The sequence below is a fragment of the Numenius arquata genome, chromosome 8, assembly GCF_964106895.1.
Source record: "Numenius arquata chromosome 8, bNumArq3.hap1.1, whole genome shotgun sequence".
Lineage (NCBI taxonomy): Eukaryota > Metazoa > Chordata > Aves > Charadriiformes > Scolopacidae > Numenius > Numenius arquata.
In genome coordinates, this window is record NC_133583.1 from 36,811,164 (window position 1) to 36,933,059 (window position 121,896).

Below are 121,896 nucleotides of genomic sequence, written 5' to 3' on the forward strand. Positions count from 1 at the left end.
CCTGCATATAACTTCAGATCACCCATTTTCCTGAGGTGAATAGAGGTATGTATATACCCAGAAGTGTCCCATACAGACACTTGAATATTAAACTAAAAAGAAATACAAAGAAAGTTGTTCAACATTGTTGAAATAATTGTGTGCGCTCTTATTTGTAAAATAGCTCGTGTTCTTTGGAATATATTATGAGATACTCTTCTTTAATTCCTGTACAACACTAAGTGTTGAATAGATGGTAAACTTTTACTTGAGTCTTCTGGCTGCACATAAATCTTCTATGAAGCTGAAGACTAATGTATTAAAGAATGTAGTCCTGTCACTTGTGGTTCCTTTTGAATCCCCAGGATAAGTAAAAATGTTATTTTACATTTATTGTCACTAATAACAACACTTAGCATCGAACCATTCAACCTGTAAATCACAGCCTTCTTACAAACAATATCTAATTTATTATTTTTTTGTATTCCCATTGTATAAAATGCTTTTGGAAAGATCATTTGTAATTAATTTAGCCTACTGGAGCCCCAATATGTGGTGCTGTTAGGTACAACACCTGTAGAGATACAAATATGGGTGCTCAGAAATACATGTACTTGATAAAAAAGCAGATATATTTCCATCCTGCAAAGTTACGTTTCCAAAAACATTGTGGGCTTAGTCCTTCTTGGCACAGAAAAAAGGAGCCTGTTGGAGAACCCTTGATGCCTCCTTGTTTGTACACTGGCCTGCCTTGGGGCAAGGGCATCTGTCAGGTTGCTCTGATGTTTGCTGTTTTCTTATCCCTGAGGTGAGGGGATGCTGCTGGTGAAGGTGTGGAGATTGTACACCCATCCAGGGGCAGGGTTTCTCTGCTGGCAGGCAATGTTTATCCTAATTCACATTCTGTTGTCTTGATGCCACCACAGAGATCATCACCACAACTATGCTACAACACAGCAAGCCTGTGGAAAGGGAATTGCTAGAATCTAGCCCCAAATTCATGTGCTACATGTTTTTCGGGCCTCTGCAAAACACATATTCCACAGGTTGTTTCCTTTCCACACTGGCTTACTGTTGGAGCTATGAATCAGTTAAAAGAAAACTCTACCTTCTTTTCTTAATTATCCTGTGCCTCTTTCTCTGCTGGAAATTTGTTTGGCTGACACTGGTAGATTTTATTTTATTTGGGCAAAATTAAAACAGATAAAATACACTGATTATCTTTCCATTGCCAGTCATTACTTTATATACCAAAGAGTCTTTCTAATCCATGGATGCTCAAGTCTTATATATAGTATTTTAAAATTCTCTGCATTTTTTTTTTACAATCTCCAAAACAAAAAACATGAAGAAGATGCTAGACCACAAAAAACCAATTATTTTTGCCTAGGGACAGGTAGAGAGAATTTGAGTCTTTGTCAAAAATTTCAATCATAGGAGTATGTGAAGTAGTCTTCCCCATTCCCTTAATGTGAAGATAGTAGTCCAGATCTCAAAATTCATTTACGCTTTGCCCCCATGGTTATGAGTATTGTATGCAAGCCCTCAATACAAGTTGGGTTTATATAGCGTTTTGTGAAGGTAATTTGTTTCCACAAGTTGGATACCAAGTGAACTGTTTACAGAAAATTAATCTGGGGGGCATCCAGAGATCGTCAGTTCTGTATGAGGAGGGACCATGAATCATTATGTACAATAGGAAGCATTGACAGGAAGCATGTCCCAAATCCAGAAAAATATTGATAAGTAATTGCTGCCATGTTATTGTCTAGCAGGAATTGCCAGTATATAACTCTGGGCAGAGAGTTTCTTAAGAAACAAGAGGAAGAAAGCTTATGATAAATACAGGTATATTTAGGCATTGCTTTTGAAAGTGATTCTGTCTAGGGTCAAGTGCAAATTCAGAATCTTTTATCTTAATCCAACATCCAGCAACTCACCTTTTTTTTTTTTTTTTTAAATAGGCTTTACAATTGATTATCTATCACTAATGCAGAATTATCTTCTTTTCCTTTTGGCAAAAACTCAGTTAAAAAAATATTTTAATTTCAGAACTATTTTTTTTTCAATTTAATGACTTCATGACCTTTCAGCAGAGCTGAAAAAAAATTGCTATTTACTTCATCATGGTTCCCCAAAATGTTTATAAATTAAGAATGGAATTTAATTTGGGATTGCTGTGAGCAAAACATCTGAGCTTTACTTGCACCCACTTTCCTCTCCTCTGATATGTTGGCACTATCCAATTTTTCCCCATGGACAAGGTCTTTTTAATTTCCTGCAACTATTCCCGTTACCCACACAACTTCTAATTACTGCTTAATTACTGTGTTAGGAATAAAGCTCTATTTATAAAGAGATTTGTGGTTTTGCTCATACTGCTCATCCCTCAAGCACGCTCAGATGATGCAAGTAGCTTTCCAGCAAAGTATTGTTGGGATGTGCATTTGATGAGTTCATCGAAGATTCATTACTTCAGCAGATCCTCATTAGCCTGTTGTGGAGCACGGTGCCTGTCAGGGCTGCAATCAGCAATGTCTGAGCACAAGCACCAGGAGCTCTGCAGCTTTGCCTCTGTCCTAGATGTCATATGTTGTGTCAGTATCATATAAAAAGAAGTATCTTTCAGATGTTCACCATCATCTTAAGTGAATTTAAAGCAACAGCTTCTTGATCCAATTGTAAGGGTGTTGGGTTTTGTTTTTTCCTTTTCATTTATATATTTTATTACAGATAACATCTCCATCTCTGGAATCAAAAGAAAACCTAAGAATGTAAAGTAGTAACCCTGTAGTTTTTAAGCAAGGAGGTATCTTTATTTGCATAAAAGTGACATTAAGAACATCCCAACCACACCTGTATTTGAGCCTTTCAATTCAAATTTCTACAAAGCAACCTTAAGGTGCTACACCTACTTTTCCAGTAGCAAAGCAAAACTACCAGGTCACAGACAATGTTTCTGCTGTGTGCTTTGTAAAATGGGAACTGTTGTCACAGAACCTTTGGAGGTTAAACGTTTCACCACATCCTGTATTAGTCATCCAGAAATTACAGTGCAAGAAATCAGCATCTTTGAAAGTTTAGCCCTCAAATGACATTGATTTTGGCAATACTGGATAAAACACTGAATGATGTATTCACGGTCAAGGAACAATGATGAATCTCTATAAGCGGGTGCTGTTTGTGACTAATGACCTATTAGGAAAGAGGCTGATGGGAAAGAAAGGATGTTGGGCAAAAGGGTGGTTTATCACTCATGCTCAGCCAGCAGCACAGACCTTGCACAGATCTTGAAACATTGATATATTGTGCGGCATCAGTGATAATGTACTAGAGAAACTGATACTGGAATGTTAAAGTGCGTCATACCTTTCAAAGGTATGTCCACACAAAGTTTACATCTATATCTATCTACCCACAGGTTTTTTTAACCTGTGCTACTTTTGATGAACCTAGGACACCTGGGGAGTTCTGTCCCAGTGAAACTCTCTACGCCTTTTCCTCTCTGCAGGAGGAAACTCAGGAAAAAAAACACCACTATTTAGAGAATGCTCAAATCATGGTGGCCAAATTGAGTACCTCCCTACTGAAAAGCTATATGGAAAGGCAAATATTTTGCTGTTATGTGTTGACAGGAAAATGATATGTAAGACACGGGAGAGTAATCAATCCACTATTCAGTACTGGCTATATCCAGTTTTGAGTGCTGCTGTGAGCGGGACAGAGGCAATCAGGAAAATGCTGAAAAGGGATGGCAAAAATAGGAAGATATTTAGAAAGATGTGCCCTATGAGAGAGGGTAATGGGAAGAGAAGCCTGAGAGAGGACATGATTACAGTCTTACCTACACAAAAGAGAATGGCAATCAAGGAAGACGATGATTTCCCTTGCTCCCTGTGACCTTTGGAAGGGCAGGCTCTGCAAAATAATAGATTCCACATACAGCAGGGAAGATTTAAGTGAACTTTCCCAATTGAAGGAAAATTAAATCTCTGTATAAGAACTTGTTAATGAACACATTAGATAAATATCTGCCAGAGATTGTCTAGACTGTTGTTTCCCAGCTGGTGTGTTACACAAATGAAGGGCAGTCAGCACCAACTTGGGTGTGATCTGTGAAGATCTCAGGTGATGGAGCCCCAGAGAAGCACATGTCCCTACTTGCCCCAAAGGCTCTCGTGTCACTGAGGCTCTGGGGCAGCTCAGGCACAGATCCTGAGCTGGGAAAGCAGATGGCTCCCTTCCCTCCTGCACCACAACTGGGGATTATCTGCTGTTGAAAACAAAGGCAGCCCTGAACCCAGCCCCATTTGTTGCATTAACAACAAAATTGTTGCCTAATTTTCAGTTAGAAAATAGTTTACTCTCATTCTTTGAGACATCAAATATCTACTCCTAATTTTTTTGTACCCTAGACTTTGAATAAGCACTTTAGCTGTTGAAGGCATTCATTACAATGGGGATAGATAGTACCCACCATGGGAGAGATCACACAGTTTGATTTCCAGATTTTGGAGTCAAATCACTTATCTTTTTACTTGCAATTTGAGCATATTTGATATATTGGCATTACAATCAAGAAAATATCAATAACAAATGGATTATTAATAGCATAATTTTAATGGTCAAAAACCTGAGAAGGAATGCAAAACATGGCTTTCCTGCTTAACCTAAATTTTACAGCCAACTTCTCTCTCCATATAAAAAGGCAATACAAGACTGGAACATACTGCACCAAAAAAAATATCAGGAAAGTCCTAAGAAACTCTTTCAAGTGGCCTTTCTGGACATGCTACAACAAATTAACATTGTCTTCACTGATGCTTTGTCTAAGAGAAGTTTAACATTTTATTTTTATGACAATAAAAATCATTTATAAAATGTTAAGGTTTGAAAAGTATATGTATATATCCTACCAGCTACCAAGCAATAAAAGGACATGTGTTAGTTCGTTTTCATTAACTCCCGATATTCAGTGCATTCCCTCTAATAAATAAGTTAGAGAAATAGCAGTCTAAGTGCCTTTGATCCTGCCTACAGGGTTTTGCAGCCAAAGACCTCTCAAGGATATTTCTACTTTTTGTTTTTTTCTAATTCCCATCTCAGCATTAAGAAAATCATTTAGACAATGCCTTAATCTCCAGACAACCTTGGTTATTCCCTTTGCTCTGTGTGGTGGTGAAAATAAGGTCCTGATATTTACGTATTCTAAGGGAAGCCTTTAAACCTAATTGACTCATCTAGAGTCACAGGCAGTAGGCAGCGAGTAGATAAATGATACATATTATTTTCTAGATTGATATTACAGATTAATTTGTTGGTTTTAGAGACTGACATCTTTCATAAGTTCTCACTGTACCTTTCTGTTTTCTCAGCCATTCATAGTGCCATAATGTATGAAAGCCCTCTCACACCAGCAAATAGCAAAAAAAACCAAACCAACCCAGATAAACCTTTTTCCAATGAGACTCTTATGTTTACTTTATATTGATTATATTTTATTCACCCATAAAATGGGTCAACAGAAAATTGCTTCCGTCTTTTGACAAATACTCCAATTGACAACGCTTCTCCGCGGGCAGCCTGACACGCGGTGACATGCACCACGCAGCTGCCACTGGAGTTCTAAAGGACTCCTCCAGGCTGAGCAAAATACGCTTCTCTCCCGGCATCAACAAAGCAAGGCTGCAGTTGCTGCTGCAACTTCAGGGTTAGGGCAGCTTCTGCCTGCCTGAAATCTTATCAGCGGGGACAGAAATCAAAATATTTCTAGGGCTAAATATTTCTGTGGGTAGAAAAGGGGCATGGGCTGCTAACCCGTTGCATACAGTGTCCCTGCTCCAGCAACTAAGGATCAGGGCACTTGCCTGGTGCATCCTTCTGTGCTGGGAAGCGCTGTGCTTGAATAATTGTGGCCTGGGTGGATGCTCCAGGGAGAAACTCCTTGCTTCTTTTTACTGCTCTTGCTTGCCTGCCCAAGGCTGAGCATACTGAAATTCTGTTCTCTTAACCTTTCCTTGAATAATGAGACAGACAAAGCATCTTTAATTGCATTAGTGAGGGAGTCTGCAGACATGATGCATTCCTTCAAAGTGCCCTCAGTCACAGTGATTGAGCTCAAGATCAAGATTGTGCGTAAACAAACTAACCCACATTCCCCAACCTAAGTATACTTAGCCATGGACACAATGGCCTGACATTTCCTTTTGGGACAGTTTCTGAGAGGTAACACTATGTTCCTATATTGTGGGACTACCAAAGGCTGAGTGCCCTCTAAAGTAGTTAAGCCCAGAGGTGCTCAAATTCACATTCAGACTGCCAGGGGAGCTATAGGAGTAGACAAAAGGCAGCGTGCATTGGTCACACTCTTCCCTTGACAGCTCCTGTTTTCCCTTGTTGCGGTTTCTGAGAGGGATGGTACGTAGCACTTTTGCTCTTTGTTCCACAAGGAGGGCCCTAGCTCTGAATTTGACTGTGACACATTTCTTCCTTTCTTTGAATGTGAGCTAGAGGACTTTGAAAACAATGCAATTTGACAGGAAGCCAAAGCAAGGACTTAGAAAGACAGACAGTCATCAGTCTGCAAGGATCCAAGCAACTGCAATTTAAGTAACCTGCACTGATGGATTACGGCAGGGAATCCAAAAGTCTCACTGTAATAATCTAGCCTTGAAAAGATATCTGTATTCAGCAGTAGCTTCAGATGTGTTTTGCTAAGCTTTGTGGCAATTTGTAAGTACTTAAAAAGCAGCTGTGGTACTGCTCCAGCTATGGCTAACCATCCACGAATCTGAACATAGTCAAATGTCCACACAGCTGAAAGAAGAGATCGGGCTCTGTTATCAGCAAAAAGTCTGCAGCATAACTCACCAACGTCCTATCAGCTGGAAAGAGAGCCTCTGAGAGTATGTTTGAGCTAATACATGTCACCTTGCTGCTGCCTGCACATCCAGGCAGCACCTCTGGTGGAAAAATAGTGTAGCTGTGTTAGCACCGTGCTGAATCCAAGCTCGTGCTGAAAGTCAGAGCATGTTAGGTCAGGCACTGGGCTCTGCTAATTTGGCTAAATGGCACCTGCACCAGAGCTGGCTCAAAGCATGCAAAAGGAATTCTATCTGCTCCCATCTACCTATACCTTGTTATTTATACAGGGATCTTCCCAAGGTCTCTCTCTTAAATACAAGCAGGCAATGCCAAATATACCACAGCAATCTGCTGGTGATCCCATTTTGGTGGGGTGGAAGAGTAAACCAGAGGCGAGAATTACATAGAGTTCTGAAAATGTTAATTACGGGCCACATAAGATGCAATTCAATTGCAATGGCCAAGATATGGCCACGTGGTATGTAGTCCATCTTTGAGTCTGCTGACTCCAAAAGCTGCAAGAAGGCCAAAAATGCTGCTGAGGTCTGCCACAGCGTAAAGAAGTCCTAATTGTACCTGCACTTCTCCAGCAGCCCCTTACCTTCCCTTGATAGTGTCCTGGCTAAGGTACAAAGAGAGAAGGCACCAGTCTTGTAAGATAAGCAAATAGAGGCTGCATAACAAAAGAAATAAGCAATGACAGGGAGAGAAGAAGCCAGAGAATGACACTGATATACCAGAGATTACATCAGAGCTAATGAATGGGATGAAAATGTTTAAGGCCTTTGTAGGGTCTTCCTGTCCCTGTTCAATCTAAAAAGCACAGTTGAAAGAATGTTGAAAGTAAAGCTCCACTTTGATTCCTACCTTAAAATATAGGAAAATATGAAAAATGTGTTTGTGGGAATGATAATCCAAGTCTCTTTGATCACTCTGTATACGTATTTGTAGCAGTATATATCATGACAGCAAATGCAATAGGTGCCTCTACAATACAACTGCAAAAAGAAAATATCTGGCCAACATTTTGTAGGACCCACCAATTCAGACTTTCTAGCTAAACCCATCCCTTCTCTCACATTAAACCCAGCTGACATTTGTAATTCTTTATTCACTACTAATGGCACTGAACATTTTGCAAGCCTCAATCCACGTAAAAACGCCCTCTGCTTGATATAACAAGAACTATCTGTTCTGTTCTCTCTTGTGTATGTCTTAAATGTCTGATTCAATTTAGTCTAACATCTACCCATTTTGGAGCTCATGGGAAAGTGCATAAAGAGTAAAGTGACTAAAATCAATTGCCATTTTCATATTCAAAAGGCTGTTTCCAAAGAACATTGGAGTTCCTGAAGGACAAATAGACAACATGGAGCTTCCACCACTGTCCATGATAGCGAAGTAATAAGATGGAGGTGTTTAGAGCAAAACTTGTGGGATTAAACAGGAGAAGGAAGGAATGGCAGTGAACATCTTTGAAGAATCTGGATAAAAATCTTTCCAGCAAACAGACTGACCTAATTGATCTGACAAGTGATGGAAAGAAGTAAGAATGGAAGAAGATTCAGTTCTGCGCACACAGTAGAACAAAACCAGATCTGCTTCTACTACATCACTTCTACTATAGCCTAAAAGCCAAAAACACTCCTTCAGATACTGTATTTTGTTTGGAGAAGTGCCCACCAGCTCATAGATTCATATGGGCACTTTCTGTTCCCACAGATCTCTGTAGGTACTCTCACTGCTCAGTGACTGAGGAAAATAGCTTACAGTGGACCTGCTGTTTCCCCAACATCATCTCCAAACTGACAACGGTTTTACTGCACTAGGATATACATATGTAGTAGGTACTTCTGATATTCCATGAGTAACGCCCAACAGAATTGATTTTGGTTTTATTTATTCTGGTTTAACTTCGATAGTCCACTCATTTCAGTGAAGATGCTGCTGTGCTATGTCCAGTCAGGACCAGCATGGCTTTGCTTTATGTAACCAGGAAGTTTGTGGTTGTAATCAAGAGTGGTTTCTTTTCAAGTAGAAGGAGAATGGTGACTTTTGAGATACTTGGGATGCATCAGAAGTAGGACTACATTCTTTAATCTTAATTAAAGAGTTTGATTGGCTGGCAACAATGAGCTCTGCTCGTTATATCCCAGCTCTTAAATTGAACTTTAAGGGAACTGCATTCTTCTTTACTACTAAAAGCAAATGGACTTTTTATTACACTTACATTTTTACTTTTTATGGACTTTTTATTACGCTTACATTATTACACTTCACAGCAATTTTTGTGCAACAGATAAGCAGCAGTCAGAAACATGTTTGCATGCTGAGTTGCGTCATTTATTTGGGCTAGCATAGAAACATGTTCTGGAGGAAACCCACACAACTTGCCAACACTAATTGTGCCTCAGTTTCAGACATGCTGTATCAACTTTTCTACAGACAGGGGAACCCTTTCCTTACTTTTATTAACATAACTGCAAACAGCCAGAGAGCTGAGACTTTTTCTCCCGTCTTCTTTTAACCCTGCACATCTTTTATGCCATGGCTCTGAATCAGCCTGAAGAATTCCCGGTCTTCATGGGTGACTGCTTCTTTTCTGCAATCACTGATGAGCACCAACACTTCCATTAACCACAGGCATGTGGTTACGCATGCTTACAGTAAACCTGGCTTCCCAAAAATAAAATAATTATGGAAAGTTCTGAAAAGCAGACGTGTCATAGGTAATAGGTGCTGAGCTTTCTGCTCTAGTTGATGCAGTTTTGAGCAAGTAGGTTGGACTAGACAATTTCCAGAAGTCCCTTCCAACCCTAGCCATTCCATGTGAACCATTATGTAAATCATTTTCAGTTTAGCTGAGCCCATTGTTACAGCACTGGTAAAGCACTAATTTCAGGGTGTATATCAGAAGTTCTACCCAATCAGATCTGGAACCTTTATTGCCAGTCAGTAATAAAAAGATCATTAGAGTTTGTGGGAAGCTGGTTGGTGACAGGAAAAATCAGGAAGTGGAAAGTATAAGGAAAAAGACTGCAAAGTATATTTCAGACTCCGTTTGGGGAAAAGGGAAAAGAAAGAAAGGAAAAAAGGGGGGAAAGGGGGCAAAGGGGGGAAAGGGGGGAAAAGAAAAAAATCAGTTACTAGCTTTATTTAAAAAAAATCTAAAATCTTCACTGTGTTTCCACTCTAGTGCAGACTCAGTGACTATCTCTTCAGGACCCCTTGCAGAGCAGTAGGAATGTGAACATGGTCCTGAATAAGACCCCATACTCAGAAATGTATCCCGATATCAAGGCTGAAAACAGTCTTAACACAGAGGAACATCCTATGTTCAGAACAGAGCTTGAATATTTTAATGAACCTTCAGTTGCCACAGGAACATCTGCAAAAGTTGTCACTTGCCTTTAAAAAACTTATAGTGCTTTAAAGATCTTGACCTCAATAATAGGTCCAGTGATTCAGCCTTTCATACTGCAGTCATGCCCTATTCAAGCTACTACATGCCTCATTTCTGTTAATCTTCTCTAATTAGTTCTGCTTCTCAAGTGAAGTCTTGGGACTCTAACATTTTTCTGTGCTAATAGTAAGGCCTTTGCTTTCATGTTCAAGGTCAGTCCAGCATTTCACCTTGTAAAACTCATTTGTCCTCCGAGCACTTACACTTGTGTATTGAGTTTAAATTTAGACATCAGTTTAGACTCAAAGACTTTTTACTGGCTTTAAAGTTATCGTTAAAGGTGTGATTGTGCCCAAAGCCAGCACAGTCATGCAAGTGTGGAAGAAGACTCTTCTTTCTTTCTCTTCCTTGCAAACGTGCAGAGAAATTATTTTCCATAAAAATACTTCAGCTTTTTCCTCATGAGGTGTATTGCATGTTTTACAAAACATAAGCAGATGGAACCTTATAACTTGCAAGTAGGCAGCATCTCAGTTTTACAGGTCAGAATGCTGAGCTGGAGAAGGGCAAAGTGAATACCTTGCTTGCAGTGAGAGTGCTGTGAATACAATCCAAATGATCTCCCTTTTCAAACCACTTAATTTAGATCTTGTGTTTCTCACTTCATATATCTATATTGTGGGGAAGGGACATACATACTTTTCCAGATTTTTGTTGAGATCTGTAATATGGCAAGTATTCTTTTCTTTTCTTTTTTTTTTTTTTTTTTAAGATAAAACCATTAAATGTTATTCATTCTTACAACAAATGTAAGCGGTCATTGTATCTGCAATTTCCATTGCTAACTGTAAGGCTTTCCTTTGTATATCACTTCTTTAATTTGATAACTCTTAGCCTTCTTTAATGAAGGGACCAATACACTCTTTGTACTTACTAACTTGCCATCCTATAGACCTTCCTTTGTAAGGATTGGTGAGATTCAGTGATTACTAGAGGCACATGATGGCTGAGGTGTGAACACTAATGGGAGGAGGCATCTGAGCCCCAGGCAAGAAACACACTCTTCTCCAGCTGATGCTCGATTCAAAATGGCAGACTATTTTCAGGTTAACAAAACTTGACTGGGAAAGGAGAAAAAGTCAGCCCTAAGCAATATATAACTTCGACTACAATCAGGTTAAACAGCTTACTTAGAGCATTGCTACTGCATCTATGGATAAAATTTGCAGTTCATCTAAAAAAGTCACCCAGGTTTGATGCTTTTAGGTTTAATGTTGTCATGAGTTTCAACTAGACATAGTACAGGAATAGGATAACAATAGAATAGCAAGCATTTCTACAGCTAAGTTATTTCATAGGCAACAAGTAAGAAAATTTGTTAACTATTCAACCTACTTCCTTAAAATAAAATAAATTATAATATAATAAGTAAATGCAGTATTTGGGAAATACTTAGCCTTTTCAATTTCAAATAACTAACACCAAATTCTTATACTTGAAAATACTACCCCTGAAGTATTTTGAGGAGTTTATGGCATGTTATTTCCTGGAAACTTTTTAGGAGTTCACTTTTCCTAAACCTCTTCAGTGGTATTTATAAAGTCATTCAGAAGTCACTAACAGTGGGGATTTTTGTTTTCCAGAATTGTAATGATATTGACTAACATCCACCTGAACCCTCTTATACCTGATTATCCTGATGGTCAGAAACAGGACAGAAACAGTAAGAAACCCCTTCATTCTCCCTACCTCTAAGGCTGAGGAGTAATGTACAGAACACACGCACAAAGAGCAAGTTCACAGACTCACTGCAAGACCAGTGCTTAATTTTAAATCCTGAAAACTGCTCTAAAGGTGAGGAGCACCTCACTGTGCACAAGCCTTCAGAATAGCAGAAGTACTGCCATACAGAGCTTTGATGCCAGAATTTAGCCCCATATCACCTTTACATCTGTCCTTTATTTGCCCTTGTGAGAATGGGTCTGTCCTGGTTTCAGCTGGGAAAGAGTACATTTTCTTTCTAGTGATTGATGTGAAAGGAATGTCAATAATACCTACTGGTTTTAGTTGTTGCTAAGTGATGTTTACACTATTCAGACTTTTTTCAGCTTCCCATAGAAGTGTAGGCAGAATGGAATGGCCAATGAAATATTCCATACCATAAACATCATTCTCAGTATATAAATGGGGGTTAGCCAGCAGGCAGGAATCCATGATCACCGCTCAGGACAGTGCCAATTCACCAGGCAGTGAGAGTGACCCATGTCATTATTATTATTATTATTTTTCCTTTTATTCTGTTATTGTTTTTATTAAACTGTCTTTATCTCAACCCATGAGTTGAAGTTTCTCCCTTTTCCCTCCCTTTTTTCCCCTCTCTTTTTTCCTCCTCACTTTTCTTGGGGGTGGGGTGAAAGAGAGGGTGGCTGAGCAAGCAGCTGCATGGTTCTAGTTGTCAGCTGAGGTTAAGCCACGACAGTGTCTCCTTTCCAAGGATGTTTCAGAAAAAAAATTATACACTGCAGGGGTGAATTAAGTATGCGCCTTAATTCTGCACTGACACGGGAGCAAGATACTCAGCACCTTGCAGTGCTGAACTCTGAATGCAATTAGATCATGCTTTGAACTGATGCCACAACCGCGATACGCCACAAGCAGAGTTTGTGGCTCAGGACACCCAAAAAAGTATCCTGGAATTACACCAAGTGGGAAAACCCTCTACCTTCTTGTAGGTGGACAGTGGAGTATCTTTCCATGCTGAGGTATACTGTTTAGAAAGATGAAAAAATATATATTTTTGCATGCCTGTTCTTCAACTTTCTCAAAAGTGTGCTTTTTACAAATTAATGTAACAGAAGCTTAAATCAAAATGGTGCACTGGTGTTAGGATACTAGGGACTGGGACATGGTCTAGAAGATAATATGGGACAAGAGTTAGGGAGGAAAGGCATCCTTACAAATTGCTTTTTTAAGTCCTTCTTTAACTCCAAGTTGTCATCCAGATATGTTCATAGTGCAGTAACTTAAATATCTCCACTTTATTCTCTCTCTCTGGCTCAGCGCACGGTGACAATGGTTTTATCAGTGAAATATTTTCTCTACAGAGCACTCTGAGGACTGACAGCTCTTTTCTCTTTCCCTCCTTCACACTGTCACCCTTCTGTATTTGCCTTGACACTGTCTTCACATTGTCCTGACATTCTTCTGACAGTTATGAAAACTCAATCACTGCAGCAAACAGCCCTGACAATGTGGAAAAGAAAAAAGGAAAAGTGTCGGGAAAATTGTTAAGGAACTGTGAAGAATTACAGGCTAGTGAAAACAAGATCTTGCTTTTTCAAAACCATATTCCTTGTGAGTTTTTAATAAAAACTGCTTTATAAGAACTTCAGCGAAGTCTGGCAAAAGCCATCTCAACCAAGTCAGTTGTCAGTTATGGATTTTGTACCTGAAATTCTGATGTTCCTAAGTGGCAACCCTCTCAGTTCAGGTCCTTTAGGAGAGCTAATTCAGCCAACCTCCCAAGGAGAAGACCATGCTGCCTTACTGTGAAATGCTGACTCCAGGGACTCTCCAGCTACACCTTCTTCTACACATTCCATTCAAACTGGGATCCCTTTTGGGGGCAGCCAGGAAAGAAAGGTGACAGAGGAGGAAGAATATCACAACAGCTTAGTTACTTCCCTTTGCTAATAATAAAACAGAATTTTGTTTTGTTGTTTCACAGCTTAGGAGACAGTAGCCTAGAAAGAGAGCATCACCCCTCCAGCAATCAATCTAACAAATGTCAAGTATTGTGGTAACAGGCAAAAAACCCAGCATGAGTGGGGTAAGTGTAGCAACTGTTAAGTGTTCCTCTGGTTGAATTAAACTTCCAAACAACCTCTTAACTATTTTGAGATAGTAAGGACACACTGAAATATTTAAAGACCCTGCATGTACTCGACAAGTTAATCTTTGTGATTCAACAGAATTTGACAGAATTACTACTGATTTGAGTAGGAATTCTGATCATCAGGAACCATGTAGGCATTTGGGGGGAGGTCTGATGTTTTTTAGTTTTTTGTGGGTTCTGGTTTGGTCGTTGTCCCCCCGCCTCCAAAAGAAAAAAAAAAAAAAAAACCAAACCAAAAAAACATCCCTTTACATATGCAGTTTTGATTCTAATAAAAATTCTTGTTACTTATAAGAATATCTAGATAATACAAAATTTACTTTTTAAAACTACTGCATATTATGTTTGCATGCATACAGTCTATGTCTTACCTGAAGAACGTCATAAAAATGCACCCATTGCAAAGCAAAACAGAGCTCATCGGCAAGGCAGACTACATTGCTCTGTAGGGGACATGAAGCTTTCCTTGCAGCTCCAACAAGCACCAGTTCTCCAGAAGGAGCATAGTTGTGTGTCTCCTGCTCCATTACTGCAGCTTGCTTTCTTCTCCCCAAGTTAATTAGGGAAGGAAGACAGTCTGAAGCTTGTTCGCTTTGCTGCAGAGCCCCAGGACTTTTCAGATAACTCCTGTATCCCGTGGCCCAGCCAAATAAATAGCAGCCCTCACTAGAACAGAGCAACAAATCTCCCTGGCAGGGCTGACCACCCCAACCCTAGGGACAGATAGGGTGAAGAAAATGTTAGTAAAAGCTTTTTGTGACATCAGAACTTACAGGAATAAACCTCTCTCAGTCAACAAATGTAATTTGTTGATGACAAGAATGAATCAACACATCTAATAGCAAACACATGATGCTAAGTGTAAACTGAGCATGTATATATACAAACTTAGGCTCATCTGGTTAATTTTGTGGCTATCAGTTATGGTGACTAAAGCAGAGGTAAGACAAAAACAGATCAGAGGCAAAATTAACCTAAAGAATTGTTAGCAGAAACTATATGCTTCCATTTATCCAGAGAGAAAAATTAAGCTTTAAGTGCACCTGCCTGAGATCACTTGATGAAGCATGGGCTGGATCCAATTAAGAAAAATGGCACAAAGGGGAGGACTTCACATAAGTGCAACCACTTTTGAACTATAGACTATAATCCGTAGTCTAAATTCTATATTGGATGGTGATACTCCAACTGTCCTGGAAAGCTGAATGACAAACATTTTGGTGCTTCCTTCCTACGCTATTATGCCTACAAGTTCCCTTGATTATTAATGAATAATATTTGTTACAGTAGGCTACCACAGTCAAATAAATACCAAAGTGTCTTGAAAAAACACCACAGCTGAACCTCTAATTAAGTAAGATATTTTGTTCCTTTTAAATGAGACACTGTTTGAGGAGTACGGAAACAGTACCTTGTTCTGTCCAAGGCTATCTATAATTAATAATCCCAATGATCAAAGGCAATGTGATCCTAAGAGAAAATTGCTTTTGAGAATCCCCAGGTATTAAGTACTGAGAATTACTTCCCAATCTGTTCTGCCGTCTCTCGGCACAGTATGTTGTATGATGTCCTTTGGGATCATAAAACAAGCCCCATTGTAGAGCTCTCTGCAAAAAATGCTCCCAGCAAGATAGTCACTAGATATTTACCACGCATTCATTATTGCCATCACATCTTTCTTTAATTTTTGCTGGCCAGACATTTACACAGATCTCATTTATTTATATAGCATAATTTAACAAAAAGCAGGGTCAGTACTCTGATGTTCTGACCCTATAATGTACTCTGTACTGCTAAATCTGGACTGATATCATTGTGAGGAAGGTCCCTTCCCCCAAATAGGGTATTCTTTCTGGTTTTTCATCATTATATGGCACCAAAGTTTCTTCAGATAGAGAAAGCTTCTTGATGTCAAGCTGTGCAGGCTTTAGTTGTCTCCTCCTGCTTGCTAAGCTTATCTTCCACGGCCCAGCCACTACACCACCGACATCCCGAGCAATCCCTGTGTGACACAAAACTCCACTGCCACTGCAACAGGGATAGCTAAAGCTTATATCCAGGGGAATCGCAGGCCAGAGCATCTTTATTGACATTCGGGTCATTTTGAGGAGCATGAGCACTTCAACACAGCTCCGGAGGCATCTGTGTTACACAGTGGAGCTGGTGCCATGAATGAACTTGTGTCCTGAGGCTACAATTACTGCAGGCTCACTTACCAGCCACACAAAGTTACTGTAACTTCCCATTGCTGCCCTGTAAATCCAGGTCTGCTTTGGATCACATCTCAGAGGAAGAAAAGAAGTATGCATGGAAAAAATCTAAGGCAGAAAAGCAAAAGCTAGGATAGGGAGGGGAGACAGTAAGTCAGACCTACCTCTTACATAAATTAAATAAACAGAGGAAATAAAGGAGAATATTAACAGGGAAATAAAATAATAATAAAAAACCCTCCAAGAAATGACACCTCTATACTGATTGCTTCTGGATAGTATTTATTTATTCATGGTTTTAAATTTTGTATCATTTTAGTGTCAAAAATCTTACAGCTCTAATTTTGATGAAGTCTTACTGGATAGCTCTTCATTTATAGCAGATATTTAATGCCCTAGTGGCAGGTGTTTTTATTATAAAACACACCACCATATTAGGCTTTTAGAAACAATTTGCCTTTTAGTGATATTCCTCTAATACAAGAGGCTTATTACTTAGCGTGTTCCCCAAGGAAGGCTCCTGGGCATACCCTGATGCTGCTGAATATTCTGGTTTTGCTTTGCTTCTACAATGAAACATTTTACAAAGGTTACAGAGAAAGACCTAATTATAGAGTGGTTTTTCAATACCTACTCTTGCTTTTCCTTTGGGTCAGTCACTCCTCCTCAAAGGACACACGCACACTGGAGACTGGGATCAGTATCATGAGACTGATTCCCTCTGAGATCTTTGATTCTGCATGGCTCATGCTAGTACGTTGGTGTAATTCCGCCTGAACTATACGATGCTTGCACAATGCTTTGAGCATAGAAAGTGCTTTGAAAGCACTAACACTTCAGTGTAACACTTTAAAAAAACCTCAAAACATGCCCTTCTTCTCCATGTCTGGCACATGTAGCTTTGCAGCTTGAGATTTTCTTATCTTAAGTTAATAAAACCAGTTAAATCTGAAAGGCATAGCCAGGGAGCAGCAAGTGTGGGCTGCTCTGCAAGGGAAGGGAAGCCAGGAGCTGAGGATGACAGCAGAGCACTCAGGGCAGCGGCTGGTCCTAGAAGAGATCAGTCCTACTGAACCTGAGCAAGGCAGGCAGAGCAGGTGATGGCAGCCAGAGTTAACCACAGATTGCCAGACGAGTCTATAGTGATGCTGCAGTCAATAAGTCAGGATCAGTATCAGTTCTGGGGCACAGTAAGCAGGGTCAAGCTGTGGTCCAGTGATCACCAGGTAGTTCCACAGTGAGGTCACGGTCCAGGACTGCATCGGTGAAGTACATGGCCAGGCAGATACCAAGGGTGAGAGCCTGACCTTAAAAGTAGCCTCCAAGCAAAGGAGGGGCAGGTCCCTGCTGAGTCTTCTTAAAGCCATGGAGCTGTGCTATCAGTGTTGGCCCTGAGCCTTGGCAGCCAGATCCCCAGGAGAGGGGACGTGCTCTGGGCCTGACAGGCAATAAATTTCAATAAAATCCTGTACCTGATTTGTGGATAACTATAAAAAAGATGAGCTTGAGATCCATCACCTCAAGCTAACTTTGGGATAAAAGGCCAGTCTGACATCCTGCTTTTCTGTGAGGAAAGGCTCCTGATACTTTGAGTTAGAACAGAGAGTTTAGTGTTTTACGGTGAGGGTGACAGAGCACTGGAACAGGCTGCTCATGGAGGTTGTGGAGTCCCCTTCTCTGGAGATTTTCAAGACACGCCTTGATGCAGTCCTGAGTAATGTGCTCTAGGCAATCCTGCTTTGGCAGGGGAGTTGGACTAGATGATCTCTAGAGGTGCCTTCCAACTCTGACAATTCCGTGATTCTGTGAAGCTGCCTTAGAAGCAGCTTGGGCTATGGCTATACTGCTAAATGATCTGGCACTTCCGATGTATTACATTACCAAACTGACTATTTGTTAAAATTTACAAAAATCAGGCATAAAAGGGGGTTTATGAACAAATTATGGATCAAAGGTTTTTACTGTTATTGGTATGTAGGAGACAAGGAAGGAAAATTGTCACCTAAATAGAGTATCTGGACTAGCATGACACATACAGTCTTGAACCCTCTGAGGAAGTCATCAAGTGACTCAGCCAGACAAATGCTAAGACATAAAAATATGCCATGGCTGATGAGAGCAGGAGACCTACCAGCCCTGTCTGGCCTGGCAATGTCACAAGCTCAGTGTACTTTGCTGTGATCACCACTACACAGAGTAGTCATACTGTTCTGCTGCAAAGTGAAAAGCAGCCAAATGAGCTGCATAAATAGCCATGTGATAGAGCCAGCTCCTTATCTAAACAGAACTGTAAATGTCAAACTGGGGACTTGCTTTGTTGATACCAGTAGAGTAAGAATTCTGATTTTCCTAGCAACCTCTAAAAATTCATGAATACCCTCATAGAAATAGTTCAATCCAAGTTCTCATATGATGGAGAAGATAACGTGACCTGCAGCTGCAATTCTCTTGGCTTTTATTTAACTTTCATTTGATTATACTGTGTTGCTATCAGGTACAATGGAGCTCTGGGGTGTCATGAAATGAAGGCTTGGCCAGTCCTCCCTAGGATTGCAGAATGAAAAGGGGGAGATTGGTGGCTCTTAGGAAAAGGCGGAGCTGGTAGAACAATATCTCTGCAGGTTATATAGTGTGTTGGGTGTGGACATAGAGTTTTGCCATTAATTCGCAAACAGTACTTGAAATCAGGGAAGAGGTCTGTGGACTGAGACTAGTAATTTCATATCATGTAGCTTAGAGTCATATTAGGATCTGCTTCTGAGCTTACTCTGGAAATAAATCATTGTAAAACCATGAAACAAATTCATTCTTCCTCAATTACAAGTCAGTAGACTTTTTAGTATGCTACAATACAGTCTGTTTGCAGGTCAGGAAATCTACCACAGACATATCAGAGCCATAACCATAGCAAAATTACATTGTTACATCAAACTAACATTCAAAAGACTAGCCCTCTGCAAAAGTTCACATTATAGCATCCTTTTTTTAGGCCTGTGACTGATTTTTATTTGGATGAGGTCAGTGAGGGCAACTCGTGCAGATCATGATCACATCATTGTTCTTCACCAATCTCAATGTTATGATTTTGGCCCTGTTGGTAGCACAGGAGCTCAACAGGAGAGCAGACAGAAGGTCTGGTTGCACTGATTCCCCCTGTCCCAAAATACAGGAGCCGTGACATTTCCCAAGCAGTTTCTATTGGTAATTCCAATTGTTAATTGGTAGTTCCAATTGGTAATTAGCTCATGCAGAGCTAATTGTAGGTGATTTCAATTGAAAAGAATTTAGTAAACAACAGAAAGGTCTGGAATGTGAACTCCTCTACAAAGTTCTTGCTGGAAAAGAATGACCTTGCTTTCTATGAACTCACTGTGCATCGTAGCCTCACTGAAGCTTTCTTCTGTTTCCTGTGGCATTTAAATCACAGTGCACTGTATTTCCAGCAATATAATGCTGATCTGCCACAGGGCTGATTGCTTTTTTAAAGTCTGGGGAGACAGGAGAAGCAGCATCATGATTTTGATATGAGAATACTGTTACATAGAATGAAATGGAAATTGTGTGAGAAAAGGACTATGCATTCAGCAAGCCTGGAGGGACAGCATGCACTCCGGTGGTTTGGGATATCAGTATGATGCTAGTCTAAAGCTGGAGATGATCTTGCTGTTTTGCTGTATTTTGTTGGCTTCAGCAACATTTAGTTGTCAGCTGTATTACTGAGAACCTACTGGAGGCAGTCCCAACGTCTGCACACATCCGTACACAGGTTTGCACCTAGAAACTTTAAAACATTAATTTCCTTGCAGACTTCAAAGCAGAGCATAGTAAGCCAGCTGGGAAAAGGAATAGATCTATGAAAACCCTTGTGTGTTTTGTCATGTTTTTTGCCCCTCTTCTAGTATGTTAAAAAGCATCATTTTCTGAATGTGTATTTTGTTGCTAGAGATTTGGCTGTGCAGAAGGGATATGGTGCATCTGATGTGATGTGCCTTGATGGGATCTGAATGCCATAAAAACAAGTGCTTGTGGAGACTATGTTGAACTGGGAGTCATCAAAACTTGGCTGTGAACATATGCCTGTGTGATACACCTGACAATAACATTTTCCCTGTTATTTACTAGTGTAGTACATTTGAGCAATGAGCATATACATATTTTCTTGAAACAAAAATTAGGCATGACTTACAGAAGGGAAAATCTAATTTTCTGAAATCTGTGACTTGTAAAGCGTAGGTGAAAATATCCCTCACCAGAAGAGAAATTCTTGCCCCATGTTACAAGTTGGTATGATGCCTTTCTAACAATAAGGGCTTTAATCCTTGACTCAGAAAGAAATCACACCTGGGTCAGTGTTAGAGACATTTGAGGCTATGTTTTAGAATCACAGCACCTTTATGCACTACTGTACATTGGAATCACTGCTAGATGCTCTTTTCACATTAAGAAAAGGAAAGAGGTAATGAAGTGAAGGGCAGAACCACAGATAAAGGAGACTGAAGGGGATGCCTTCTAATGGCTTTCAAAATCAAACAACACATGGACAGAGAATTTGGGCCTGAAGTCAATTTTTTACTCAATTTTTAGCCCCTCTACTCCAAACTCAGTAGATCAAAGATGTAGCAGCAATTGGCAGCATTTCTGACTGCTTTTTCTTTCCCATGTTAGTAGCTGAGCACAGTGGTAGCATGGCTGCTTGCATATTCTGTTCTAAATGAAATCTCAGTGCTGCAAGTCAGCGGTAGCTGTTCTGCTTGAGGAGCAGTGCCTCCCAGCTCAGCAAGCCCCTAGCTCCTTGCTGACGCTGAATTCAGCAGGAGCCTCTATCTTACACAAAGGCAAAGTGCCATAAACTCTTTCCAGACTCCAGAGAAGCTGTGAGACCTTGTGTTGTTCAAGGTGAGATTTGGCCTCTTCAAGAGGCAACAGTTCCTTTGCTCCCTATTTTCCACTATTTGGAATTCAGACAGAACCAGGAGCAACTGGATTTCACCCAAATTCACAAACTGACAGTTTTATGTTGTGTTACTCCCTCTGTGTTCCTGAAAATCCCTCCACTGATGCAGAAAAGAAGTGAGACCATGCTTTGGTCTTTCTGACTTTGGCACCTTTTTGACTCTGGCACCATTTTGCTTATTATTTTGTTATGCATCTGCTTCCAAGGTGTATGTTTTAGCCTTCCTCCTTAGCATAGCTGTGAATACAGGTGGTGTCTTCTCAACTGCAAGCATTGCTTTCATTTTTCCCCTTCCCCAGCACCACTTGCACTCCTCCCTGAGTTCTGATATCAGTTTTGGAAATGCCAGGTTATGCTTCTGTTAATTTTAAAAGGCTTGATGCTGCCATCTTTGTATCTCTTGGGAGCAAGGCAGGAGCAACTCCTTTCACAAAAGCATTACAAATCCACCCATCCAAACAAGTTCATCTAGGCGTACTGAGAAACCTCACTAAGGTCAAGCAACACAGCATAACATTTTACGGTATAAGACATAATTCACACCCCTAACTAAACCACCTAGGTTTTCTCGCTTTACTTCTGTGAAACCTTTCATCTCACTGGAGGCATCTTTACACACACACACACACCTCTGTATCCTGAGTTACGCACTGAGGATGAAGCCCTAAGAGCAGTGCAGGCAGGAAAGGCAGTGATTGCATCAGTAGAACAAAGACATTTAACGTGCAGAATCACCAAATCTTTCCTATAAGCAATCAAGTATATTACCTTAAAAAAAATGTTTCAGATTTTGAGGACAATAATTTTTCCATGTTTTTGCCTCTGAAGAGCCGACAGAAAGGCAAACTTGAAGATGGCCCCACCACCGTGTATTGTGGTTGTTGCTCACCTGCATATTTATCTGAATTCTGTTCAGTAGTATTAAGAATAAATGCTCCTGTGTGAATTCAACTAAAAAGAAATTTCATCACTTCTAAAAGGAGAAGGAACACCTCTTTACACTCCTGTCTTTACTCTTCTGCAGACCTAGAAGATAAGAATGTGGAGACATCTTGTGAAACTATTAAAGAGGAAAGTTATATTCAGACAGAGCGTATACAGTAGCAGGGACTGCACAGCAGAAGTCAGTTCAGTTTCTACATCAGTGTATGCATCATTTACTGTAATGCATATCGTCTACATTCTGGGCCTGATCAGCCACTGTCCTGCATCTTATACAAACAAAAATATCCATGCATAGTAAAAGCACGATGATCACAATGCACTATCAACTTAAATGCAGTGCTGTAGTGCTAAGCATAAAGAAGCAGCAGATAAACTCTTTTATTCACATTAGAAACCAGTCTGTTCGCATTGCTAGTAGCACCATGCTTTGATGTCCAACTGAACTAAAAAGTCTCCAAATTCAATCTGTAGGAACCCTGTTGAGCTCCTAGGCCTGACTCTTCTCCTCTTCCCAGCACAGACACTAGGGTATGATGCAAAATGAAGTGAGAGTCAAAAAAGGTATTTATTTTTAGAAATAAAGAAAGCGTTTACCTAATTTTTGAAATGTTTGGGTTTTTTGTCAACTGCTGACAACACAACCCACAAGCTAATGATGTGCAGCCACTCCCTGCCTTTTTCTCCCACACTGTTGCCCGCACCGGAAAACAGCCGTGTGTGTGCGCACACCGAGCGAGTGCCTTTGAAGTAGCACAGCTCACTGCGGTGTGTTAAAGCAGTCATTGCGTGGCTGCTTTGTAGGAAAGCCTGTCAAACTGTTGCTGTGTTTAGTATAATCAGGTGGTACAGCTGCAAGGACTGCTCCTGCTGAAGCGGGTAAGGAACTCTGGGATGGCGCAAAGGTAAATAGAGAGAAGGAAAATGACAGCAAACAGTAATATCCTTCATTCTTGGGGGACAACATAAAGTTAGTCTGAGCTTGTAGAAACTTTTGGAGAATAGTGAAATGGAGACACTGGATTTAGTAGATAACCAGTTCTGTAATTTGAATCACAGATAGCTTAAATCTTAATGTGTTTCCTAAACAATATTTTTAAATATTAATGCTATTCAGTTGTTACTCTTACGCTAAGATATATACTTCTACTTCAGAAAGTTGTTAATTTACTTTCCTTGGGTTTGCTGATACAAAGGTACTTGAAAACAAAATTGGCTTTTTTGATAGAAATGGAATATTTGGGTAACCGCCTTTTTTCTTTCCTGGCTGTGTGCAGTGGTGGTTACTATGGTAATAATCGTGATCCAAGATTTAATGCCTGAAAGTGGTTTCTATAACAACATGCTAGGATGTTTTGGACACACAATTGAAGTTAAAGATTCAGGATTAACCCTTTGTGACCACAATATTGGTAGGCACGACAAGTGCTTGCTTGGAAAAAGTTTGTTCACACCTTCCCAAGGTACACTTTTTCATTGAGCAGATTGAGTAATAATTCCAGCTGTGGATGGAGCAGCTCAGATCCTGAGGCTGGCACTTCCATCACGGGTGAAGCTTGCAAAGGAGAAATGGCACCACAATAACTACAAGCTATTCTTTACATTAAATAATTAAAAGAGTAGACAAATGTTTTGGGATATGGGCAGGGAAGGGGTAAAATAGTATTAGTGCAATGTGTATAAAGTTTGAGACTTTAGTCTGGCAATCAGAATTGTATGGAAAAATGGAATTTATCTGTTCACAGAGAATCATGATGGAAAAAGATATTTTGAAGGCTAAGATAGCCCCTTACCTGGCTCTGTTTTATCCAGAATAGCATGGTTTCATGTCCTTTCTTCCCCATCTGCCAAATGCTGATCCACACACTGCATCTCTGCCTTTCAGTTCATGGTGAAGGTATCTGATCCCAATCTCTGTCACTGTCGATTATGCAGCTGTGCTCATCTCTTCCCTAGTTCTTCAAGATACATCAAGACTGAATATATATGTACTCCCACAACTTTCTAAGGCTGTCTTTGCAAGGAAGTTATTGTCATAGTGATGAACTGTATTTTCCGTGTCATGGTGCACCGCAGACAAACTGAGATATGCCTAGATATACCAAAGCCAAGCATGCTCTACAATGTGGCCCTAAATGCCTTGGGCAATATTTTATATATTTCCAGGTAAATGCTAATTATTTCAAGATCTCACTAAAGTCACAAAGCTTAGTATTTTAGTAAAACGGGTTGACACAGTTGTTTTAAAACCCCAGGGGAAAGTTTTAAACAAGAAATGAACACAAGCATTGAAGGTTCTTATTTCTAACTCCAGACACTGGGCTATCTAAGCCCTTGCTACCATTCTGTTATCCCATGACTTCTTTAGTGAGCTTATTTGATCATAAGGTAAACCTTCAGTTGTGAACAAATGCTGTGTGTGCTGTTGTTGTGTGTGTGTGTGTGTGTGTGTGTGTGTTGTGTGTCCAACAGAAGATGGATTGAAGTAATAGCACTAAGATAAACATCATTTATCCCAATGAAATTTCACCCTTCTAGTGACTGACCACAACCAAGATGTCAATTATATAAGCCATTTTACCAAATTAAAACCAACAAAAGCCCCCATCCAACACACATTTTCTGGGTTGTTTTCTTAAAAAAAAAAAAAAAGAACACATTATCTTTTGCTATTGTAATTTGATCACTTTTTCCTTAGGAGTATTTTGAAAGTTTCATTTCTCAGCTCATAGACAAGAATATTAGTTTTTTGCTATCCATTTCTTTCCAAAATGTATGAGTTAATAAAAAGTCAGATTTTGCTGTGAACTGCTTTATCTGCATTAGCTGGTGTAGCTTCCTAGTTTTAAGTCAAACATGTGAAGTACTAACTCTTTGTTTAAAAAAAAAAAAACAAAACACCAAAGTAAGAAAAAAAGAAAGAAGTCCTCTTCAAAGCACAGTAAACTCAATGTTGATGACTATGTAGGTATCAAGAATTTCTCTATCATCTCATAGACTATTTTTTTTTCCTTGTGTTAAGAAGGTCAGAAAATCTCTGCCGTGTATGTAAAAGACCCTGAAGCTGTTAGCATTGAGAGCTTCTGTGAAGCTTAGAGTTCTCCTTCAGGGGAAGAAGGCACATTTGAAGAATAACATTGCAAATTACAATCAGCCTGCAGGCATGATGAGATGATTAGCAAAGTGCAAGCATGACCACGGTCAAGTGAACCCCAGTTCATAACAATGCAATTAGCAGTGATTGAAATTTGTTTTTAAATTCTGCTGCTGATTATGATATTTCACCAACTTGTAGGGAGAGTCGTGTCCGGAAAGAACAAGTCTTTGCTGAAAGACAGTTCTGCCAAAAGCAACCCGGCACAGTTTGCTAGGTTTTGTCTGTGGGCTTTGAGTGGCTGAGATTGCTGATCAGATTCTCAGAATTGGGGATCAATTTACTTTACTTTTGTTTTTATCAACTTAAGATAACATAATATTTTGAAAAGCACACATGAACTCTCTAGCTCTCTGATTCAAACAAAAGAACCCAACCAAATTGTCTTGAAAGATATAAGGATGAGCTCTTATTTTACCTGCTTTACTGAGGAACACTAGTTTCCTTATCAGGAGTCAGAAGATTTTTGCTGAACTGCTTTAGCCTTTCAAGACTCCTGCCCTGTTTATCTCAACTTTCTGGGTAATCTAATTTTGCCCTCCTATACTAATTTTCATGCAATTCCAACACCCACATTGTTTTGTATCACTTCAGTGGTTTCTGATTAGTAAGAAGTCTTTACCAGACCAAAATAATGCTTATTTAGTCCTGATTAGTTATATAAGCTCATTTATTCATACGCTGACAACATCACTTAATGAATTTAAGTAAGCTTGTCCAAGAAGAAAAAACTGGCTCTTTCTCAGCATTTTTATATTTCTTATGTCTTTTTATTTGTTAATAGTTTGCGCCAACTTTAGAAGATGCAGGTATTGACATGTTTCCGGTAGTACTGACGATTTGCCAGTAGATGGCAAGCTTTACTGCAAAGAATTTTACTGCCAAACATCTCATCTGCATCAGAAGGATTTAACCATGGGGTAAAATACTTGGCACTTATTCCTCTCGTAATTAGATTAATGTACCAACGTTTATAAAGAGACTGATAATTACCTCAAGTGTCAGTCAATGTAAATCCAAAGTGATCGGCATTTTGTTTCCACTTTCCTAATGTTACATACAAGTTTTAAGAAGCTCTGTCAGAACAAGTCAGTGCTGAAGTGACCATAATTTCTTAAGAATGAAAACGACTCCTCTGTGCATCTAAGCTAGAACATCAGGCCTTTTCAGGTTATCCCTCTACAACCTTACCAAATATCAAGCCCCCTAAAACACTGGAACATTTCTGCTCTCTTTCTGCAAATGTAATCAAGAATATTCTTCAACCATGAGCTCAAACTGAGCCACCCTTCGCATCAGACACCACCATACTCTGCCACATCACATTTCAAAGCATGGGGGAGTTCAGCTTCCACATGCTATGATCTTCTCTCATTTCCACACAGCTCTCAATAACTCAATAAGTTCCCAAATCCATCCTTCCACATCACTCCAGAGCAGCAAGGAAACTGAGTTTCCATGGGGCAGCAAGGGAGGTAGTGTAAATAACTGGTTTCAAATACGTGGAAATTGGTGCTCTAACTAGCAGTTAGCAGGATCCAAGGATTTTCTGAAGCACTCACGTCATTTAGGAATGTGGCTTTTCTCAGAAAAGTCATGGGAATGTCCTGGTGAACAGCATACCATTTGATAACCACAGTGTGATAATAGCATACCCTGTGATGATCACCTTTTTGAGATGCAGTTTTGCTGCTGGGACAAAACTACTGTATAGCATCCCTAACAAAAACTCTTGGTCCTAGTCTTTAAATTACAAGTAAGCTAAAACTCAACAGTGATTACATCTCTGCTAAGAACTTCAGGACTCTTGTGTTCCTCAAGAACTGTACAAATAATAAAAAACATAGCACAGCACATTAGAATGAAGATAAAACTCCAGAAACTTTAACACTTTGCTGTAAACTTGTAGGACAAATCAGACAAAAACTTCCTGTAGGAAGCATTGGATTTATTGAATTATCTGTTGGCAATTTTTGCATAAGAAATTTGTTTTATAAATTCCAGAGGAGTTGAAATTAAGATACTAGCTTAAAAAGTCCAGGAAAGGTTTTCCATTTCATGTTTTTCCCATTGTGATGTCACCTTGGAAACAAATTGGTTGCCTTCACTACAGACTGCTTTTAGGGCTTTTTTTCCTATTCTGTCATTTTCCATCCACTATTACTGCCTCTGAAAGCCATGAGGCTTTTTAAGCACTGCTCAAAGTTAGTATGTTGCTATCAAAACTGCAGACTGGCAAATGCTTCAGGTTCTCTCACACACGGTTATTACAGCAAATTGAGTTGTTGCATGCAAACTAGTAATTAGTAAGCAGTAATAATTAACTAAATTGCTTCTCATGTCACAGTGGTCCTACTTAAGAAGCACTTGAATGATTGACCTCACCTCTTTTAGTTTACACAGTACAATAGTTAGATAACGTTATTACTTAATCATAGTTAATTTCTTCAAATTTGCAATGTTTCTTCAAACATGCACTTTTAATGAATTTTAAGTAGGCAGACAGACTGAAGGGAAAGCTCTTTAAAGTTGTGCAATCCCAAGAAAAATGTGGGGTGCAAAAGTTCCTAAAGAACACAGTTTTGCTTATTTTGACTGTATTTAATAGATTGCAGTAAGCTCTTTATTATCCAGGCTAAAGAAAAGAAATAAAATACATGGGTAATATACAAAATTATGTAAACCAGTACATGAGAACATACATGAGAGTATGTTGAGGAGAAAGGTCTGTGATACTGCTGACTGTGGAGCAGGTCATTACACCATGGCCAATGTCTTGAATTTTGCATTCAGTGTGAGCTGTGAGCCGGGGGAAATACAAATGACACCACATTAGGATGAAAGATCTGCTCCCAGTGCAAAACTGAGAACTAACATGTTTGGGGATGATCATTTTGAAAGGAGGCTAAATCAGAAGTACTATTTTTGTCTTGTTTTCCTTCAAAGAACAAGAGACAAAGGTCTATCCTAGCCTATATTAGATAAAGATAATCTTTGCCAAGAAAAGACCATACCATTTGTAGATATTGCTCCTCTGATGCATCTCTGGTATATATGAGCATGACAACAACTAAAAATAGTTCAAACAAAAACATTTCTCAGGTTTTACTTACACATGCAACACTCAAGAAACTATTTCTATGTAATCTTGAAGACCACTGTTAGTTTGTTTTAAATCATGATGTCACTGTTACTATCAATGTTACTACATAAATCTCTATTCCACTTCTTCAGACATGTATCAATGAGAGACTGGTGGTAGACAGTCTGAATTTCTCCAAGAAGTTCAGCTCATCCACAACACCCTGTTTGCAAAAACATACATTGTGCTGCCATTCATTTTCAAGTAACTGCTGCAGAAAACACACACCCTTCATATTTCCAAACAAGACTCCAGAATAAAAGTATAAACTGAAAGAAGAAAATAGAATGTTTACAGGACTCTCACGGAGATCACTTAATGCAACTTTCATTCTCCAGCCTAGTAGTCTTTCTTTCTGAATCACTACCTTCTCTCCAAAAGAAACATTCAGCTTTATTTCATAGATTCTTGGCCAAGATGTGACTACTTCCCCCTCCCCACCCCCTCGTGATACAAATAGGTTTTTTTCTCTAGCAAGATGCAAAATATTTCTTCACAGTTTTATCCTTGTATTTTGAGAAATGTCACATTGTAATCACATTAGAAGTCTGATGGTATTCAGATGTTTACTATACAGTAGAGAATTTCTTATAACATGCTGCAAATCAGTTGTAAAAGAAAAAAATTTACTGGTTATAGCGGATAGAGCTCTTCTTACTATACTCCAGGTCAGATTTTCCAGTTTGATCAGTAAGAATCAAAATACTATACATGCATTTGGCTTTTTAGGTCAATATTTATATGATCCTTATCTTCTAGGTGGTTTATGTCAGTAAGTAATGACTTGCCTTTCTTCTCTTCATTAATCACAGTCTATGAGGTTTGATCTGCCGTTGTTTCATTTTAGTAACACAGTATTTGGAGGCAACTCCAGGATTTCTTCCACTAGCCTGTCCTCAGCACTCAAAAGCTTGACCTTCAGACCAACATAGAGGTCTAGAGCAAACACCCCATTTGCAATCATTCCTTTGGGTCTTACCATCTCCACAGCCTTGAGTTGGTTTATAGGTGAGTAACAAAATTCCCAGACGCAGGATGTGTGCTGATTTTTAACACTGTTTCCACTGACCCATACCAAAACAACAGCAAGTCATGACAGAAGCAACAGGATATTATGAGATTAATTTAGTGATCAGCAGAACCCCATTATACTCTTCACCTGTGTCTGTGTTGCACGTGGGAGCGCTGATTATAGCACAGACAAAAGTACACAAACTTCAGTCTAGCTCACTTGATATTGTTGGCAGCGAAGCTGTGATTGCAGAGGATTCAGCCCAGGTCAACACACCTACCTCATCAGGTGCTCAGCATTTGGCACCTTGCTGCTATTGCTTAGTATGCCTAACACTGGATTTAAGGCATACTACCTACATAAGTATGCTATGCTTATCTGAATACAGCCGTTTTTTTATGGAGACAATTAGTCATGATTTTTTAAAAAGAAATATATACGGTTTCATGGCAAAATTCTTGTTTTCTTTTGTTAGAAACACTATCCTTCTGTACTTTCACTGCTTTAACTCTATCATTGTTTCTCAGTTGTGGGTTATGAACAATGCTGGTAACAGCTCTCTCCTCCTTGATTGGAAGGTGAGAAGTAGCTATTGTCATTGTCAGCCAGTCTTTACAGCAGCAAGGCAACTCCAAGTGGCCTTTAATTACTGCCAAGAGCTGAGTTCCTGGAGGGTAAGGAACGTTTTTTACACCGTGTTCACCACGTCCTTCCAGCCTCAGAGGCTGAAAGGCTCTCGGAAGGCTATTTTGAATCTCAGGTGTTTGGGAGATTCTTTGTGGTGGAAATGCTGTACAGCTGTCAAATTACTATTTATAATCAGGAAGTCAAAATCAAAGTGCATGATGGTTTGAACCACTTACTTGAGCTATGACTGCACGCAAGTCATTTAGCTTTGTTGAACTATAACACAAAAAACTTCCACCACAAAAGAATACAAAGTGGTATTGAACTGAAAAATGTGGTTCAACTCCTTTTTCTAGTTTAAAAAAAAAAAAAAAAAGTCTTAAACATACCTAAATGCATTCCATATTGTTGGATATCTGTTGACAACCACCAATACTGTCGCAACTGTACTTTTAATAAAGTTAAGCAATCCTGACACTCCAGGCCATGGTTGTTGGATGAGGTGAAAACAGGAAATTACAACCTACTCGTATTTTTATAATTGTTTTCATTTTACATTTATTAATCTACTAATACATGTCACACAATTACCAGCCCTGTTTTGTTCTCAACAGCCAACAATTGGAACTGTTGGCTTTGAAGCACCGTTGCATTGAGTCGCACTTCTTTCGTTCCTGGTTACTCCCAGTGCTGTGGAAGTCCTCAGGATTTTTTGTATTTCCTTCCTAGAGTCACTTTGCATGAGGAATGATTCCAGGTGCCTGTCAAACTCTTGCCAAAAGAACTCTACATGCGTCGCTGGTTGTAAAGACGATACTTGCTGTTGTGCAGATGAATCGGTGGACAGTGAGGAGGAACTCTGCAATAAAACCACTGACCCTTGCTCCTCAAGCCCTTGCCTTCAAAACGCTACCTGTTTAAGCTCTGCTGGAAACCTCAGCTTTACTTGTGAGTGCCCTACTGGGTATAATGGACCTACCTGTGAAATAGCCATCAGTGCGTGTGACGCAAACCCTTGTGAGCATGGAGGGACCTGCCAAAATGGCCTGGCTGGGCCTACCTGCCTTTGTAGTGCAGGATATACAGGTACACTCTGTGAAATGGATTTTGATGAATGCATTTCCGAACCATGTCACAACGGAGCAGTGTGCAGGGATGGGGTTGATGAATACTCCTGCTACTGCGTCCCAGGCTACCAAGGCAAGCACTGTGACCTGGAAGTGAACGAATGTGTGTCAGATCCATGCCTGAATGGGGCAACCTGTCTTAACCAGATAGGACATTACGACTGCATCTGTCCTCTTGGGTACACAGGTAAGCAGTATTAAAACAGCTTTTTCTTTGCATCCTAGAGAACCATCATAATTCATGTTCCAAGTTCAACTCCCCCACCCACCCACTTATTTAGTCATAGCTGTATTACCACCTTGCCTTCAGCTCTGGCACCAGTGGCAGTTGGTGCATTACGGTTTACCTTATCGCTGTGAACTACTGATATCAGATGGAGAAGGATTAAAGAAGTCTCACATTTACTAAAAACTGCAGAGCAGTTTTGTGAACATCGAGCTATGTCACAGGGCTAGGTTAAATTTCCTTTTAAAAGAAACATTCTGAAAATGCTTGTCCTCAGTGTGCTATACATAATTTTTGGTCCTCAGACAAAACCTATGTTTGACAGGGTTAAAAATCAGATCTAATTAGTCTTGCTTGGTTTGCTAATCATGGCAAACTGTACTCTTAAACCTATATGTTTCACATGAACTTCCTCTCCTCTGCCCTTCACAGAAACAGAGGACTCATTTGCAACTAGAACATTATGTAAGTTAAATAGAAATAAAAGTATTATCAGGCTCCCAAACTGCCCATTTTTTGATAATCCCATTTTATGTAGCTCCATTTTTAAGGTATGGGTATGATTTTTCTTGCCTACTTCCTCTACTGGAGAGCATATAATCCTTGCGGGAGACAGCTCCCTTCAAATTTCAAAGCTGTGTTCAGGGGTAGGACTGCAAGAGGTAGCACACTGAATCATTAAAAGGAGAAAAGGGGAGGCATTTTAGTGATAGACTGCCAGCCAGGTAAGCACAGAAAAAAAAAAAAAAAAGAAAAGAAAAAAGAGACCTGCTGTAAAAGAGGGGAAAAAAAATAGCTATTGCTTCAAGTGATTCAAATGAATAAGAAATAAGCGATGTGGTTTACAGCTCCATCCCCAAATCCCCATGCAGGAGGGGAAGTCAGAGGTAAAAAGCAGCTTTCCCGTGTCTGACACAGCACTCGTTGGAAGCCAGCCCTCGGTTAATATCCCTCATGAGCACAGAGAATGTTATTTGAAGGAAGCTTGTTACCTTCCTGCCACCCCGCTGCTGCCAGCGGGTGTCTGAGCCCAGGCCAACCAAGGAGAAAACTACACAACTGGGGGAAAGCCGAAGAGCAGAAGGAAGGAAAGACCTATTAACAACCAGCATGGTTACTCTGCAATGATCAGACTCGGCCCAGACCTCCTGTTGTATTCAGGAAACTGTATTTGTTTAACTGGCACTGTTAGTGGGGTCCAGGCCTGGATCCATAGCCCAGGAACTTGGTTTGAAAGAGGCAGAATATACACCTTAGAGACAAAGAGAGAGAAAACATAATAAAATAGTAAAGCCCAAACAAAAAGAAATGAAAATTTAGATCAACACAAACTGCTGGAGGAAACCCGCTCTGCTGGAGTTGCTCACTTTCATCATGAAATTCTGCTGTTTCCCAGGCTGATGCTCTCTGCTCTCACCAAAAATCAAGTGATGACAAGTGCTCCACACCCAGCACAAGCAAAGTTAAGAAATGAGGAGAAAATCAAGGAAGGAGAAGAGGTCTAAAATACAACACAGAAAAGGCTGCGGTGTTTTGACATACAACTCTAACACTGTTTCCAGCAGCAAAGAGACTAATCATAATAATTCTATAGCGGAGTAGCAGACTGCTTCTCCAGCAGTAAAATACCAGCTTTTAAAGGCTACTTAACAAAATAATTTATCAGAAGCATTCTTTGTTGTTGTTTTCTGCACCTTGCTGTGAGTTACTCTAAACGCACAAGCCAGAGGGATTACTGGATGAAAGTCCCGAGGTGTCCCCACTGGTAATAAAAACCTTCATTTACTCTGTCAGGGAATCTTGCCAACCGTTATTATCCTGGCCTGACACTATGAATTACTGTGGGAAGTCATCCAGCCTCATCTCATTTCCCTAAGATGTTTAAAAGGTTATATCTCTTGATATGTAGGTAGAGAATGTACAGTAAATCCACAGCAGTAATGTTAACCAAATGCTTGAGTTACTGGCTGCGGTTGCTACTTGTTTCATGGACTATGACTGCTATTTTGTATGATTGGTATGCTGCAGCACTTCTTAAAATAGCTGAGAAATGTCACACATAATTCTTACACAAATGGAAGAGGTTAGAACGCACCAAGAGCCAAAGACTGGAAAATTTAGCATGAAATCTGCAGTTTCTATGATAATGCTCTGCATGTGTGAAATTATTTACAAGACATGTGTCACGCAGCTGTTAAATAATGAAGCTCAATTTGTTTGTTGAAGTTTTGCTGGCTACCTTAATCAAATGCATTTTTTCCCTCCATTGCACTAATTGCACTTGCTTTTAATTCACCCCAACAGAGCATGGTGTAAGAGCCTGTTATTACCCACAGCTAGGTACATTAATTACCTTGCTGGACCCAGCTGAAGCCAGTCCTCCATTGCCAGTGAACATTTTAGTGTGAGCTGTCAGGGGCGCATGGCAGTTCCAAACACCAGTCTTAGCCCAAGACAAGAGCAGGAGAAAGTGTTTCAGTGACAGATACAATAGGTAGACTGGGCTAGATAAATTTCTGGTGCAATACCTTTTACTGTGGTGTAATCACAGCTGGGATGAACTCTGTGTAATCCGAGGAAATTATTCCTGATGGATCTTTAAGTTCTCATGCAATATTCTTCTCAATAATATGTACACCATCCAAATATTTGGGGTAGATGCGTCATAAGTTTTAAGCACTCAAAGGTGCGCAGGGATGAAGTACCTCAAGTACAGACCTCGCTTCCCAACAAGCTCATGGCAGTATCGTTGTGGATATCAACAGCAAACAGCATTGTCTCTCCAACAACAATTGCCAAAGTGGAAAGTGTGTTTCCTTCTCCAGCTTTCAAGTTTCAAACAACACTCCCTGCCTCACACCCAGGTGAGGCAGGGACTCCAAACGGCAAGACTGCGATGTGAAAGGAGCCCAGCAGTACTGGCCATGTTTCAAATGGCTTTCAAAACAGAGACTAGCAGAGGGCACGTACTTCCAAAGAGTGCTTGTCTCAGTTCATAAATGGCCGGCACCAAAACCTTTGATTGGATTTAGCCCCACTGTTCTCTGATTGTGTCTGGTCAGTGCAGTGTTGCAAGACCCATAACAACTCTACGTCTGTGCATGCACGCAGGTCACTGGGGGTTGGCATAGACCTGTGCACAAAAAGGACAAGCCTCGCTCCAAGAAACTGAACTCTTCCTTCCCTCTAATTTTTTTTTTTTTTTTTATGAGCTCACTCCCTGCCATTTCAAAGCTGATGCCTAGAAAATAGCTACCTGGCACTCTCTAATCGAGATAATGTCATTTAAGATCACTATATACAGATTGAGGACTTTGGGGACAGTCCTCTGTACCTGCCGCCCCTGAGCACAGCACTACAGTGCAGGAGAGTGGAAGGGGTGACCTGGATACCAGTTTCCAGCCATACTAAGAGCATGCAGGTCCACCTGGAATTACACTGAGCCTGCAAACCTCTAGTGCCTTTGACCAGAAAGTGACTTTACAATATATATGTAGGCAGGCAAGTCTGAAAATGTTGGCTGTTTCTCTTTTATCCTTTCCTGCATTTACTTTTTATTGACTGGGGCTGTACAAAGGAGTGCACAGTAGGACTTGTTTGAAAAGCAAGCAGTATAAGAAATAATCTTAGTTCTTCAAAGAAACCGCAAAAGTTATAAATATCACTTATATCCACCTTCCCAGTCTTTCAATTCAAACCACTTGTGCGGTTTGGTATCTGCTGAAACACTCTGCCTTCTCTAGGACAGGATGCCTTTGCTCTTGCTGTAGCCCCGTGCAATAACCGTGGCGGGGCTTGTTGGTGTTTGGTTGTTGGTTTTTTTTTTTCTTCCTTTCTGGCATATGATATTTGGCATACAGCATATTTATGACAGAATGTTAAACTGAGGTGCAATGCAGATCTAATCTTTTCATCTCTCCTCTTCACATATAAGAAAGCCTGACAGCAGATTCAGAGGAGGCTAGGAAGGAATTCCCCCCTTTTGCGTGGCATATCGTGTTGGCTGGATGCATTATACATAGAGAAGTTTTCTTTTGAGGCAACATTGCCGAAGGCAGGTTACTGGGCTTGATAGATTAAAGACATGAACCAAAACAACAACGCCATGTTCTCATGTTAATCGTCAGGCTGTTTTCAGGCCTGTAGTTTTAAATTTGGCTGAACTGTTGAACAGGGCTTGTTTTGTCACATGATTTTTAGTGTTCGCAGTAAGCTGTTAACAAGCTCTGGCAGATTTACGGTCACTAGACACACTTCTGCAAACACATTGTTTACAATTACAGTGAATTCACAGGGCAATGACCACAGAGGGATTGCTCACTATATCTGGATGTAATGTACATTACCATAAAGCCATAAGAGAGCGTTCCTGTGCTAGGGTCTCACGGCAGGCTCCCGCTGAAAGTAGTGGCTAGCTGACCAGTGAACCTTAAACTGGAGGCACGGGACCGGCAACTGCACCCATCCAGTGTTCTATACATGGTCTCCAGGGACTATAAAAATATATTCTGTAATTCTGTAAAACTATAGCAGTAACGTTTCTTAACTACTGGAAAGACTAACATGGACTTCAATGTTTAAATACAATAAAAAATAGTTATGACTAATATCCTCAAATATTTTTTGGCATTTTAATATATTTCCAGGTATTTATCCATAATACAGATTTTTTAAATTATTATTTTATTTTTTTAAACAAAGATGCTGCATTCAAAAGGGTCAAAATAAATTAATAATCAAGTAACAGTGCTAAATATTAGCAATCTTAGTGCTTTGAGAAAGATGTTCTGAGTTAGAATGTACAAATTCCACAGCAGGACACAGTATAACAAAAGAATTAGAGACGAGCTCCTAAATAAATTGCTAAGAAAATATCCATCATCAAAATGTGTCTGTTTCCATCTTTTGAAAACCTGCCCCATCATCTTGCACTGAAAACTTTCCCTCTCCAAAAACATGGAACTCAATCTCAGGGCTGCAGATCCTCTTTCAAGTAGGAAATTTCCACTGAAAACTATTTACAATACTACTGCTACTTTAGTAAACCAAATTAAAAATAGAGAAGTCCACTTAAAAGCAGCTTCTTCACTGTAATTTGCCATTTCACATCTTTTTGTGGTTGGTACTGTAGCTGTTAAAACAAATTGACTCAGCAGGTGAAAATTATTTAAAAAACATAAATCACTATTACTCAAAGTACTAAATAAGTGCATAAGCATACAAACCCCTGAAATAATCAAAGCAGGAGCTGCTTTTATTATTTATGAAATTAATTATGAAATTATGACATTTTCTTAGTGTTTCCCGGATTGTGATAGAGATAAGGAGTGTATATTTAACCTGGCAACTCTCCTAAATAGCTGTAAACTAATATTAGAATTGATTTAGTTCCATAAATTATCTCTGAAGAGCAAACTCAAGATTCTGATCTGTTGTAAACATGGCATCATAGACCAATTTATTTACACATTGCTAATTCTTAAAAAAAACCCAAAACAATAAACCACAGCTAAACAGACAGCTTCCCAAGGAATTCAATTAAAAGTACAGCTTTAAACGGACTCTTCTGAAGTCATTTAATTAATATTCATATCTGTAATATACAAATATGATAGTGACATGGTTAGAATAATCCGGAAAATAGTTAATTCTGTTTTCATGTTCAAGCTACACAAAAAGTTGCTATTCTACCTATTCCTGTGACTAACAGCTCATTTGTTATTTTGTAAATTCTCTCAGTCCTTGAAAAAGCTAGTCTTGCAATGCACATCCAGGAGGAAATGCCTTTTAAAAATAGGCAATTGCTTAAAAAAAAAAATTAAAAATGGATTATGTGAATATTGTACTTAAAACAGTCCTTGCTGAGATCTCCAAAACTAACTGCCTCTTAAGATTGGGAGTTGCTTGTTTTCTTTTCTTTTGAAGGTACAAACTGTGAGCTGGAAATTGATGAGTGCTCATCGCAGCCGTGCCTGAACGGCGCGACCTGCCGTGATTCCCTGGGGAGCTTCGCCTGCTCCTGCGCACCAGGCTTCCTCGGCGACCTCTGCGAAACCAACATTGACGAGTGCGTCAGCCGGCCGTGCCTCAATGGGGGACAGTGCACAGATGATGCCAACGGGTATGTCTACAGCTGGGTAATGCTAATAGCTGGGTAGTGCTATCAGCTCCTCTGTTTGCAGACAGGAGTGCTATGAGAGCCTGCGCTGCCAGGCAGCTGATTTCAAATGGGGGATTTCATGCCTTGATCCTGCACTGACTTCAGATTAAGTTTGAAAAGGATTACAGAACGCAAGTCAGGTGTCAGAGCCAATAGGACAACAAAATATTTATGGCAAAGACTGACCAAAAAGTGTATCTTTCATGTCTGTACTTTAAATATTTACAACATATTATTTGTCTTGCCCTGAGGATTATCATTTAGAGATGAATTCTGTTTCTAACAGTCATCAAAATTTAGTTTCCAAGAGAGATGTGAGAGTGTATAAAATTGAATTTGCCAACACCAGCTGCCCACACCGACAGACAGAAGTATTAGAAAAGAGAGGCAGAGGAAAACTGTAATAATAGTAACCATAGTAATAGATATCATTAGGAAACGTGTCAGGAACTTTACAGGCATATAGGACAACAGCTCCTTATTCAAAACAACCTGCAGTCCATTGAAGAAAGAAAAAAAAATGATAAAAAGAATACAAGGCAACAGAAAAGTGAGCTTCTGCACCTACTGTTAATAGCCCTACACAGAGGTCCAAGTGCAGCCCAGGCAGCCAGAGCTCTGGCATTCATTCACCGATACTGGCTCTGCATGAGATTCCCAAACTGAAAATACATGTATAAGCTCAGTTTGAAAGTTATTCATGCAGGCACTGCTCTGACCAGCAGAAGATTTGGCCTCTATTGTGTGTTTTCCAGTTTTTATAAAGCAGTTTTGAAGATTTTTAGTGCCCCCAAAATCAGTCCAAAAGTCATGTCAGCAAAAGGCCTGCTTGCTTCAAATGAGAAGGGGAAGAGATCATGTTCTGGGAACAAGCTTTTGTACAGTGTGGTGACATGGCACCAACCTTGTGGAGCTCCTTTTCAGCAGCGCGGAATGACTCTGAACAGGACAAAGCAATTTACTATTTTCCAGTGTAGCTGAAGCATGACAGCGGGGGGAGGGAGGTCACCTCGCACCTGACTAGTTCACAGCAGACCCACTTAGGAATCTGCAAGCCTTTTGAGGATACATGCGTGAGGTGAGCAACCAGGATGCTCATTCAGGCCAGACTTAATCCTACTCATTTTTCTCCTAGCTTTTAAAGCAGAGGTATGTGTAAGAGCAATTTTAATTGGCTTGTAATACTGCAGGATATCTGGAGAATGATTGGAGCTTTTTCCACATTTGTTACATGATGAAAAGGGTCAGACAACAAAGCAGTTCAAAACAGAAGGGTGTCTAACAATTTCCTTCCTTTTGTGTATCTTTTGGGTTAAATGAAGAATTGTAGTCTTTAAACAGTAGTTTTCCTTTTCTGACTAATGCTACAGTACAGCTGAGGATTTTGTGTGTGTCACCAGCTCTCACAGAAGTGTGTGAGGTGAGAGATTTAGCATTTAAAGCCATAAATACGAACACCAAACAAAATTCTCTCCCAAACTTCAGACTGATTCTTCCAGTGAGGTTTCATGAATGCAACAAAGTAGAACTCGATCTCTTAAAAAAAAAAAAACCCAACAGTTTCACATTATTGCACATTTCTTATTTAAATTCAATGATTTACAGAGGCACCTTAGTTGGACCTACAAAACATGGTGTGTGCAGGCACAGAGGATACCTCTGCATGCTCCAAGCCTTTTTTTTTTCCCCATAGGAAATAGTTCCAGGATCTTCAATGCTCTTTTGATTGCATAGGAAAGAACATCTGCACATACTGCTCTATGCATATTGTGAGATCATCAAACAAGGAGCCCAAAAATATGTTAGGTAGAGTGTCTAAGAATATGGTTCTTAAAAGAAAAAGCCGTCTGCCTGCTCAGTCACAGCCTGCCCACAAGCAGGACGTCCTCCAGAATCCCTGAAGGTTGACAGCAATGTCAAACACTTAAAGATACCTAAGAAAAAAGACTCACAGGTGGGGCTTCACATTAAGCAGTGAGTTGTGAATATTCCTCACTGCTCCATGATTCTGCACTAAAGAAAAAAGGGAGTATGGACTAAGGCAGAAAAAAATCTTTCACCACAAAGCTGAACAGCACCAAACTGAAGGCACATGGAGGAAATGTGTGAAAAATACAGCAGAAGAGACTTCTGTTTGGAGAATGACCCTTGGAATGAAAATTATTTTTCTGATTCACATCTTCCTCATTAGTTTTTATATCCTAAATTCAAATGCCACCTGGTCTAAATCATCTCTGATTTTGATTTAAGAATAATCCATACACTAGTAATAAACTGGCCAGCCAGAAGTTTCTGCTTATATATACTTAAATAGTGTAGTAAAAAGTTTATGCTCTTTGGTCTGTTAGACTGCAGGAGCCAGTTGTTCTCTGATGTTCCCTTAGGTTCAACAATTTCGCTTTCTCTCCATATATTTACTCTAAGTCTAAGACTTAGATATTAAGCACAGAAATTATCAAATAAGTATACTTATCTCTTGTTCAGCAAGATTTCCCGTGATTTCAGTTGTACAATAACCACTATATCATTTTAATGTAAAGTAAAACAATATAAGAATAAATTTTTGTTTCTGATAATTATTTTTAGACAAAGATCATCCAAGCATACACATTTAACATAGTTATTTTGCAAAGGCCTGTCTTTTCTTACAACACATAGAAGTTGACCTTATACCTTATGACCTAAGCATAGGAGTTATATATTTTATAATAATTATCTCACCTGAAAAAAAACACAAACAAAAAATGCCAGACGTTACTAATTACCTGCACATTGTTTGTTTATATATACTAGTTTGTTTTCTTCTAAACCCTTAAAAGTAACATTGGTATCAAAAGGAATCTTGTATTACTGTTATTATTGGAACTATGCAAGTAATTGTCATTTTTATTCTAACCTAACAATAAAATATTGTTTTTCATCAAAGAGAAAATATCACTTAGTCAAGGAACAGAAATTGCCTTATGTTTTTTGCCAATTCAATTTCTACCAGATCAAGAGAAAGGGATATTAACACTTACTGCGTCTCCCCTTTTCTTTTTGTGACTAATCTTAAGCCTACACAAATTGCATTGGAAATCACAGAAAAAATTTTCCCCCCAAAATAAAAATAAAATAATCAATAATTCTTAGAAGAAATGATCTGCCAAAACCAATTTGAATTCACAAGCAGGTTTTTTCCCCCCAGACAAAACCACATATTTCAGGAAAAAGCTCATTGTTGGTTCCCAATTTCTGTGGTTTCTCCTAGAGCACCAGATGGTGGTCTTGAGCCTGGACTCAACTGTGCAAGCTGCTAGCCAAGGCTGCACAAGAAGCCTGTGCAGGTTTGGGAACAAAGCCCAGATCTCCTGACTTCCAGCTAGAGTGAACATTGCATTCTGTGTTGCAGGTACAGCTGCAACTGTACTGGTACTGGATTTATGGGCTTACACTGTGAGACCCTAACTCCCTTATGTTGGTCACAACCATGCTACAATAATGGCACTTGTGAGGACAACACTGACAATTACACATGCCACTGCTGGCCAGGTAAGCTCTAAGTTCTCCTATAAACACTTTCTTTCCTTGTGTAGTAGATATGCCCTCATTTGTTTGCTGATACAATAAAAGGTTGAAGCTACATGACCTTAAAAATACTCTATGGGCTTTTGTTCAGATGGGCTTCACTCATCATGAGTCAGAGCCCTATGGGTAAATTTCTTTCCAGCTAAGGATTGATCTCCCTGCACAGCAGAAGTAGGCAAAAACAGAAGTGCCAGTATTATGGAGTCAAGACAGGAGATAGGTCAAAGTTGGGATCTATCTCCCAGTTGCTTAATCCTTCAACCCCTATGACACATGAATCACTGCTACGCCTGACCTTCTTTTAGTCTTCATTAACATGACTTTTAAACCAGTCTAAAAACTTACTTTTCAATGCAAAATGTTGTCTGTCTATGAACAAAAATTAAACTGTTACGTTGGGAAACCAGTCTCCTTCATATCACCAGTGCAAGCTCTTCTGCCTAGCAGTACAGGATGAAACACACTGGCCTGTGTTCTCCTCTACCAGCAATGCTTGCATGTCCAGCCATTTGCAAAAAGGCTCCCACACCACCACTGGGGACACAGACCCTGTGCTTTTGAGAGACTTTGTGAACCTCTCAGCATCCAGACTAAGTATAAGAGGTCTCTCTAGAAAGTTTAACATCTGTGCTCTTACTGAGGACGCAGGAACACAGCGTGCTATGAGGAGTAAATGCCACAGTGTTGTGGGACTACACAGTTCCTGGTGCATTAGAAATGGGAAAAGTTAGGCACAACCCTTCACATTTTCCAGAAATCAGGGAGTTTTGTGGCACTTCAAACTCCAGATAAAGCACTTTGCAAACACCAAATAATTTACACTCCCTGCTCTCCTGTGTCATAGGGAGATGATGTAAAAAGAAAACTACACATAACCTGAGAGTGTATCTACAGCACAGTGCAGCACCTTGTTACCCACAGAGATCTCCGTCTTACTTCCTAAAAAAACCCAAAGTCTGTAGACGATTGCAAAGCTCAGCTTGCCGATGCAGAATAGCTGTAACAATATCCTGCTGCAGAGCCCTGACAGAGACCTGCAAGGAAACATTCGTACCTTCAAGAAGCAGAGGAAATCTTTTAGCACATAACAGTGTCTGAAACCAAGTTGCATCTAATATTCACAATGCTATTTTTTTGGGTCTGGAATGAATAGAGAGCACACCAGTTAAACACTTTCTCCTCACGGCTCTCCACAGGCTATGCAGGTTCCCGCTGCGAGGAGGACATCGGGGAGTGCAGCAGCAGCCCCTGCCTCTCCGGAGGTGACTGCGTGGAGCGATCCTGGGCCAGCCACTACGGGAGCATCCCAGGCCTGCCACCAGCCTTCAGCTACGACAAGGCCGAGGGCTATATCTGTAGCTGTAAACCAGGCTTTACCGGTAAGATTCCTTTGGTGAAAGCTTAGCAAATGATGTACTGCAATATCCTGCTGTTTAGGCCTGGCTGTAAATAAAACTTTAAAATGTCATGTGTTTCAAGGTGCCATAGCGCAAAGGGTCCCTCTGGTGGTCACCATACACACGTTGTATGGAACAAAGGGAGTTGTGAAGGTAGGAAGAGAGCAGCAGGCTCCGAGCACAGCCTCTACGGCAGCCCAGGCAGCAGGAGAGAGACCCGGTCTCTCCCACGATCTTGGCTGCAAAGCTTCGTCACTTATAACCGCCTTTGCCTAAATTATGCCATAAACTTCAGTTAGTGGGTGTGTTATCATGAGTTTGAAATTCACTGTGCACAGGTATTATGATACATGAATGAAAACAATGAATAATAAATAGGAGAGTGTTTTCATAAAACAACCATGAAACAAAACTCTCAAGCTTTCAGTGTTTCTGTCCTTGTGTAATTCCGTATAGCAGCACTGGGGACTGGCAGGGACACCTCTTTGAGCACAAGACAACATTTTGTATAAAACTGGAATGCTGTGCATTGCTGATATTTTATAGCTTAAATGAAAAATAATTTCAAGTTGTGTGCATAGCTATGTTCTTAAGGGAAAAAAACCTATTGAAGTTACAGATACCCATAATCCTAAAAAAGATGTGTTGAGATTTGCATGTAACACAGCCTACACTATTTAGCACAGCCACAAACAATTTGGGTTTGGTCTGTACACTTCTGGGTTTACAGTATTTTTCTATCAACTCCATTCCCTTTTTCCTTCTGAAGGAAAAAAATACGTAATAGCTAGTAATTTAACCAGTCTTCAGTTTCTCATTCTGTACGTGTCCTGAGTGGCTTACAAACTTTCCTGTGTCTCCCAGTGGGTTACATGACCAATATCTCCAACACAGAAGATACAAAAGTACACGGAGAGCAGAGATTTCACTCTGAATTCCCAATTTATTTTTCTTCAAAGTAGCATTGAGACTTGTTTGCTTTTGTTCCATCCCTTCCCCTTAACTGGCCTTCCCTATCCTGTCACTAAGCGTTGCTGTTGTACTTTTGTTCTGCCTAAGAGAGTATAATATGAGGCCTCTACTAAAGCTTGCCATATCCCCCAGGCTGTCCTAAGCACCCTTACCTCTTCACGTGCCACTTCTTTCTCTTTGCTTCCTTCCAGTGATGTCCAGCTTGCAAGTTTCTTTTCCTCCCCTCTTGAAAACTCCTGTGCTCTGTCAGATGACCCAGAAGGTGTTTCCTTGTTTAATCACCATTCTTTATCCTCCCACTTCCTTATCAATTGCCTTCACCTACCTTATTTGCCTGATTTGCATTGTGATTCTGCTGGTTTCATTCACATGGAGGATTCTTTTACTCCTCAGGGAGTCAGTGGACCCAGGTAGGCAGACTCTAACTGGTCTGGAAAAAGAATGCTCCTAAATCACAGTGCAGGACTCTCCAAAGTATGACTGACAAAAGTCTTGGAAACCCCGAAATTTCTGGTGACTTCATATGCAAATAACAGTACGTTTTTTAAAACCTTATGTAAGTTTACTTATCCACATATCTGTTGAATGTCATACGTAACTTTCATTAGAAAAAACCCAAGATACCAAACAGTGTGCTCAGACAGTTGGAGGCAGGAAGAACATAATCTTTAACATGGATGGCTGTAAAAGCTGCATGTGAAATGCCATTTCTTAATATACTGCAAAGTAATGGCAAAACAAGGTTAGTCTTGCTACTCTTATCAGCTCCTTCCCTGCCTTTGTTTTTCAGCAGGGCCTAAATTTTAAGCTCTTTTCTTGCTAGCCTGTGTGAGATACAACATAGTCAAGCAATTTACGTGTTTATACAGAAAACAGAAGGATTTCTCTAAGTGTCGCTAGGCTCCCAGGCTTTGCTCTAGCAGCCCTTAGGTACATCTCAGCCAACGTCCCTGGTCCCCCCAGTAGTACCACACATTTCTCTCTGGCCCTTCTCCATATGTCAGGATAAAATATTTCCCTGCCCAGCTGGGAGAAAGGAATTAATATTACCTTGCAGTATCTTATTATAGATGGTGATTGTTGAAGTGACTTGAAAAATAGTCAGTAGTCCTACTAAAAGTCTTAGAAGGAACAAACCTGCAAACAAAATTATTTACACAATTTGATTCTTAAAAATAAAAAATAAAAATCCCAGTCTGGAGACTTTATCTGAGCTACGAAGTCTTTGAGAATATATGCCTTAGCTGGTTCCAAGACAGAAAATTCCTGTACAGATTCTATGAAGGCTTAAACTTCTCCAGCTCCCTTTTGAATCAAAGCGTTCAGGGATACTCAGATTTCAAGATGTCTCACTGTTTCTGCAGTAGCAAGTCCAAGACCTTTTTTATTACCTTGGTCTCTGGCCCCCTAGCACAACAGTACTTTTAATAAATTGGCCTTTCTTTTAAAGGACTTGTGATTTGTTACTGCTAGCTAAAGGCAATAGTTACCCTAGAACCGTGTCCTTTCATGTCATGGATATATTGTATTGCTCTAGCACTGCACATTTTTTAAAAAGACTCTTATTTGAAAGGTTAAACTTTTCACTATCCTCATGAAAACATGTGGGAAAGGAGAAGGGTAGAGCTATGGATTTGGTAGTGACTCATTTCACCAGGTTGTAATAAACTTAACACCATGTCAAAATTAAAGAGCCTCTGAACTTGGAAGGTCCATCAAGTGACACATTCCAGCCTTGAACTGAGCCCAAGGAGGGGTGAGTGTGCAAGGCTCCCAGTACTGCCCGTGGTCCTCAGGTGGGTGGGACAGTGCTGCTACCAGGGATGAAGACCATCTATTTTGCTTCAGGAGAATGAGAATTATTACTTTACTGAGAGAGTGGTCAAGCACTGGAACAGCCTGCCCAGGGAGGTGGTGGAGTCACCATCCCTGGAGGTATTTAAGAAACGTGTAGACGTGGCTCTTCAGGGCATGCTCTAGTGCCCGGGATTGTTGGTTTGTGGTGGGGTGTTGTGTGTGGGGTTTGGTTGATGGATGCTGCTTTTTTTTTTTTTTTTTTTTTTTTTGGGGGGGTGGTGTTGTTTGTTTGGTTTTGTGTTGTGTTTTTTTGTTTGTTTGTGTGGTTTTGTTTTTTTTTTTTTTTAATGTGGTTGGACTCGATGATCTCAAAGGTCCCTTCCAACCACTAAGATTCTGTGATTCTGTGATTCTGTGAGTGTAAGAGGAGCAGAGCCCACCAACCCGTTTGTAGGCAGGGTGCCTGCTGCCTGCTGACATGTAGACAAGCGCTGGCTGCTGAGGACCTTACCACTTCTGGTGTCTTGTTATCTGCTATGTGCCAGTTGTGCCACCAGCACTGCTGCTTGCTTTGGCATAATGAATTCCTAAATGTTTTTTGGCCTTTTCATTTATTTGCCTTGTTTTCTGTTTTTCCCTTTTAAATCTCCTTGGCCTTTTTCCCAGTCTGTTGGACTGCTGCAAGAGAAAATGATACCATCAGACTGGTGTCGTATGTGTATTGAATTCCTGGCATATGCATGGGGGAAAGTAACTGTCTCCTGGAGCCAGAAGATAAGACAGATAAATGGCCAGTATGGGAGAGTACTGAACACTCAACTAACTAAAGAAAACCTCAACCCAAATACTGAACTGTGAACGTCATGGGACCAGTGCTCAAAACCAGAATCATTTGGACTCTGATTCTGCCCTTACGCTGGGGTGAAGGAAACACAGAAGCACACAGGGCATCGGGCTTCCGTTTCCCTGTACATCTTTAGATGCTGCTACTGGCAGACCGCACAGCAGACGACAGACTGGGTAGACTGTCTCAGCCAGCCGTACTGCTCTCCCCTGGCCTGTGATAGTATTATACAGGTGTAAATATTATTTATGAGTAATGGGTAGGATACTAGGCACATTATCACTAACTTGGAAAGCTTAAAATCCATACGTGTATGTCGCTGTTGAGACGGACAAGCGACACAGACAACACTCTTCTGAAGTTCAAGCAGTAACAGTCACCTTTATTGCCACACGTACTTTCTTATATACTCTTTCTTAACACGTGTTCTTTTACTATTGGTTACATATTGTCATAACAATATATCATTGATTAACTTTTGCAAACACCAAAGCTACTCCTTATCAGTCTCCAGCTAGTTCCTTAAAGTTGTTTACTTCTCAGGATGTTTTCTACTCCCTTCTTTCTCAAGGATATACTTTAATATCTGCAAGGTCAATTCCTGACTCCATACCCTCAATCAAGGGGTCCACAGACCCGCCGTAGTCCCCCACACGTGTATTTTTGTGTTTTTTATTTTTTAAATCCCCTTCTTAACCATCAATGCAATGATCACAGAGCTGCCATCTTTCTTAGATATATAAAGCAATGTGAGTCTTACAAAAATGAAATCAAGCAGATGAGCAGCTAGAGTTCTCATCTTGTCTCCAAACTCCAAATTTTATTTTTTCCTTTATTTCCTCATCTGTCATTCAGCTGTTCACACCACTGCAGTTAATCATTCCTCCATTACACCGGGTTAATTCCCTTTATTTCATGGCCCGTCATCGAGTTTAAAAGGTTAATTTCTCTTGATTCTGAGTCCTTAGAAGAAGACAGGACTGTTCAAGCGAAGAATGAGGATAAAAAAAGGAAGAGATACAGAGAGAAAAGACAATTTTTAAATTGAGAAGGTGTCAAGGGCACCTCTCATTTTTTCAGTGGGACTCAGGCTTCTTCTGCAGGCAAGACAAGCACTCAAGTTCAAAATTAACAGGTCTGGAGGGTCTGTAAGCTAATTATTATTCCGATACAAGCAAAGGTTCAAGAAGTAGAATGCTGCTACTATCAAGTACCCATTCAAGGTTAGCTGGTTGAAGGAGACCTTCCAAATGTGAGTACTACACATGTGAAACACTGAAAAACAGAATTAGGGCTTGATGTATTTATAGACTTCTTACACCTCTAGAACTGCAGAGAGGCTGTACCAGGGATGGAAACATACACCCTTTCCACCTAAGTTCAACTCACAATCAGTACAGGATCCCTTTTACACTGTTATGCTGCTGTGAAAGGTTCCCTCACACAATGGACTTTGTGGTGCGGGGCAGTAGTGCAGCAAAACATGAAAAAGTGTTGCTATTTTCTGAGCATGGGCAAGAAGTGACTGCATTCCTGGAGATATTTCTACAGTGCTGCCCTATCTCCAACCCAAACTCTGTGATCTCCATATATTCCTGTGTTCAAAAGCACAGGGGAGAAGGAGGAGGACCACCTTCTCTCACAGGTCCCAGCCAGTCTCTAGCAGCTCCAGCATTACAAGACCAGTGCAGGCAAGGGCTCTATCAACACAGGATGCCCTCAGGGCCTGGCAGGCACTTGCTGCCTGTAAAAACCCTACACAAAGAAAAACCAATTAGGACTTTAAAGTACTTTTCCCATCTCTACTAAAGTCTCTGATCTTGAAAGAACATTTGGATAAGCTTTTAATGATAGTACTCTAGTACTATTTAACATTTCTTCATTCAGTAGCATCCTGGTTGTTCACATTGTCATAAGAATTGATTCCTTCTCAGTTTCCCCCTCCTCCTCTACTTTTGTCATGGAGCTCTTTTTTCTCCTCTTTTTTTGCTTAATTTTTGGAACCTGCCAGAATACTCTCTTTGAATGACAGAGTGTGTCCTTTAGCCTTGGCCTGTGGACTACTCCAGCGAAAGAAGCAGACAGCTTTATGAATTGTTTCAGACTCCAAGAATGCAGCATGCTCACTAGTTTCTTGCTTGTCTCTTTATTTGCTATTGATCAAAATGCTTGCTTTGCAATAAGCACTAATCACTTCTTACATGCTTCTCACAGCCTAGACCAGACTCATTGTTAGGTCAGGCTGACTAGTCTTTCTCTGGAGAGTCCCCCAGAAGGAAAGCTGAGGTTGAACTCACAATTTGCACACTCTGTAACATAAAGGCCATATGAAGGAAGCATACCTCAAAACACTGAAATTAGTGGAGGAATTTGTGAATTTGCCATGCCTTTATCAGTTCCCGTTACAGAACCCATGGGACATTTCTGTTTAATTTCTACTGCAAGTAGTGCTCCTCTTCAACAACTTGTAATATATCATGATAGTGCAAGAAAGTGTAATTTTTACATTCTTCAGCCATATAAATCACCACAGCAGCTAAGACTGACATGTTATTCATGACAGCTCTTTCCTTAACACCTATATCTTGTGATATTTTGTGAAAGCATAATACCATTTTTTGCAAAAATTAATCTTCTTATGACTTAACTTGCCCCCCTGCATGACAGCGAACTGCAAGAGTGACTGTTTAAATGCAGACTCTTGTTGTAATAGTCACCTTGTGTTTATCACTGATTAAAGAATTCCAATTTAGTGGTAGACACTTCAGAAAACAGCAGGATGTCTCTCTAAATGATATTGATACCACCTGATAACCTTTCTGTATTTAATACAATATTATGCAGCTTGGGTTTAGCCTCACTAAAATCTGAACATTTCATGAATATAAGTAAATTCAGTCATATATCATTACTGTGAAGTATGTAAGTATTACCCCGACTTCAGAAAAAAAAAGAAGACTCAAGTCCAATATGATCATAAGGTATGACATAACCTTATGAGCAGTGGAGTCTCCCAACAACCCATGGAGAATATATTTGTATCTCATTATCAGATCCAGTTACCATATGTAATGTGCTCCAAGCTGAGACTGAAATAGTTTCAGATCCTAGGTACAAAATATGAACCTAGCATGGGTGCTAACTATGCAGAGGACCCCATTTAATGAAATACAATTCAGCTTTATTGAAACTTCAGCTTCTCCCTATTATTCCTATTGTACAAGAGAACCTTTTGACAGGTTATTTTTTCTGGCAATGATGATTTATGCTAAAATTTTGTAAAAGCTGAACCATGATCATCAAGAAAGGAGCCCTTGAACTTTTAATGACAACACTTTACAGAATTAACCTCTAGACCTTACAATTTGTTTGCAACTTTTAGAATTATATTTAGGGCCTTGATATACCTATGTCTATCTTTTCACGAGAAATATGTATTACATGAGAAATATCTGTCCTCCCCTTGTTGCAAGTTGCATTGGAAATGCAAAGAGATCGCAGCCATCACTTCTGCATTATTCAGCACCAAAATAATGTACAAATGTCAAGATGTTTGGAGGTTTTTTTGAGGTAGAAATATATGAAATTAAAACACTATAAAGCATCTACCAATATTATTTTCAGAACATGTAGAGAGTTTTATGCTTTAAAATTTCACAGCTGGTCCATCATTACTGTGATCTGTTTTCTGTAGTTACGCTGATACGTTAAGTTGTATAATGCAGTCTGACGTGATTGACAGAGCCTGCAAGCAGTGGACATTTTGAATCTGGCACATCTCTCTGTGTTAAACAGTGCTGCACATAAACACTCTTTAACATGAAAAGCTTTTTTCCTTGAAGGAAGAGAGTAGGGCATGAATGGCTTTTCATCAACAAGGTCCCAGATCTCACAATGCACAGACATATAGTGTCCTTAGATTTAAGGAATCTCTAAGTCCAGTACCTGGCAGAAAGAGCTTTAGAAAAAAAAAGGAAAAAAAAGGTGACAATTGTATATCATTTGGCAGCAGGAATAATGTGTTTCAAGCACCTATTATTTTCCTGACATTTATTCGTGGTGGGTCATTCCATCGTATGATTGACTACTTATTAAAACTAGTCTAAATATCCAGTAATAATTTTCCTTCTGGGGCTTTCTTCAGGCTCTGCCTACTTACCTTTTTGATTTTTTTCCTTAATACTGTGAATAAAACTTTCCTAGACTTTTTAATTGGCATACCTCAGATATTTATAGGCTGCTACAGTCCAGTTTTGTCACTTCTTGGCTGAGCTTATGAACCAGCTCAGTTCCATCTTTCTCTATTGAACAATCTCTCCTGCCTTTTCAATTCTTGCTTGCTTTGCCCCAGCCCAGCAACGTGCTATGCAGCCTGGTACCGAACATAGGACTCATTTTGCCCTACTCTTCCTGTTGTTTAAAAAACAGTAATCATTATTTCCCTAATATAAACAGAAACTGCTGTGTATCTCCTGATATACATCCTAATGCTAGTTCTACATGTTTAGCACACCTTGACATTACAGATAATCCTATATGTTTCCCAAAGAGAGGTGTTTCTTGCATACATGTACATCCAATGGCAAAGACAACCACTAATGAAAGTAGAGTTTCAAGTGTGGTCTAAGTGATAACCATGCACAAACTCTGGTGAAATCAAAGGTGTTGCATGTACTAAACTGACAGCAGAACTTTGCTTGTCTTCTTAAGAATTTGATTATCCATCTCAGGACCTACTTTAAGCATATGCTTTTTAGCATTGTATTGTATAACCCTACATTGTCAAATTACAGTCAAATTGCAAAGTCAAGAAGATGCATAACTTTTCCCCAAAAATGTAAAGAACTTTCTTTAAATCTACACATTGTACATTTTTTACTAATCTGGAGAAAGTGCTTAACAAGTAGACAGTAAAGACAAGACTTGTGCTATGGGACTAATGTATTTTACTTCCTCAATACACTCTAATTTATCTAATATTTAAGGTCAAATGTCAAGTGATAAACAAAATGATACAATTTAATAGTTCAATGTTTTATTCAACAGATTATTTCAAAAACAGCCTTAATAATCTCACCATTGTTAACCCCATTAAAATCCAGTTTATTGGAAATACAGTAAATTATACAACCAAACATTTAAGAGGCATTACTTCTCTTTTCCCCCCATAATGGAGGAACTCAGGAGTGACACTGGAGAAGCTGGAGGAGTTCAGTCAGAACTAGCACATGGGCAAGTAGTTCTGAACCATATGCATGTATGTATAAAAATGTGTGTACACACACATATACACAAATATACATATATATACATATATATGTAAACACATACATGATAGGTGCTTCAAATTACTTTATTGCTCTGCTTATAGAAAGCCTTTCTTTGATCACTAATTAAAAAGGTCCACAACTTTCATCTTTTTCTATTTTGAAGTGTACAGTTTTACGGCTGGATTGTTTTGTGGTAAGAATAAAAGATTTGCCTTCGTTCCTTTCTGCAAGATTTGCAGCATGCCATGTATAAGCTTGTTAATAAGCAGAGTTTATGTTGGTCTTCATTACTAATTAATTATTTTAATTGCATGGCTTCTGACAGTGGGAAATGTGTGATCTTTGCATGCCAAACCTGTATATATTTGTTATGAAAGTAATATTGGCCTTATTCAGGTAGAAAGTCAAGATGCATGAGTGAACTTATTTAAGATTAAAGTATACAGGCTGCTGTTATCTTGCTATAACATCAACTATAAATGATATAATGCCATTCATCACTTCTTTCTTGTATTTTTTTTATATAGCTTAGCTACTCTGTTTTCACACTCACAGATTTTTACATGTCTTTGAAATACCATTTCTCACACATAAACATCCCCAAATAACCCACAGTAGCAGGACAGCATTCTTGTTCACCCTTCATAAAGGGCTTTACTTGGTAAACTGCTATTTTTATTAGCCCCCCAAAAAAGTATATTAAGCTGTTCCAATATGTGAAAATATGCAATTTGTTTGAACTAGCATGAGCATTTTGGTAGCAGCAGAGCTCTGAAAGGTACAAGAGCTCTTAGAGAACTAATAAAATTTGCTGTACTCCTTCTGTATCTATTAGCCAGTAGAGGGAGCATGACACACTATGTGTAGCATCTGCTACACATTAACAAAATCTAGTTTTAGCTGATATTTCAACGCAGTCATTAGAGCCTGATCTGGAAGATGCTATTTCTCAAAAATGCTGTTTGCTAGTCCAAATTCTTAACATAAATTTTTAGGTTTTGCACGACATATTTTGATTAGCAGAATCTTCTGCATGGAGTTCAGGGATATTGGTCTTTGGCCAGTCATTCATATTTCCCACAGGACTGTAAGAGCTATGAAAAAAAAACAAGCATTAGAGTTTTAAACACGGAAGAGTAATTTGATGACCCAGATCAGGGCTATTCTTAGTTAAAATCTGTTAGCACCTTGGAGGCTTGGCTTTCACACAAGAAGAATAACATAATTTTCCATTCCAAAGTATTTGGCTTTACTGATTATGCCAATGGTCCTGTTGATGGAGCCATTGGGATGAAAGGAGGCAGGGGAATGGCCTCCTTTCTAAGAAAGACTAAGCACCCACAATTAATTTTGCAACCTCACTTGACAAAAAATATTTGTTTGACCCAAGCACTGTGCAAGATATTTTTGTTTTCCTCTTGATCCCTAAAATACCAGCGAAGGACTATTTCAGACCCTTGCATAAGGTTCCCATAATGCCAGTGGCATAAATGACATCAGTTTTTAAAGCATAAAAGGCACCTCATCTAGGCTCAGAAATGTCAGTAGTAATTACAAACTTTGTTTTCAAGTATAATCAATTCTTTATTTATGGTGTGAAATGTTTTTTACCCTTTTGAACTTTCGCTATTTTAAGCCAAGCAATATTGTTGGCATGTTCCTTTAAAAATAATTGCTTCTGGACTGAGAAATTGAATGTCAAGTTCCAACTCGATGTAAATTAAATGGGTTACATTAATAGTCTGGCTCGTGGTAGATGTGAGTGTTTCGATTCTAGGTTTGACTTCAGGACATGACCTCTTGATCACACAGGTCAGCACAGATGGGAAATATTGAAGAGGTACCCTAGGTTGACGTGGAGAAGAAAGTGTCTTGTACTGATGTATCACAAACTGTCTGATCCATTAAACAGAAGCAATGTCAGACTCCACAGAGAATAAAGCTCAGTTGTCGTAGGTCATTATGCTCTTCAAAAAAAAAAGAGTTGGAAGGAAAATCACAATGATGGAAATCCTCAGGGCTGTCATGTACACATAATCTTCTAAACCTTCGTGAATTAATGCTGCCAAGCCCATATACAGGGGGAACAAAGTAAAGAATCCAAATATTCTTAGCTTTTACAGTACAAATATGTTTCAAATTTCCCATCTGTGCCTGTTATAAAGGATTATTTAACAACATACAACATTTTTAATTTAAAAGCAGGATATCTGTACAGCTGAGCCTCACACATATGTGGTCAGGTATTAGGAAGAATTGCATGCATGAGAGCAATCATGCTCACAAGATTAGGCAAGTTCTTCAAGGCGAAGGAACAGGTGAATTGGGGAGAAATTCAAATGTGTTTTTTTTTCTTTGAAATGCTATCTCCTGTCTTCAAAATTTACTTGCATTTCAACTTCTGAGCAACCCCAGCTCTCTCAGCCTCTCCTCATGACAGATTTTCCAATCCCTTATTCATCTTCATGGCCCTTTCCTGGACCGGCTCCAGTACATCCACCTTCTTGTAGGTGAGGAGCCCAGACCTGGACTTGATGTGGTCTCACCAGTGCTGAGTAGAGTCACCTCCCTTGACCTGCTGGCAATACACTTCCTAATACAGCTCAGGAGGCTGTTGGCCACCTTTGCTGCAAGGACGCACTGCTGGATCATGTCCAACTTGTTCACCAGCATAGCAAAGCTCCTTTCCAGCCTGCTGGTCCCCAGCATGTACTGGTGGATGGGGCTGTTTGTCCCCAGGTGCAGGGCTTTGCAAATCCCTTTGCAGAACTTCATGACGTTTCTGAAGATTGCCTATTTCTCCAGCCTGTTGAGGTCCCTCTGAATGGCAGCACAACTTTCTGGTGTATAAAACACTCTTCCCAATTTTGTATACGCATATGTATACGTATATACAATTTCAATTTTAAGGAGGAACAAGTGATAAAACCTAGTATTTTTATGTCTGCTTATTTGCACTGTTTGAAATAAACTCTGAGATGACGACAGTAAGGCACAATATGCTTCTGTTTAGGTACCTGGACCAATTTTTTTCATGCACAAGGAGTGTTTCAAAGGAGTTAAACTAGCCTTTTACTGATTACCTGGTTGCTGATCCCTTTTAAAAAAATATTAGAATTAACTTAGAAAAGGACTTCTGTCAATTGTGTAGGGGGAACCGGATTAAGGAAAGCACGCTCTTTCACTGGCTGACAATGAACTTTGCACTTTCAATAAACAGTCTCAGAGAGGAGAAAAAAAGCCTAGTATAGACAGTTAATTTATGCTGATAATTAACAGCTAGAAGTAGATTTGGTGGATCTGATTCAGATTGCTGTCCCATCGCTGTAATTCTTTGAGTCTGGCTGTGTTAACAACATGACATTATTACAGAGAATCATAATAATCAATACAATTATGGCTGTAGTCAGTGTCCTATGGGCACTTTTTTTTCTCAACAAAGAGGGTTCAGAATCCATTATTAGACCTATTTGTAAGGCCAGAACACATGGTAAATCACCACCTATATTAACAAATAAAGAAAACTACTTAAATGCTGTACTGTGAACATGTCTGCACAGCTACAGAAGTTAATGGTAGCACATAAAGACATACAAAAACTAGATGTAATCTAGTTAAATCACATACCCATAGTATGACCCAGGAAACCTCCCAGTAAGACAGCCAGTAGTCCATGGCAAGCACACACAATCTCAGCTGATGTCCATACTATCCCATTGCCTTTGGGACTCTTACACAGCCTAGCAAAAGTGAAGCTAGTTTGAGTCTCACAATTCCTAGCTTCAAGATGAGTTAAGCATATGAAACCTTGGATAAACAAAGCCATCATTTAGAGGAGTTTTCACACTGCAAAAGAACTAACATTGCAGGGAATGAGAGAAATGAACACCACTGCTGAAGTGAAAAGAGGTATGATCTCATCTTCTGCAATTCCCATTGATAGGGACCTGGGCTGTAAGGTATAGCACAAAGTCTAAGGTCTTCCACATCTACATCTCCTCTATAGCAAGTCACAGCTATTTACATAGGAAAGAAAACACGCGTCAGGTGGAGTAATTGCCTTAAAAGAAGCTGTAGTAGTGGTTGTTCATGGTAAAAGATTTGTTTTTCTGTATTTAAGGTGATAATAAATTATGTAGAAAGATATACTGTAGGAACAGAGAAGCGTAATTATATACAGCATAACTACAGATCATATTCATGCTATTTATACAGCTATGCTATGCACAGCTCAAAATACACACAGCATAAACATGTTATGTATGTTCACACATTCATATTTCATGTTTCTATATTCTCAGGTCTCCTTTCTCAGTTAAGCTCTATAGGCTCTATTAAAACTATGATTTTCTAGCCTGCTGGCTTTTTCAGTATGGGCTGACAATGAAGTTATGTAAATACAGTCACTTTTGTATGTTGTGGAGATTCACATTGGTTTTAACAAAATGAGAAAATCTTGCAAATGACTGAATTTTTTCAAAGTGTTTCCAGGGCAGAAGCTGTTTCACACTAGACAGCACAGTGGCTGCGCTTGCCTACCTTAGTTAAAACAAATAGGAAGCAGCCAACAAGAAACTAGGTAGAATATCCCTTTTAAGGGAGACTTGATACAGCATACATTCCTCAATGGATGTGTTCACCAACAGCAAACACTCTTTTAAAACCGTTAAGTGTTTGTAGGACTGAAAATTAATTTGTTTTCCAATTCCAAAGTGAATCATATGCTCCAAACAGATTTTCAAGTCAATGAAACATGACCTTGTATCATCTAATTAAACAACTCAAAGGTATTGGTTGTTTTAAGATCCCTCTGGATATACTTCAGTTCAAATGCACACACATCATCTGTATGTACAAGCTCATAAATCTACAAAAAATGCAAATCAGATCATTAATGCTTTGAATTTGACAGTCTTACCACAGTTTTCTAAAAGGTAAAACACGAAAAATTCCTGAATTATGTATACTCTTTTTTATAACTTAAAGAATACTTCCACACAACTTCCACACAAAAAAAACCACTGGAAGCAGAACATCAAATATCTTTCTTTGTCTTCCAAATAGCTGGTCCATAATCACATATAAACTAATCAAATTCTCTGAAATACACTATTCCAATTTCTTCTCTGGATGACATCCTGACCCTTTGAGTGAAGCAGTGGACCAGGTGATAACCTTGGAAGGTCCCTTTCAATCAAAATTTCTCTATGATTCTATCTTAATTCTCTACATTTTGTGAATTGACTTCTCTGCTCCAGTGCACATGACTATCTTTATTAAATTACAAAAAATTTATTACTTTTTTTTTTAGTCTTTTGTCTTTGGCATTGCTCCTAGAGTCTCCTATCTCCACTCTCAATTTTAGCTTAGACCTCTGAGTAGACCTTGTCTCTGATCTGCAGTCTTTCTAAGCATCCCTCACATTTCCTGTGGAGATGAATTGTCATACATATACACACTCGCTCCTGTTACATCCCACAAATACCTGGGTGTCTAATAAGAATGGTGTCTCAAATACCAACATAAGTGTCGTTGGGGGTACCATTGATTCTTGTATTTCCATTTCCTTTTGCCTATCAATATTTTTCTCTACTTTTTCATCTGTTTAATCTCCAAAATCTTACCTGCTATTTTCTCTTCTTTTTTAATAGTATCCTTCATAAATCACCTTTCTCCACTTTAACCTGTCACACCCTGTAATTGTGCTCTCCCTCCTCTCATTGACCCTTCCTAGCTCATATCAACAATGTGACCATAGCTACAGACGTGTTTGTGCAGCCAGAAAACCGACTCAGGAAGGATGTTGCCTAGGAAAACTGGGCTGCCACCATTTGATTTTCTTTCTTACCTCCATCAGTCAAATGCAACAGCAGCTGCCTCTTTTACCTACATATAAAGCTGACTCTAGAAGTAGGGAAATGAAAGGAAAATGAGTGCCATGCAGGGACATATTTCTTCACCAAGTTTTTCTTTACTCCAGATTCAGTTCCTAATCCTACAATTGGAGCCACATGGCTGGCTGTGTTAATTGAAATATGGGACGAAGGTGTAGGCTACAAGCAGCAGTTTTGCCATGCTGCCTTTCTAGGACATGGCCCCTTGCCATTCACAGGCTATATGTGTCTGACCTCTGGCTGCGCCACTCACACAACTTTGCCTAAAGAGCACTCATGGTCTGCAGAGCAGGCTCATGAAAAAGGCTGGCTGATCCACCCGGAAGCTGAAGCCAATTCTTAACTCTGTCGGCTGTTTCCAATATTTATAAAATAAAATAAACACACCAGATCTCACTAAACAACTAATCACCTACAGCGTGTACATGATTTTCTTTTCTTTTCTTTTTTTTTTTTAAATGAAAACTATTTTAGGTGTGACAAAACATGTGAAACAAGTGGAAAAACATTTCCAAGTACTTCTGCTCTCAGAAAATGTTTAATGATTGAAGAGATTAAGGGATTGGGGGTTTTTACTACTTAAAAAATATCCATTTTTACTGAAAACTCAAACTAGTCTATGAAGCTTCAGGCCAGCAACATTTAAAAAGATTGAGTTACAGCATGCCATTCTGAATGTAGCACATTATGAATTCCATATCCCTCAGCTAGAGTGACATATTTAATGATTAAGCCAAGTCACTGAGCTCTATTTCTATTTTAATTTTTTTTTTTCCTAGCCAGTATTAACTTTATATGTACATTTCAAATGGCAAGAGGAAAAACAGCAGAATAGTAAATTTGTCTGCAATAAAGGAATAACTAGCAAGGTCTTACAATTTTACAAAATTAGAGTTCTGTGTGAAAGGTATCCTGTGCAAATTAGCCCAATGTTAGCAAATGCTTATTATCCTGCTATTTTAAAGTATCCATTTTTCCATGTGCTCCAGCTCTGCTCTGTACTCTGTCCTTCATTTTACATGAGCTTTTCTTGCTAAGACAGCAGCAAAAATTGCCATACTAGATCAGATCACCGGTCACATTAAGTTCAATATACAATATAAGCCAGTTCTTTACTGAAGGAAAATAGGGGGAAAAAAATCCCCTCACTTGCTCTACGCTGATACACATAAGAGTAAAACCTCCTTCCTGACCTCCATGACAACTGATTTATGCCCAGAAGCATGAGTTTTAATTACGATGACATAAAGATGGTCAATTTATTTCCTTGCGCTTACTCACTCATGAACATGCATTTCCTCCTTCCAGCAAAGAGTAATTATCTCTTTGCAATTATCAGCGCAGATGTGGCAAAGTTAGAATTTTCATGATTGTCTGCTAAGACCTGGAGCCCTGAAGAATATATGCTCTGCCAGATCTTTCTGCTGGACTCAGTATTAATGAGTCCCTTGAAAAATGTTGTTTCTGCCTGAGGTAGGATTTTGCAACAGACATTTCCAAAACTGTAAAATATAGGTGGAAAAAGTGTTATTGCAAACTCTTTGTCTTCACCTTCCATAAAGCATATTCTAAAGGGTATGCTACAATTTGACTTTCTCCAAGGTTTACTCCTACTTGCATTTTACACCTATATATGTATAGATACATATATGTGCATGTCTAGTTTGACACCTCTACAGCCCAGTTGCTGGGAATGGTTTTATTCAAGGAAGTCATAGAAACATGTGAAAAGATAGAATTGGAAGGGACAGACATGGCAGATAGGATTTGGGCTATTTATGTGTCTAAGATAGGATCAGCTAAGTCGTGTCATGCTGCACTTTTCTCTCTAACCTATTTTTAAGGATCCAAAATAGAGCTTATGGCTCCCAGTGGATATCTTATGCCAAAGCTTCGTTGCCTTATTATCATTAGAAATATTTTCCTGATGTATGAGTTGGATCTTCCTTCATGCAGGTCAAACCCATGACTTCTTTCCTTGCTTACTGTGGTCTCAGGGAACGGCGTGCTCTGGTTTTTGTACTGAAAGATGTTACCGTGTCCCATTTCCTCTGCTTGTCTTTCGACTGCACAGCCCTACTTTTTTAGTTTCTCGTCCCAAGCCATATTTTCTAAACCTCTGATTATTGTCATTGCTCTCCTCTGAATTCTTCCCATTTGATCTAAATCTTCCTTACAGTGCAGAACTGAAAGAGGACTCAGTATTCCCGCTAAGGCATGCCCAAGGCTTTGTAAACTGGAACTATTGTTCCACCTGGTCACTGGCTATTCTGGCCTGAGACCGAATTACTTCCTCCAGAATATTTTTCAGACCATTTCTCCAATTTCTTATGTTCACCTATAAAGGTAATTTTGTCTTTTATACACTCAAAAGTTTCACCTGACCCTGCTTTACCAGACAACTTAATAAGCAAACTTTCTATATCATCATTCACGTCTCTTATGAAAACACCAACCAGAGCAAACCCAGAACAATCCCAAACCATACTCAATAGAGCCTCCCAGTTTGACAGGGAACCTCTGACAATTACTTTCTGGGCAGGATTACACTAGCTTCATGCCCACTTTGTGATGGTTTCACATATATTTTCTCCTTGCTTTGTGTATGAAAATGTTATTAAAGACAATATCAAACCCTTACTGTAATTAGAGTAACTGCCACCTTCTGTAACCCACTTGTTCTTGACAGGTTTGTTCAAAACATCCACTAGCAGTTCTGACATGGCTTCAGGCAGTTTGCTAAATATCCTGGTGTGAAGTTCCTCTGTCTCGGAGTGTCATCAACTCCAGGTTTTCACTGAGCAGTAGCAGTGTGTGTCTATCCCAACTCGTTGACAGTGTGTATGTTCATAATCTTACCTTGGAACTTTTATCAGGGTCATACTGTAAAGCAGCTGACCATTACTGGAAACCTCCAAATTTTTCTTATTATTTTCAAAATAAAAATGCATATTAAACTTCAAGCTGTTACACAAGACATCTTATGAGCTAATGTACTAATAAAGTACATGCATGCTAACGTACCAAAATGAACTAAATTTTCTGTAAAGCTTCCTTACTTACCTTTCAAGAGTCTGGCTGACATTCTTACCACATAATATTTGAATATATTATTGGAAAAATGATCCAATGCCTGTATCAGAGGCTGGAAGGAGAAGTGGTTTTCTGAGCATCACCATAAATGCAATTGTGAACTGTAGATTAAATGAATCCAAAATTGTGTCCTGCGTGCGAGTCTTTTGGTGAACCTAGAAACAAATTTGACACAAGATCAGGAATTTCCTAATTAATGAATAAATGAGTTGAGGAAGGGAAAGGAATTTAAACATATTTGTCAAAAATCAACATTTGCTTGGGGACACCCTGAGAGACACTTCAGGATCCATTGTTGAAGCTTTAAAATAGAAAACTGCCAAAACAAAGATCTGAATCCATAGTTTGCTATGTGCCAGTTGGATGTTATGAATGCCAAGCCAGGGAAAAATTCTCTTGCTTTATAATTATATCACTAATTACACAAAGAGATATTGCTCTAGCAATATTTTAAGCAATTCATCATGTAAACAAAGCATAATGAAAAGAGGAAAAAAAGTATGCTGCTTAATTTATCACAGAAATAAGTAGTTCAATCTCCTGAACTCTATTTTCCTCACTAAATTAGGTCCAAATCAGGATGTCTTTTTCAAGAGCTGAAGAAAGAAAATGTTTTAGTAAATTATTTTTTCCTCTCTTTAGCACACTCAGGAATCTACAGACGTAATAGTACAACAGTACAGTGACAGCCAATGGAACAAAAATACTTTATAAAATAAAGACACTAGATACAATTTTAGGTCTAGTCTATCTGCTTATTGAGATGAACAATTTGTCTGAATGACAGTGACCATGGAAGAGGTGATCTTGGTTAACAAATCTCTTGAAAATAAAAGAAAATACAGTCTTAAAAAACAACACCTTGTAAAACAACAAAAAGTGACAAATAAGTTTTGAACAGATCCTAAAAATATGCTTTTCTGTGAAACATAATCAAGTTTAGTGTGAGCACACTTGGACAGAACATGCTGAAAAAGAATTTAAGTAGAATACATATCTGTTGCATAAGCAGTTTAATGAGTCTTACTTTAAGCCTTGTTGATCTGGCTTGGACAAAATACACCATCAGACTACATCAGCAGGTACAGAAGTGGAGCAAGCTAATCCTGGAAAGGAAGCCTTTATATTAAGAACTGGTTTGAATTTTACATAAACTTTCTTTGTGGACTGTTTAAGTGCTTAAACAATCTTTTTCCTTCAGAAAAAGATGGTTGCAACTAGGATACAGGTTTACATCATTTTAATGACCATGTTTACAGGTAAATATTTTATTTTTGTGAAATTATATGTGCACTTAGACTGTATTGAACATGTAGTATCTATCCAGACTGCTTGCTTGTACTTGCTTGATATTTATATAGTGTCAGGGAACTGGAAAGGCAGAAGGCTGTAAACATTTCTAACCAAAGGTGTGTATCAAAAGTGTAACTTGGATAATACTTTTATAATTATTTAATCAATTTAATGGCGTTTGGCAGAATTATGCTTGAATAATTGCTTCTGTCATCCTGCTTCAGCAAGAAACCTTTGCTGCTAAATTTGAAACAGATAGTTTAATTAAGAGGCTAACAGTTAGAAAATAGCTACCCTATAGTAATAATGTGTAAGTGAAAAAAGGAGACAGATATGAGTGGAGTTATCAAACTGAATCAAAGCAGCTGTTTCATCTCTGTTTTGAAAAAAACTTCAGAGGAGGAAAAAATAATAATTATCTATAAAAATTGATTAAAATATTCACATTATCTGAAATTTAGTGTAGGTGTGTAATATATTTAGAAGAGAAAATACTGAATGGTTTTACGTTACTTTTTACTTTAAAAAAAAAAACGTTGATCGAACTAATGCATTTAACCACTGAAAAGAAAATAATAGTTTCCCTTGCAATTGCTTTTGGTATGTCTTATATCTCTTGAGAATACTGTTTTTAACATGTTAAACTTCTCCAACCTGAGCTTTTTGAACTGCTTATACAGTTCTATAAATATTGACTAATCCTTTTATCTAGAGTGCTTTTATCTTGAGTGACAGTGGTCTTTGGTTGTATAGCAATTGGCAGATAACAAGCAATATCAATACTGCTTGTAAGAACAGCTGATTTATTTATTTTTTGTTTGAAAAACCAGCTTATTATTTGCCTTTTGGTGTGGCATATATTTATTTTTTTTGCTAATCTTATTATGCAACTGTAGGCATAGAGATGTAAGTGTATGCATGTGTGTATATATATATGCACAACCGTGAAAAATAATTATTTTGCAACATATTATTAACATTATTACTTAAAAAATAAGCATTGTATTCAGACACTGAAATGTTTATGAAATTACACATATTTAAGTGGCCCTATGATTGTCACTTTGCATTTAGTAACTGATGTTTTTCATTTCTATAGGCAAGGAATACACTAAACATAAGTGTACCTCCTCATAAAATGAACTTTATTTCTTTGTTAGACATTGACGTTTTTGTTATCAAATGTGTTATCTAAATTTAAAGGTAGAAACATATATGATTTCCAAGTTTAGATTCTCATGAAATAATTTCATTACTTCTATATCTAATTTTATGAAGTAGAGAACAACACAGGCACTAATCATTATTGTAAAGTTGGGTTCAGTTTATGCATCTGTTTCATCCTTTCCAGAGACAAGTCACTATTGCAAGGTGTGACTCAGACCACAAGCTACCAAGCAAAGGTGGTGCCTCGCAGGTGCTGTGGGATCATAAATATACACAGAGTCATCATGCATACTGAAATTGCAGCAACTAAATATCTAGCCATTCACTATGCTGATTTTTTTCTATGAAAGGTTTTATAGGGGCTTTATAAATCCTTAAGCACGCTCTGACCACTCTGAAGCCCTATGACAAGGCTAAGTACATCCCTGATCCTACTGCTTCGAGGCTGCACTGATTTTTATCTCTGACACAAAAATCCAAAGAGACCTGCATTTCTACAGCCGTCACATTGAGACTGAATTGTATACGAGACCTGTGGACACATTGCTCTCGATGTGAAAGCAGGGAAGGGAGTAATATCAGACAGGAGATGTACTAAAACATTGACCAAACAGGAAACAGCTCACAGTAACTTCACTTTTCATATACTAGAACAGCAAAAGCAGGACATGTCGCTAACACAGAAATTGCCACAAACTGGGCAAAGCAAGCATTGTTCTGGCCCCCAGTCGGTAACCATTTGGGAAGTGCACTTCACTTTGAGAAAGTCAGTCCCAATGAGTCATATTTCTGCCAGATGCCACTACACATTAAGGTATACATAGGCATCTCGCGTTGGACTAAATATGAGCCTGGCTGGAAAGCAGAGAGAGACTGCTGCTGTAAAACCCCACTGCCAGACCAGGGAGATGGCACTAGCTGTGTTTGATAATCTGAAGCTTCAGGTGGAAACTATATGCTACAATCGAAGGCTGGTAAGTGAGGAAGATCACAAAAGAGCGAGCCTTTTATATACATGCTATCACCACTTCATTCTGGCTAATCTTTCAAACAAATCTCAATCAATTCTCAGTTCCCTTCTGGCTCTCCTGTAACTTACTGCTCTCCAAGATGGGTCTAGTTACAACTGTGATTGAATGAAGTGGACAGGCAAGGAATTAGCCTGAGTAACTACATTTATCTACTGGTATTTGAAGCAATTCATTGTGGCTGAATGCTGCTCTGTAATTTTCCATGAAAAATGGTGTGTTTCGCTGTAAAAATAAAGCTCAGTGAGAACTTGTATGTAAAACTAGGTGTGGTGTCTGGTACCTGGTTGCAACTCTGTGAGTCTCAGCATACCTTCTTATCTAATTTACAAGCACCAGTTTTGTTGTGAGGACAGGCATAATTTTGTCTATTAACTGCTTTGTGTTCATGATACTAGTTTAAAAAGTAACTTCAAATTATTTCTTATTTTCTCTAGAATAACTATGAAGGGAAGTGGAAATATTAGGAGTTGCACTTAACATGAGTTTTCAAAAAATATTTGGATATTTTGACTGCTTCCAGGGAAGATAAGAAACAGATTTTCCCTGATCCATTGCATACGTATCAGTCACTTGATTTCTCAAGGGAGAAGTTACTATAATTACCACTTTATAGACAAACAACATTGTAGAGGGATAAACAAGATTAGTTTTACAAGAGGAACAGATTTGTTTTTCTTTGTGAAGTTTGATCCAGTAGACATACTAGGTCACATTTATCAAACTACAGTGAAGTTGAGATGAGGAGTTCTGCTTTTACCCAATATGGCAGAAAATAAGGATTATATGGAAGAGAAAATATGATTCTGTATTGCTTATCTTCTACAGAAGTGGTCTCATCACCAAGCTCAGAGATGTTTGAGAAAATATTCCTTTCATCTTTTCTTATATCTTATATTTTGTATATAAGAGAGGTAAAGAAAGTTCCACTGTAGACACACGGTACCAGGAATATTCTGCTGGGACGTACAGGTTCAAACGCCTCCAACAGCTTCTCCCAGATCTTCACATCCTGAATGAACTCTCCTCACAGTATGAGACAATGGCTGATGGACCAGATGTCACTGCTGCCTTATTTTTGGAAGAATTGAGATCCATTGTTCATTAGTGAATAACTGCAGTATGCACCTAACACTGAAATGGAGCAACTGGTCAGTCATTGTGGACAGGGTCCATCTCACTGCGTCTTGCCCAGACCGCCGATAGGATGTAGGATTAAGCTCTTTGGATTTCTTATTTTCACACTGTGGAGATCCCTCCTCACTCTGAATTTCATTCTTCAGATAGCCAGCTCACTGTACATGCATTTTGCAGGGATGTTCACCTACTTGTCAGTCTGTTCCACTACATCATACAGTACTTTTAAGTTCTGCGGCTCTCTTGCAGATTGTTGCTCCAAGATGTTTCATATGGGACAAGCAATATAGTCTGTAATTCTTCTACTGTTTGAATGAATGTGAAAAAGAAGGAAAGACCAGCAGGCTATCCTCCAGCTCATCAACATACTGTATTATGAACATTAATTAAGCAACAAATCTTGGCTTTTTATATGTGATAAATGATTCAGTTCATCTCAAAGCATTCTAGATTTCTACCACAGAAAAGGTGGGAAACAATCATTTGATGGCATCTTTTGGAAGTGATGTTTATCTCAATTTCATCACATTATTGATATCAAAACTTTCAATTTGTTTGCTCCTTTTCTCCAAAATGTGATTATTGCTAAGGTGTTTATATAACATTTTGCACAGGAAAACCATGACATATGAATGGTATTTGTATATTCAACATATTTTAGACTTGTGAATCAATTATCTAGTTATAAAGGCATTTCCCTCTAATTAAATATAATTTAATAAAACATATGTTATTAAAAATGTCATTTTGGGCTCCCGTTATCCAATCCAGAGTATCTAATTCTTTGTTTATTCTTCAGGTACTCACTGTGATGAAGACATCAACGAATGTTACACAAATCCTTGCCAAAATGGTGGAATCTGTGAGAATTTTCCTGGGAATTACACTTGCCATTGCCCACCTGCAGACAAAGGAGGGATTTATTATGGTGGCTGGAACTGTACAGAAGTCCTCCATGGCTGTGCTGGTCAGCCATGCCAAAACAATGGAATATGTATCCCACATTTAAAAAATGGCCAACATGGATTCAGCTGCATGTGTTCACCTGGGTATACTGGAATACACTGTGAAACCATAACAACATTTTCTTTTCAAGGAAACAGTTATCTTTGGTTGAAGAATCCTGTGACTCCTGAAAAGGAATTTTTCTGTAATATAAACCTGAGGTTTCAGACTGTGCAACCTACAGCTTTTCTGTTTTACCGAGGGGAGCAAAATACATTTGCAAAGCTGGAGTTACTGAATGGCTACTTACACTTATCCGTGCAAGTCAATAACCAGCTGCAGGCTCTTTTGCATATTCCTCATAATGTCAGTGATGGAGAATGGCATTCAGTGGAGGTAACCTTGGCAAGAGCTGTTACTCTTAATTTGCTGGACAGCTCTTGTATAGAATCATGTCTCAATAAAACGTCTGCTATGATAGATAACGATCACGTGATGCTTGCATTTCAGAGCACGTTTTTGGGCGACTTACCAGTGGGGAATATTAGCAGCAACTCTCTACTTAACATCTATAATATACGTTCTGCACCTTCATTTGTAGGCTGTCTTCAGGACATTGAAATAGACTTGAATGTTATTACTCCAGAGAATGTATCACCTGAATCATCTTTAAATGTCAGGACAGGATGTACTAAAAAGGACTGGTGTGAAACTCACCCTTGTCAGAACAGGGGACGCTGTACCAACCTGTGGCTGAGCTACGACTGCAATTGCTACCGGCCCTACGCAGGGCCAAGCTGTGCAACAGGTAAGGGAATGCTGCTAGCATTTGTGTTTTAAGTGGCTGCTGAAAACATGATCATAAACAACCTTGTTTACCTGGTGATGAAACAGTGTGACCCTTGGGATCTCTGGAGCTTATTGTCAACCAGTAAGAAAGTGCAAGAGGTTAGCAGTAGCACGCCTTTGTTATTTTCTAGTTACTTTCCCAGGAAGGCTGTTTTTCAGCCCGACAAAAAAAGTCAGGCTAAACTGGTGGATTCCACTCACCCAGATTTAAAATCTTCTTAGTGTTCTTAGCACGCTGTAAACTCTGGAAAACTGTAGTTCACTGGAGGTTATGCACCCTGAGTAAAATTTAGAAAGCAACCAAGTCACTTGGCGTTTAAGCCTTACTTTCAAAGCGTTCTTTGAAAATTTTATCCTCAAGCTCTCTAGGCTTTTATAAAGAAACTCATTTAAGGTAATGAAAGGCAAGCAAAAGTACTGCAAGTTAAAAAAAGACAGATTCCAATTTTATAAAATGAACAAGATTATACTATTAACTTAATCTGATTAGCCCAAGGAGAAGGCAGGGCTTCAGAGGCTAGAAACAGGGCCCGTTCATCTCTCAGCTGGTCCCAAGGCAGCTCTGGACAATCACTAACGAAGGCAGCCGTTACAAGAGAGCTGCTTGTTGACCAGAGGAAAACGTGTCCATGTCTCAGCGAGCAAAAGAGCACATGTCAGCAAACAGCCTCTTTGGCAGCGATGAGCAGGAATACAAAAGCAGCAGATGCCCGTAGCACTTTCCCTGCTACAAACAATCTCTCCAAGTGCAGGCTGAGTGGAAGGACAACAGGAGGTCCCTGCCCAACTCCCTGCTCTACTGCATCTGGTGTGTGAAACTCTCTAGAGCTGTAAATACTGTACCCCTCAAGAATATTTTGGAGTGGAATCTGCAGTCCTTCCTCAGCAAAAGTTTTAGGGAATTCAAACAAGCAGTTTTGTTTAAGAAAATTGCACAAGACTGAGTCTTCCATGCAACACCCTTGCCCCTGCTCCCTTACTAACCATCCACCCAAGGTCAGTCATAGCAATGTTTAGGGAGGAAGAAATACATACATACATACATACATATATTTATGTATATATACTTGCCAAGTGGACTGGAAAAAATGAAGTGCAACAGCAGAGCCGTGGTCAGATTCGAATGGACAAATCCTACACTGGTGTAAACTGGCATGGCTGCACTGCCGCCAGTGAAGCTACATTGATTTACATCAGCTGAACAACTAGCCCCAGGGGTTTATTGAAGGCATTGCTGCAGAAAGCTGTAACTTGAAATACATTTCAAAATGTTTAAATACAATTTCATTTTGTATGCTATACTTAATAGTTATCAATACTTTTCAATAGTTTTTCTTTTTGGTTTTATTGCAAAATGACAAAGTCTGAGAGGTAATTGTAACAGACTTCTTTGAAGTCTAGCTGTAATTTATCCAAAGATTTGGAAAGCAACTTTAGAGTATAGGACAACATCTGGTAAATATGTTTGCCTCCTTATATGAAGCAAAATTAAAACCAGTCTGGGCCAGGAGAGGCTTATACTAGCATTAGAACTGTTGAGAATGATTAGAAAGCATGCTTTTTTTTTTTTTTCCTGCTGACCACAATATTCCTCAGAAATCATGGCACCATGCCATTTTGATACATAGGTTCTAGATATATGCCATACTTAAAAGACTGTGGCAGGTTTCTTAAAAGGCAGAGTGGGGGAGACTTGTGGTAAAGGATAACGTAAAAAATGCTAGTGTCTTTTTGAAGAAAAGTTGCTGCCAAGTATTTAATTGACAAGAGGCAATATTTTCTCTACATATACAAAATAACAAACAGATGTTGACTCATTTTGATCAACATCCAGATGTTGTGACCCAAGAGGTTAATATTGACCAAGGTGATGCTAGCCATCTCATCAAACAAGATCAGATTGATGAGATGGATATATATGTATATTTATGGATAGAGAAATGCAACAAAGTAATTGTAAACATGAAATACCTTTTGAAGATTAATGCTGCCTTCTAATACTGCAAATGTGTAATCCTCATTCTAGCAGAAATTTTCTTTTAACCATTATGAAAAAATGTCTCAGTCTCTAGTACCACCTTACAGAGAAGACATAACTTAGAGAGATTTAATACCTCAAAACACCCATTTCAACAAATACTTATTTTTACATACCAGATTTTTAACAAGTAGATGTAGGTGTATTGGTAATCTTATTCACAGAATTAAAATATTTCAAATTTAATTTCTTTATGAAATTGTCTGTTTAGGAACAGGTAAGGGATTTATTCCTGTTGCTAAATAATAATACCATACCACATAGTAGCATAGTGTGGTTATTAAGGGTTTGTTGGGGCTTCACAGTCAGTCCCCTATTTTCATTGGATTTTTTAATATAGTCATAAAAAAAAGTAGTGCTGCAGGCAGAAACTTGGCCTATGAGGTCTCACTCTAGGAGTTTTACTGCACAAAAGAGGACTGATTCTTTAGCTATGTGAACGTTTAAAAAAAGCTTGGTTTATTCTTTCTATGAATTTGATATATTAAAAATAGCTCTTGAAAGTGATTAGGCAGGAAGTCTATAATATTGAGGACAAGATCACGAAACTTAAAGTGTAAAAATAGAAACACTTTGTTGTGCTTTAATGAGATGATTCATCAGAATAAAATACGGTTTGAGCTACATATTTTGTATCCTTAAAAGTCTGAAAATCATTACTGAAAATAAAGAGTAAGGGAGAGAGACAGATGGTTTTGGTTTAATCATTTTAATTGATAAGCACACCAAAAAAAAAAAAAAAAGAGAGAGAAAAAGGTTTACTCGATCCTGGATCATTTTTCCACCACACCACCATAGCATTATGGGTACTCACAGGACTGAGCAGGATTCATAACTGGATGCAAGCTGATGTGTATGAGCACGTGTTGAGCCCCAGCAACAGAAAGTCTGTAGAACCGGGGAGCCCATGCAGCACCAAATAGGTGCCCAATCTGGAGATTTTACACAAGAGGGGTTTGCTGAGCAGCTTTCAGCTATTTTTACAATTGGAATCAGCACAAAAAATATCACAAAGTTCCAGTTACATTAACTTCCATGGTCATCAGAGGATCAAAGCAGCTAGGTTCTTTTCAAAATGATCTTTCTGAGGAGCAATCCAGGAAACTATGGAAATCTGTCCTTGTTTAACCATTTGAAAACACAGCATTACACAGAGCATGATAAAGGGGAAAAATATGCCCAATAATATAACATCTGGTCCTGTACCGGGGCTTAATTCTACAGCCAACAGGAATTTTGAAATAGAAGCTATTTACAGCTGGATCAAGTCTATATTCATCCATAAATACCAGCACATCTTACCACCATACGTAAATATTACTAGAAGTAGCTATTTGATCATTGCATTGGCTCCCTTGTCATTTAGCCCTAACTATTTCATTTTTCTTCCTTCTTCTCTTTCTTTTTATCTTTTCCCATATCTCTAACCTCAAGAGTACATTCCAGGCCGGTTTGGATCTGAGGACTCCTCAGGCTATGCTGTTTTTTCTCTTGATGCCACTCAGAATGAAAATTTGAACATATCAATGTTTGTCCGAACACGCAAATCTTCTGGCTTGTTACTGGCTTTGAGAAACAGTACTTACCTCTACTTAAGACTCTACTTGGAAGGTGGGAAACTCACAATGTTAGCTCTAAATTCCATGAAGTTATTAGGGAAACACTCCATGAACGATGGAAACTTTTACTTAATAACATTAAAAATAGAACCATATAAGATGGAATTGTTCCAGTCCTCTCAATACCTAGGCTTTATTTCTACTCCAGTATTAACCATCCAAAGTAAGAATATTCTGTATATTGGAGGCCTACCAGATAACAAAGAAACTGATCGAAATGGCAGGTATTTCAAAGGCTGCATCCAAGATGTAAGAGTGAATAACCAGCCGCTGGAATTCTTCCCCATTACCAATCCACTGAATTCTTTTATCAACCGAACTCTGATCAACGTCACCCAAGGCTGCACTAGTGACAACCTCTGCAAGGTAAGAATGGCATTTTTTTCATGTGTTTATAATGAGGAATTTTTGTACATTTTTTGTACATTTCCATACACATCCATTTGATGATAATGACACCTTAGGAAAATACATAAAAATGCTCAGAAGCATTTTTGTTGTTATGCTACATACGATGAATATCAGCAGCAAAATATATTTGTATAGGGAGAATTAAAATATTTTAAGGTTGAAATACTGTTATTCACCAATTATTGAACATGCTGTGCTGGCATAGTACTGGTCTTTATCACTTTCCTTATGAAATAAACAGAATTCTCCTTTTTGTCAAACAGTCCCCCATCCTTAGAGCTGGGAGTCCACCAGCTTTTATTCATACTTAGCTTGTCTTTTTTCTTTCCCCGTAGTCCAGCCCTTGCCACAACGGTGGTGTGTGCTACTCAATCTGGGATGACTTCACTTGCACGTGTCCCCCTAACACAGCAGGGAAGGCATGTGAGGAAGTTAAGTGGTGTGAGCTTGGACTCTGTCCTCATGAAGCACAATGCCAGCTGGTGCACCAAGGATTTGAATGTAGGTACATTTCAGCTATTTCTATCATCTTTGGAGATTAGAAACAATAGAAAATATTGTCAGCATTTCCTTAATACCTCAATATTAACTGCTTTTAAGGTTCATTCAAATGTTATTTCTGTATTAAAATAATAATTATGTTAATTGTAACAGTAGTGGGGAGAGTTTGCCCTACCAGACTCAGGAATTTTCAACCAGACTCCCTGACACAGATGTTTAGAGGCCCTTTGCTTTTGACTTATGCAACACAAGTTGTTGAGGCTGTACAGTAGATCAGTACATTGCCAGAGCATGAGTGTACCCCTCATAATTCCACTGCAAAGAGATAAGAGGATATCCGGTGTTGGATTAACATTAGGATGTTCTCCATCCACCTGAAAAGACAAGCTATATGGCATACATTGCATCATTTGATTTTATTAAATGTTAAATATCTTTGAAGAAAGTCACCTTAATAACAGCAATACTGTTATTCAACTAGTATCTTCATAAAAAGCACCTACATGCCAAGTAGTGTATTTGAAAATTGATGACCATTAGCAGTTTTAAGAACATTAGCCACCCTGCATAACTCTTTCCTTCTCCACTTCCCTTCTCTTTCCCACCCTGGAGCAGGATTTAAAAAGCAAGTAAAGATTTTTAAGCAATATTTTTTCTTTTTTGCTATCAAAGAAAGCCCTAATGATGTGGTGAAGGAAGATAAATACACATACAGTCTCATGGGAGCTGTTAGAATGGCTGACTCTTAAGAATGGGAAGGTTGGTCAACAAAAGTTTTCTGTCATAGACAATTTTCTGACAGATCAACATGATGCTATTTTTGTTGAGATTTTTAGAATCAGAAGTGCAGCACTTGTTAAAATTTAGAACTGAAATTAAAATTATTGTACCTTCTCTAATAGACATCTTTAACTAAAATATCATAGAATCACAGAATGGTTTGGGTTGGAAGGGACCTTAAAGATTATCTAGATCCAACCCCCCTGCCATGGGCAGGGACACCTCCCACTAGAGCAGGTTGCTCAAAGCCCCATCCAGCCTGGTCTTGAACACCTTCAGGGATGAGGCATCCACAACTTCTCTGGACAACCTGTTCCAGTGCCTCACTACCCTCATAGTAAAGAATTTCTTCCTAATATATAATCTAATCTTCCCTCTTTCAGTTTAAAACCGTTACCCTTCGTCCTATTGTTCCACTCCCTGATAAAGAGTCCCTCCCCATCTCTCCTGTAGGTCCCCTTTAGGTACTGAAAGGCTGCTATAAGGCCTCCCTGGAGTCTTCTCTTCTCCAGGCTGAACAACCCCAACTCTCTCAGCCAATCTTCATAGGAGAGGTGCTCCAGCCCTCTGATCATCTCCATGGCCCTCCTCTGGACTTGCTCCAACGGATCCATGTTCTTCTTATGTTGGAGTCCCCAGAGCCAGACACAGTACTCCAGGTGGGGTCTCACCAGAGTGGAGTAGAGGGGTAGAATCACTTCCCTCGACCTGCTGGCCACACTTCTTTTGATGCAGCCCAGGATACAGTCGGATTTCTGGGCTGCCAGTGCACATTGTTGGCTCATGTCGAGCTTCTCGTCCACCAACACTCCGAAGTCAGGGCTGCTATCAACCCATTCTCCGACCAACCTGTATTTGTGCTTGGGATTGCCATGACCCAGTTGCAGGACCTTGCACTTGACCTGGTTGAAGTTCATGAGGTATCAAAATATGTTGTCTCATAAACTTTCCTATTGCATACTACAGCAGACTGTAAACACACAGAGCAGAGAAGTGAAAAGTATCTGAACTGTTTCCTTTTGCCAAACTCAAGGTCATTTACACTGTTAGATCACCTTTAGATTTCTGTGCTGGTTTATGTGGCAATAGCAGGGAGTTTCACTAATAGATACTCAAAAATGTCTGCACTACAGAGCTGTATTTTTAGCTAGTTGTTTTCTTAACTACAGCATAGACTTATTGTTCAACACAAGGTAATGAGAGGAGTTTTAGTGGCCAGCAAATTCTCTGCCAGCCTGGCGTCTTATGCTCTGGATACCATTTTAAGCTAAGGCAGAAAAAGATTTGTTTTCCAGGGGCTGTGGCTATAGTTCCACTTGGCTACAATTAGCAAGTCCTTTAGGAAAACATGCACTCCAGAAAAAAAGTCAACACAGGAAGCTGATGTGGGGAACATCAAGTAACAGCAAAACTGTGTGCACGGTGTCACAACTGAGAATAAAAGCACATCGAGATGGCTTGCTGTGCTCAGGACTTAATAAGACTTCTACAGGAGTATTTTAGCTTTATGAATTTAAAAACCTCAGCTTTATGAGACATGAAAAATCAGAAATAATTTTGAAAAGATCTGACTTTAATTTTTAGTATGATTTCCTCTGAGGAAACTTTTCCTATGAGAAAGACACCACATTTGATGTGCCAGGTAAGATGGTTACACATCTGCTGCCTTACTATCAGGATACATGGTCAATAATTTCATACTGGGACTCCCAGGGGTTCTTTTCACCAAGATTTACTGAGCCCGGAGATAGCTCAGGAACCCCCCTTATCTTAGTGCTAGGATCTTGCAAAACTAAATTTGTCTGAAATACAAACAGAAGATATTCCTTCCTGTCCATAATCTTCATAAATCTCAGAATGTGCAAATTTACAGCCCAGTGAGTTAATGCATTTTAGTAGAAACCATGCTAATGAAAGATGTCAAATACCTTTGTGAAGATGTCCATAAAACTGCCATAATGTTGCCCATCAATTTTCACTCACTGCAGTTCAAAGTGAGTGCTCTGCTGCCCTCCCAGTCCCGCCAGCACAGGCTCGGTGCCATCAGCGGGGCTGTGGTAGTGTGTACACAGCAGAAGCTCGCTTTAATGTGACAGGCACGACTCTTCTTACATTGATTTTGAAGGGGCTTTTGGCCAACCGAATTCAATTAAATTAATCCTGTTTGCATCAGGGAGAGTAAATTAGGATCCAATCAAATACTTTCTAAAACCTCTTTATTTTTCTTCTAAGAAAAGAGGAATTGAGAACAAAGGTGCACCCTATCCAGATCTCTCATGGTGAATAACCAGCTGCCAATACTTAGAGAACAAATATAAAATGACAAATGTATATCTTCTTTTGCAATACCCTCTAAGCCTCAGCTTTAAGTTGTGTAAAATCATGATTACCTCCTCTTTGCCTAAATAGGAAAAAGAGAGATAACACTAACTTAGAATTATATCTTCAGAATTATAATTTGAGATGATGTAAAGCAACACACTTTGATATCAATATAGCTGGTGCTGGCACTGCCCCATGCCTGTTCTATAACCAAAAGGAGCAGGCAAGGATAACTGAAACACTGGTAGAATTTGATTGTTTTTCAGAAAACCCAAAAGGACTTACATGACGGGGAGCACGGGGCACTGCAGAGAGATTGTTCCACGTGTATTGGTTTAAAGTTGGCCTGGTTTCTCAATTATTATCTTTGCACAGGTCTTGCTAATGCAGTGTTTAGTGGCCGAAGCAGTGCGATATTTTACAGAAGCAATGGAAAAATCAGCAGAGACCTCACCAATATCGTATTTGGCTTTCGAACTAGGGACACTGACGTGATACTGCTGTATGCGGAGAAGGAGCCAGAGTTTGTTATCATCAGTATTCACAAATCCAAATTACTCTTTCAATTGCAAAGTGGCAACAGCTTTTATAAACTGACCCTTGCTAGTTCACTGCCTGTGAGTGATGGGAAATGGCATCAAGTGACGGTCTCTATGGTAGAGCCTTTGTCCCAGTTCTCTAGATGGCACATTGATATAGATAACAAGAAAGACACCGCAACTAGCACAACTGCCGCAGGAAGCCTCAATTTTTTAAGAGAAGAGACAGACATCCATGTCGCTGACAAGGCTTTTGACAGTCTGGATGGCCTGCGAGGATGTATGAGCACCATAGAAATCAGCGGCATTTATCTCTCATACTTTGAAAATGCTGACATCCCTACTAAAAAACCTCAAGAGGAGCAATTTCTCAAAATATCCGCAAACCCTGCTCTTACTGGATGTTTGCAGGTAGATGTCTGCAGCTCAGATCCCTGTATGCATGAGGGCATATGTGAAGACTTCTACACTTCCTACCGCTGCATATGTCCCAAAGGATGGACTGGCACCCATTGTGAAGTCAACATCGATGAATGCTTTTCAAACCCCTGTGTTCATGGGAACTGCACTGACGGGATCAGCTCTTACGAGTGCAGTTGTGAACCTGGTTACAGAGGCATAAATTGTGAAGAAGACATAGACAACTGCTGGGGCCACCAGTGTGCAAACGGGGCCACTTGCATAGATGGGATTAATGGCTATTCTTGCCTGTGTGCTGGTAACTTCACCGGAAAATTTTGCAGGTACTATAAACAAGGCAGATCCTTATAATTTTTTCAGGTCTCTTCTGAAGGTTTATTATACCACTGGTGTCTCCATTTTAAATGTGCATTTAATAAACTGCATATTCCAGACCTGTATGATGTCAGTTATGCATCTATCCGCATATTAATCACGGCTGCAGAATTAACGTATAAAGAGTCTGCAGTACAGATCAATTAGATGTGGATCGAGGCAGTGGAGAGGTGGCAGCTGAGGCAGGGACTGATGAGACAGAGCAAGGAGACTGGGAACAAGGCACAGCTCTGCTGCCAGCCTGGGTGAAACAAGTTCTCTTATGATGGGATTACAAGTCTGACAGAGCTCGGAGATAGACATGTGACACCTTTTTTTTTTTTAAAAAAAAATATTTTAAGGGTTTTGAATCTCTAAAACTGTACTTTATTAGAGTAATAGAGGTCTAGAACTGTCAGTAGGAAAATTTAGAGTTAGTGGGTAAGAGAAAATAACATTAGAAGGGTTTGTATAGAGTTTTTCTCCCTACTCACAGCATCCTTGCTTTGTGGGTTTTTTGCTCTAAGCTTGCTCTCTCAGCCCAGCAATCCTGGTGGCTGCAGACACCACAAAGCCCACTCTTCATCACTTTTGAGGCCTCCTCACATGCCTGTTTCTTATTCTTTTCAGACACTCCTCTATAAAGGCTGCAGGCTCTTCCCTGGCCTCTCTACCGTTTACTCACCCTTCTCCGCACACCATAAACTTCTCCCTTGTGAGCATGAGTCGTGCTCACAAGAGAAGGCAAAATCCTTCTTCTTCCTCCAGACGACTCCAACAAACCCAGTCTGCTGCAGCCTGGAGGATGCAAACAGACAATTGTCTTTGTGCTGCCCAGCCTCAGGCTATAATTACACAACTGCCAATTTTTATTGACTTTTTTTTTTTGTGCAGGGAGGACATACTGAGATTTAGAGGTGCCTTATATTGGCCAGTATGGCCAATCTTGTATGCTAAATCTATCTTTTGAACTCTTCTACTCAGCTGTTCAGGTATCACGTAGATCCACATCATGTAGGTAGAGTGTTGTCCCTTTTTTTTGTTTGTTTTGCTAAGAAATTAATTGTTAACTGGCCTGTAAATACTAGGAAAAGGAAAATCAAATTCAGCAAATTTTAAAAAAAATTAATTCAAACATATTATGTGAGTCTTAAACCTCGGTTCCTGCTCTCTTTCCTTTGGATGATACCCCAGCCAGTAACAACATTGCTCCCCCAGTTCAGTTGCTGCCTACCATGAACCATGAGCATCCTGAGTACCCCAGGCACCAGGCGTGTCAATGCACACAGATGTGGGGTTTCCTTTCCAAAGAGGAAACTATGGGGGCAGTCGGTATTTGCAGCCCCTGAAGCTGTGTGCTCATTTACAGCTCCCTCTATTTGGAGACTAACAGCACTAGATTCTGCATTCAAATAACAAATTTGCAAGGTAGATCTAATTATTTTCCACTAAAGCACTGAACTAGAGTGAAATTAAAAGCTGGGAGAGCATGAGACATCCAGAAACAAGGAAAGTGCAAATAACTACTGCCGTTGCCTTCTTATTTACCTAGATATAGAAGATTACCATATACAGTTTGTGGGAATGAAGAGAGAAACCTCACTTGTTTCAACTATGGCAACTGCACTGATCTCAGTGGCGAGTTGACATGTGTGTGCCTGCCTGGATTTGCTGGAGAACGGTAAGATGCTTTGCCCAGCAGATCATTGTGGAGCAATTCTTCCAAAAGCTGTTCCAGAAGGGTTGAGAGCATAACAACCAGAGAGGTTTTGCCCTCCTGCAGAAATACAAACACAGCAGTTGCTTAAGTTGAGCAGTTCCTTGCTTTAGTGACTCTGAGGGCCTAAAAGTATAGCTGTTTTACTTAGATAAAGATCACAAATTTATGCAGTAAGATTCAATCCAGCATAGAACCATTAACTCCAGTGCAAGATATTATTTCTTAGACAGCATTGTACACTTCTATGTGCCTGCTTTTTGGATTCCATGCCCAATTTGTATATGATAAGATATGATGTTATCTTTCTAAAGGTGGGGACATATAAATATACATATATCCTGATCACATATAAAAGTCATCCACAATACACTGACACATGAATATGCAAAGCTGCTTCATTTTCACAAATTCGTATTGTGAATATACAATCTATTCTCTCACAGGGATGGTATGAGATGACATACCTGGTGGCACTGCAGCTTGTGACTTTCTCACTGAATGCTGAACTATGAAAACAGAATATATTTTAAAAAGAGGTTGAGAAATACTTTTTATATGTTATAGTTTAGTCTGAAACAGAAGGGGCCTTCCTCTCAGTTAAATTTTTATTCTATAGCATATTGTCACAATTCACACTTACCATTTGATCATGTTCTGCAAACAGCCCTGCAGCAAGGAGTCCTGACAGCCTCAGGGCATTAGGTGCCGTAGAAATGTAGTAAGACATTGCCACAGTCATAATATGGGCTGAGTAGGTAAGGGTACCTTTTTGGATAGTGAGACAGGAAAAACCATACGTGCTTTTAGTCAAATTAATGTTACCTCAGAGTATAATATCCAAAAGTTCAACAGGACCAAGCTGTGCTGGCTCTGCAAACACAAAGAATTTTTCAACAAAAAGTTTCATTCTCTAAAAAATTTATTAACCCACTGATTTTGTGAAAACAGTACAGTAAGCTATAAAAGATAAATGAGATGAAAATTTCTACTCAATCAATTCACAGTGTAGCTATAAGATATGTCTGCATTGTACCATTTAACTCATCCAGTGGGTCTGTGTACCACCTCACAATATTCAAAAAAAGGGGAAAAAGATAAAATAAAATACAAAAAAGTAAAAACATATTGTCAGACATCTCACTGTGTATATTTCTTGGTACTTCAAGACAGAAGGAAAATACTTTTTCCTTCTTCCTTCCCCTGCCAGGCAACTTGCTAACTACAGCTTTGGGAATGAGCCTTCCTTACATCCATCCCACTGGCTGGCAATAATCTCTATTTTATGGTTCCCATGTTTCTCATATTGAACAGTAGCCTTGTACCAATTGCACTGAGCTTTAACAGACTATCACAGCAAGGCATTCTTCTCCAATATCTAAAATTGACTATTTGTCCTCTTTTTCTCCATGTTGCCAAACCATAAACCAGTAGCACTTCTGTGCTTGCAGATCTTAGTATACCAAATAAGAGAATTTACTCCTTTTTTCAGAACAAATACAAATATATCAGTTAATAAAGAAATCAAACTCCAAACCCTTTGTATATCTATTAGATTGATAAAACAGACATTTTCTTTTAAGACAATATTTCATCCCTCAGAAAGCTATTGACGCACAGTGTAGAGAAAATAGTATCTTTCTACATCAATCAGTTGACTTGGAATCACAAAAAAAGAAAAAATAATAGCTGGAAAGGGAAATGTGAAAATATCACTCTTCATAAAAGGAGACACAGTTGTCTCTTGAGAACAAATTTTTCATTGAATTCAAACTGAGATTTTCAAAACTACCTAAGGGAGTTAAACTTTCAAGTGTTCCTGAAACTCGGTTGTATTCAGGTGCCTAATCCCTGCAAGGTTTTGTTTTTTTTTTTTTGATTTTGCATAGGTAGGTTTATAGCTATACAACTAATACTTTAATTTAGCTTTTTGAAGTACACTAATATAAGGTACCATTGAAGGAAACTGTTGAAACTTTTTTATAGATCAATAAAGAAAATCAGCTAAAAGTGTTTAATATAAAGAACATCTCTTCTCTAATGTAACACTAAAATTTATTGTGAGGTTATGAATATGATTAAGGAAAGTAATTCCTTATAATTCTCACATTCTTCTTTAAGAATAAATCTGCTTTTTTATCCTGAAAAATTAGTATTAATCATTAGTGTTATTTGAAAAAAAAAAGGGATAGGGAATTAACAGGGAACTTTGTCTGAAAACTAGGAATGATTTAGTGATTTGCTGCTCTGACAATCTCATACATTCCTCTTTAATGTTCAATTGGTAACCTTGAGAAATTATGAGAACTCAAATTTCTTTTATCATCAGAATTAATTCAAAAACATTTAATGGTACATGTTCAAGCTTGTAGAGCCCTGTTCTAAACCAGTCTTACCATGCCCAGGGCCCGTGTCCTGACTGGATAGGAGATTCTGCTGGGCATCCATTAGCATTTCAAATTGAGGAAAAAAAAAAACAAACAGGTGAGCATTGCCAGGGGCACTCAGCTGGGAAAATCACACATTTGTTTTACTGATATCCAGACAAGTAAGAAGGAGAATGTGCCCTTAGCTCCCAGGAACAATGAAAATGGATAAGCAAGCTGTCGGCAGGATGTGTGCTGGATCTAGCTCTAAAATCATACACAAATTTTTATTTCACATTGCTAAGCACCATTAACCATGAAATACTTTACAGAGATGAAATTTCCGGCTTAACTCTCTGTGTTTGAAAATAATACGGGAAGTCCAGGATTCGATGTGGCTAACCAGGTAGTTAATAAAATCATAAACAGATGTGGAATTAGACTGCAGATTTCAAATAGAGCATCCTCCCTCTCCCCAAAAGCTTCTGAATTAAAAATATGCCTGTTCAGTGCATTTTATTTGTGATTTCAGTCGCTCACTATTTGCAGTCTTTCCTCTAGGTGTGAAAAGGACATTGACGAGTGCAGCTCTGACCCGTGTCTGAACGGGGGCCTCTGCCAGAACCTACTCAACAAGTTTCACTGCCTCTGCGATGTGAACTATGCCGGGGACCGCTGTGAGATAGATGTAAGCGACCTCTCCTTTTTTGTCTCATTACTGTTGTGGCAGAACCTCTTTCAGCTTCTCTCCTATCTTATTCTACGAATGGATGATGATCCAGCAGTTGAGTGGGGTGAACAGGAAGACTATTAGCAGTCTTTATACTTTTGTATTTTAATACAGCAGAAGATGCCTTGACTAAACAGCTTAGTAAAGCAATACAAACATCAGAGTTTTAAAAAATTGTTCTATATTTCTTTGAACAATTTTCTACGAATTGCTTTGGATCTGGTTTAGTTCTTTCTCTTAATTTTAGAGCAAATCTATCAGATCTTTAAAAGTGTTTCATTTCACCTCCACCAGAGCATGTCACCGCATACACACTGCCAGTGGGCAACAGTGAGACACACAAACAGGCAATACGTATTAATGAGAACTACAAGTTATGCTGATGATGGCATTCAAACCCTACTCCAGTGAGTGGCAAAGACCCGTTGCCTTCAATAAGGCTAATTTCAACTTTAAATCTTACAGATGGTCACTAACTTTGTATCACATAACACGTTCATTGCTGTTTCTTTGGCACTGTGGTCTCACACCTGTGAAATCATATATAACATTTTTAGATAATTAGATAATAGTTTGGATTAGCAATTGGCGACACACTGAGGACAATCTCACATCCATTTGAATTAGTGGCAATCCTGTGCTGATATCACTAGTGCTGAACCACCACTCTGGTAGCCTGTACACCTCCAATGTCTTATACTGAGATAAAATACAGCTGTCTTAATGTTCATCATGATCCCTTTTTCAAGACAGACCCAGTAAGTACATCAGACTTTAAAATCATAGATTTGTTGTTTGTTCAAAGAATTCTGTCACTTTGAGTAAATCTATGTTATCCATCAATAGATATGAGTGTCATCAGACAAAAATATGGTGGTGTTTTTTTCCTTCTCAGGAATCAATAAAGGTAGTTGAGTTGATTGGTTGTCCATGATCTTTAAAGAATGAAAATAAAGGGCCTGAAAATTCCGAATATCAGGAGATTTAGCAAAAGACGTAATAGCAAAATATCTGTGCTGTTGCCTTTGAGAGCGCAGACACAACTGAAGTACATTGTTAAATACAAAACAATAGTGAAAAGTGAGGGTTTTTTTCTGAACAATTTTTTAAGGCAAAAACCATTAATGAACTGTGCAACCATTTCTCTGGGCAGTCATGTTCATATTTTATTTGTATATATTCTGTACTCCTCTTAGTCATTTAAATAGTGTCCTTGAGCGTTGATTCAAAAGAGTAAGAGTGTATAAGGGGGTTTTTTATTATCAAGTGATATGGCACGTAGCAGAGTTACAGGAAATACTAACTAATATTATACAATGAAGTCCTCCAGAGAGAAAAAGCTGAGACCGCAGAAGTCCCTGAGCCCACTGATATTATGGTTTCCCCAACTTTAAACCTGACCCTCTTTCCTCAGTCCTACCCAACTTGCTGTGGATTGGACTTGGAGTGTTCATGGAGAGCAAATCTCACCTTTAATTCTACAGTTGCACTAAGACACCTTAAAATGTGTATAAGTGAGATGTTAAGGTTCCTGTTTTGCCATGGCAGGATGTCACAGAAGTCACTGCCTGGGAATCAAGACTTTACTTCTACTTCCCACCTTTCATAAACGTTCCAAAGTTTGTTATTTTTCTGAATACCATTCAACACATAATTGCAGCAACACTGGTGTTATTAAAATGTCTACTCCTATTTTCAGGGGAAAAAAAAAAAACACACACACATTTTTTGCACATTTATGGAAAATACCATGATTCACCCCTGTGATACGTCATGTATTCCTGTCTCAAGCACCTGCCTTAGTATGAAAACTTAAGCACAATATATTTACTTCTGATCATTGTATTACACAAGGATAATGTCTTTGCTATCTTTATTATACCAAAAAAGTGATATGGGTAATTTTCTTCTTAATCTTAATTTAAAAAAAAAAAAATCATTCAGCTAAAATTTCATTTCTACTTTATAAGCAAACAATAAACATAAGGTGGGAATGCATGTTCCAGTACTGGGGATGAAAACAGTATAGCAGCAGTGTCAGAAACAAGACTGTATTCTATCAAATGTAGGGCTTAGTCATCTTGATTACTGAGAATCACATGTAATATTGTGAATTATATAACATAGACAAAGACAACAAAACAAAACCAAACTGCATTTTTGATTGTTTTTTACATGAAAATACAGTTTTGGAAAATTTGGGGTTTTACTCCAAGTAAAATAATGTGATCAAACTTACAATTTCAGAGGAAAATTATTTTTTTAAAGAAATAAGTATTTCTGTGTGAAATGTTTTTGGTTTAAAGTATCAAAGTAAAACAAAACAAAATTAAAACATTCACCTGTTCTAAGTTAAAATGTTGATTTTCTTTTATATGGAGAAATTTAAAGTAATAATGTGTTATGTTGGAAATTTTATTCCAAACTGTAGTTTTCATTTCATCCTGGCTAAAAATGTTACTTAGTTCTGTATTACTGAAATTAATAATTTAAACACCATCAAAAATAATTTCAAATTAAAACTATCATATCATTTCAGAATTCTAACTAAAAGCAAAGAAATAAGAAATTTTGAAAGTTCTAATGAAAAAAAAAACCTGATGCTACAAACCAAAGCTGTTCAAATCAATTTTTTTTTTAAAAAATCAAAATTTAAAGAATCACTATATCTTTGGGGTTTTTCTCACTGGGTTTAGTTCAGCTCCCACATAAATAAATCAAAGTCTTAGGTACTTTATAGAATATGGATATACTATAATAAGCAAAAATTTCATCCTGATATTAATGTTGAAGAAAGCTAGAAAGCAGTACACGTAATAAGAGTATGTCTGAAATACTATAGCTATATGCATAATATGAAAATCAAAGAACATATCTGTATAGAGATTCCAAAACACTTTCTCTTCAATACTAAAAATTTTATATGAGTGTACATACAATATTAAAAACAGGTTTTACATGGATTTACAGGAATATGCACATTATTCATCTAGAATATATAAGCAGAGCATCAGTTCACTCTTTCCTTCTCTGAGAACACACCTGTAATTGAATTCTTTCCTTCCTCTAATGCCTTGTCATCATGAAACATCCCCTGACTTCAGAAATGCTGCTCCTTTCCGCTTTGTACTTCTGTATTCTCAACTACATTGTGCACATGTACATAACTTTCCTATCTTTATACAAAAAATAAACCTTCTGCCTTTGTCTTTTTATGTCTGCTCCTCATTTTCTCGTAATGACTCTATTCATTTGCTTTAAGTGTGCCATGTTTTCTGAATGTTTGCGCTTGACACCACACAAAAACTAAGGTTTTTGTCTTCCCTATGTCTTCTCCAGGGGCACTGACAGCGCAGGGTCGGGCAAGTGCTTCCCAAAAAAGTGGTTCAGCCTCTCAAACCACTTTGGCTGCAGTATTGTGTTACCTGTCAAGGGTGATTTCTTCTGCTGGGCAGCTCTTGATATCTTACAGAGCACAACTAAACAAATCAGCCCCCAGATCAACAATTCAGAGAGGAAAGGATTTTATCCCCATAGCTTAAAGTGACGCTCATTACTTGGTTCCTCCTTATGTATTGTCAATACTTACAAAACTGTTGAGCATTACAAGGTCTCCATTAGTATTTTCATGGCTCATCCCTTTCCATGAAGCTATCATACCCCATAAGCTGGACCTGTCCCATGCACAGGTCTTCCAACACACCAGTGGAGAACAGGCTTCATATTTCTAATTTAAAAGGTGAAAAAAAAAAAAATCAAAACCAAACAGATTAATTAAAATAACATTCTTGATTTTGTGGGTTTATTCTTTTTTAAGAAATGGAGGTGTAGGCCATTTAAAGGCAAATGGCTATAGAAGCAAACAAGAAAAAAAAAAGCTGGATAAATAAGGACACTAAGCACTATGTTTTCTGTAAACACATCCAATTAGTAACACTTTTTTGGATTAGGAGTGTTGAAAAGGCCATTATTCATGTTTAAGTTTAAGATATAACAACAAGAATTTCATACATCTCCAGTGTTGCAATTTTATTGCAAATCTTTTGATATTTAGAACACAAGCTCCCAGACGAGTTCTCACTTTTGTGAGAATCTCAGTATTCACTCAAAAAAACCCAACCAAACAAAAAGAAAGCTAAAAAAAAAAAAAAAAAAGGAAAAGGAAAAGGAAAGGATCATACCACTTTGGGTGTTGAGAAGGGTTTGGAAAACTGTCATCTCAATATGCTCAGAATTAAAGGGGGGATACCAGACAAGTAAATGAAAGAAAGTAAACCAGCAGGATCCTGATGTTTGGAGGTGTGGCTTGTGATATTGAATACTGATATCTTCTGTAATGGATCCCTCTATATTTTGATACTAAGATTCAAATTGTTTTTCAGATGCCAGTGACTGTCATTCAGAAATATGGGCAATGGGAAGTAACAGTGTTCATTCTTGGGGCAGAAATAAGATTTCTGAAAAGAGGAGAAAGACAGCAGTGACGGAGGTACTAGAAAGAAGAGCAAAGGGTTTTGCATCACCTATGGGATGAATGAAAGTATATTCTTTGATGTGTTTGGCAAACACATCAAAGGTGTTTCACTGGGGAAGTATACACAAAGAATGACAGTTGCTTTATTGACCATGCATAGATCCTACTTCTGACCCTTAAAACACAGACACTGACTGACCCTCCTCTGCTGATGCTCTAATACAATTTGGACTCTGCCAGCAGTATCCTATCACAATTTTAACTACAAAAAGCCCATGTGTTTGTCAATTGGAAAATATCCTTGATGTGGTGTGCTTATTTGAATTCTCGTACTCCCAGAACATGTAATTTTTGAGAAACTAGATCCAATACTCAATTTACTCAGCGCATGTGACTATGGGATGTTGAGGAAACTAAAAATAGGAAAAAAATCTGCTCAAACTCACAGGGATGAAATCAGGTTTCATTCTTTCATTGCAAAAAACCACAAAAAAAACTTGCAGCAAGTCTTCTTTCTATGTTACTTAGATTACTATTATCTGAAATAGGTTTCCAGAGTGTGAAAAAATGCAGAGTTTGGTTGTTCATTTTACTTGTGTTTCAAGAGTGCCCAGAGGTCCCATTAGGCTGAGGAGCACATCCTGCTAGTGCTGTGTTCTGCTTGTGCCAGCAAAAGGCAGACGTGTCTCTGCACCTGCTAGCGAACAGCTCAGTCTGTACTTTGAATGTGTTTCTTGAACATTATCATCAGCTGGCCCTTTGGGACAGTACTTCCTCACAAAGCACACCCCCTCCTATTGTACATGTGAATATACATGAAACTTGAAAGTGGTGGAGGATTTCATGTCCCAGAATTAAAGTTCTGCTTAAGGTAGCTACTGCTATGTGCTCTGATGTGCACTGTTGTTGCATTCATATGCTCTTCCAGCTGGTACCTTTCCATCCTCCTGGGCACAAGGACAAGCATCATGCACTGGAGGTTACGATTCACATTTAATGTCATTAAGAATACACCGATAAGCATGTAAGATATGTTCAATATTGAATCTAAATTCAAGAAAACTCTCTCAGGCTTCCATAGTGGAGACACACAGAATTTTGATTGAATCTGCTCTACAGCGATTAGCTAATGTATTCATTAATTGCAAGGGTTATTAATATGAACGTAGCAAATGATACTTAATTACAATAATTAATGCCTGGTGATTCATGAATTATGCATTCCATAGCTATTTACATATTCATACTTATGAGGCTATTAATGGATAATTATCATTTGACTAAAAGATGTGGACATCAGGAATTTAACAACTACAGCATTTTCTCCCAGTCTCACTGTGTCTTTACCTGTTTGTCTTGCTCTTGTATACCTCTATCTTGCCATTACACACAGAAACAGAAACTATATTTTATTTTAAAGTCCTATAGAGCAATATAATGGCAAATATAGCCATACAGGTTAGTTTTCACACTGCACCAGTTCTGAGCCAGTGTTCTCATCAGTTTATGTCCTGAGGTTGTAAAACAATTTAGAAGATTTTTAGGATATTACTTGAAAAGAAAAAACAAATGTTTCACCTTCGCTTTCCAGCAGAAAACTTCTCAAATATTAAGAGGTGGAGGGCAAAAGCACCATTAGCGTTCTGCTTCTTCAAATGCAAAAGCAGAATCAAAAAAAATCCCGAAGAAGAAATTTACACACTTGTAAGGGAAAGTATTTGGTAAAAGAACTTTGTTCTCTTTGTCATCAGTACAGATTAGTTCTTGTCCTGAATTTACACTCTTTCCTACTGCAGATGATTAGGACACTTCCATACTTCAGAGTTTGTTCATTTGTGAAACAAGGATAGCAATATTGTCAACATCTTAAATCTGAACAACGGTTCTGCCCTAGATGGCTGGTATTTATGCTCCAACACACAGATTTCAGCCTCTATGGAAGCAGACATGTTGCTAGCCCTCTCAAGCTTGGGGAAGACTTTAAGAGCCATAGAAGGGCAAAAATACAAATATTTTTCGTATTCAAATATAATTATTTTAAGGCAATATAATAATTTTCCTTCTTAGCCCAATGTTGACAACACTAAGACAATAACATTCAGCTGCCAGCCTCAGGAGTGCGGTAAAATGAAATACGGCTGGGTGAGTGAACTGAAACCAAGAAGTACTACCACCTTGATTTCTAGACAAGCCACTTACCTACTGCTCCTCCACAGCACCAGCTGAGGAGCTGTGGGTGCCCCATGTCACTGAAAAGCTTATCCCAGCTGTTATAACCTGCAGAGTAAACTCTCTGAACACATATGGTCTCGCCATATGTGGAGGTCAGCTCCAAGTTCCCCTTGTATGGTGTGGCTGAACAACCTGTGACTCCAGGCAGTAAGATCAGGTCAAGCCTTTGGGGAGCATCAGATTGATGTCTTAGTAAGGGATCGCATTTGTATCTGCTGTGACTTTTGCCTTCTCCAGTGCTCCTGCAGCCTGTTGAGAAAGACTAATATGTACAGTAAAATATTTCAAAATGAAACCATTTTTCTGCAATTCCCTGTTGTTCATAGCTAACTCCACTGTGTTTGAGGTCCTTGCCTTGCAATAATATAACATCATGAAATCAGAGATATGTAAAACCACTTGTTTACTTGCTCTAAAATCATGCTGAAGCCAGCAGTACTTGAGGACCAAAGGAGAGAGGGCTGAGGCCCTGTTCAAAACTGATGCCTTCAACCTCCAGCGACCATGGTCAGCATAGCCAGCCCATGACACACTCCTGCTGGCTTGCTTTCCCAAGCAGGGCGCAAGCCGCAGGTTAGGAGAACTATCAACGAGCAGAAGCTGACTCTCACTTATCAGCTCTTCTGATGCACCTAAGATCTAGACAGGGAGCAGACTGCGGGACAGAAATAAAGAGTCTGGTCTATATAACCTACATTCTGTAAGGCTGCTGCTGGAAGCATAAAGGGTATTCCCTGGTACTTCTGATTTATTCTGTGCTGTACCTTACTTTGAGAAAACCTTCATCATCTCAACTATTTGGAGAAAAGGACTCTACAGCACAGGTAAACTTATTGCAGTCTGATGATAGGTTATTGAAATAATATCATTTCATCGACTGAAGTAAGTTTTTACTATTTTTATTAGCGTAGAAGAGTCAGCGTAGCTGAATGGGGAAAAAGCTGGAATTTATTTGTTTTCACGTCATTCACGTGGTTGTAGATCACCTATCACGGCAGAATTGTTACTGTTGATGGTAGGAGTCAGAAAGAGCCCAGCTTTATTCCTGTGCCAGGTCAAATGTTGGGTAAGAAGAAACATCTTTAGATTTGTAAAATGAGCATCTCTGCTCTGGAAGTCATTGGAAATGTCACAATGCCATTTTTACAGTTGTTTTCAGAGAAGAACAGCCCCTTAATATCCTTTGCTATTTTCTATTAGTCTGTATTCAAAACACAGGATTTAACTAAAGCTTCTAAAGGATATTGCAAGAAACACATTTAATATGTGTCATAACAGAAGGTACAAAAACATTAGGATGCAAAGACAATAAGGTTATCTGATGTCTCTTAGCTGGGAAAGACAAGAAAGCTCCTCACAAGGCCAGCATTACTGCACGCATCAGTGAAAAGCAGTTGAATATTTAATGTGCATGGTAAATATAAAGCAGAAAAGGGAGCCCAGATGACATATGACAGCATAACACTCTGCAGTATAGGAATCAGCTCAAGTACAGTATTCACATAACACATTTAGTATTCAGACTAACACATTTTGTCTATACACCATCCTCTATGTTGCAATGGCATTGTTTTCCTTTTTCTCACCTTCTGATGTTTTCCCTGTAGACTCACATTCACATCACATGGGCATTTACTTCAGTCATTGCTCACTTTATAACGCATTCATGCACTCCCTGCCTGCATTGTTCAGATACTAAATTTTACATCTTTTTTCTTATATGGTTCATGAGATTTAATGTTCTTTTCTCTTTTATCTATTTTTTTCTGTCTTCAGAAAATGCAGCAGGCTTAGCAGGGAGGGAATGTATTCTGAAAGTTGCTTTAGAACAATTAACTCACAAATATAAATATAATACTCTACTTTTACTTTTTTTTTTTTTGTAAGAGCAGGAATAAATACTTCTGTCTTCCAGTTCTCTCTGTAAATAAAAACTGTAACTCTAATCTCATCCTAAGGACTAGCCAAAAACAAAAAAACATTTTGGTAATTCTGGTATTTCTGGCTATTGCTATCATCTAATGCTGAAACTTTGCATGTTTTCAATTACTTTGCTCCTTAAAATACAATTGGTAAAAAAAATTATTTTGCTGCAAGCATAGAAAAGTCTTTTTTTTTTTTTATTTTTGTGTCTGTTTTCCACCGGAAATGGAAATGAAGCTATGTTCAGTGGTAATTTTTTTAAACTTTGCTTCTAAATATATGAATTTTTATCTAAAAAATAGCAAAACAGCAGTGATACCCCAACAGCAGATGTTAGTAACCTATGGGCTTCCACTTTTACACAGTAAAATACTCTTTATTTGCTGGACAACTTGGCCAAACACTGACTGAAATGAGACCATAAATCTGTTTTAATTCCATAAATCTCAAATAGCTTAATTGACCAAAAGTTTCTAAAGAAAAGAAAATTCCAACCTCACTTTCAAGCTGAAAAATAGAGTCTGGACTTTCACTTGAGTACTTATGAAAAGAAAAAGAAACTGAACAGAAGGAGTTTACAATGGAAAAGATAACTTACTCATACTGAGTGTGTTGTGGCAGCAATCTCTTGGGATTCAAAGTTTGTCCTTTCACTCAAATTGACAGAACTGAAACATGAGTATGAGGCTTTACATGGAATTTATTGCCAGATTAGGACCAAAGGAAGCTCATTCACCAACATCACAATTAGAAAGACCAAAAGTTACCCACATCTTAGATATACATATAGATATATATATAGATATATATATATATTTTAAAGGATGCCAGATAAAGGGTAAATATGGAGATTTCCCTGGTACTACAGATTAAGCACTTCAGAATATGTAGCCACATTTATTCAGTTGCTTGCAAGGGAACTATGGTCCTCGATTCCAACCAGTACTTTATCTAGACAATGATAGTGCTATAGCTCCTTAACAGTATTGACATATCAGCTCAGCATAACAAATACATCTTGTAGGCTAGTGTTAATGCCTTGGAAACTAACCGTATGCTTAAGATTACTATCAAAAGTCCATGAAATTATGATGTTTGCAGATAAAACAAGGCTGGCACGTTAATCTCCCAACTTATCTCTTGATGAACTCTGCTTGTGAAGTACATTCTTGTGCAGAGTATTTTTCAGTTCTTGTTAGGAAATTTCCTTCCTAATAACATCTGAAAAAAATTTGCACACTTTACTAGGCATATAGAATATATTTCCACTAAAAAGCAATAAAAAGAATTCCTGTTCCTGAGGATCTGAAAAATATTTTGGTTTCAAAAGATCAGGAACACTTATCTGTTTTGATACAGAGAGCCACTTAAATGAGAGGCAGAGCTTGTTACAAAAATATCTGAGCTTTGTACTAAACTAACCATGCAGCAAATACAACATTCCTTAAATTTATTTAAATAGTTGATAGAACAGATTATTCACTTTTCAAGAAGAATAAGAGCACTGAAATTAAAAAAAAAAAAAAAAAAAGATACTGCTGTAATTCAGTGGAAAGGACAGGAGAATCAGCAGCTTTATAAATCTTTGTAATTATTTCACTCGAGCAGATTTTGCACCACTGCAGACAACTTTGGTTGTTGTTGGACCCTGCAAACTGCTAGAGATTTTGGAAATTCTTAAGTACATAAATAGTTTGGGGTCTAATTTATCTATTACTGAAATAAATGAAAATATTTCCATTTCTGTCTGGTGCAGCACGGTTAACACTCACACACTGCGCTCTTCTTATCCCCCAAGGGACAGCACCCTCTGTTCCCTCTTCTCCAAGGAGTAATCATTTGTGGGTGAAATCAAAGGTGCAGTTTCTTTCCTGATCATCCTGCAACAAGAATTTTTCTCCCCCGTTGACTTTTTGCCAGTTATCAAGGAAAATGATGTGTGGTCTGAACACAGTAAGCCTGGCTGACACCTGGAAGCTGCTAATCCTGGAACAGGAAAAAAAAAAAAAACCACACAAATCTGCTTGCAATTAAGATCAATGAGGAAATAGAGAGTAGGCATGGAGAGGGCCTGGCAACATCACATCTTCTGCATGGCTAATTTTGGTTTATATTCACAAATGCCAAAGCCTAATTTTTGGTCTTCTTATTTGGGCTGACTCAAATCCCTCAGTGAAGTAAATGGCAATGTAAGCACACATCTCCCCCACAAAGCTTCTATAGTGATGTACCTGTTATCTTTTTTAATTCCAAAGCCTACCATTTTGTGAACTGATGCAGCATATTGCACACAAGAGTCACGCAAGACACTGTGCTGCGTCTCATGGAAAATTCCATTTGGTCCTTTCTTATTTTATTGTTTCGTTTAATCAAACACAAAACTCATTCAGGCCAAAAGAAAATGCTCGGCTTCTATAGATATGAAAATGTAACATGTCCTTCATAGAAGACCTAAACCCACAAGTAAAGGGTGGTGTCTTCTGTCACTTTCTACAGGCTTGGGAGTTATTATCCGCACAAAAACTTTTCCTCATTCTTTAAATACATGATATTGTCAGGGAATCTCAGTGGTTGCTGAGGATCTCTCTGGAGAACCCAAACAGAGTCCCAGAGAACACTTCAGTGTTGTCAGTGTCACCTATCATTCCTGGAAGTGATCAAAGAAGGTGGTTTTGGAGGAGACCCCGGAGACACAAAGTGGTACTGAGGGAAATTAAATGACACAAGTAGGAAAATTGTAAGTAAAATGGATTTGTAAAAATCATACAGATGGGGACAGTACCCAACACCTGGACTATATCTTAGCTCAGTAGAATGACTTCATTATTTTAAGTGAATGTTGTGGCTCATCTGTAAGGTACAGAAGTTTTATTATCCTGTCCTTTACTGGGAACTGAACAGAGAGAGAGAGAAGAGACTACAATCTACCCCAGGATACTTTAACCACAACACTTTAAAAAAATAAAGCATTATTGGTATAACCTGCTGCTAAGTAATGGTCTCCAAAACTGAAGTTCTCTAGATGGAATTCACAAGGAAGTGATATTTCTGTTCATTACTCCACTACCCACCCCCCACCCCCCCGCCCCGGAGAAGCACTTAGGCCTGACGCACAGGCTGGTTGGGGTGTAACCGGCCTGGACCCAGAACCCTGAAACAACATATTTGACCTCAAGAAAGGTTTGAGTCCAAAACTCCTAGCTCGTGATCACTTTTTTCATCCTCTCCCAAAACTACTGATGAAAGAGGAAGCAGAAGTATTCATCCAGAAGAAAATGCTAACTCATGATACTTCTGCTAAAATGATATATAACTTGCTTGATTTCATGGTTACCTTACTGATCTTGAAATAAGTATAAAACTGAGAATATTTTAAGGAAGTGTGCAAGTGTCAATCAGAAGAGTTACTCAGAGTCATAAAGAAGCATCTTGGAAATCACTGATTCAGTTATTAGTTGAATTAAATAGCTTATTTGTGGTATAAAAAGTAAAGACAGCAAACAAGAAAAGCATCAGGTCTGTGGGACTTCCGAACGGGATTTTGGCAGAGGATGGATGATCTCCAAACACTGAAACACAACCACAGCCAGGTGCTTTAAAAAAATGGCTCATCCTTGGTTTGAGGCAGTGACAGGTAATGAGAGTGATGGAGCCAAATCCTTTCAATATCTGAGACTATTTAAAATCAAACAAGACCCTTCAGCAGTCTTTAATCCATAATAGGGTGTGAAGTTGAGCCCTCAGGCACCAGCACAACGGAGTGAGGCCTGCGCTCAAGGGTATTTGCCTGAGAGGAGGGACTGATTGTCCAGCCTGGGAAAGAGAATTTGTCCTGGTGCTCAGACAATAAATAACAGGTCAGCTGATGTCAAAAAGGGGGTTTAGACTGCAAGCCTATAATAGGTTACATATTAATAATTTATTACCAGTGTAAATGCAATATTCTTGCAGATTAAACAACAGAGAATGCCATACTTTATTCCAAAAGAGAAATTTTGTACACTAAAAATGGCTGATTTCAACAGCTCCATAAAAGACTACCCATCAGAATCAAGTTTGATTACTCAAGGCTTCATGCCTCAGTGTACTAGCAATGGTACAGACACTAGGCAAGTGACAGACTGCTGAAGATGGAGACTAGGGGGTAAATCCTAAACTGGACCTTGCTAATTTTCATTCTCAACAGGAGTGTTAGAGCATGGGCAGGGCTGCACTGCCCTGGTACAACTACTAGGGACTGATTGCAGGTATTTGTGCAGGCAGCAATTAGGTGGTATGAAGAGATTAAATTCAATTACCACTTCCACCATGGATTGCCTAACTGATTTCAAGTTAATCGCGTCTCTACTTCATGCTTCAGTTTTCCTCTCTGACAAAAGGATATTGGCCTGCTTTAAAGTGGATCTAGAAATTGAAAGCTGCTATTTAAGAAATAAGGCAAGAAGCAATAAGGATGGAGCTGAGAAGGAAGAACGGCTTAGGCTTATACATACATACATAGGTCAGCTCTTGTATCTGAGGAAGGCGGAATCAAAAGGGGGGGCTGTATCAGAAATAGCTTACACCTGCAGATGAAGGTGGATTTTGACCCGCCTTCATGCTCTGTAGAAAATGTTACTATCAGACTGTATTGAGGAGCCCACAGATGTAAATTAATAGTCTGGCTAGAAAGGGGGTTGAGTTGCACTCATAGTCAATACGCCTTGCCTTGGAGGACCAGAGATAAATTCAGTGATCTGAGCCAGTAGATTTTTTTTCCTGTCACTAAGAAGTATGATCTTCAAGAAAATCTTCTGAAAGTGTAGGAAATCATCTTGAAAGAGATTGACAAGGCTGCCATTACTTCCTAGAATGTTAGAGTAAATCTCTAATCTGAAGTACAATGTATTTTCTGTTGGTTATCTTTAGGTGGCAGTAAGGTAAAAGCATGGAGTAGAAAGTTAAGAAATCTCTAACACATTTTTAGAGACCTTTTTCTCATGTGCTGTGCTGGCTATAGTATAGAAAGAGACTTCATAAACCACTTGTATCTTCAGCAGATACCCAAAAAGCAACTGTTAGAGTTGGTTTCATCCATATCACATTCAGACACAGCCCTTTTCAATGCCAGCAATATTATTACAACTACTAGATACTATATTAGGTATGCAGTACTTGATCCAAGAATCCCTGAGGACAGAGGTAAGGTTCACAGGTAGAGACACACTCATATGTTCTTATCCAAAATGGAAATCCACTAAAAAAAAAAAGCCACAAGAAAAAAATAACTCCACCAATAAAACTAAGCTCCAAATCAAGATTCAAACAGGGTTTCAAGGAGTAATTCTTGGCATACAGGTTTATAGATTTTTTTTTTCATTTATACTTTTCACATACGCAAATCATTCAAAGTCTTTCCTGAAGCTAAAACATAGTGATGTTTGTTGTCTCTAAACAACTTTCTACTTGAAAAAAAGCCAGTAGGATAAAAACATACTCAACATTTTTATCAAGGAATATAATTAGCTAAGTAACATGACAGTGTCATGTAGCGTGCTAAGGCAAGTATTATGTAGCCAATAAAGGTCTATCTTATACTATTAATATTTACAGTTGGAAGCAGGAGATGGCTGCAATCGAAGTGCTGCACCCAACAAAGGCTAGCTGTTGACTTGATACCTTGTTGTCTGACAGTGTGAAACAGTCAAATAGCTACTTACTTCATCACCGCTTGACAGCATAATATTAATGCTAGGTAGCAACACATGGCTGTTTTGTAGGAGCTTAGCACCAAATAGGGAGAATAATTTCATGGAACAGTCTTGAGATTGTAGGCTTAGCTTATTAGCAGAGAAGTATGGATGGAAAGTGTCTGGCAATTACAGAATAAAACAGGAATCATCACTCTGTCTCTGCTATACCATACATTGCTGACCCACCTATTACCACCACTGGACAGAGCAATTTCTTATTCCCACAGAAAGCAGCAAGAGGCAAGACTGACAGTTTCAGCACAGGTTGCATCAATTCTTACAGAGAATCAGTACCCAGTCCAGAATGACGACTCTGCTTCACATCATCACAGTCAGGGACCAGAGCCAACAGAAGGTGGATTCATCTGTATGTGACACTAGTCTTTGATGGGTACTTAGTGCTGTTCTCAAAGACCTGATTACAGAAATAAAAGAACATCTACCACTAGCATCACTAATTAAGGAAGACATCTTTAACCTCAACTGTTGTGTGCTGGAAAATGGAGTTTTGAGCAACCAGTTCTGTGCCCACACCTCAGGCTGTGCAACTCCATTAAAGATAATTGATAACGCAGAACACAGGCGAATGATGCCTGGTGAAAACAATGTACATGGAAACATACTAGGGAGAAGAAACAACATGCAGTATTCACTTAGACAGGATTTGTGCTTCCAGATTGCAAATACCTCCACAAAATTTCTCTTTTATTTCCCCTAATACAGAAAAACTTGGAATCTAGAATGTGAAAGAGAGTGAGAAAGAGAGAAAATATGTGCAAAATTCAGAAAATCAGAAGCACATTAGAAATGGTTTAGGTTCACCCTTGACATAACTGTTGATAGCCCACATAATCATTTCCTGCCCTGCTCTCTTACCCAAACACTGTCATTCCCATCAGCCCCATCTTGAATGTTATAACATCATCCCTCACATGCTGATCTGCTCAACACCTATGCAATCAATGAAGAAAGCAGTTTTGAAATTCATTCTTCTTTCTCATCACTTTAACTATTTCAACTTGTCTGCTAAATCTCTTCACTTCTTTTCCTCAGGAACTGTCCTGCCCTCACCTTCAGCACTGTAGCATCTTTTCCAATTCTTCTCCTGCTTTTGGGTTTAACCTACTGATCCCCTCCCACCCACTTTACTCTCCCATGACAACAAGAGCAAACTTTGTCAAAAGGCCACTACTGTGTGTTCTTCCAAATGCCTCTTCAGGAGTCATTCCTACTGTGCCAACTATAGGGATGCAATAAACTCAACCCAGCTGTACAGGCGCAATGACAGAAAGTTACTATTTTCAATGATAGTCTTTTGTTTTTAAATATCATCCATTCCTTCCTGCAAGATGCTTGCCCGATAAGGCTTTTATCCAACACCAAGATTTATTCATACAGAATCTGCTGTCTCAAAACTGTAATGCAGTTATCCCCTATGGAGAAACACACTTGATACACTGTGCTGTTATCCATGTACCAAAATAATTCTGTGTCATACCCCAAAGCATTTCCCAAACTGGAAAGGGGTATTACATCCCAGAGACTGACACCTTTACTAAAACATTTGTCTAGTCTGCGATTTAGCAGCTATGGGACAAACTCCTCCTCAGCATGGTTTGCCTGGATTTGCACTATAGATTTTCCCTCTTATCCTTTCAGATTGCAGCAGATGGTGAAGTTCCTACACAGGAGGCTGTCGATAGAATTTTAAAAGGCATCTCTTAACAACACATTGGAACTGCACATTTAATCTGTGCTGCACCACCAAGAGGATCTTAAAAAAAGCTGGAGCACACTTACAAAATTAGCACTGGCAGTTGCTGCAGAAACGCTATCAAGGAGTCTTCTCAAAGCCCACAGCTTAATGACAGCTTACCTCCCAAACTGCCAGCCAAATCACTTCTCTGTGTACAACCAACACCCTGCTGTCTAAGAGAAAAGGCACTTAATACTCTGTCCTGTGAGACACTGATCCAGCAAAATATCTGATGGAGATTTTAAGGGGCTACTTATGTACTTTTGCATTTTTGGGGTTCATGGCTGAACCCACGTAAAGTACAGTGGTGAAAACAGAAATATTATTTCTTCTGCCTAAGACAGGCCATCCCAGGCATACTAAATATCACTGTTTTCATGGCTGGACCATTTCCATTAAACAATTAATATGTCAGACATCAATATTGCAAGTAGTTAAATAAATTATAGTTACTGTATGCAGCCTGTTCTTTGAAGATTAATTCCTAAAAGTGAGCTTCTGAGTTTGAAAAGCTACTCAGCCAAAAGGCTAATATTGTAAATAGAAGGCCACTTGAGCTGAATATACTATCTGCAAATACTAGCATTGAGGAGGGGGTAAATTTTTTTGATTTAAACACAACACTGTTTCCAAGTAATCCAGGAATGGTCCTGCAGCCTAATGTGGGGGTGAGGAGGTCTGTGTATGCCAATCTGACTGGAAGATCAAGACTAATGTGAATAACACCCTTGTTTAAGCAAAGCTGCTTTACAGTTTAGTTGCAACACTTCAGAGAGCTCCATCTCCAATCTCCAATTTCTTGCTCCACTATAATTAGAACAAACTTCCTTGTTAACTTCTGTGGTGTCACAACAGTGTGACTTCATGTGTCAGGAGGGAGGCTGTCAGAATTTCTTAATAAGGAACTTTCCTTGCAAGCCCAGCTAAAATCCTAGACTTCAATCAATGTCTTCTTCATTTTCTCACAGGACACCAGAGATGTAATTCTTCCTTGACACTGAAGATTACATTTTTCTGATCTATAACTGGTCAAGCCAGATGATCAATTTATCATTATAGCTGCTAACACTAATTCTCTCTATATTTGTGCTTTTACTTCAAGAACTGTCAGACAACTAAAACCTGACATTTTCCAGGAGGGAATTCATTCAAACTATCGCTTTTCAACTAGGACAAACTATTCAAACTACATTTAAAAAAAACCCCAAAACAAATGTGCACTAGATAGAGATGGTAGTGAATGTAATTTCTTCAGAGACATTTTAAGAAAATATTCAGACAATAATATCTACCATAAAAACAGAAAAATAAGAAAAAGATTACTTACAGACACTCTTCTTCAAGGTGAGTCACCTATATATATATATACACAATACTGTGGTTCTTCTGCACATATTGTGACTAGTCACCTAAATTCGGCAATGTCCATAGAAGTATGTACAGGACTTGGTGTCCCACTCAGACCCTCCAGCAGTGAGATTGTCTTTTCCTGCAGATCAGGAAAACAACTCGGAGGCTGATGGCAGAAACAGCAATGACAACGATGAAAATTCATGGTTATCTACAACTCTCTATGTAGTATAGATAGATTTTTCAGTGGACTACAGAGGTAGGTGAGGGATGACAGGATAGCCTCCTCACAGTGGAGATGGTGTCAGAGGGAAAAGGTCCCAAGATGTAGAGAGAAAAGCAGTCATGCTTACCCTGGTGTGTTACCTGGCATACAAAAGGCAAAGCTACCTGTGACTAGCACCAGAGCCAGTATGTGGCAACTACAGGCCAGCCTGAAATGGAACTATGGGCTGGCCAATTGCAGGGGGAAGCAGTCCTATCTTCAGGCCATGGTGATCTTCATCAGGTATTCAAGGCTTCAAGTCTGAATCTGGTGCTCCTACAAACTGGTCTTGTTCTTATTCATTAAGGAAGCAAAACTTGAGAGAAACCCTGCGGCAGTCTTCCTAGATCTGTTTTTTTTTTCTCTTGCTTTCTGCTTCTCAATTTCAGACAATTCAAACACTTTTCTTACCAGATAATCCTGAAGCTTGTTAGGCACAAGGTTTCAAGTACAGCAGATATTACATCTTTCAGGATTTACTTCCTTCACACACAGATGCAAGAAGAATGGCTATGCAATGCGACTCCAATAGACAATGCACTTTTGAATCCCACAAGATAAACTGAAGAGTTGTAAGGTGTGCAGAAGAAAAGGGAGTTGGTGGCCTCACTGGTGATAAACAGTGGAAAATCAGCTAAGGTGCACTACAGACACTAAGTGCCACAGGTATCAAAGTAGAAAGGCATAAAATATTGAAGTACCTGAATGCTAACCATGTATAGACACACTCAACATAGATGAGTGCCCACATGGACAACAGCATGAAGTAGGAAACCAGGATAAAGCATAAAAAGCATAAAACAGTTGGAGGAAATAGGTGATTCATATAGAATCTTTAAAGTAGTTTGCCCTTTCCAGGGGCCTGTGCAGTGTTTGGCTCAGCTGGACATGGATCTGCTCTCTTTAAATGAGTCCAAAATGGGTTATTGGTTCAACTCAGCAGCCTAACATCTAGGTCAACACAGCTCTTGGGACCTGCTGGCTGGTGTTTAGCACAAACAGAGCAGCTACTTTTTACAGATTGATGCGAGAGAGAGCACAAGGTGCTTGTTTGTGAAGGTGAAAAAAAGAATTACAGGAAAAGAGACTTCATATGCCGCTCATTTGAGGTGTTTTATTGGAACTAAGTCAATCTATAGATTTATGGCCACTTTACTGCTGTTGAAAATAAACTGTAGTCCCACAAACTGGGGTTATCAATGCATCTCATTGCAACAGATTTGTGTATGACTGCCTGGATTTCTCCTTGAACTACTGGAATTCTTACTTGAATTCAGCATTTAACAGAAAAAAATTCTGATAAGATGGCTGTAAATCCTCAATGAAATAAACTCAGCATATCCATGGGTTTTTTAATCAAGTTAATGGCTTTTCTTCAGCTGCTCAGCATTATCCCTATATGCCCCCAGACCTTTCAAAGTAATTCTGACACGGATTAAGACCATTCAAGCCAATCGTCCCTCATTACTATAGCAAATGGTTTTGATTTGGGGGCAGTAAATCTGGATGGCGTGGATCAGAAGTTCTTACCGTGAATGAAGTGATAACCTTGTGAGTGGTGTCAGGACTCAGGATCCGGAGACTTCGCTGGCAAAAGCTCCAGCGCACATGAGCAGCTGCAGAATTCCCCTCACATTGCAGAAAAGGGAATCCTCTGGGGTTTGGCAATCCCTTTGTTTTTTATAGCTTGTGTTGATGTCTCTGTCTTGTGAAGCATCCAGAACCAGGCACATTTCTATGCGAATGCCGAAATGAAGGCTAATTAATTCTTAATGCCCAGCAACAAAGGCATGCTTCTGCTTTCAGAACATGTTGTGTCTTTCACGTCCCAAAGACACATAGCCTTGATCCAAGCCACATTTTCCCACGCAAAGCTTGTGCCCAGGTCTCAGTGTCCTTAGGAAGCTCACGCTACTTCTCTCACACCCACGGCAATTTCTCTCCTGGAACCACAGCTAGCTCTTCTCTCTCCCTGATCTGGCTCAGTCCTTGATGTCTGTGGCCATAATTCTTATCCCCCATATCAATATAAAACAGGATTAGATCAACTAAGTCATGCTGATGTAAAACACACAAGAGGAAGAGGCCCTGTGTATTTTGCTGGCTCCCTTGTGCTTTGCCTCTGACATTTGGCACACATGGAAATGTTCATATATAACAAATCCCTAACGTTTCCCCTCTTATAAAATAAATGTTTGGAAGATGGCTTTTTAAAGATAAGCATACATACACCGGATTGATAAATGCTACTGAGCTTTGACTTGTGAACTGGGCCCTCCTTATCAAAACTGTTCATCTACAAAGCAAATCAAGGAACTAAAGCAGAACAATCAATCTATTTCAATAACCAAATGAAAAGCAAAACCCAGTCCTACCTACAAAGACGTTTCATTCCATCCAATGATTTATTTTTTCTAATCTAAACATTTTAAATCATTTTTATTTAATAATTCAAAAAACCTAAAAAATTAATCAGCTTTGAAATGAAACCACCAATGAAAGCCAAAAGGTTTTTAAAAGACAAAAAAGATTTTTTGCTAGATTTCCTCCTGCCTTTGCAGATGAAGCTATTCACTACATGAAAACTAAATTCAAGAACATTTTCTTTTTCTTCCTTTTTTTCTTTTCGATTTTGTCAAAATAAATTCATCTTGCACCAGCTGACATGCAAAGATATATAAATAGAACATGCTACAGAAAATAACTTAGCAAGAAGCAGATTGGCCTGCTAATGTTAACAGACTTCATTTTGTCGGTATTACCATGGCACATGGCATCATCTTGCCGTCAGCACCCATTGCCATTAAGGATACACCTTTTACTGACAGCTTTTGCATATTAGGGGCAGGAGAGCTCTCAGAACTGTTCTGTCACTGACTACATTTTAAACAGGCTCATAAGACAATTCACTTTGGAAGAGCCCTCGGGAGGTCTCACAGTCCAACCTCCTGCTCAAAGTGTGATGAGAATCTCTAAGGTACTGCCCAGTCAGTAAAGTTAGTTACCCTACATATATTTAGTTATTCATAAGCAGTGCTGAAGTTACATTCAGAAATAGCTGTGATCACCTTGTGGCATTTATTGGCAAGAATTATTTCTGAAAGTCCATCACAGCGTGTGAGGGTCTGATAGGCTTCCCTGACAACAAAGGTCTTTAGCAAAAAAAATCAGTAACTTGTTTTTCTTCATAAATCTTGAGCTGTCCTGTGGCTTTTTGTTTGTCCTGAGACAAAATGAAGTTTTCCTTGCTTGGTCCGTTCCTCTCCAGAGCTTTCCCCTTCTGGTTTTGAAGCTCTAGGCCACAGAAGACCTCTTGTGTGGGACTCTACCACAGCTTTGTGATAAGCACACCAAAAAATTGTATATTCATAGCAAGTGGCCATCTCCCAAGCAACCAATTCAATAACAAGATCTTAACAAGCTAATACGGGGAAGTGAATAGCAGCCCATGTGATATGAAACTAAAAGGTGATGTTATAGTGTGGTAGTCTAACCAAGGAGACATCAGCTGTGCATTGCTCACCCCCCAGCACTTTAGGACTCCCACAGACTGACATTCACGGGTGATCTGCTACGTGGCTGTGAACACCCAGATAAGCAGCTACACACATGAGCAGTCCCGCGGTGGTCACCGAGGCTCTGCTCTTTGAAACATCAGAAAGGTTCATACTCTAGATCCATCTATAGTGAAAGCAACAGGCAAGGACTTACCAGAAGAGCCTGAAGCACTGATATGGGACCTTTATGTTCAAACTGCTTTTTTAAAGTCGACTCTCTACCATTATGCAGAATACACAGTAGGGTTGGTAACAGAAAACCTCTTTTTCCACTGTCTCAGCTGCACTATGTTTCTAAACACTATGTTTCTAAAAATGCTGTTCAGTCCTTTCTTTTCAGGATCACCAAATGCTGTGATGAACAAACTCTGAGATGATGGGGGACAAAACTTCTCAGGTTATTTTTTTTCCAGATCAGCCAGTTGATTTTCCAAATTAGTTTAACTGTTCAGCCATTAATTACTAAAGAAGCAGTTGATCTTGATAGGACCAGACTGCAGAGCCTTCTGGCAACTCTTGTTATCAGTTCAGGGCTACTGCTAAGGGGGCTACCTATACTGTAAATCTGTGGGCTGATAAACCAGGGGAGAGCACTTGAACAGTAGATTTTTTTTGGAAAAATAGAATCCACCAAAAAAGATGACTTAAAGGCTGGGGTTTTTTCATATTTAGGATTTAGAAGCAATACAAACACAGAAATAAAGTTATCTTATGTTTCTGATCATGATAGAAAACCCAGCTGTCTAGATTTTAATCTAGGGGGTAAGTTTTTTTACATACTCACTCAAGAGGAAGTGTTTTGTCCAACACAGATTCAGGCAATGTGAGCAATTTTCAGTAGTTTTTTTCAGGTTCAAGTCACTGGTTGACCAAACCAAATCCAATGAATGAATAATATTTATTAAACAGGAACAAGAATTGGAACAAAATGTGTAGTGGATTGTTATGGTGCGCTATTGGTAAACCTTCTGTAATAAGTAACTATTGCAAAAAAAAAAAAAAAAGCCGTTACAATATTTTAACTTGAGAATGAGGTTTAGGTATATGACTGCATTTTAACAAGTCACAGCAACTCCTTCGCATAAAAGTTTTCTTTAAGAAATAAAAATAATTTGAAGGATATAATAAATTAAAATATCTCCATAGATACAGACATACTTACAACAGGAATAGAAAGAGTATGGACTGGAAAACAGGACAATAAGTTCAGAAATTCCACATACCAGAGACCAGGCAATACCATCCATCTGCCCGTGGTGGCAAATTTCTTCACAAATGTCCCAGTCAACCCAAGGGTCAGAGTTAACTTAGACTGTCTTGGTCCTCAGTTTCCCAGAGCAGACAATGAAGATAAAAGATAGCTTCTGAGAATAAAAATTCCATTAAAAATTTGCAGCCTCTCTGAGACAAGAGGAACAAGGGTCATATAGTCTAACACAGTACAGAGAAAAACTAAAACCTCAAATATATCTGTAACACCATCTAAAGATGAAATGACCTTCCCAATCCAATACAATTTAATAGACCAACATGTTTCATGCCACCTTGTTTTAGGGTTGGAGTCATGTGGTCTGTCACCTGCACTAGACTATTTCTCTTGGAAAAAATGTTTTTAAAATCATAGGAACCATATATTTAGCCATCAAGGACAGAGGAAAATATCCTAGCTGGTCGTGCATCCCCTAAAGAGAATCCCTAAGCCAAACTTACTTTTATTATTGTAGTAGGACCTTTTACATCAGAGTGGAGATGGAGAGGGAAAAAAAAGAGGAAAGATTGTTTTAACAATTTCCCTCTGGCACTGTCATTCTTCTGCAAAGGCATCTGAGCAGCATGAGCCCAAGCAATGTACGCACAGCAACAGCATCCACTTACAGTACAACCATCACTGAATGCAAAATCGTCATCCTTCTCAGCACTGTAATTGCAATTCCTTAGAAATTACGAGTATGCAGGTCACTAGATTATCCTGTAACATGCAGTATCTAACTGGGAAATGGGCTTTGACCTGCTGTTTTCCATTTCTAATATTTTGGGATTTGAAAGTTCAGCCTCAAGCACACATTCATCTATGGCAGTTCAGCTGTCACTCATAATACAAATCAAAAGATGATGGATGGCAGAATCTTTCCAGAAGTTCAATTCCTGCCAGGGTCATTCTGTCCGTAGTGACCACTTTTCCACACTAACCACATCACTTCATTGGCTTACCTCACCATAAGTATTTTTTACATATAAAAACACATATGTAGGTGTGTATAAAACATTCATCTACTAACTATAAAATTTCTCTGGTCTAAAGCTTTTCAACTGGCAGATTTGTTTATGTGCACTGTGCCTTCTGACATTATCACATTTCCCACTGCCACATGAAAACAGAAAAAAAAAAATTCAGAGTGCCCTTACGTTCATCCTGTACTGTACTGCTTGTGTTTCTGTAGATGAAGCTACAAAGCCTGTGTGTAGAAGAAGAGCTGGATGAATATTTTAAAACATATTTGTGAAAATATACTGATTAATTTCTCACTGAAGAGATTTCAGTTGCACTTTTGTGCAGCCTCTATACACTTATTTCATGCAAACATGCTGGTGGAAAATTTACTAGCACAAATGTCTATAGAAACAGTATATTTTACAAAAATATTTACAGTAAGACAATTTTCTAAATATAAGTACAAGTATTCACATAAACTTGACTCCTCCAGCAAGAGAAAGAGAAATGTGACTGCATCCAGTCAAAATTGCTCATGTTGAACTTTTGTTGTAGCAAAGACTAGCAATAATGCATTCATATCCAAATTAGGGATAAGGAATTATTATTAAAGTGACCAAAAAAATAATTGCTGAATTACTACTTCCATCTACAGACATGTTAGCTCACAGGTTATTTTCAAGCAGAATAGGAGGCTGTCATACGAAATGTGTCATTACATGAAATTTATTCAGCTCTGCCTTGTCTATTAAATATCCAACACTGTAATTTTCTGAAGAGTCAAAAAAACTGAAATCTGGAGTAGCTTATGTACTTATCTAACAATAAATGGTGCTTCAGCAGTAGCTCATCTATGCAAAGCCCTATCCGTAGAATGATTTTTTGTTTTCCTTCCATGGTAGCTCAAGTATGTCTCAGTATTCTCTTGACATAAATTATATTGCAATTATTTCAATCCTTCCAGTTGACAACTCACTTGATCTCGAACATATTCACCTCCATTGGCTCAGTAACGCTGGCCTTGTTATTGATCCTCTTCTTGGCAGTTGTGGTTTCAGTCATCGCTGCCAATAAACGGGCAACTCAAGGGACCTACAGCCCCAGCCGGCAGGAGAAGGAGGGATCCCGGGTAGAGATGTGGAACATGGTGCAGCCACCGCCGATGGAAAGACTGATTTAGAAGAAAGCGCTCCTCCATCCTGGAAGATGACTGAAAAGGGACAGTGTACATATGTTAGATATGTTCATTTTCATTCGGACTCCAGGAATACTCGCTATAAAGATTACAATGACTTTGGGCTTTAAATATTTTCCTTTTAAGTTAAATAACATTAAAATTGTCTTCGCAATTAAGTGAACCAATGCCATTTATCATTGGTTTGGACCAACCCATCCAAGGACTATTTTTATTTGCACTGGAAACTCCAGCCTTGGTAATAAGCAGTAGGCATTACAGACAGTAATGGCTCCTGGGGTACACGTAAGTGCCTGTCTCAGATGCAACACGAATAACAGCTTTTTTGTGCTTTCCTTTGACTGCCTAGCAATCAATGTTACAGAAGATGATGCAGACAAATCAAATGAGTCTGTACGGTAAAGACATTCTAATTCTGTTATCAAAGGTTTTAGTACTAGAGCTGTGTCTCAGCATATCTACTTTCATCTGTTAATCAGGGATTAAAAGGAAGCTGTGCAAAAATTCTCCAAAATAAATGCTTCAAATTTAATTGGTTTTCTTTCCTCCAGTTCTCTTATTTTACTTGCTGCCATTCCAACCTCTACTGAAAATAATTTCAGTTTCCACAAACACACATATTTCTCTGAGTGTAAAAGACTGTGTCCTAAAATTTCCAGTGGCCACAATCTGACCTCTTAAGGAGACATGAAATCTAAACAACCTAAGCAAATTCTGCACATACACACTACTGCTGGTTTCTCATTACAATACTACCTGATGGTCCATTTTATACAATTATTGCTTCTCACATTGCAAACATACATTGGCTGCCAAAAAGCATGCTCAAAAACATTTTCCTAAGCTCATGGAAAATACCAGGAAAGCAGAAGAAGTGGCCTACAGGTAAAGCACTAACATGGAAATAATGAAAAAGTGTCCCAACTCTGACACCAGAGTTGGTGCTTCTCCTGGAGTAGAGACGTCTCGTATGATCATGGACAAATAATTTTTTGTGCCTCGATTTTCGTCTTTTAAAAGAGGGATAGTCCTATTTAACTCAGCAACAAAAGGATTGCAACTGTTTGTTGAAAAAGAAATACATGCATAAAATGTAATTGAATTACAAGAAAAGTTTGGAAGAAATCTCATAATGAAATAGACATTTGAAAATCTTCAACAGATTTAATGATCATTCTTGTAGTAGGAAAGGATGTGCCAAAAATGCATCCAAGGTTTATTTGAACTGGAGAGGCAAATTTTAGCAGTAGCTCATCCAGTTAATTTTCACACATAGTCAAGAAGTTAAAGCATAAGCATTAGCTCCCACACAAACTGAACCCACAATAAAGAGGCAACGAAGTGGATGGTTCATTATGGCATTTCGTTCTTCCTGCATGTTTATACGTTCCTTTAGTTTATACATTCCCACAGTTGTGAAACATTCCAGATATATACATCAAACCCCAGACTGCTATTCCAGGAGTTGCATAATACAGCACGCACACTCACTATCCAAGAGTTTAACTCATCTTTTTAATTAATGATCAATTCATAATTCATTTTGAATGAACCCCTTAAGGGATTACTGAAGATCAATGTCACTCACATTTATTTTCGTATGAGATGATTAGCAGTAACTATGATAGTAAGCACATTCTGGATTTTTTGCAGTCCTCACCAATACCTTTCAAAACAAAGTGCCATGGAAAATGTGAGCGGATGGTAGGATTCAAGCTGAGTTAAAAGAGCAGAATGTAGTCACAGCGAAAATGCACAACAGCTTTTATTCTAGGCCAATTTACAGCTTTGCTACTGAAGCTTATTATTTTGAATGCAATCGTTGTTGTACAGATACAGTTTAAATCCAGAGAGTTCAAATGGCGACTAAAGAAAGAATGGAAAAATAAATTACCAAAAATACGATGGTAGATAAGAGACAGCAGAGATTCAGGGAAAATCTTTTTGAGTTATGGCAATATCTAACAACAGATGTAATAGCTTTTAATTGAAACTCTTGGTTTATACCAGCATTTGCCCTGTGAGACACTGCTAAGACATAATAATAAAAAAATACTATAAAGTTTATTAGGCATGATCATTTTTAGAAAGATAAATAAATATTTGCAAAAAGATGACAGTGACTCAAAGAGTATACAGTTTGAGGTAGATACAGCTCAGTGAGACAGCAAATAGCAAAAATATAGATATTTATAAATAGCTAAAGGATGGGTGTCAAGAGGATGGGGTCAGGCTCTTCTCAGTAGTGCCTGGTGACAGGACAAGGGACAACAGACCTAAGCTGGAATGCAGGAAGTTCTGTCTTGACTTGAGGAAAAAATTCTTCACTTTCAGGGTGCCAGAGCACTGCAACAGGCTGCCCAGAGAGGTTGTGGAGTCTCCTTCTCTGGAGATATTCAAAACCCACCTGGATGCGTTCCTGTCCAGCCTGCTCTGGATGAACCTGCTTTAGCAGGGGGGTTGGACTTCATGATCTCCAAAGGTCCCTTCCAAACCCTACAATTCTGTGATTCTGAGCAGTGAGAGACCACCAGCGAGGCAGGAGTGATTTGGGCAGGTTCTTACACTAGCCTCACCCAAAGAAGCTGCAAGAGACCCAAAGACAAGGCCACCCTCTAGACAGAGGTGGCAAAGAGGGCAAAGACACAGGAACCTGTGAGACCTGGAGGGAAAGCAGTAAGTGAACAAGAAGTTGTGTTAGGCTGCAGGCTGGGAAGGACCTGGGGGCAGAGAGCTCTGAAAACTGGGGGGGAGTCTAGAGGCACCAACTGGGTGTGAACAGCAGCAGCAGCAGCATTGAAATAGTAAAGCAGATGCAAGGAAGATGGTTCCTCGCACCTGCTTTATGTTCTTGGATTTCTGGTCAATGAGCTAAATGAAGAAATAAAATTAATAGAGACCTCAATAATAGCAGAGATGAAGAAAGAAAAACAGAAATTAAGTCATTTCATAAGAAGCAGTAGAATGCTTATGATAAAGTTCTAACTTTGAAGTTTGCTCTTCTTTGAGCAGGAGGTTGGACTAGATGACCTCAGCAGGTTCCTTCCAGACAAAATCATTATGTGATTCAAATAAAAAGGACAAAAGAGAGAAAGCAGATGAAGATGGAGGCAGCTTGCATGAGAGAGAACTAACTTGAAGGAAAGTGTTATTGTTCACAGTGCAAGGTAGAGCAAGAATAAGGAAGTGGCTGGAAAGTAATTCTGCTCTTCTCAGTGGTTTGACTTTTTGGATGAAATTTTGGAGACAGTAGAAAAACAGTATGTACAGAGGTAATAAAATATTTGAGAAAGTGTTGCCACACAGAGGATCTATAGGGCCGAGCAAGATACCCAGGAACGTGTACAGAGGAAGGACAAGCAGAGAAGATGAAAGCCTGAGGAGTTTTCATACAGACCAAAGAGAGCTCTGAAGGAATATGCCCCTAAAGAATTAAAAAGGCACCCATAAAAGCACAACAAAGGGAAAAAATCTCACAGTGAAATATGAGTGTGGTTTGTAGAAGGTAAGTCAAGAAGAGAGAAGGCAGAGGAAAAAACCTTTAAACTAAGATTAGAGTAAGTCGTAAGTGACTGCTGTCAGTCTCAGTGGAGAGGAAACGATAAAAATAACAGTGGCGGAAATGCAAAAGTGACAGAAGAAAAGGAAATGAAAGTGGATGGCACCTGAGGAATGCGGAGGCAAAAGCTGGATGGCAACAAAGGTGAAGCTGGGCTTTCATTGTGGTGAGGCCAAAGGAAATGGAAGGGAGGATGATGGTGAGTCAGGAATGAGAATTACCTACCAAAACTGGTCTGTGTAAGATAATTTAGAGGGAGCACATTTTCTTGTAATAAGGGATTAAAATGTGAAATATTCAAAACTGTATTTATGATCTTACAAGAAACAAACAAGAAAAGGCCCAAAAGGTACAAACTTGGTTTCTAAACAAACTTTCTGAAAAGCTGAACTAACAAAGCAACATCCAAAGAAGTCAGGGAGGCAGACATTGCAGCTGGAAAAGCTCAATGGCAGCCTGGAGACGCACAAAAAGTCCCAAAGCCGTCACTATATTAACATGCTATAGCGATCGTGAAATGCATGGTTAGGAAGACTGACCCTTCCAGGCCATATGTCAACCAGGGGAGCAACAGTTAAAACAAGAGAGAATACATTATAAAGAGTGTCTAGTACCACCTTTGCTGAAATTTAAACCATGGATTAAGGCTGTTATAGCAGATGTCAAGCTATTTACTGCTTCTCAGCCCAGGAGTGTAATAAAATGCGTACAGAAGCACAGACATTCAGGGAGGAGCAATAACATCTGAGAGTTGTAGAGAGCATTTGTGCTGCTATAAAGAAAAAAATACAGAGATTGGCTTCTAGTTTCCCAAAAAAGCACTGATAACCTCCATTAACATGGGAGGTATCTGCATGCAGAAGACCTAAAATATTTCAAAATTACATTTGTTTAATCTATCTCCCTATTTTGACTCAAAAGCTGAAAGTAAAATAATTTATTCAGGATCACTTGCAACCTATCCATTAAAGAAACAAATGCACAATATGCTCCCAAATCTTACACATTTAAACTTTCTCTTCATGTCTAACAGCCTTCTACAAAGAAAGAGAAGGTGCTAAGTTAGAGCACATGATCCGCTCTGCACCAGGTCCCTGATCCCTCTGAAGATACTCAGAAGCAGAGGAAGGATAAAGCAACTTATTCCCCTGTCACAGCCCATTCCCTTTTCCCTTGGGAAGAGGTGACATCCAAGCTGTGAACCAGTGAGGAGTAGCTTCAGAGTCCCAGGAATATTTACACTAGGCAGAATACAAATATTGCAGCTGGAATTTGGCCAGCTCAAATTTATCATAGTGTATCACTGCATTATGTGCCTTCTCCATCTTATGTAAAAATAACCGTTCCTTCTCTGTATGTTCATAGTATGTTTCTAGCTTAGATGGTGTGTTCATATTACTATTTTGCTGTGTACAGGATCAAAATGGCCAATAAATAAGGATTATATCAAGCCACATGCCATTTATATTTTTTTGCTTTATGGGATTATTTCAACATGCATTTACAAAGGAAATTATCCCTGGGCCGGAAGCATATTTGCAGTTTAAAAGTCAGTTTTTCCTTTTGGAATAAAGTGATCAAGAAACATTTTTTGTACTTGGAAATGAGATTACATCTTTGTGCTATGGTACAGGCTTCCAGCCTCAGCTTCGTGATCTGCACCCTCTTCTGACTACTCCATGCCAACTGATTGCACCGTGCCCATCAAAGAGAGCTGTTTTGTGCCAGATCCCAAGGTGGCATGAATCACAACAGCTTCACTGGAGCTAATTCATACAAGATGAGAATCACACACTCTGTTTTTTTAAATTACTACTGTCTTTCCAGCACTGTGGACGAGTGCAGGCAGAAAAATGGCAGAGTGGTAAGAATTTTCTTCACTTAATCTACGTCCCATTTTCACAAGGGGTTTACTGCTCAGTTCAACTGTTTCTCTGTTACTTTTCAATAAAGATCAATAAGCCCAGAAACCAAGAGTCCTATTGTCCCAAAGGCATCAGCTTTAACTGATGCTGTAACTGAAAGGATCCCAGTGGAGGAATTCATCTTCACTGATGCTTGCAGTTGCACTGCACACTGTCCTCCAGCCTGGCTTCCCGTGGCTGCCTTTCCAGGATGCCTCCAGGTAAGACAGATTTAAGACAAATGCAAACACTGTTCCTTCACTTCCATGTGTCTTCTCTGAGCAGTGCCCAGCCCTGCCACAATGGCCATTTAGCAGCTGACCCCCCAAATCCAAGTGTATCAAGGAGACTTTTGGGAAGTCTATTTCACTGCTTAAATCAGTAGCACCTCTTAAGCCTGAACCTGAGGAACATCCCCAAAAACACAAAACTCGTGCTTTACTGTTATTTTAGTAACTGGATGCTCTAAGACCTTGCTCTCCCAAGCAGTTAACACTGATGATCGTGATCTGACCTTGCGGCTTTGCAATAGAAAACATTGCTTTTCTGTGTTCTCTGGAAGATGAACACCACCATCACCAAGGATTTGTTTCTCAGTGTTGTTAGGAAGCTCAAGAATTCTTATTTGTTTCAACAAAATGCTATGAACTTTCCTGTTAAGTACAACTGAGTGATTTGAAATTTTCATAGTATATGACTTACAGCTATGATGCCATGCCAGCTTTCCAGCCACTATAGGCAGTTCTCAGCAGAGGGCTCTCAGGGAATCCTCTCCCTTCTGAGGTCTGCCAAAACTTGTGCCTGCTGGCCCTTGAGGAAGCTAGAAAGCATCTGGCCCATCAAGCTTTCTGGTTGATGGGGAGCTAAGCTATAATTTATTGTCATTGTCTATGTCTGAAGTCCAGCTACTGACTATTGTTCAAACAGATGCTAATTGATAATAAACATATCTGAATTATGGTATTAAACAAAGAACATAGTTCTTTTTAAAATGACCACAATGAATAAAGTCCCACAGCAGAAAGCTTGTCTCCAGATAAAAGCCTGCTTTTTCCCAGCCACAAATTTCTCAACTATGTTTTATTTAACATAAGCCCCGAGCCTTCTGCAAGTCCTCCTGCAGGACAAACCTTACACATGTAATGTCACATAACATCAGGAGTCACAGATTAGAGGATTTTGGACCAGTTCCTTTGCCTGTGTTATTAAGTAACCTCTCAGCTAAAGAAAATTGACACCTTGAAAAACAATTAAAAAAAAAGCATCAGATTAGACATTGCAAGTCAATAGGGTTGAACAGTGAGTAGCTGACAACACTAAGATTTTGCCTATTGCGAAACATCACAGTTTAATGAATGGATGGGGCTTCCACACCCCACTGAAGCATGCACAGGCTTCAAACTACTGGCATGTGTCAAGACACTGCAAAACCCAACATTTATAAAAGATACATCTGGTGTGTATTTATTGGGAACAGAGTAAGGTCTTGTTTAAATTGCACACATGAATTTGATGTGGAGAGTGGGCGATACCCTATGCCTCACAGTAAAAGCATGTTTTAACCTAAACTCCTCCATCTATAATGCATGCCATGAGGTGTGAAGACCTCTTGCACATCGAAAAGACAGAGTATAAATTATGAATCAAGGCACAGGTGAAGTCCAGAGTTCTCAGTTCAGTACTGATTTTTCTAAGTTTAGGTTCTTTCAAATGATATTTATCGGATAAAAAAGTATTGGAGATTTTATACTGTAACAAATTTGAGCAACTCTGTTATATTTTGACTTGGTTTCATAAAAGTTGCTTTTAATTTCTTCTTTTATCAGGCTGTGATTTTTCTTTCCCCAAAATCATTTGGCAAAGCAATTATATTTACCAGCAATTCATCTAACATTGTCAAACACCAGCAAGACTGACATGTCCAAATCATGACTTTAAATCATCTTTTTTGATCAGAGAAAAATTACACGGGCCTTCATCTGGTTTTATGCTCTTCATGGCACTGTTTAAAGCATGACATTTTTCTTACCTCAATATTGTGTATGACCTTTCAGATTTCCCCTGTAGTTTCAGCAAAAGCACAATTTTCATTGGCATGTATTGTAATAACTAGCGATGACAAAAATGTGTGTTTCCAATTTAAACCCACTTAGTTTCATTTGGCACCTGCGCTAAACTTTACTTGGCAGTAGAAATTCAAAAACAGTGACAGCAGCGTTGGCACTGGAGGAGTGAGAGCAAACCGAAAGGGCAGGCTCTGCATAGCAATCTTAATTATATGGGACCATTTGGGCTGTGAGCCTTTTCCACCTGTATGAACAGCTATTTGCACCGCAGCATGTTTGCAATGTACAAGTAGTCACAGCGTAGGGCAGCCTCCAGTTAAATAGCCGCGTTCTGTCCCATGAAATAAATAACTTAATGTCTTCCATGCAGTTAGTACAAGCTACTAACAGAACTTCAGGTGTTACCCCTAAGTAATTTCACAATATTTAGGCAGATTAGAAAAGCGTAAGTCTGCAGGGAAGGTGTGTGGGGTGTTTCCACATATTTCTGCTCCAAGTGTTTAAACAGCTTAAACAATTAAATGCAGCTTTAGCTGCTTCTAGTCACCTCCTCAGCAGGCAGGCAAAGGATGCCCAAATGACAAGCTGCGTGCACCCAGCGGTGACAGGGCACCCTCCTGAACTGCAGCCAGCTCGAGGCCAGCCAGGAGCCCAGGCGTTATTTCAGAGTGAAAAGCACAAGGCTCTCCTTCCAGGCTGCCTCCAGCACTACCGTTTGAACACCATTTCAAGCCTTGGATGCAATGACCAAGAATGATCCACAGGAGTCGTCACCTTGACTCAGACCCCTGTGACAAAGCAGGAAAAAAAAAACAAAACCAAAAAACAAAGGAAGTTCAAAACTGTGGGTAACAGTGACCACTGGCCAGAAAAATATCTGGCTGTACTCAAGATCTGCATGGACATGGACTCGATTAGTCTGTGTTTGTCACTCAATCCCGGGATAATATTTTTCTCGTGTAGCCTGCCTGAGATGTAGAAATCATTTGTCAAATTTTCTGACATTGGGGAGAAAAGAAGTAAGGGGAAAAAACCAATTACACAAGTACTGGTCTGTTGACATTTAAAATGAGACAATGATGAGCATAAAAAAAAATGGTTAAAAAAAAATCCTGGGCCAGCAACCCAAAGGACCAAAGACAAATCACAAAATAGGATGCAACTAATTAGGCTGAAATGCCAACAATGTTCAGTATATGTTTCAAAGTATCCGCGGTGTCAAACTGCTACCGTGACCCCCAGTTCGAATATGCCAAGGGGAAATGTAGAAAAGGACTGAATCAGATAAGTTAAATACAAATATTTTAAAATGACATTTTAATTTCTACCTCACCATTTTAACATTTTCAAAATCGTTAAATAAGCATGTCGCCTATTCTCAGAGCAGGCCAAATGTCAGATGTTTGTATGTATTATTCAGCTGAACATTTTACGTACATAATCCTTCTCATCGCTAAACAGGTGGTATTATATTAGCAGGTTATTTTCTTAAAAGAAACGGTGAATAGAAAACTGCTGATACTATAAAATGTTACATTACTGAGCATGGAGCCAGTGCTAGTACGGAACTAAACAAAGGTCTGCAGGGAGGGCAGGGGGAATAGGTAGCCACAACTTTCTGCTGTAGCTGTGACTTCTAAAGCACATTTCTAGGCACCAGGACCCAGAGTCTCAGAACTCATCTACCACAACTTAAGTCACCAATGCTAAACCACTCTCTAAAAAACTGGGCTCCAGAAGTTTTAAGATGAGCATGTCAAGGCTAAAACCTGAAAGTCAAACATTGTTTTTAATATTTCTCCTTTGAACGGTCCGAGCTGAGAAAACCACCCTCCAGCCATTTTGAATACATAGAAATGTTCCTCTTTATCATTTTGGAAGCTAAAGCTAAGCTAAAGCTGAAGTGCCTCTACACCAATGCATGCAGCATGGGCAACAAGCAGGAGGAATTGCAAGCCATTGTGCAGCAAGAACACTACATTATGGTTGCCATTACTGAAACTTGGTGGGATGAGCTCAGTGACTGGAGTGCACCTATTGATGGCTACGGGCTGTTCAGAAGGGACAATGAGGAAGGAGAGGTGGCAGGGTAGCCTTGTATGTTAGGGGGTGTTTTGATTGCCTAGAGCTTAATGATGGTGGTGAGAAGGTTGAGTGTTTACGGGTAAGAATTGGAAGGAAGGCCAACACAGCAGATATCATGGTGGGAGTTTGTTACAGACCACCCAACCAGCATGAAGAGACAGTTGGGAGAAGTCCCACAATCACTAGCCCTTGTTCTCATGGCTTACCAGAAGTCTTCTGGAAACACAATATCGCAGTCTAGAAGGTCCCTGGAGCATGTGGAAGATAGCTTCCTGACACAGCCAGTGAGCGAGCCAACGACAGAAGGTGCCCCACTGGACCTGCTGTTTGTGGACAGAGAAGGTTGGAGGCCGTCTTGGGCATAGCAATCAAAAAATGACAAGGTGACCTGCTTAATGGATGAGGGAAAGGCTGCGGATGTTTTCTACCTAGACTTTAGTAAAGCCTTTCACACCAGTTCCCGCAGCATTCTCCTGGAGAAACTGGCTGCCCATGGCTTGGAAAGGAGTACTCTCCATTGGGTGGAAAACTGGCTGGAAGCTGGGCCCAGAGAGTGGTGGTAAATAGAGTTAAATCCAGTTGGCAGCCAGTCAACAGTGGTGTCCCCCAGGGCTCGGTATTTGGGCCGGTTCTCTTTAACATATTTATCAATGATCTGGGCAAGGGGATCGAGTCCATCCTCAGTCAGTTTGCAGATGACACCGAGTTGGGTGGGAGTGTTGATCTGCTGGAGGGCAGAAAGACTTTGCAGAGGGATCTGGACAGGCTGGATCGATGGGCCAAGGCCAACGGGATGAGGTTTAACAAAGCCAGTGCCAGGCCCTGCACTTGGGTCACAACAACCCCAGGCAGCGCTACAGGCTTGGGGCAGAGTGGCTGGAGAGCTGCCTGGCAGAAAAGGACCTGGGGGTGTTGGTTGACTGTCAGCTGAACATGAGCCAGCAGTGTGTCCAGGGGGCCAAGGTGGCCAACTGCGTCCTGGCCTGTATCAGAAACAGTGTGGCCAGTAGGACTAGGGAAGTGATGATCCTCCTGTACTCAGCACTGGCAAGGCCCCGCCCCATCAGCAGGTTTTGGGCCCCTTCCCACAAAAAAGACATTGAGGTGCTGAAGCGTGTACAAAGAAGGCCAGTGAAGCTGGTGAGGGGTCTGGAGAATAAGTCTCATGAGGAGAGGCTGAGGGAACTGGGTTTGTTTAGCCTGGAGAAAAGGAGGCTGAGGGGAGACCGTATCACGCGCTACAACTACCTGAAAGGCAGTTGCAGCGAGGTGGGTGTCGGTCTCTTCTCCCAAGTGACAAGTGACAGGACGAGAGGAAACAGCCTTGAGTTGTGTGAGGTGAGGTTTAGTTTGGATATTAGGAAAAATTTCTTGACCAAAAGGGTTGTCAAGCATTGAAAAAGGCTTCCCAGGGAATTGGTTGAGTCCCCATCCCTGAAGGTATGTAAAAGACATATAGATATGGTTTAGTGGTGGACTTGGCAGTGCTAGGTTAATGGTTGGACTCAATGAACTTAAAGGTCTTTTCCAACCTAAGTCATTCTATGATTGTATTCCAGATAAAATTAAGTGATTTTGTACTAGGATAAACATACTCACCTTGGAAAGTATATTAGTTGAGATATTCATAGCTATACGTACCTGAAAAGAAGTAGTAGACCTGAAAGAAGAAAATTAGTGGAGCAGTATGCTGCCGGGAACCTGGCCCTTCGACTTGCAGGAGGAATGTAAAACAGGCAGCCACAGAAGGAAATGATATATGGCCATAGCATATTCCAAATGTGCTTCCCAAACTTTGCTTTTAGAACTAATACTTGTTTATGTTTCATACAGAATTTGTAACGGGATTGAGAACCTTTGGGGTTTTGAAGCTTAAGAAGCTGCTAGCATTTTTTCTGACTGATGAAAATCTGCAGACTGACTCTGCTTTATCTGAATACCAGCAAAGCCACAACATCACTTCAGGCATTGCTTAGGTTTTTGTTGTTGTTATTGCTTGTCACATTAAATAAAAATCTAAATCCATTAATTTGATAAAGTTACTTTCCCTTTTGTGAACATGAGGTTAACACACAGTGAGTTCTGGAAAGAAAATGAAATGCTTTGTCCATCATTCAGGTACAGCTGCAGCTGCACTGTATAAAAGAATCCTGCAAAAGCAGTATTTTGAAGCACAACCAACTGAGAAGCTGCTAATGAATAGAGTGTTTATGATTTCTCCTCCTAAACAAGTCCCCAACAAGACACCGCTTTGAGTTGCATTTTTCCCCTCAAATGCCACAACTCTTAATAAATGTGCCAGCTTCCATACTCAGGGTGCTACCGTGTGACGGGGACACCACACTCCTCTGAAATAATTTTTCATAGGCATTTGGTATAGTTGTATCAACAGGAACAGAGTCCTGCTGCATCTGTGTAAAATTTGCCAACTTAACTTAGACTAACTTGTCTTATTACCTCCTCTTTTTCAACCCTTTCACATGCTTACATTTGAAAGAACTTACTGAACTGAAATAACCGTAGAAAGCGAGTTGCAACTGCCCCCTCAGTGCCCTGAGATAACAAGCTAAGGAAAACAGGCAAACTTACCCTGAAAGACTTGATCTTAATACACTCTTGCTCCCTCTGCAAAAATTAAAGGCTTCTACATTTTTATAATGTTCGCCATTGGCGCATAATCTGAACCTATGACAAGAAGTTTATTATCACAGCTATTTTTTTCAATAGCTGAATAAATGTGGGTAAATCTACTGGCAAAATGAAGAAATCACTGCAAGATGTGCTACGGTTAATCTAGCAGTAGAGATCCCTGTGCTACCAGTCTTCACAGCTTGTATCACTCTGCTGGCTACACTAAACTAATAGAAGCAGTAAGCAAGTGTTAAAATCATACCCTCATTATTTTGTAAGAACAAAATTTGTAATTTTTTCATCGGTTGTGGGTTGAGCATATCAGTATCGAAACCGCAGTCCCCGTTGTTTATCTGCATAAGATATCAAAATGCTTTTCATTTAGAAGAGTGAATCACAGTGCAGATTATATTGCATAGTCATTTAATGTAAAAAAAAAAACCTAACTGAATTGTAGTTACACACTTGCATAAAATGACTCAGCAAAGCAACTATACTCAAAAGCTAGGTCGTATCTCATAACATTCATGACACATTATTATGTTATGTGTTATTTCGCCTGCCTAAGTTACGAATAAACCATGTATTCTTCTTCATTCCTGATCACCACCGAAGTCAAGAGGTGCTTTCTGCACCAGCCTCTCCCCACCAGCAGCAAAAAGAGGGGATGAAGGCAGAGCCACGCAGCCCAGCAGGGCCACCGGGCGCAGGAGGGGCTGGAGTCGGGGCGTGAGGCGACAAGGGAGGGAGGTCGGCTGGTGCCAAGACCAGGCTTGCGTGGTGAGGGTTGGAAAGGTGAGGTTCCGGGGACTCTCAGCAGCACACTCTGACCCTTCAGTCCAAACCCATTACAGGCATTACAGGAGGCCAGGCATCCCTCTTCCCTTGCTAGAAATTTCCACAAGACCACTCTGATACTGATAATACTTGGCTTAACAGTACAAAAATACTTGGGGATATCATTATTATTATTGTTATTTTTTAATATCCAATGTTAAAGGTTCAAACCGTAGTACCCATCAGTTATTCCTACTGTACCTTCATCATGCAGTTTCCCCTTAATATCTCAATTTCTTAATCTCTAAAGTGAGATAATACACCTACTTTTTTGGTAAGAACTTGAAGATCTACAGACCAAAATAAGCTGTTTAACAAATAGGCGTGATCAGCCAAGATTTTTAGAGGCAGCAAAATACCACTGGAATTACAAAGGATGTCAGCATTTAACGTTTGTACTGTATAAACAGTAATTAATACGAAAACAGATTCATTGTTCTATATATTTGAGAAACTGAAATGATCATTCAATGGAGAAAAACTTCCAATATAATACAGTATCACTGTATTATTTTAACCTATATGCCTGATAAACATGAAAATGCTGTTCAGATCAACCCATCAAACAAGAACCTGCACCACCCAAGGAATTTTGATATTGTTAAGTTTTATTTTATAATACAGTGTTGGGCACTTTATGGTAATGTGGAGTTCACCAAGAACTACTGATGCCACAAACTTGAAAGAAAAAAAAAAAAAACCAACAAGACACACCACACATCACAGCTCATTTACTACATCTACACAGTGCACTACTGACAGTAGTCTAAGGTCTGAATTACAGTTCTTGAGATGACTTTGAACAGTAGTCCAGAGGGTGCAAAAGCATGGAGTAAATTCTTAGATTTGGTTCTAATTTTTATTAAAGGTCAGCAACTAACTAAATTCTTTAAACTGTTAGGACAATGCTGGTTTTTTGTTTGTTGTTTTTTTTTTTTTTTTTTAAATCTCCAAAACTAATAAAATGAGCAATAAAACCTCAAAACATGGTGTACTTTACGCCTTTCCTATAAGTATTAAAGGCTCACTGCAAGGACATTATCAGGAATGGTTTTCAAAGGTCACTAAAAAAAACATTCTGAAAAAAAATTAGAAGCATTGGGATACGTAATGTTGCTTTGTTCTGTGTTGAGGCATTTCTCATTGTATCTGACACAAATCTAAAAATAACAAACACAAATTGTCAGTTGGCTAAACACGTAAGCATTTTAAATTTCTCTTCCTCCTCAAAAATCTGAAGTAACAGACGTGATGTGCTTGTGCGTAAACTGCACCAAGAGTAGCCGTTCCACAGTGCCTTATTGCCTCATTCAAGTATATTATTTTAAAGAAGGTCTTAAGGGAAAAGCAAAGGTTAGAGCAAAATGTACATCAATACAGAAAGGAATTAATTTACAAAAAATTAAAAGGATACTGGCAACATTAGTAGATATTTTAAAGTAACGACTTACGATAATTAGGGATGTCACAAGCTAAATTCTTAATACATATGGTCATCACCATGAACTCTCACCTCATTGGTGGCACTGAAAAGCAATGCTTAACTCCTCATCTTTTTATCAATGATAAACAAATGATCGAACGATAAACTAAACACCATAAATTCTAATAATTAATGGGGTTACAGCTTTAAGAATTACACAGAACTACTGCTATGCAAACGTTGGCTTAGGCCTTATTATTTCCATAGAATGTGACATCCGTAATCACTGCCAGTCATTGGAAATATACATTTGCCTCATTAGAATATATTCTTCATGTTTTTATCATACAACCATATTTCAAAGCTTCATGTAATTTTACACATTTTTGAAAAATACCATTTCAAGAATCTGCTTGAAAAGCAGATGTGCACTACTAAATTACTTTGAAACAAGGAGAAATATTGCACAAAATTCACTGAAGATTTGAAAGTCAACACATTTCCCCCACACAACCAAGTAGCTCCCTTATTTTCAACAGAAACAGAATGTCAATTCACACAGAATCGTAACAATTGTCAACGTACTTGAGTTCAACTTATTTTTCAAATGCTAATACTGTTACTGGACTCTAAATGCAAATGTCATTAGTATTGACCTAAGTAATAGTACAAGTTAATTTGAGTACCCTTTACAACAGTAAACCTTGGAGTAACTTCCAACTGTGTTACCTGCTTCGTACTCCGAGTCAGCAGAAAATGGCAACGGCCCTGCCAACTACACAGATGGTGGATAGCTCTCTAGACTCAGTGGCTGTGGACTCATCAGGCAACTCTATTTAGAATAGAGGTTTAGCAGCTTCCAGGAAAGACCTATCAAGTACTTTCAATTGGCAACTGAACTAAAACCGTAAAAAAGACATTACAAAGCAAATCAAGGAAGGTTTTGCACAAAACCACATACCATCCCTTTTCCATTTCTTTATTTTCAACCACCCCGAAGATCATGAACTCTAGGCCAGCTGTGGTCCATGCCCTTGGGGTGAAGTTGAGGACATATTCTATTCAGCCCAGCTTCTGTCAACAGGTAAACAACACTTGGCAAAGACATACACATCTAATAGCAGCAAAGAAGTCACTGAAGACAAGTCACATCACCATTCATACTGGTTTTGCTGGTGCATTTATTTCTACATTCTTTCTCCACGGATTTACGACGATACCATGGGAACAGACAGCCTTTGCCATCCTGAGCTTTGCAATAAGGAAGCTGCTCGCCTCAGGCATCATTTTATTAGCCACATTTGTTTAGCCTGAAATGTCAGGCTGTTGGGAAAATGCTGGCTGGAGTCTCACAGCACCCGGACTAGAGTCTGGTACCAAGAGAGATGCTGCTAACTCCCTTGGAAATAAAGACCACTCTTGACCTGTCCCTGCAGAGTCAGGGAGGTCAGTGGCCATGGGGCTCCTTTCTGCAGGCCAGGGTACTACAGTCAGTATGACACAGGGGGCGCGTTCCCAAAAGGGCCTCATGCTGGCACTTCATTTATTATTGCATGAAATGTTTCTTCAATTAATTACATGCATAGAGAAAACATTTTAGATGCCCCTAGCAATTCCATTAGACAGCTGCACCAAAGAAAGATTGTTCTGGAGGACTGAATATGACTGATTGTAGGTGGAGAAATAGAAGCCGTTTTAAAAACCTAGCTTAACTGTTCTTTTGCCTAGACTTTACATCGTTTACAAGAACACAAGGTCGTAAACTAGCTCATTCTAAAACCCGAAAAGACATCTAAAACAGATTTTTGAGATCTAAAACACTCTTCTAATAGATTGGGTGGGATTTTCGAAAGCCCCCAGCATGTGTCTAAAACTCCAGCTGAAGTCTGTGTTACAATGCCTGAGAGGGGACTTCAGCCAGTGCTGAGAGCTTCTGATGGCCCCACCCAA

General features: G+C 39.1%; 1 protein-coding gene across 1 annotated transcript; it reads left to right on the forward strand.

The window, feature by feature from the left end:
* Positions 1-6,053: 6,053 nt before the first annotated feature.
* On the forward strand, positions 6,054-105,426 carry CRB1 (crumbs cell polarity complex component 1). The gene is made up of 13 exons (XM_074151778.1): positions 6,054-6,114; positions 22,330-22,398; positions 30,912-31,496; positions 37,461-37,656; positions 41,087-41,226; positions 42,459-42,641; positions 65,954-66,907; positions 70,421-70,971; positions 71,352-71,517; positions 74,995-75,901; positions 77,485-77,613; positions 80,577-80,703; positions 105,211-105,426. The coding sequence occupies exons 1-13, from the start codon at positions 6,054-6,056 to the stop codon at positions 105,424-105,426; spliced, it is 4,284 nt and encodes a 1,427-aa protein (XP_074007879.1).
* Positions 105,427-121,896: the final 16,470 nt, after the last annotated feature.

Excerpts from the sequence above, each read along its gene's own strand:
- CRB1 (XM_074151778.1), top strand. The coding sequence starts at position 6,054 with ATGATGCATTCCTTCAAAGTGCCCTCAGTCACAGTGATTGAGCTCAAG. Across the intron at positions 22,399-30,911 it reads AAGTTATATTCAGACAGAGC|AGTCACTTTGCATGAGGAAT; the intron begins GTATACAGTAGC and ends TTTCCTTCCTAG. Across the intron at positions 77,614-80,576 it reads CCTGGATTTGCTGGAGAACG|GTGTGAAAAGGACATTGACG; the intron begins GTAAGATGCTTT and ends TCTTTCCTCTAG.